This window comes from Rhinolophus hipposideros (assembly GCF_964194185.1).
Source record: "Rhinolophus hipposideros genome assembly, chromosome: 20".
Lineage (NCBI taxonomy): Eukaryota > Metazoa > Chordata > Mammalia > Chiroptera > Rhinolophidae > Rhinolophus > Rhinolophus hipposideros.
This window is the reverse complement of record NC_138066.1, coordinates 21,536,780-21,679,247: the sequence shown is the minus strand read 5'-3', so window position 1 is coordinate 21,679,247 and position 142,468 is coordinate 21,536,780. Positions and strand designations below refer to the sequence as shown.

General features: G+C 44.2%; 7 protein-coding genes across 22 annotated transcripts in view; 4 read left to right on the top strand and 3 right to left on the bottom strand.

Annotated features, from left to right (window-relative positions):
* Positions 1 to 14,777, bottom strand: part of AP2B1 (adaptor related protein complex 2 subunit beta 1) — a 112,379-nt gene extending 97,602 nt beyond the window's left edge. For 2 of the 12 annotated variants that reach the window (XM_081027435.1, XM_081027430.1), the window contains exons 1-3: positions 9,727 to 9,759; positions 4,982 to 5,041; positions 113 to 218 (exon numbers count right to left, since the gene is read on the bottom strand). In XM_081027435.1, the coding sequence (XP_080883561.1) occupies positions 113 to 218; positions 4,982 to 5,018 (143 nt within the window). In that variant the 5' untranslated portion in view covers positions 5,019 to 5,041; positions 9,727 to 9,759. Of the gene's footprint in view, positions 1 to 112; positions 219 to 4,981; positions 5,042 to 8,610; positions 10,002 to 13,425 lie in introns of those variants that run through there. The other 10 variants (XM_081027433.1, XM_081027429.1, XM_081027439.1 and 7 more) reach the window with 10 other exon arrangements.
* Positions 14,778 to 14,821: 44 nt separating this feature from the next.
* PEX12 (peroxisomal biogenesis factor 12) lies at positions 14,822 to 18,404 on the top strand. 2 transcript variants are annotated; one of them, XM_081027441.1, is made up of 3 exons: positions 14,822 to 15,568; positions 15,885 to 16,438; positions 17,252 to 18,404. In XM_081027441.1, the coding sequence occupies exons 1-3, from the start codon at positions 15,443 to 15,445 to the stop codon at positions 17,649 to 17,651; spliced, it is 1,080 nt and encodes a 359-aa protein (XP_080883567.1). In that variant the 5' UTR covers positions 14,822 to 15,442; the 3' UTR covers positions 17,652 to 18,404. The 2 variants fall into 2 exon arrangements, with proteins under 2 accessions (XP_080883567.1, XP_080883568.1); XM_081027442.1 differs by having other exon boundaries at positions 14,838 to 15,568; positions 15,929 to 16,438.
* An 8,125-nt stretch (positions 18,405 to 26,529) lies between these two features.
* On the top strand, positions 26,530 to 61,058 carry LOC308488339 (uncharacterized protein; the record flags this gene model as incomplete). Its single annotated transcript, XM_081028008.1, has 9 exons — positions 26,530 to 27,589; positions 28,833 to 28,961; positions 29,888 to 30,602; positions 32,606 to 33,428; positions 43,631 to 43,749; positions 48,361 to 49,421; positions 50,383 to 50,511; positions 56,931 to 57,654; positions 57,859 to 61,058. 9 exons carry the CDS (start codon positions 26,530 to 26,532, stop codon positions 58,649 to 58,651), a joined length of 5,553 nt encoding a protein of 1,850 aa, XP_080884134.1. The 3' UTR covers positions 58,652 to 61,058.
* A 9,649-nt stretch (positions 61,059 to 70,707) lies between these two features.
* On the bottom strand, positions 70,708 to 99,779 carry UNC45B (unc-45 myosin chaperone B). 2 transcript variants are annotated; one of them, XM_081028821.1, is made up of 20 exons: positions 99,316 to 99,779; positions 98,850 to 99,017; positions 98,262 to 98,298; positions 96,982 to 97,157; positions 95,591 to 95,680; positions 93,131 to 93,298; positions 92,413 to 92,581; positions 88,983 to 89,153; positions 87,279 to 87,450; positions 84,488 to 84,788; positions 83,541 to 83,635; positions 83,230 to 83,371; positions 82,418 to 82,558; positions 80,200 to 80,327; positions 79,197 to 79,263; positions 78,332 to 78,445; positions 77,850 to 77,965; positions 76,878 to 76,995; positions 76,126 to 76,281; positions 70,708 to 73,510 (listed from the first exon to the last, which is right to left on the bottom strand). In XM_081028821.1, exons 2-20 carry the CDS (start codon positions 99,015 to 99,017, stop codon positions 73,250 to 73,252), a joined length of 2,790 nt encoding a protein of 929 aa, XP_080884947.1. In that variant the 5' UTR covers positions 99,316 to 99,779; the 3' UTR covers positions 70,708 to 73,249. The 2 variants fall into 2 exon arrangements, with proteins under 2 accessions (XP_080884947.1, XP_080884948.1); XM_081028822.1 differs by having other exon boundaries at positions 71,366 to 73,510; positions 99,378 to 99,457.
* Positions 99,780 to 103,509: 3,730 nt separating this feature from the next.
* On the top strand, positions 103,510 to 112,951 carry NLE1 (notchless homolog 1). Of its 2 annotated transcripts, XR_013991924.1 has the most exons (14): positions 103,510 to 103,569; positions 103,706 to 103,849; positions 104,803 to 105,020; positions 105,635 to 105,714; positions 106,541 to 106,617; positions 106,782 to 106,879; positions 107,213 to 107,405; positions 107,917 to 108,052; positions 108,219 to 108,265; positions 109,573 to 109,775; positions 110,192 to 110,248; positions 111,561 to 111,720; positions 111,820 to 111,890; positions 112,590 to 112,951. XR_013991924.1 is itself a non-coding variant. In XM_081028647.1 (13 exons), exons 1-13 carry the CDS (start codon positions 103,552 to 103,554, stop codon positions 112,600 to 112,602), a joined length of 1,458 nt encoding a protein of 485 aa, XP_080884773.1. In that variant the 5' UTR covers positions 103,510 to 103,551; the 3' UTR covers positions 112,603 to 112,951. The 2 variants fall into 2 exon arrangements, 1 of the variants encoding a protein (XP_080884773.1); XM_081028647.1 differs by lacking the exon at positions 110,192 to 110,248.
* Positions 112,952 to 114,753: 1,802 nt separating this feature from the next.
* Positions 114,754 to 120,827, bottom strand: FNDC8 (fibronectin type III domain containing 8; the record flags this gene model as incomplete). The annotated part of the gene is made up of 4 exons (XM_081027043.1): positions 114,754 to 114,906; positions 115,436 to 115,660; positions 117,166 to 117,535; positions 120,619 to 120,827. 4 exons carry the CDS (start codon positions 120,825 to 120,827, stop codon positions 114,754 to 114,756), a joined length of 957 nt encoding a protein of 318 aa, XP_080883169.1.
* Positions 120,828 to 122,270: 1,443 nt separating this feature from the next.
* RAD51D (RAD51 paralog D) lies at positions 122,271 to 139,265 on the top strand. Of its 2 annotated transcripts, XM_081027642.1 has the most exons (10): positions 122,271 to 122,554; positions 122,884 to 122,945; positions 123,167 to 123,285; positions 130,248 to 130,329; positions 130,574 to 130,708; positions 131,234 to 131,329; positions 133,937 to 134,027; positions 134,152 to 134,222; positions 136,199 to 136,363; positions 136,533 to 139,265. In XM_081027642.1, the coding sequence occupies exons 1-10, from the start codon at positions 122,473 to 122,475 to the stop codon at positions 136,626 to 136,628; spliced, it is 999 nt and encodes a 332-aa protein (XP_080883768.1). In that variant the 5' UTR covers positions 122,271 to 122,472; the 3' UTR covers positions 136,629 to 139,265. The 2 variants fall into 2 exon arrangements, with proteins under 2 accessions (XP_080883768.1, XP_080883769.1); XM_081027643.1 differs by lacking the exons at positions 133,937 to 134,027; positions 134,152 to 134,222 and having other exon boundaries at positions 136,533 to 137,822.
* Positions 139,266 to 142,468: the final 3,203 nt, after the last annotated feature.

Genomic DNA, 142,468 nt, shown 5'->3' with positions numbered 1-142,468 from the left:
AGGGGCAAACCCATTCTTACAGGTCCTATGATTATAACAGTTTTAAATGAAAAGCAACCAAAGCCATGAAACGGGCTGGGTTTAAAGTTACCAACAATAGGATCCCACTTACCTAACATCCTTCCCCACTGTCATAGCAGCAATGACTTTCTTCACAGCCTCCTTCCTCTTTTCTTTTTTTTCATTGTTGAGTTCAGCCTTTAATTCAAAGATTTCTCCTATAAGAGAACAAGCGGGTAAGTTCCCACAAGACCAAATGACTAAAGCAGAATACTATGCTATGTGATAAGTAACACGACAGCTAACCAGAAGCAGTGCAGCAACTGAAATAAGATTATTTAAAAATTATAGAATAGGCACGATTCAAATCCCTAGAATATTAACTGACCTATTCATAAGGACACCATCTTTTGGGTTATGGCCAGAGAGGAAGAGGCAACCCAGATCCTAGGAGGCAAAGGGGTGGGTAAAATCAAGTCTCCTGGTATCTTACTACAATGGAGAGAGAATGGCATCAGAGGGGTGATCTCACATCAGAATCCCAGGGTCCTAGGGAATAAACTAAATGTGGAAAGGGAACAGGTTCACAAATCAGTGCTTTCAAATCCAAAAAGACTCCAGGTTTCATGTCATTCACCCACTCTCAACTTCACAGATAAAGAACTGAGGCTCAAAGGTCTCAGACTAGGTTAGTGACAGAGGGGGTGTGTCTCTTGATTCCAAAGGTTCTCAATCTTGGCCACACATTATTACCTGGGAAGTTTTTAAAAATAACAATGCTTAGGCTCTGCTTGGGTCCAAATAAATCAGAACGTCAAGCAGTAGAACTCCTTGTATGTTCATATATTTTAAGCTCCCTCCAGTGGTTCTAATGCACAACCAGGGTTGAGGATCACTGCTCTACTCTAATTAGTACTTTAACAAGTCAAGGAGGAGGAAGCTAACAGACTTTAAGGCTTTATTCTAGTCAAATCAAACAACAGAAATAATCATCTTGAAGCTTCAACAATGGTACAAACCAAAGCCATTCCTAAAGGTACAATTTTGAATGACTGCTCAGGCCCTGCGCTGTGAAGTGACATGGTGTCACTGCTGTTGTACGGCCCAGGCTCGCCTATACTCAGAAAGCTGGAGCTGAATGAAACAAGGGAAGGTAACAACCCTCCAACTGGTTTAAAAAGAAAGAAAATACACCACTAAACCAATGAAAAAGAAGTTGACTACTCCCACTTCAACCTTCCATCTATACCCTTAAACTCTTGTACAATATTGCCTCATTTTCCTCCGCCTTTATGACAGTTCTTGATGTTCATTTCAAACAGGTATCGTTCATCGGTGTAGAAATAGTGGGTACAGCAAACCATGTTACCTGCTGAAGCGTCTAAATGGGAAGGATGAAACTGTAAACACAGAAGGTGAACACTAAAAACGCTTGTTACCTCAATATCCATTGCCAACAAGGCAATCAAATTCATGTTACACACTTGTTTTACTTAACCGACAACTGCAGAAACAGCACAGCCAGAAAAGCTGCACCCTGTAAAGAGTCATTCTCCTCTTCACCAAGTCCTTGGCTGCCAAAGCCAGCTCTTAGGGGGTCCTTCCATTATTTACTTCTGGGAACAGTAAGACAAGCAGCAGGGTTGCAGAAAATCTGAATTGTGAATAGCAGCAGGGGTTGAAGAATCAAAACAAGCTGTAACTGAAATTATTCCAACTCCAATAGCATAAACTTAAAGAACATGTTACCGCAGCAATTCTGGTGGGTGTTGTAGGAAGTAAAAGGAACACAGTCTATCCATTTTTAAAAATGTGGTATTTACCGAGTCGTGACTCATCTGTAAGTCTCAAAGTTTTACATGTCCCTAATTTGGAAAAGGTTATCAGGACCCATTAACGAGAAGGTTTGAAGAGTTAGGTGAGTTTTTAAAGTATAACTTTTTATGTCATTATAGACAATATTCTGGTCATCGAAGCCCACAAAATGTTAACAAAAGAAATACATACATTTCAGAATAAGATAATTAGAAAAAGCTGAAAATGAACGGCAAGGGGCTAAAGGCTTTTGTGAGGTGTAAGCAATAAAAATAGAAAGGAAGGAGTTGGGAGGGGCCGAGGGGGGACACCAAGTGAAGCACGGTATCTGGTACATACCACACCTTTATTAAATTCTTATCTTTTAAAAAAAAAATCTTATCTTTTTTTCCTCCTCCTCCCCTTATCAAATTTACCAAGCCTTTCTAGCAGCTAGCAAAAGTTCTCAATCTTGGCTACACATTAGAAAAATCTGGGGAGCTTTTAAAAACCCCCATACTCAGGCCATATCCCAGACCAGTGAAATCAAGTATCTGGGAGTGTGGTGCAAGGGTGGGACCTGGACATCAGTATTGTTTTAAATTTGACTGGGCAATTGCAACGTGGAGGTAAGTTTGAAAGCCACTGATTGGTAGGTAGTTGATATAATAAAGCAACTAACTATGGAGTTTCCTGTGTAAGAATTTGTTTACCCTTACATAACTCCGTAACAGGACAGATCTGCTTACGCTTTCTACAAAACGTTCTGGTGCTCCTTGCACAGGGCAGGCCACTATAGTGTGCGCTCCTACTTTTTCTTTTTAAATCATTTAATCTTAATGTTGCAAGATTCCCTAACTGTTACCATTATGCCACATTTGCTTTATTATACTTTCTATGTACTTTTGTCCCCCTAAATCATTTAACATTAAGCTGCAGACAGCGTGTCTCTTTAGCTCTAAAGGTCTGTGTAGAATCTCTAAGAACAAGAAATTACCTTACGTAACCACAATACAGTGATCAAAACCAGGAAATTTAACACTGACACATCACCACCATACAGACCCCATGCAAAGGTCTTGATAATGGCCTTACAGCAATTTTACACCCATCCCCCTTGCGCCAGGATCCAATTAGGATCATGCATTACATTTATTGTCACGTCTATCTAGTTTCCTTTCATCTGACAGTTCTTCAGCCTTTGTCTTTCATGACAGTATTTTTGAAAAGCAGAGGCCAGTAATTTTAAAGAACGCCCTCAATTTGGGTTTCTCATGGGTGTTCCCTCATGATTACATTGAGCTTACCCGTTTCGGCAAGCATCATTCCTAACTGATGGTACGTTCTTCTCAGTATAACACATAAGAGAAAAATGATGCTAATTGGTTCCATTACTGGTGATAACACTGAATACTTGGCCAAGGTGGTCAATGCCAGGTTTTGACACCGTAGTTATTATTTTTCCCTTTGTAATTCGTTAAGTAATTTGTAAAAAGACACTTTTGAGACTATTTAAATATTCCATTCCCTATCAAACTTTCACCTACTAACTAGTTAGTTTAGATTCAATGATGACTCTTGCCTGAATCAATTGCTACTATGATTTATGAGTGTGTGTATATTTATTATTCAGTGGGTTACAATCTACTACTGTGATCACTTTTTAAAATTCTCAAATTATCTCCGATTTGGCGTGGAAGCCCCTTCAAACTGTGCTGCTCCTTGACATGTGACATCATTTTTTGAGCACTCCCTCGCTTTATGGTATCGGAGGCTCAGGTTCATCTTGTGCTTTCCCTTGACCCAGCCCTGGAATCAGTCTTTTCTCCAAGGAGTCCTGATTCCTTTCAGTGAGAAATGATCTGGGTATTAGGTGTCCTTTTGCATCTACTCTGTTTGGAGGAAATTAGGATATTTAATCAGAAACTCCACCAATGTTAGGTGTTGAGAAAATGTGACTCGTACATAGTAGGCACTCAAATATTTACTGAACAAAAGAATCAAAGTAGAAGGACCCTGCAGAGTGCTATTCAAGACCAAACTTAGTGAAATCGGGAGACAGTCAGGAGGCCAAGGCCAGTAAACATTACAAGGGAAACAAGGTAAAACTGGGGCAGAGAGGTTGTCATGTTTCAGCGGCTGGAGGAGAGGAGAAAAGGTACATTTGAGAAGGCAAGTTGTTGGACAATAAGAGGAATGCCAAGAATACTAAAGTAAATATAAGGACTGCTGAATACAAAAGCACAGAAATCTGATCCCAAAGAATAAATAAAGCTCAGCTGACAGACACCACAGGCTAAGAGCTAAACTGGTCTGTCTGATGGCAGTGCCATTTACAGCATTAGAAATGAGCTATTTCATTTGGGAACAATTTTACATAAGATGAAGAGGTTGGACTTTCCCAAGAAGAATCCTTAGTTCCTAGGCTAACACTCCTATGTAAAAACCAGTATTATATTTCCGATAACAAAGACGATGAGGTTAATAAATTCAAAGCTACTCAAGTAATCTACAACCTAAAAATCACAATATTGACTTTAGAGGTTCCCTGTTTTACGAATAAAGAATGTATCTAGACAAAGCCTAGACAAAGAATGAGGTAGATCTATCTGGAAGGATATGAAAAGGTCAAGTTTCTATGCAGTTTTGCATGACTCCCTTTTCTTTAAAGATAAATTTTAAAAAATCATATGTATTTATATATATATATATATATATATATATATATATATATATATATATATATGCACAGAAAAAGATTGGGGGTTGAACACCGAGTTTCCCCTCAGGAACAGAAATAGGGAGGGAGAGAACTTTCATTTTCACTTTTTACATATTTATATTTAACAGTACTCCTTGTTATTTTATTTTCAAGTAAAAAATTGAAAGAGAATAAATGTGCTCAGACCTATCAATGGATCTTCAATGGATCAATGTTGCATACCTTCCTTTCACTAAAACAGAACCTGCAAGTCAAATTAAAACCTATACTTTAATAATTTCCTCAAAACACTTTTCTGTAGAAGTAGCCGATCCCCAGTGAGACTGTCCATGACATGCATGTCTTAAGCGGTCAGGAACATTCTACTTGGGACAATCTTTTTCTTTTTTTTTTTTTTTACTTGGGACAATCTTATACCATAACTTTTGAAGAATCTCAAAGCTTTGATCAGGTTCTCATGCTTACCTTTTTTATTGGTTGTGAAGTACTTGGAGTCAGTCATGGTGTTGGATCTTTAATGTGCACCTACAGCAAAGAGAAAAGAATTCCTTTATCCAAGTTATTTATGTCCAGCAAGGCATTCAATTAATTTTAATAACATTTATATACAAGAATTTCTGTATTCAAAAATGAGTATATTCTTCCTTACCACCATCACTGATGACTCAAAGATAATTAAGAATGTAACTTCTTGCCTCAAGGATCTAATTGGGGCAAAATCCAAAAGCCAAATGGAATGGAGCGATAACCTGAACCTATCATGGCTTTGTGATGTTATCCACAATTTTCTTCTCAAAGCCTTCAAGACCTCAAGCTAAACCTCTTTGTAAATACATCTTCAGTTAGTCACTCAAATATTTAAGATAAGGCAAAGATTATTTTGAAAGATCTCCCCATTACTTTCCATTGAAGAAAATCTGATTTACTTTCCTGCCTCAAGATGAAGTCGCTCCAAAACTTGTATTCTAAAGCAGACTATGGTCAAGGAAGAAAGCAATTCTGCCAATCTATTCACCATTACATTCAACTTTCAATAAAAGGAATCTCAAAACCACCAAAAAGTTTCACTTAATAGAACAATGTTCTTTCACGACAAACGTCTAGAGAGGCGAGCATGCCTTATGCATGAATATTTTTAAACTATAGTTTTCATATTTCCAATAATTTACACTTATCCCAACTGTATTCCCAAAGAGTAATAGTGTACAGTTAAAAACAAGCAAGAAACTGAGATATTTGTCAACACTGCACACAAAAGACAATCAGAACTGGCATTAAAACTTAAAAGAACACAGATCCCAGCCTCAACTTTTAACTCTTTTGTTCCAATTTCCAGAATTCATCCAGCTGACACAGAGCTCTACCAGTAAAACAAAAACAGCACGGACTGGTCACATTTCTCCCTACATAATGAGAAAATGTTTTCTGATTTGAGAAACTCTAAGACTTTGTCCAATGCACTTGACTTCTTTGAATACATTAAAATTTTCTTTTAATAATAATCCTTCTGCTCTCAAAAATTAGTATCTTCTTCCTTACCACCATCATTAACAATACTTATTACCAAATTTAGGACTGATGCCCTGGTACCGCTCATGGTCAAAATAACATGAGTAATAACATATTTGGCAAACCTACGCACTAAACAAATCAATGTATTTAAGGAACAGGAAAAAGAGCCAAATCTGATCTCTAAAATGTGTTACTTGGACAATCTAAGGGAAATGAGACTCGCTATCTTTCCAAGCAGCTCCTTACTATTAATATTTACAGTACTGATCCTTATACAATAGTACTTTAGGTTTTACCAGAATGTCACTGAATTACAGTGTTGAAAGAAGTGAGCTAAAACTCACAAGTATCATTAGAGAATGAACAAATTTGTTTTTGATAGTATTTGTTGTAACTAAAAATTAACCTGTAACAGAGGCTGGCCTTACACAGTATTTTCACAATGCCTTTCTAGCAAAAATTCAAAGAATGTCATAATCATTTAATCCTTCACTGTAAACTAAACATGAAGTGAGCCAATTGAAGAACAGAGTCCTTTCCGTAAAGGACAAAGAATAAATCTGAAGTTATCATCTAAGCACTTACATACACAAAGAGAAAAACCAGTATACAGAAATGATTACCAGAGCCTGACAGAAGAGCCACAGCTCAAGGCCATTATGGTCTGTCTCGGATGGTATTATGCCATTCTAAGTCCCACAGGATCATCAAAACTTAAAACTTGCTTAATATTTAAAAACAAAATCTGCTTTGAAGTTTTCACCCAGTTTCTTCAAAATATCATTGTTTGCTAAAACTCTCATAGACATACACATATTTTAAACTCAACAGTTTTTAACACAATCTGTTAAACATTAAATTAACCTAGTCTTAAATTCTGCCTTCATTAATGACCCACATATTTCGTTGCCTCCCCTAAAAAATTCATTATCAAGGAATATATTTGTCCTATTCATTGCGAGCATTAAGTATTCTTAAAGTTCATTAAACATTAAGAGATTAATGTACCCACCCACAAAATTTCAGGAAAGGGGAGAAAATCAAGTAATCTTAGATCCTAAATTAAGAATTCCTGCTCTCAAAGAGAAAGGAAAAACATCACTCTTAGCTTACACTGTTGTAAACACCAGTAATGAAATATCCCTTACCCATTTTGGCAGGGAAACACTATATTTAAGTCAGTTTTGCCTTAAGCCAAAAGAAATTCTAAGAAAACTGAAAACAGTTGAAACAAAAACAAATAGGACTAGGTGGTGGTTGTTCAACTGAATGTATGATATGCCACTGAATTGTTCACTTTAAAATGGTTAATTTTAGGTTATGTGAATTTCAGCTCAAAAAATTACATTTGTATTATTTTTTAAACGAGATACATTTAACCACATGCCAGAGATGAACTTAACCAAGTTCCCCAAAGCATAGGATGGTGAAAACTGTTGCCTGCATTAGAAGCCTAAGAAAAACCAGCCAATATAGAGCCCAAGAAAAAAAAAAATCAAGTATTTGGGGAAGAGTCTCAAAAATCAAACTCCTAAAAAAAAAAATCTATCTATCTATGTATTTCCTTCAGGAGATCCCCAGGAAAAAGGAAAGCCATTTTGGAGTCTGAACTCATACTACCTTTCTACCAGATCAAAGTAGACAAGTCCTTGATGTTCAGAGGGCTTGCAAGGTGGCCTAGGGACATTGTTAAATAACAAAGCTGCCAGTCAAAGCACACAATCACTCTTACTAGCCCCCAGTGTGATGTCACTGCACTTCAGAGAAGGTCTCCCAGTACAGGATTATACATCTAGATTTAACATAACCTAGTTTCTACTAAATATAGATTGTGAAAGTCCCTTGTCTCTTTCTATTTCTTCCTCCTTCCAGTCCCCCTAAAGAGAATAAGGCCAGAAAAACATTAATAGCATCTTAATTTCAAATGGCTCTCTGGGAAATGACAGCTAAATGGGAGTTGGCGAGGCCACTAAATAAATCCTTTCATTTCACTTAAAGTTGAGCTTTAGACAGTCTGGTATTTACATGGAAAAACTGGCCAAAGAGTTAACCAAATTATAAAGCAGAAAGGTCACTCCAGCAATCTTTTATTACAAGGGTGAGAGGCGCTATTCAGCTATTTCAGTGATAATGCAGTAACGATAGCATCTTAAGGTATCATTCAGCTCCTAAGAAATTGCAAAAGACACCTAATTACAGCAGACACACCTGCGATTTCCATTTAAATAAAAGACTACAAAGTAATGCATTAATATTATACAGTAGGAGCTCAAAAGTTTTACATCCAATTTTTAACTGCAATACCAATAAACTCTGGAAAACTTAAACCTAGGGGGGAAAAAGGAGAACACGTCCTGTCTTATTCACTCCTTGTTCAGCTTGCCTCAAACCCGTGCCTAAAACTGGAATATTTCAAAATACGAGCCTGTGTAAGGAAAAAATAAGCGGAAGAACGGAACTTTCTTGAGTCTTAATTCACAGGATGTTAGCTTTATATTACTTTTGCCGCCCGACTTCCAGCGAGGCTGTTTGCAGAACACCCTGTCCCTTGGCTTCCTTAACTGCCTAGCCTGGTAAGGTACCTGCCAACGGTGCTCCCCTCACCCCTAGGCTTCGTCATCACCGGAGCGTGTCCCGCGCCTGCGGTCCAGCTGCGTCTCGTCCCTCCGTCTCGTCCCTCGGCCGCCGTCTATTATTACTCGGTAAGAGTAGCCGGGGGCTAACCAAGCGGGGGATACCGGGTCGGTGATGAACCATTTACCTTGTTCCTCTCGGAGACCACCTTCTTTGTCACGCTGCCTTTTCTAAACTTACTGCGTTTTCTCCACTTTTGTGTAAAAAACAAAAATGTACATGGATCATCACCGTTTGGCATTTTTAAAACACGCTTCCTTTCAAAAGTCCAAGTTTAATGAAGCAGCCGCATTTCATTCAGTGCTTCCCCATCAAACGTACAAGTGAGTTGAGTAAAAGACTGTCCCCCCCAAATAGAAGACCGTTTTGAAAACCAACAGCATAAACACATTCCTTGGATTCAAAGAATTTGGACGTAACAGGAAGTCCCCGTTTCTTTGCCTCTGGCTTCACCTACAGCTTTGCGCAAAAACCAGATCATTCGTGCTACAGCCTAAATCCAGAAAGAAAAAATTCGGGATTCAGATGTACCCGCACTTGCTTCCCCCTCTTCCCACGGGGTCGGCTCCCGAAGCTTTTCTTCCCTTCCCGTCAGGGATTCCCGTTCTCCTCTCTTGGGATTTGCGCCTCCATGCCGAGGTGGCAGAGGGGTCTCTTCACCTCCAATTACAGGAGACGGCGAGGGTTGCCCACGAATGCACTAACCCTTGGGGGAATCCCTCGTCCCCGGGTCTCAACGAAGGCCGCCAAGCAGCGAGGGCTGGCTCTCGCCTCGGCCTCCAGCCTCCACCGGCCACACCCCGGACTCCGGCCTCCCTCACCCCCGACTGCGATCAGACCCACCCTGTCGGTGCGCTCCCCCATCGCCCAGCTCCCAGCGGCCGCACCCGAGGATTCCCGCACCCCGCCACGGCGGTGGACTGCCTTCTCCAACCCTCTTCCTCACAACGGTCACACCCGACGGCTCCCTCCCTACTCAACGGTCACCCTCCTAGGATTTTCTCTCCTCGGCCGGTCTGCAACCCATCCTAGAGTTCCCCCCTCCCCATCAAGGAGGGACACACCCCAAAGTTGGCCAGCTTGAACTCACCGGAGGCAAGGGCGGGGGTGGCGGCAGCAGCCAGAGAGCACTGCCCGACTGGTGTTGTAATGGTTTCCTGCACGTCACGACTCCTTTTCCAGGTCTAAGCCACTGCGCAAAACTTACTTTGCCAGGGACAAAGATGGTGGACAGGAAACGCTGACGTTAGAGAACCGCGCCGCGCGACGTCATCCCCGCGCGCCGGAGAGAACCAAACGTCGGTGCCCTCTGTAGTCTGGGGGATGGATTTTGCTTGGTCTGGAAGAGACCGGACACCCGCGTCTCAGATGATTGTCTAGCCAAAGGGATATATTACACAAGCTGACAGTCTCTGAATTTATGTCCTCGCACAGTTCTCTAAAATCCTTGCGCATGGAGAGGGTGAAATATTCTGTTCCTTTCTTAAAGAAGGAACAGCTGAGCTAACTTCCCAGGCCAGCTCAGGAGGGTGGACAACGGTGATCCACCCCAAGGCTAAGCACGGGCGGTGGGAAGAGGAGAGGGGTGCAAGGAAACAGGTTGGGAGGGTGTCAGATCTGAGTTCAAATCTCCGCCCTGAATGAGGCGGGGAAAGTTACGTAACATCTCCCCAACCTTTACCGATCTGTGAAATGAAGTCTCAAAGGAGGTATCTCTCTTGGGTTTGTGAAGCTCAACGGGGACAAAACACGTCAAGCATGTAATAGGTGTGCTTACGCAGAACTTCCTTTTGGTAACCACAACCTAGACATCTTGGCACCTTCCCCTCAATTTTGCTGTGAACCTAACAACTACTCAAAAATAAAGTTTTGTTTTGTTTTAATGTGGAGAGTGAGAAAGCTTGGGGCAAAAGCTGAAGAAACCAAAATTTCAAAGGGACTGAGAGGAGTAGTCAGAGACGTAGAAGGAAAAGCAAGCAGTTATAATGTTTCAGGAGGCTTTTACAGTTCCATGAAAGTAGGAACTATATAAACGTTCACTCTTCCATCTCTGAGGCCTAGCCTCCCTCCTCAAAATTTGTTGAATGAATAACTGTGTAAGTGACTAGTCAATATCAGTTGCCATAGAGAGAAGGAGGAAGGGCTGAACAGTGTGCAACGATTTAGCAACACAAAGGTCTTTGATGTCATCGCTGAGAACATCAGTAGAGATAGGAAGGCAAAAGCCACACTGCAGAAGTTTGAGGATGAATGAGAGATGCGGAAATGAAGTCAGGAGTAACAAATAACTTCATAAGAAAGTATGGCTGAAAAGAGAAGAGATATAGAATGGTATCTGAGGGAGAGAGTAGCAAGATATATTTTTTAAGTTCTATACTCACACATTTTCTTTAGACTATCCCTTTAGCAATACCATGGGCTCAATTATCTTTCATACATATGACTCTAACATCTCTATCTCTCACCTTGACCTGTTCCCCAAACTTCACCACCAAATTGCTAACCACACTGATGAGTAATTTTATAATTATGGCCCAACCAAATTAAGTAAATCATAAGGGAATGTGGGGGTGATTGAAAACCTGGTTCCAGGTACAACTCCCAGCAGACAGAGGTGGATTTTGTCAAGAAGATGCCTCCAGAAAAAATCTTAACTTTGATTCACATCTATTCCCTATTCAAAAACTTACAACAGCTCCTCATTGCCTGATATCCCCAAAACCTATTCTTCCCCCAGTTTTTCCCATCTTTCTGACTTTTTCTTTAGTTTTCTCATCTACAAAATGGAAAAAATAGTAATACTCAATCATAATATTGTTACAAGGATGAAATGAATCAGTACATGTAAAGCACTTAAAACTATACCTGCACATAGTATTACTATGTAAATATTTGCTATAATTTTGATTGTTTCAATAAATTACACTAAATTGCTCAAGCCAGAATCTTGGGAGTCATTCTTTATTTCTCTGCCTTAACTGCCACATCCAACCCACCTCCCAGTTGTCAATCCTACTTTCAAAATACATCTCAAATTCATCCAATCCCCTCTATTCCATCTCATTAGTGCAAGCCACCATCACTTCTTGCCTGGACTACTAGAAACCTCAACTCTCCTCCCAACCATAATCCTACAGCAACCAGGTTTTTGTTTGCTAAACTTTTTGAAGCATAACAAACATTCAATAAAGTGCACACATTATAAATGTAGAGCTTGATGGATTTTCACAAAGTAAACATAAATACATGACCATTACAGGGTCATCTTAAAAATATAAACCTGATCATGACTCTGGTGTATAAATCCTTCAATGGCTTCCCATTGCACTTGGACTAAAACCCAGGCTCCTTCTCATGGCCTATATAGACCCTGCATGGTTTGACACCTGTCTGTCTCTCTAACATCATTTTATGCCTTTCAGTTACTCCTCATTTCCCCTTTTGCTATATATATTGTAACCCTCAAATACACCAAGTTCTTTCCCATCTAAGGTCCTCCACAATTATTGCTCTTCCTGCCTAATATTCTTTTTCCCCAACTCCTCATATGGCTGGCTCCTTATAATTTGAATTGCAGTTTAATTGCAGTCTCCTCAGAAAGGCACTCCCTGATGACCTAATAATCTAAATTCACCTAGAGCCACATTTCTTTTGGCTTAAGGCAGGAACTGACTTGATACAGTTTTCCTGCCCATATAGGTAAGGGATATTATATTACCGGTGTTAGTTTAGTTGTACCCTCCCAGCCCCCACTGTCACCCCCATCCCAGCCCTCCCAATTTATAAATTATATATTAGTATATTTACTTGTTTGTTTCTCTCTCTCCAATTATACTCTACATTCCATGAGAGCAGATACCATGTCTGTTTTTACTACTACTTTACAGCCAGCACCTAGCACAACGCTTGGCATGTAGGAGGTGCTCAATATTTGTTAAAGAAATGAATGACTGTCCACAGGCAAAGTACTAAAACTAGCATTTAAAATCTTCCATAATGCGTCCAAATGTACTTTTCAACCGTTTCAACGATTCCTGTTTTAGTGGCTCCATGGTTAAAGGAAACTAAATAATTTCCTCCTCATATACACTTCATGCTGCTCCCTTAGCCTGGAAAGCCCTATTACTCCCATGACTTCCCCCAAAAGGACTCACGTTTTGAGGTCCACCTAATTGACAAAACTTTCTCAGTGGACATCTGCTAATGAGATGAAGTACAGGACATACCAGGTTACATCATTATATTAGAAAATAACTGGCAGAGAAAAGCTGAGATAAAATATGAGGTTAGAAATAACGTTATTGTTTGGTTACACAGAGCTTATGTTTAAGCTAGTTTGAACTGCCTTATTTCTCCTAGGTGGTAGTTACCACTTCCACTAAATCCACACATTAACCTATCTGATGGCTCATAATACCCTTTAACGTTATGTGCAATCATTTTTTGTCTTACCATCTATTAAACTATAAACCTGAGGGTGGGATTTGTGATGAGCTGTTTATTTATTGGCTGTAATAATTGACATTTGTTGTTTTTGACAACCTTTCCTTTTTTCCTGTAATGACTTTAGTTTTGGAGTATCCTCAGAGGACTATCTATCAATCAAGGTGTTTTGCCCTCTTCTGGCTAAGAGTGAAACAGAGTGGAGAGGAAATCTGAACCAAGGTAGGTCAACAGGAATTTGAATCATAAGTTTGTGACAGACATTTGTTTAAGTTCATTCATTTCAACAGTGTTGCCTGGATGACACTGCTTATTCTCACCAGAGAGACATCCAGTAGGATTGTGTAGTTCCTGTTCCTTCCGAGCTGGCTCTCCTCATTTGGTTAGTTACTCCGCATACTTTTAACAATTTTTTTTAACTTTAATTTAGCCTGTTTCTGTTGCTTTTAACCAAAGAACAGTAATTGATACAAATGTTTAAATAATGTCCCACTTAGTTTGGTTGATGCTCTTTCTCAACGTCATCTTTTTGCTGTTCACGTGAGAAAAGCCTGTATATGATAGCTAACATGTACCAGGTGCTTTATGGAGATACATTATCTCTAGTCCTTAAACTAGAGGTAAAATCTAAAAGGTGAAAATCTTTGATCAATGTGACTTATCTGGCAGGTACGTTGGTAGAGTAAAAAACACTTTTTAAAACTATAATTAAGGGTAACTTGCAAGATTTTATTTCTCTCCTATTCAAACAACGAAACCTAAACATGGTTTTTGAGGGTTCTCGTTAAGTAAACCAGTTATCTCTATGTTAAAAGGTCCTCTAGGCAGTAAACAATATCTTCTATTTAGGGCTCTTTAGCCCAGGGGTGGGGGAGAAGTTTTGGAGAAGTTGGACTTTAATTCATCCGAATTCGATAAACCGGCATCAGCGATCCCCACGGGGCAAAGTTGCGTACAATGCAAGAAGCACTTTGCAAGGCGCGAGGCAAATTACATTCCCTTTGCTCTACAAGGAAAAGTACCTTCTCCGTGAAGCCGCCCCAGCTCCTGCGAGGCAGCCTCGGTCAGGATCCCTCCGCCTTCGCACTCTATGCACATGGCTAACGTGACACACCTACGTGTAGGAAGACAGGCACCGTTTTCCCCTAGGACGGCACGTGCCCAGAGTTAGGCTTAAATGGAACCAAACCTACGAGGCAGGTAAGCGACCGGCTTGGACGAAACGTAATCGTCCCAAGTTCCGAGGAACCGCAGGAACCTCATTCTAAGCATCTGTCTTTACAACTGACGGCGACAAAGCTAAGGCGTTTATCTCCAGCTACGTGGCTTCAAACCTTTCCCGGAGGCGGCAGAATATAAATTCAGCCCCCCGCGTGCGGCGCGCCCGGGGCCTTCCCTCCCGCGTGCACATCCCGGTTACCCCTCCGTCCCTAACTCGATCGCCCGCGGGCACTCAGGCTCGGCCGCCGCCCCGAGAGCTGGCTCCAAGCGCCAGACGGCGGCCCGCACGCCTGGTCCAAACGACCTCTGCGGAGGTTCAGAGCTGCGGCTTTCCACCGAGACTGCGATGCAACAAAACAGCTAGAAAAAGAAAAAAAAAGTGATACAAACAAGCGGAGAATCCCACTCGAAGGGAATCAGCCACCGAGTGCCCACTTTCCCTGCAGCGGGTGCGGAAACGGAAGTGCTTGTGGGGTCATGGAGATTTCCAGTTCCGGTCTCGGGCCGCGGCGGGGCCTGAGCGCGTCTCCGCCGCGGTCCCCCGGCGCCCGCCGCTTCTATTTCCGGGTGCGGCGTCTGTCACAAAGCTGAGACCTCCCTGCAAACGTGGCGTCGTGGGGCCTTCGCGCCTCGCCTGGGGTCAGCGCGCGAGGACAGGCGCGGGCGGGGACGCTTTGCAGCCAACAGGTGGAGCCAGTCGTTGCGCGCAGGGAGCCTGGTCCCTCAGAGCCGGCTGTCTCTCGAGCCCTCACGGTCGGGGAGTCCCTGATTCGCAGCCCCCAGGACTGCAGCTCCAGAGGACAGTGCTCCTTCGCCCACGCCTGTCCCTCAGTCGTGTCTGCCCTGTGAGGCGCGGCATTTGACAAGTCTCCCCTTCCCCCACACCACTTCCACCCACACCTGCGTGAACTTCGTTCCTACCCTCCTTGAGACCCCTCCCTCCTGCCTCCAGAAAGGGTCTTTTTTCCCCCCCCTCGTTCCCATAAAAATCGGGAGGAGTTTCGGGCATCCTGCAGAAAGGTTAGCTCTGCGACAGCACCCATTTGCTACCCCACACAAGTCCATGCTCACTCGAGAGTGTGTGTGCAAAGTGACACCCAGTGCATCCAGGAAACGATGGCTGAGCACGGGGCTCACCTCACAACCGCTGCCGGGGTGGATGACCAGCCATCCATCTTCGAGGTGGTAGCGCAGGACAGTTTAATGACAGCAGTGAGACCTGCGCTTCAACATGTGGTCAAGGTAAGGCATTACGTAATTCTCTGAGCGGTTTTAGGGACGACTGGGTAAAAATCAGTAACTTCAGTACTCCGTAGCCTAGGTTTGAAATTACCAATTAGCATATGATTCATATGCTACGATTTAACTGTTACTCAATCCCTGTTATGTGGAGAGCCCCGTAATGGATACTTAGCACTTCGGGGAGGATAGGGCAGACCCCCAAAGAAGTGACTTGTTTAATCCCAAAGTGTAGAATTTAGAGGGGGAAAGGAAATGTAAATACATAGCATAGTAGCTGTAAAATGCAATGAATTGCATTTAATTTACTTTGCTTTAGGTTCTTGCAGAATCTAACCCCGCCCACTATGGCTTCTTTTGGAGGTGGTTTGATGAAATCTTTACGCTGCTAGATCTCCTGCTCCAGCAGCATTATCTGTCTAAAACCAGTGCCTCATTTTCTGAAAACTTTTATGGCTTAAAGCGGATGGTAATGGGGGACAGACACAAGCTTCAGAGACTGGCCAGTGCTGGTCTCCCAAAGAAGCAGCTTTGGAAGTCAGTCATGTTCCTGGTTCTTCTTCCCTATCTGAAAGTGAAGCTGGAGAAGCTGGTTTCTAGCCTGAGAGAAGAGGATGAATATTCTATCCATCCCCCTTCTTCCCGCTGGAAACAATTTTACAGAGCGTTCCTGGCTGCCTACCCATTTATTAACATGGCCTGGGAAGGCTGGTTTCTTGTACAACAACTTCGATACATCCTAGGAAAGGCTCAGCATCATTCACCACTTTTAAGTCTGGCTGGAGTTCGGCTAGGTCGGCTTACAGTTCAGGATATACAAGCTCTGGAGCACAAACCAACTGAAGCCAACATGATACAGCGACCAGCCAAGAGGTAAGGCCTTAACATTTCCCCAAAATCTTCGATTAACAAGTTCTGAAATCTTACCCTAATTTTATGAAACTCACTTCCCTCAGTACACTTTGAGGTATTTCATAAAATCATAGAAAAATTGTGTCCATAAAACAAGGATTGCCATCCTGGTAACCTTCCTCATCATAACAACTACATTTTTGTGCACACCTGCTATGTGCCAGGCCCTGTGCCGGGTGTTTGCTTTACTTACGTCGTCATCTCAATCATCATCACAACCCAATGAAAAAAAAATGCATTGGCCCCATTTAACAGTTTAGGAAACTAAACACTAAAAGTGAAGTACCTTGCCAAGGCCACACGGCTAGAAGGATGGCAAAGCTGAGATTCAAGCCAGATCAACACAATTCGCAAAACTGCTCTTAACCACAATGCTATACTGCTTCTAGTGTTTGTGTTCTCCTACAAGTTCAAATATACATTCCACATTACTGCTAAGTTATTTTTAAGTGAGTTGTTTCTTTTTCTCGATATACAATCTTCTAAAAAAAAAGTCTATATAATGTCTCACTAATTTCTTTCTCAAACACAAAACAAACAAAATCCTAGTCATTAAAAACAAAGTTTAGCTCCTATGCTCCTAAAATACTGTTAAGTCAGAAAGAGGGAATTGTTAGAATATAACCTTAAGGAGACACTGCCAATCTAGCAACTATTCAATCCCCAAACTGAATTGGTGATTCTGATGAAAAGTGTAAAAACTACATTTATATTAGTCCCTCTGATTATACCTAAACAGTTTCTCTTTTTGCCTCCTTATTGTTCTCCCAACAGTGTTAGTGAGAAGATAAAGTCAATTCTGAAAAAAGCTGTGGGAGGTGTTGCCTTATCCCTCTCTACTGGCCTTTCCGTGGGTGTATTCTTCCTGCAGTTCCTTGAGTGGTGGTACTCATCTGAAAATCAAGAAACCATCAAATCGTTGACTGCCCTGCCTACTCCACCACCACCTGTACACCTAGACTACAATTCTGATTCTCCTCTGTTACCCAAAATGAAGACTGTGTGTCCGCTGTGTCGTAAAACCAGAGTGAATGATACTGTTCTTGCCACCTCTGGCTATGTGTTTTGTTATCGCTGTGTGTATAATTATGTGAGGAGTCACCAAGCTTGTCCCGTCACAGGTTATCCAACAGAAGTGCAGCATCTAATTAAACTGTACTCCCCTGAGAACTGAAAGCCATTAGCATCCTATCTCGCAACAAAATCATTGCACTATAAGGCCACAGGGCTGGTTTTTAGCATGGTACATAGGTTTGATACTTCTCAACCTTGATTCGTAATTACATGAATTTTAAATAACTACATATTTCTTTAAAAGGATATACCCGTTGATCTTAACCGTCTAGCCCGCTCTCTGGACCCCTCCTTAATAATTGACGTAGCTGGTTAAAGAGAACAGGGATTGACAGGGAACTTGAGGGTCAGTGTAGATGTGGATAAAAGAGGATAATTAGTACAGAACCTTTTCCTTAAAGAACAAAGAGGTATGGAAGCTCTCTGAAAAACCCAGGTTAGACCTCATAAAGTGGGTGGTGAAGGGGAAGTAGGCCTTTTCTTTCCAAAGAAAGTGTTTATCTTCCTGTGAGGACAAGGTTTCATCAGTTTACAAATAATGTGAAAAGTGGGCTTGCTCTTTATAGAAACACTTTCAAATAACAACTCTTTCCATATATTGTGACCCATTTGTTAAGTAACATCTGCTGTAGCTTATCAACTTTTAAAGATTCCTTTATGAGCCATATGTGTCTTTCTTGGGAAACTAAAGGAAAATAGGGATTGAGTGTATATATAGTCTGAAGATTTCATTGTGTAAAGAAAAGCTCTTTCTGCTTGCTGTTAAGAGTTTGCTAAACTGGCATGAATTATTCTATGACTAAAGTTTCTATGAAACAAATTTTAAGAATAAATGTTTTTGGCAAAGAACTGTTCCATGTTGTCACGATTATGTGGTAACTTAAAGATTACTTTTTCATTCAGACCACTTTTGACTTTTTGGGGTATTTTTGTATTAACATTTTGCTAATCCAATACTTGGGGGGAAAATCCTCTACTTCAACAGCCAGAATTCAGCCTTGTGTGAAAAACTTTGTATCAGAAATACTACAGAAACACTTAAGTTGCCTATGTAGAAAAACTTGTGCCACTGGATTTGACAGGTTGGTGAAAAACTATGGGTAGAAAAAATATCATCATGACTAGAAGAGGAAGGATGAAAATAATTTGTAAATGCCTCTGCTGAAATAGGTGTTATCCAATACTGTAACTCATGTTAGCAATTCAAAGCATTCTCTGATAGCACAAAAGTGATAAAACTAAATTATGAAATGGAGTATCCTATGGATTGTAAAAATATTAACACTTTATGTAGGATAAGAAGAGTATAATGGATATTTGCAAAAATTCACGTTAAACAGCAAGGTTTTACCAAAACAAATACCATAGTTCCTTAAACAAACATTTTTAATATAGTAACAAGTCCATAAGGGAACTGAACCAGATTCAGGATTGAAATAACGTAGTACTCCATGAAGATATCAAAGCCCGATTTTTCACCTCAACCTAAGAAGGAAAACATGAAAGTATCAGTAAAATTCAAAACGACATCAAAGAAGCGCTCTTATACATAATACAACAGTATCCAAATGGGCTAGAATGTGCCAGCGTGGACAAACCACAAGCAATCAGCTCAGAGAGAAGATTAAGTGATCACACCCTGGTCAAAGCCAACGCTGAAGCAATGGCAGTACCAGGTCAGACTACACTTCACTCATCATTGCATTTCACCTCCTGGCATGAGCTAAGAGCATTTGCACGAGCTACTGTCACATCCAAAGAAACTTACGTTTACCTATGAAAACAACAAAGGTTTCTTTTCAGAAGGTTCAACGATGGGCTTTCAATAGTTTATCTTCCACCATGTTTTGCTTTAAGCAACTCTGCTGTAAAAAACGCGAATTTGGGGGCTGGCCCGGTGGCTCAGGCGGTTGGAGCTCCTTGCTCCTAACTCCGAAGGCTGCCGGGTTCGATTCCCACATGGGCCAGTAGGCTCTCAACCACAAGGCTGCCAGTTCAACTCCTCAAGTCCCGCAAGGGATGGTGGGCTGCGCTCCCTGCGACTACCAATAGGCAACTGGACCTGGAGCTGAGCTGCATCCCCCACACCTGGGACTAAAAGGACAACTTGACTTGGAAGAGTCCTGGAAGTACACACTATTCCCCAATAAATTCCTGTTTTACTTCCCCCCAAAACAAAACAAAAAAACGCAAATTTGAACAAGCTTTTTTTGGGGGAGGAGGCTCTTTTGTTTTTCAAACCCGAGGAAGAGCAGTTTAGGTATTTACAGTTCAAAAACTTTTTTTCTGATGAGCCCAAACACCATGCATGATAAAATCTCAGGGATGTCTGTGAAGGTATTTATCGTCTAGTTCTAAGGCTTTAGAAACGATTTTCTACTCATTTCCTTTATAAGTAAACTCCAGTTCATTTAATATACAATTTGATTTACAATTCTGCTGCCAGCAAAGTATAGTCTTAAAATTTTTATACCAGAATCTCCTAAGAGTCCAAGACCCAGCGAGGCTATGATGTGCCAAAGGTCCACAGCAAATTAACAGCAGAGCTGGAAAGTGAACTGAGGTCTGATGACCAGATTTATATTTTTCCACCACCAGCTAAATATCAGGTTTAATTTCATTTTTCTCCAGACCATGAGCAAGATAAAGGAAGCAATTAAAAGCCTGGGTAATTCACAACCTGAATAATCAATGTCTGAATGAGAAAGCTGACTGCATTTCATTTATTCTAAATGACACCTTCTGGTGGCATACTATGGCTGATGTGGGAAAGTACGAGGATCACAAACAATGTCACCCTCTCCAGCCTTTCAGCATGGTGTTGTCAGGATCTAAAAATTCTGGAGACACCCTATGCTTCCTTCAGCCATCCATAAATGTCAACAGATTCGTACTCCATGAAAACTGACAGCTGGTGATCTGTGTTTGTCATTCAGCAACTAAGCTCCATAAAGAGAGGGAAACTAATAAAGCGCCTGTTTTACAGGGGCGATGCTCGAGCTTTTAGCTCATCATTCTCCACAGGTGAAATAAGTACACGTTAAAACGAGGAAACAAATTTATGTGAATAAATGTCTCTAAAAGCATGAAACTCGTGAGCAGAGCTCCAGTGTGCTCCAGCCATACACAGCAAGCACACTCCTTGTTCTCGTCCTCAGTACACTTTGCTCCCTAGCTGGAGCGCCTTCCCTACTCCTCAAGAACCAGGGCTGTCTTACCATTACACTCAGAAAGGTGACTGATACATAGCAAGCTCAAGAAATGGGGGTTTAATTTAGTCACCGCGCGACCCTCCCTGCGAAACCCTAAGCTCCTCGCTAACAAAAGCATCCGCACACTTTGCAAAGCCGACTCATCACCTCCATAGGGACCCTACCTCAAGCATCTCTAAGCCCTCCTTCCCCCAGCTTCTACCTCGTGGCGCTCTGCACAGCGCCCAGCGCGGGCCAACCAATGCTTATACACAGTAGACCCCCAAAAACAATACGGTCCAACCCCTACCAACGTCAGGAAAGACAGAGAAGCCGTCCTGACGGGGACACACGAGTAAGGCCTGAGCGGGACTCACACCAAAGACCCCGGCAGGAGGCCTGAGGACTCTTTCCGAACCCCTACGACTCCTACGCGCTAGACTCTCAGGAGGCCTGCCCGGGCCTGCGGAAGCAGCGGGCCGCCGGTGACCGGCCTGTCCATCCCGCACGTGACCTACTTCCCGCTTCCTACCTGCCTCCTCCTCGCGACCCCGCGAGCTCCCACAGCCCAGCGCGGCCTTCGCCCGACACCAATCCCGCGGCGGCCAGGCGGTCACGTGGGCCACAGCCTAGAGGCGGGGCTGGTGGGAGGAGTAGCCAATCGGAGGGCGAGGCGAACATCGGGATGGAGCGGGCGGGGGATGGAAGCGCCTTTTCCATCGGTGCTTCGCTCTCGGGGATCGGAGTTAGGCCTCTTGTTTTCCAAGCTCTGAGCAGTTCCCGCTCGCCCTGGGACCTCGGGACGACTGTTATGCCCAGTGGTTATGCCAGTGCCTTTTTTTCACAACTGGGGAAGGGCGTCTGAGGCAGTTGTACCCTGGGTTTCCAGGAAGAGCTGTAGAGGGATCCAACAGTGTTTATTGCGCTTGTCCGGATTTCTGCGAGGGCGAGGGGGTTGTGAATGACTTAGATGAAATGTGTCACTCTGTCCAGGGTGAACTTATTGGGCGCTCCAGCGCGTGGACGCTCCCTAAGTAAACAAGAGGTGCCACAAGAAAAGTGCAGCTAAATATCAAAGAAGTGCGCAGGAGAGCAGGAAAGCTTCCTGGGAGAGGTGGCATTTGATCTGTGTTTTTTTTTTTTTTTAATTTATTTATTGGGGTGACAATTGTTAATGAAATTACATAATTTCAGGTGTACAATTCTGTATTACATCATCTATAAATCCCATTGTGTGATCACCACCCAGAGTCAGTTCTCCTTCCATCACCATATATTTGATCCCCCTTACCCTCATCTCCCACCGCCCACCCCCTTACCCTCTGGTAACCACTAAACTATTGTCTGTGTCTATGAGTTTTTGTTTCTCATTTGTTTGTCTTGTTCTTTTGTTGTTTTTGGTTTATATACCACATATCAGTGAAATCATAGGGTTCTCTGCTTTTTCTGTCTGACTTGTTTCACTTAGCATTATACTCTCAAGATCCATCCATGTTGTCACAAATGCTCCTATATCATCTTTCCTTAACGCCGAATAGTATTCCATTGTGTATATGTACCACAACTTCTTTATCCATTCATCTATTGAAGGACATTTTGGTTATTTCCATGTCTTGGCCACTGTACATAAAGCTGCAATGAACATTGGAGCACACGTGTCTTTATGTATAAATGTTTTCAGATTTTTTGGGTAGATACCCAGGAGAGGGATTGCTGGGTCATATGGTAATTCTATTCATAATTTTTTGAGGAAGCTCCACACTGCCTTCCATAGTGGCTGCACCAATCTGCATTCCCACCAACAGTGTATGAGGGTTCCTAAAATTCTTAATGAATAAATACATCTTAAATAAATTGGGGGCTTTAGTTCTTAGCCAATTGTCAACAGAATAGTCAGATCACTTTCCCAAGATCTAGGAAAAAGCACTGTCCCAGGGAGTGACTGCAAATTACTTTGTATCATGGACACTTGCTTTGAGGCATCAGAACCAAGATGTGAAATCCTCCCTGGTGTGAGAACCTAACTATTCATAGCCAGGGGACTTAACTAAGGAACTTTGAAGAAGAAAGAGAAACTCTCCTTGCTCATCTTTCACATTATCCCTCCTTCTCTGGATTTGGTCCCTTTTAGTGAGTACGCTGAAGAAAAATAAACATGAAGTAACAATGTGTTTCCTGGTTCTCCTGCCCCAATAATGTTCTTCCTGTTGACCAGGAAGAAAAGAAGGAGATACTTAGGTAGAATTTCTGATTTTGAGGACTCCAACACTATCCAGAATCTCGAACCTGAAAGGCAGTGGAAGCAGTAGGAACATTTGTATTAGACAGACTTGGCTTTAAACCCCAGCTCTTCCACTTACCAGTCGTGTAATCTCAGTTTCTGTGTAGTGTGGAAAGCTCCCAGCTTGGTCCCTCGTACTCAAATGCACATGTCCAGTAAATGATGATCATTTCTGTCTTTCTGAAAGTAAGTAATATCAGAGGGATTTCAATGTGAGCATGAGGCTGGGAGTTAAGGTAGGTAGAACTAAAAGGGAAACTTAATTTGGAAGTGAAGTAAATGAACATAAGTTAAAGTGGAAGCCAAGGGCAAGCTTTCGGAGTTCATGGTATCACTGTGCTGATCATACTTCACAGTATCTGTTTTGCCTCCTATCCTGGAATCTCTATTCAGCCAACATGTACAAAAGGTAATGCTAGCAAAGCAGAACTTTGTAGGAATAGTAACCTCAGTTAATTAAAGAAAAAAAAAAACAACTGGGGCTGTCCAGAAACCTATTTAATAATGTCATTTTATCATAAACAAATTGAAGTAGAAACACAGAATTGTTTGATGGTTTAATTTAGAGGGAGACAAGTGTATTAGTTTCCTGTGGCTACTATAATAAATTATTATACCACAAACGTCGTTGCTTAAAATAACAGAAATTTATTTTCCCACAGCTAGAAGTTTGACATCAGTTTTATTGGGCGGAAATCAAGGTGTCAGCAGGGCTGTGCTCCCCCAGGGACGAGGGGCCTAGGGGAGAATCCAGTCCTGCCTCTTTCAACTTCCGGTGGCTTCCTTTACTTGTGGCCACATCACTTTGATCTGCCTGTATAGGTCACATGGTCTCTGTCTTTGTGTATATCAAATCTCTTTCTGCCTCTCTTTTATGAGAACTCTTGTAATTAGATTTAGGGCCCACCCAGATAATCCAGGAGAATCTCCCCATCCCAAGATTCTTACTTTATCACATCTGCAAAGACTACTTTTCCTTATATGGTAACATTTACAGGTTCCTAAAAATAATAACTAGTGGCCATTATTCAGCCTACTACAAAAAACGTTATCCAGTTTAACCAGCATTGCCAAGTGAGATAACTGTCTCTCACCTGTTTATTTTTTCACTTGCTTTTTTTATTTTAAAAACAATTCATGTTCACTGTAGATCATTTAGAAAACATAGAAGTTTATTTAAAAAAAAAAAGAGGAAAAGAAATTAAATGAAAACCACCCGAAATCCTATCACCCAGAAATAGCCAGTGCCTCATCAATGAGCATTTTTCTAGGCTGGGTCTTGTGCCCAACAAAAAGGAAAAAGGAACAAAAGTAATCAGAATGGAACAAGTAACTTGGAAAGTAATGAAATAGGTTAATATTTCTCATAATGGATATGTACAGGGCAGCATGATTTAAAATGAATGTAAAGTTTTAAAATGAAATTAACCAGGACAGGAGATGCTTGTGTGCTATACGGAAATGACACTCAGTCCCCTAGAAGTATGAAGTTTAGTTTTGGCCCCTCACTTGAAAACTTCTGAATTGTCCAATTACTGCCTCATTCACTCCCAGAAGTCAGACGCTGGCCTGCTAATCTGCCCTGTCATAGGCTTTTTTTGAGTCCTTATCAGCCTTCCTCAGGGGGTCAATGTTATGAAGACTGGGGGAGTCTGGCAGAGTTCCTGCTCCTCCCAGGCTGATATCAAAGGGCACCAGGGACTGTGACAGAAAGCAAGCATTCAGACCAAAGCCAGATGTGGAATTGAAACAGCAAGAGGAGAAGAGCATCAGGTAAAAAAAAAAAACCAAAAACAAACTTTTTTTAAATTAAAAAATTTTATCCATCGCATCATAGGTGCAATTTGTGTCTGACAGCATGAAGGGCTTGGTAAAATGGTAGCTAAGGGGAAACTTGTAAAGGAGAAATTTAGGAAGAGTGAAAAGGATGTTCACAGGGAGCTAGAATCTCAGAAAATGTATTTATCACAGTTGTTATCAACATCCAACTAACATCAACGAGACTTGGGAGTCGAAAGAGTACAGGTCTGCTAGTTCAAAAGCAATTAGATTTGTTCTGTGAGTCCCAGCAGGTGCAAATTATAGTGAGACAAATTACAGTTAAAAATAAAGAAGCCATTTCTAACAGAGCTGTTGGAAAATAGAAGGGACTAATTTCATAGGTAATGAGTTCTGGAGGTGTTCAAGCAGTTGCTGGAAAGCAGTTTGTTGAAAGTTGGGAATATTATAGAGAGGATTTAAGAATTAGATAGATGGTTGGACCGGAAGATCTTTAAAATCCTTTCCAACTCTTTTGTGATTCTATGATATGAATAGAATGTTATCAGAAATTTCTCTAAAGAGCCATGCATTTACATTTACCTGTAGGAGATGCTCATATATGGGGAAAAAAACACTTCATCAGGTTGATTCTGGTTTGCCTGGCGAAAGTGAGAAGGCAACCAAGAGCAAACTATGGCAGAGGAGGGCATATGACTATGTCCCGCTGAATGCCTGCTTTTTTTCCTCTAGGTAGGTGTAAATATCCATATGGCCTCTACTTTGCAACAATTACACAGAAGAAATGGGTTCTCTTCTTCTAGAGGAAGAATTTTGGTTTGGATTAGTAAACATTTTATTTTGCACTTAACAAAAGCTAAGGGAGTCGTATCTGAAATATTTGCTTCAGAGCCCCATTTTCAATTTAGATGACTATCCTCTGATCTGCGAAACCAAAGAAGGTTTACCACAGTTATAATAACTATGTTCCAAAGGCTCATGTTCTTTTCCAAGTCTTAGAGGTTCCCACACCACAGGGCAGAACTATTAGGAGGACAGGAAAACATCTGCTCCTACATGACAGTGTATATAAAGAAATGTACTTTTAGAAGAATGTTGGAAGAGAGAAAACAATTTCTGTGTTTGGTGTCAATTGACATTCTTTCAAGAGTAGAATAAAGCTTAAAAATGTATAAAATACCACATAAAAATACCAACTTTTATGTTTTTTATAGCAAAATTATATTTAAAAAATATATGTATATATATACATATATATATTCTTTATATATATATATATATATATATATTCTTTATTGCCCTCCTTTCTTTTCCTGTCTGAATTATAAATAGGAGCATCTTTTCAACCTCTACATATTCTGTAATAACTTATTTGACTCCTATGCCAGCCCATGCCCTTTATATCTGAGCTCACTGTTGGTGCTTTCTGATTTTATGAAAAATGGCTAAAATTTTCAGCACTATAAGTTTTCCATAATATCAAAATATTAAGCAGTCACCTTTATCTATGATTATTCATGCTGGAAAAGCAAAGGATCTTGACAAAGTTGTTAGCAAACTGATATCAAAGATTATTTCCATGTTAAAATGTATCTCCAACAATTTATAGCTTTGAAGAAAACATTATAATCTTTGGAATTCTTTTTAATGTAGCAACAACATTTTTATCTTGATTATTTATGGGAATCCTCTTCAGTCACTGTTTGGAGCACAGAGGGGCTGCTGAGATGGAGAGTCTCAAGACCAATATGGAAATGCTGTATCCTGAGAAAATCGTAGAAGTGGGCAGAATGACTTTTGGAGAAGAGAACAGGAAGAAGATGGCCAATAAGTACTTGAAAAGAACTGAGAATTCTACAATCATCCAAGCTACATGTGCACTGTTAAATTCTGGAGGGGGTGTGATCAAAGCGGAGATAGATGATAAAAACTACAGTTACCGATGCTATGGGCTGGGACACGATCTGGAAACTTCTTTTCAAAAGCTCCTTCCTTCAGGTTCACAGAAATACCTTGACTACATGCAGCAGGGACACAACCTCCTGATTTTTGTGAAGTCATGGAGCCCAAATGTTTCCAGCCTCCCCCTAAGGATCTGCAGCTTGCGCTCTAATTTATATCAGCGAGATGTGACTTCCGCTATCAACCTGAGTGCCAGCAGCGCCCTGGAGCTTCTCAGAGAGAAGCAGTCTAGAGCCCAAAGAGGGAGAACAAGGGTGAAGGAGGTACATCCTCAGAAAGTGCTTGAAAGAAACATTCAGGAAGAAGAAGATATGAAGATGTCTGCCTCAGAATTCCTTAAAAGGGACAAACTCATGTATAAAGAGAAACTCAGCTTTACTGAGTCAACACATGTGGAGTTTAAAAGATTCACCACCAAAAAGGTTGTCCCTCGGATTAAAGAAATGCTGCCTCATTATGTTTCTGCATTTGCCAACACCCGTGGGGGATACCTCATTATTGGGGTGGATGATGAGAGCAAAGAAGTGTTTGGATGTATGAGAGAAAAAGTGAACCCTGACTTATTAAAAACAGAAATAGAAAACTGCATAGAAAAATTGCCCAGGTTCCATTTCTGCTGTGAGAAGCCAAAGGTGACTTTCACCACCAGAATCTTGGATGTATACCAAAAAGACGTCCTGTATGGTTATGTCTGTGTGATTCACGTGGAGCCCTTCTGCTGTGTAGTATTCGCAGAGGCCCCGGATTCCTGGATCATGAGGGACAATTCTGTCACAAGGCTCACCGCTGAGCACTGGGTGGCCCTGATGCTGGATATTCAGCCAGGTAAAGCAGAATAGAAGTCAGTATCCAGTCAGCAGGGAGGAACCCCCTTCTCTACCCTCTGTGGGTATTGGGTCAGATAGTTAAGGAGTAAACAGTTGTTTTGTTTACAAATATTCTCCCACGACAGGGTTCGTTTTTCTGATATTTGTATGAACTCAAAGAATATGAACTCTTTGAGGTCAAGAAACACTTGGATTTGGGAAAGTTATATTATGCCATCAGCCATGAATTAGTGACAGTTCCCTTTTATGCACTTTAAAGGCCTGTTAGAAAAAAAATTGGGCAGGTTGATATTCTTAGTCAAAAACCGTGAATCAGTAGTCTCAATCTAAAGATATTTCAGAGAAACAATGTTTAAAAATGTCCACTAATTCTTTTGAGGGAAACTCATTGACAAATTTGAATTGTTTCAGTAACAAGGAGCTAATACCTTCAACCCCTGGGCTTGGGTCACCATCAAGTGGGGAAAAACCGATGCAAAAGGGGTTGCTGGGGCCAGGGATGGTGGTGGGGAGGACCCCTAGTGTTTTCACTTCCCTTATAGTTTTGCTTAGAATCAGCCCTAGTGATTTCTAATTAATCCAAACAGGATTCACAGGCTGAACAAAGTTTATCAGTTTGCCTTCGTGGCCAGTGTGGTCCAAATTTGATAAAGGAAGCCTGGATCAAAATTTGCATGATTTTATTGGAGATTCTTTCTCTTGTCCTAAATTTGTTTGAGTTTCATTTGTTTTGAGCTTACTTTACACACACACACACACACACACACACACACACACACACACACACACACACTAGAGATCCTGCCACTTTCTATTCCATCTAAACCTTGGATGGGGACTTAAACAGCTATAACAATATAAAAAATATACAATGTGCTTGAGTTTTTCTGGCACTCCCCCCCACACACACTAAGACACATACACACTAGAAGCCTTTTTCTCTTAGAGATGACCTGGAATCAGAAAATTAGAGTTGGAAGGAACCTCAGGGATCACCTCACCCTGGCATGACAGAGAGGTGAAATGACTTGCCTAAGATGAGTCATACAGTGACTTAGAAGGTGCATGCTCTCCAGGAGTCCCCCGACTTCCTTTCCTCATATACGTGAACTGTTTGAGGCATAGAAAGTGTGACAGCAGCTCAGGTATATATGAGGCAAAGCACATGTCGACAATAGGAAGAACAATTAAAAAGTTATTTTTCTTTTTCACGTGAAACAACTCTCCGTGTATTTGTTTAGCTCCTTCCAGCTTGGCCACAGACTACAGTCTTCCCCTGATTTCACCAGCTTCATCTGTACCAAGAAGCCCATCATATCCCATAAAAGTCCTGGAATTTAAGGCGGCTCTACAACAACGTTTGTTTCCAGGTATTTCCTTCTTGACTTCAGCTGAGGGGACTTTTTTTTTTCTTTCTAAAATTACTTTGGGAGGAATTTATAGCAATTAGCCCAGATGTTTTCTTCTTAGGTAGAAGGTCAAATGTAGGACTTAGCAGACATAATCGTCCTGAAACAATCATTTAGATTGTTAAACACATGGCTAAACAATCATATAGCCATATAGGCTAACTCTTGTTTGGCAGTCACCAAATTCACATATTATTTCTGTGCACTTTTGGGGTTCATGTCACATATGGCTTTTGTTCCTCAAATTTGAGAGAATTTAGGAATTCTCCTCAATTCCTTAGGTCTATACCACAAGAGAATTGCCCCCTGGCATTCAGTGCAGACGGAGGACAGCCAGGGGGTTCTCAAGCAGTTTCTCAACACTGGCATGATGGACATTTGGGTCAGGTAATTCTCTATGAATTCACAGGGGCTGCCCTGTGAATCATAAGCTGTATAGCAACATTCCTGGCTTCTATCCTCCAGATTCCAGGAGCACCCCTCCAGCTGTGACAATCAAAACATTTCCAGACATTACTAAATGTCCTGGGGTGGGGAAGTAAAACTGCCACACATTAAGAATCCTGTTTTAAAGGCGAGTTCTTAGTTCCCCCAAAGCCTCAGGTTCACACATACACATGCACAAAACCCTTAACAGAAGGAGTGAATTCCTAGCCATAGTGGACCGTTTGGGGTTGAGGAGAGAGAGTGCTAGGGGGTCGTCCTGTGAAGACCCCTCCCTGTAAGAGCTGCCCACACTGGGAACTTCACAGCCCTGGTCCTTGAAGAGGGGGTGTTTTCTTTGCAGGCAAGGAAACCTATAGTTTCACGGCTAATGTCTTCCTCTGCAGGAATACTTACAATATGCTTTTGTACATTTTAGTAACTTCTATTCCTCACATTTTCAGTGCTACAGGAAGAGATACAATTTAAACCAGAATCCCTCTGTAAGAAGCTATTCTCAGATCATGAAGGACTGGAGGAATTAATGAAGACGCAGATACGTCCTTGTTCTCAAGGGATTGTGATATTTTCTAGAAGCTGGGCAAGCGATGTTGGCTTACGGAAAGAGCAGGGTGTCCTGTGTGATGCACTCCTAATAGCAGTGAACAGCCCCCTGGTACTCTATACAATCTTAATACAGCCCAGTGAGAGGGAAGGGCTTGCGTATGCCCGAAATACTGCTTATCAGTTAAAGCAGAAACTGGGAACTGTTGGTGGCTACACAGGGAAAGTGTGTGTCATTCCAAAGCTGATGTACCTGCCCAGCACACGGTGCGGACCCTGTGAAATCCCCGTATACTACCCCCAGTCCTACCAGCTTGCTAACAAGGACGACGTAGAAGACTTGCTGCAGGCCCTTATTGTGGTCTCGCTGTGCTCCAGATCTTTTCTGAGTCACCAGCTGGGCTGTGAATTTTTCAACTTGCTCATCGCAGAGCAGTGCGAGTTGCTTTCAAAGAACCTTCGGGAAACACGAGAATTGTTCATCCACTGCTTTCCGGGAACCAGGAAGACAGCCATAGCCATAAAGATCATGGAGAAAATTAAGGACTTTTTCCACTGCAAACCAAAAGAGATTCTCTATGTGTGTGAAAGTGACGCCTTAAAGGATTACGTGCTGTAAGTGTTTCCCTAACTAAACACAATAAATGTATTTAGTCAGTCTTTCTACAGGATCACAAAAGTAAATCGTGTTGTTAGTTTAACAGTTCGCAATGCCTTAACTGTGTAAGTACAAAAGCCCAAACTATATGCACATTTCCAAGTGGTCAAGTAGTTGAGCGACAAATGGATACCTCGCAGTTTTCAGGCTTAAACATCTCATTATAAATGAGCTAAGTATGCGTAACTTTAAATTTATATAACTAGACACCTTTTTCCACAATCTGTGGCTTTAAATTTAAGAAAAGTATAAATGAACCTTTCTTTAAACTTTTTTTCTTGATACTTAATACTTTTAAAGTCATAGGGTATTTCAGTTTAATTAGGTGTTATACATAACAGAAACTTGAATTTAAATACCATTTGATTTTGTTTATATTTTCATTTGTTTGAATTGTTCTGAATCACTAATTTTAGAAAACATGCAAATTTGCTTCGATTTCAATCTTTACCTTTCAATTTAGTAAAAGAAATTAGTTGCTTTATAATTCAGCAAATGAGGGCAATCTCATTTTAATTTTTGGTTTGGTTTACTTATTTATTCAACAAATCTTTTTGAGCACCATGTATAGCTAGGCTAGGCATTGTGGACATGTAGTGTTAGAGGGGGAAAAACAGATTGAAGACCTGGCCCTACAGCCCAGGAAGAGGGACAAAGGAAAAACAAGCAATGTGAATGTTACGTAAGTAGTATGATAGTAAAGACGTGCTTATCTTAATTTAGGCTAAAGGTAGGCAACACATATGCCCAGTGAAAGAGATCCTTGGACATACTCTTAAGAAGTCAGTAGGAGAAGTGAATAAAATAAGGGCTTTTTAGGCACAGCAAGGACAAAGACATGGAGACACTAGAGAATCAGAAGAGTAACTCTGACTGGAGCAGTGAGAGGGTGTTAGTGTGTGGCAGGGGATGAAGTTGGAAAGGAGGCCGATGGCAGATTGAGAAGGACATTGTAAACTATGCTAAGGACTGTGTTCTTTATTACGCTTTATAGATAAGTTTTAAAATACCCCAGTCAAAAGGCAAATTCAACCCAACAAAGGCAAATTCAATGTCTGTTGAATCCAAAGATGAGGGGGATACAGAGAATGGCTAAGAATCAGTGCATTTCTTCAAGGCGTCTGTACAGTCCAGGCTGGAAGAGAAGAATATGAATAGTTAGGATTCAAAGCATAGGGAGTAAAGCCCAGGGACTGCGTATGTAAAATCAGGAAATCTATAGGAATGAGTGATATTACCTGGATCCAAATTAGAGGAAGCAACAACCAAGAGCAACAACCAAACTTGGTTGTTTCTTGTCCTCCTCTAATTTCTTCCTCCTCCTCAGATATGCTAAAACAACTGTAAAGGAAAATTGAGCAAAGTAAATAGGGTTATAGCTCCAAAAAGACACAGCGCTGCAGATCAGCTATCCTACTTGACTCAGCCATCTGAGTCATGGAACTCAGCCATCTCTTGATGTTTTCCTTACCAAAATCTAAAGAGCCTTCTAGTTTTGTACTACAAGTGGGGAGATAGGATTTGCTTTAGAAGAATTTGTATTCGTCCAAACCTCTTTTGCATATAAAAATTATGATATGCCTCTAGGTGACTGTTCTCTAGCTCTAAAAAGGGCAGAAAGTAAAGAAATGGTGGTAACAAGTGTAAATTACTTTCGAGATTGCCGGTAGATGTAAGGAGCTTGTCTTCGGGGGTTGTGAAGCAGGAGAAATAGACTACTAATAGAAATAATAAAGTCTCCCACCTGGGTTTATTTCAAAAGTTTCAAATGCAGATTTAATGAGATAACCCCCAAGAGGAGGGTCTGCACTTATGTATTCTGTCAGGTAACTTGTAAGTCGAGCAGCTTATGACTGAATCACTGAATCAGGCTCCAAGTGAGTACGAGCCGCTGACTCCAATCCAGAGACTAATGAATGCATGGTGTTCCCTGAACCTATTCTCTCTTTCATCCTTACAGCCAACAGAGCACCTGCCAAGCTGTGACCCGGAAAACCTTCATGCAAGGGAAGTTCCTAAAGATTAAACACATAGTGGTGGATGAGACTGAGAAGTTCTGCAGTCAATATGGTGACTGGTACACAAAGGCTAAGAGCATCACCCATCCAAAGGTGAGGGCGGCTGGAAGTGAAAACCTTCCCCGTGGGGTCCTCTGGCTTTTTCTGGACCCTTTCCAAGTCCATCGTGCAGATGGCAATGGCCTTCCCCCTCCATCGGCTCAGTTTCCTTGTAAAACAGTCACCGATGGGATCCACTGTTCTCTGGAAATAGCAATGGTCATAAAACAAGAAATGAAGAGAATCAAAGAAAATTGTCCCTCCAACATGTGTCCAGGCACACTGGCATTGTTCGGGGAAGCAGCCTACAAGGAAGCCATGTGTGCTCAGGCTCTGCCTGGGGTGTATGAGACAGAGACTAACCTGACAACAGAACAAATGGCCAACCACGTGGCAGAAAGATGTCACAGCCTGTTCCACTATGGCTATCTGCCCAAAGATATAGCAATTCTGTGCAGGAGTGGGGAGGACAGAGGACGCTATGAGTGTGCCCTGCTAAAAGCAATGGAATTAACTGAGACCCATGGAATAACAGGAGTTGTGTTCAGCCGGGCCTCTGGTGTGTTGGGCAGTGACATCATTTTAGACAGCGTTCAGCAGTTCTCAGGCCTGGAGAGGAATATCGTGTTTGGGCTGAGTCCAGAATGCACCCTGTCAGAGGAAACTCATAAGCTCTGCTTTGCCTCAAGAGCCATTAAACACCTCTATCTGCTTTATGAAAAGAGGGCAGCTTTCTGAAAATGATTTCAAGCAATACAGGTAGCCACATAGAGCAGAGTTCCTTCCCCAGGCAGGTGGCAGTTACTCCTTTTTAACATATGACAAGTGGGGAAACCCAGGCAGAATCAGCAAGGCAGAGAGCCACAGAAATGTATCAGGGAACTGACCGTGACACTCTGTTTGCAGTGTCACTGTCGGTTTTCCAGTCCATTTCACCTCCTCCATGTACAAGCCTTCAATGTGGTCCCCTGCCTCCAGCTTTCCTAGACTAATCCAGCTTTCATGCTGTCAAACAGAGAGGCTCTCCTCAAATAGAGAACTGATTTTGTGACATCCCCTGCGAATGCACCTTCAGTGATTCCCTGCAGTCTTCAAACCAAACCAATTTTCAAGGCTTTCCATGATACACCCTGACGTGCTCTCCGAATGCATCCTTTATTATATTTCCATCTCCCAGTTTCTAATGCACCCAGCCTTGCTGGCCTATTTAAGGGGGTCAGAGGTAGGGTGCTCGCCCAGTTGCTTACTTTGACTCGGTGTCTCGGGACAGACGGCAGCTTGGTTGGCACCTCATACTGGCTATGGGTCTCAAGCTTTATAGGCTCAGGACTTGATTTCCTCTTTGCACCAAGTCTGGATCAGTCTCTCTGGGATGGCTTTATGCTAATAAAGCTCACAGAAGACCAAGGCATGAATGAAAATGCCACTCCGGCAATTTACAGTGAGGATTATAGTCATACGTGAGCCAGATGCTTTCGCTAATCAGTATATTCAATAGTAATATAGGAAGCCAAATTATAGAAGCATAGCTTTGCAGCAAGGGGGAGCTGGTAATCTGACTCAAATGTACGAAGTCTTCCGGTTATGTTAGACTATGGCAATCATCTCCAAAACAGGGATAGTTCCACCACAAGGACTGGTCAGGTCAGGTTTACAAAAGGAAGCAAATTTAGAATGCCACAAGTGACTCGTTCCATGATTTCTGCCTCAGATAAAATTTTTTCTCTCTCTCCTAGTTTCTAAAGTTTCCAGGTTGACGACCAACCTTCTCTTCACTCTTCCGAACACATACCAATACTTTGCTCACATTCATTCTCACGTGTTAATACGTTCATCTAGGCTACCAACTGCTTGGACCAGCTACAGGCCTGGGAAGTAGCTTGTCTAGACGGAGTCTTTGCATATTCCTGCCCTCTTCCGTGATGATCTGGTGTTAATTTTATAATCCAACTGTGAGAGGTTACGGGGAGCCTGGGTGGCAATCCAGGACCTATGCTGCCTGTACACATTCCTGGCTTCTGGCTGTGCCTGTGCCATTTTCTCTGCCTTCAAACCCTTTTCTGTTCCCTCTGACTCGTCAGTCAAGCCCCTGTTCAAGAACCCACCTCTTCAATGCAACTTTCATCATCCCCCTAAGTCAAACTTGGTTACTCTTTTTGCAGCCATTCTATGGCTTCATTTTTTTGTGTGTGATAGCACTAAACTCATTCTAAACTCTGCCAGATAACTAATCGTTGGCGTAGCAAAATCTAGGCAATACCTTCCTATCATGTCTTCTTTCCAATGTATGTGTTATATATTAGAAATAACAATTTATTCCTAATAATATATTAGAAATAAAGTCTTGTTTTTCTGTCTTAAGGTTTGTTGTTTTGTTTTGTTTTATGGCTCTGGAAAGATTCCTCTTTCGAGACTGTTCTTAACTTCTAGAAAAGTGTAGGACAACTTCGTTCATGCTGGGGAGGCCTGAATGCAGAACAAAGTGTGGAAATATTCTTTTGGCTGTAATTTCAGATAAAGCCCATCAGCTTTCCAAGAGGTGGGAGAGCAGGCGAGGCTTGGGGAAGTGCCCTTAGCGGCCTGTCTGAACTGCTCAGGCCATCGGAGAGGCCAGTATGAATCTAGTCTTGGCTATGGATTGGACAAAAGAACCTCTCTCCCACCTTCTGCTGCACAATTACTTGGCGCTTCCTCCTTTTTACTGTTCCTTGGGGGTTTTAGGGTACTTTTAGGCGGGAGAAAATAATAAAGTTCAGCAATTAATTCATTTTTGATGATGCAAAAGATACCAGTGTCTTAACATTTGAGATAATGGGAGATGTGTGAATTCTTTAAAAATAATTTAAAGAGGGCTGGCCCGGTGGCTCAGGTGGTTGGAGCTCCATGCTCCTAACTCTGGAGGCTGCAGGTTGGATTCACACATGGGCCAGTGGGCTCTCATCTTATCGAATCCCGGAAGAGATGGTGGGCAGCGCCCCCTGCAACTAAGATTGAATGCAGCGCCTTGAGCTGAGCTGCCGCTGAGAGTTCCCGGATGGCTCAGTTGGTTGGAACACGTCCTCTCAACCACAAGGTTGCCGGTTCAACTCCAGCAAGGGATGGTGGGCTGCGCCTCCTGCAACTAGCAACAGCAACTGGAGCTGAGCTGCGCCCTCCACAACTAAGACTGAAAGGACAACAACTTGACTTGGAAAAAGTCCTGGAAGTACACACTGTTCCCCAATAAAGTCCTGTTCCCCTTCCCCAATAATAATTTTTAAAAATCTTTAAAAAAATAAAATAAATAATTTAAAGAGTCAAAAGTAGAGGGAGACTGAGGGAATGGAGAATACAGGGAACTGCTATATTTTAGTCATAAGCCTCAGTACCATATAATTTTTTAAACTACAGGCATGCATGACATAATTTTTGATAATTGATTTTTAAAATAATTGTTTTAAATATTGAAGTTGAGAGCTTTGCCAGTTCTTAGTCTATGGAAAAGGCTCAGTCAGGCTTAAAGTGGAAGGCCTAACCCAGTGGTTCTCAACCCTGGGTGTTCATTATTATCGTTTGGGGAGCTTTAAAGAATACCCGTGATCAGGCCAGGCACCAGACAAATTAAATCAACATCTCTGGGCATGGGCTTAAACACGGTATTTATTAAAGCTTGTCCAGATGATTCTAATATGCCACCAGGGTTGAGAACCATTGAACGCTGCTCCTCGTCTGTTATGCCCTCAAATAGATGTGTACACATTTCTCTTCCCATTAGACCGCAAGATCCTGGAGAGTAAGAATAGTCACTTACACATCTTTATGTCCCCCTAAGCAACTAGTTTAGTGCCTCGAACATGGTAGGTGCTCAGTAATTATCTGTTGAGTGGACTTGTCACTTTCAGAAAATCAGAATGTACTAGGGACAATGGTTCTATTCACTGAAATAAGTATCTAATTTTGGAGACTTCCAAGAGGTCAGTGTGGAGAATCATCAAAACTGCAATAATGAAGAATAAGAGAATAAAGGAATTTAAACTGGTTTTGGCAACAGAAAAAGTTAAAGGTTATGTTGATGGACGTTCATTAGGTGTCAGTTGAGATTAGGAACTGATGGGGACTAAGAATAATCAACTAACTTGTCTGTACTTAGAATTCTAATTTTTTTTCTATAGACCCTTAATGGAATGGATAAAACAATTAGTTTGACGAACTAAATTGCCTGCTGTGAGAAGCTTCTGAAACTTCCTTTAAAAAAAAAAGGTAATTTAATTTTATTGTGTAAGTTTTAAAAATGGAAAAAGGCAAAATAAAAAGTTCTTATCATCTTGTTTCCAGGCATAGTTGTTGTGTGTCTTTTTTCATTTTTGTCTTATTTATTTTCATTCTTCGTTGATATGTGAAATGATTTTTGCATAGTTGTGATCAAGTTGTATAATCAACTTTGTATCCTGTGCGTGTGTTTTTGCCATTTAACCTTTTTGTAAGGCATGGTTGGAGATTGTATTATTGTTCCCAATACTTCATTACTCCCTATACCTGTACCCTTTATAGTTCCTGACATTAGAGCTGGTGTATATTTTCCCACCTCCTTGATGTGGCTTGGGCATGTGACATTTTTGTCCAATGCAATGTTAGTAGTTGTGATGTGTGCAGAGACTTTACACATTTCAGCATTACGTCTGCTCTCTTGGGCTTCTCCTATTGCCATGGGAAGACTATGCCTTGGAAAGCTCACCAGTCACTGAGGAATGAGAGATCTGAAGCAGGCTTGAATTCAACTCATGGCCTGGAACCAAGGTTGAATGAATGATTCCAACTATATTAGCCAAACGCCAGCTGGCCTGCAAAGCATAAGTGAGAAATAAATGCTTATTACTATATGACTGAGATTTCAAGATTGTTTTGTGGCAGTAGCTGACTAATGTAGGCATTTTCCCATGTTGTAGCATAGTCTTCAAAATTATCATTTTTAATGGTTGCACAATATCCTACTGTGTTTCCCCAAAAATAAGACCTAGCCGGACCATCAGCTCTAATGCGTCTTTTGGAGGAATAATTAATATAAGACCCAGTATTATATTATGTTACATTATATTATATTATACCCAGTATTATTTTATATTACATCCTGTCTTATATTAAAATAAGACCAGGTCTTATATTAATTTTTGCTCCAAAAGATGCATTACAGCTGATGGTCTGGCTAGGTCTAATTTTCAAAGAAACACGGTAGCTAGATTATACAAAATTTCAATGTTAATTTGGATCATTAGCAATTTTACACTATTAAAATTAAGCCATGCACAAACTCAGACATGCAACCTTTTCTTTCCTTGGTATATTTATAAATCCCCAGAGATGAGATTACTGGATCAAAAGGATGGCCTACATAAAAGATTCCCTGTATTCACATTGGTTCTGATGGGAAGTGCGTAGAAAAATCCCTATACCTCTACAGCTCCATTCCTATATCCTAGGATAGACAGTATAAGATTATAGCTAACATGTAGTGGGTGCTTGCTGTGTGTCAGACACTGTGCAAAATGTTTTAAATACATTATATTTTTTATCCTCCCAGCAACCTTTGCATTATATATAGCAGTCCCATGTAAGGTAGGATAAGGTGGTGTTAAGAGCATGAGTCCTAAGGTCACATAGATCCTAGCTTTGAATTCCAACTCTATTCTTAATTGGCTGGATGACTGCAGGCAAGTTAATTCTCCCTCCTCCCTTTAAAACTCAGCTTTCTCATCTGTAAAATAGGGTAAAATTCATACTTATGCCTTAACATAAAGAAGAGGATTGAAATAAATAATACATTTAAATAAAGCCTGGCATGTAGAAAGCTCTCAATAAATTTTGTTCCTTTTTAGTTTTAATTTATAGCTGAAGAAGCCATGGCTTGAAGGTAAACACCTTGCCCAAGATCACAGAACTAGTAATTTCTGAACCCATGGACCCATGTCTGCTTGACTCCAAAGTCCATTTTAGCCTCTATGCTCTTCTGCCTTCCAGTACATCAAAGTTAAAGACATAAGTCTCCATGGTAACAGTCGTTTATGTTATTTAATGTAGAGACCAAGATTGGGTGTACTTAGAATATCTGTGATATGAAGCAACATGGTTATTCTTAGTTTCTAAAAGTTTTCTACAAAACCAATATGATAACTAAAAAGACTTACATAATAGAAATGTTTAGAGAAAAGCATTTTCTACAGTAAGAAACTTCACAAATATACCTTTCTTAACTAGGTCTACATATACTGATATCACAGAAAGATTGAAAAATAGAGGACAAATGAAAACTCATCCCCATTTTTACCACCGTATCACACAGTTGCTATTTTTGCTTATTCATTTCCAGCGTTGGTCCATCAAGAGATAAATTTTAGCAGAGTTGTAATCATCCTGTACATTCCCTTTTGTATCCTGTTTGGGTTGATTGTTCTGGAAGCCATTCCCACTCTGCAGTCCGCCATACAGCCGGAGACATTTTCCACACTGCAGCCTCGGATGGGGCAACTCTCCATGCAGAAGAGTCTCTGTCATGCAGGGAGTCATGCGGGGTCTCTGGTCCCGCTCTCCACATAAGAACGCAGAACATGGTGAGGCCAAAAAGGAACACCCATGGAGTCATAGGTAGGGGAGTCATACCACTATAGTCTCACTGGTGGCTGGGTTGGAGACACAGGAAGTAGGAGCCACACTATCCGCAATCTGCCGTCCACTTCTCTCTGCCAACCAATCTCACTTGCTAGCTGCAATCCGCAATCCACACTCTGCCGCTTGCTAGCTCAGCCACCATCTTCTTGCTAGCCCCCGTTTTCTGTTAGTGTAGCCACACCAGTTATATTAGTGGCCAATGGCTCACTGGTTACAGCTGAGGGCCAACTAGCCACAGCTGATGGCCCTCTGGTCACAGTTGATGGCCATTTACTACCTGAGCCAGCACCTTTCCACGTGAGGCCGAGAGCCAGGAAACTGCACTCCTGGCTCTGTCCCCAACAGGAGACAGTAAAAGGTTCAAAAGCTCATGGAATTCCATGAAATACGCGCGTGGGGGTGGAGTGCAGATGTTTTAAGGGAACTCAGCAACAGAGGAACACAATTAGGACAGAAGCATTCTTCTTCCCTGGTTTTGGTGGTTGTGACTTCCCTGAAGAGTGGCAGTTGCCAGGAACACAACTCAGGAGGTCTGTAAAACAAACCTCTGCTTGTCCAAAGCTCCCTAAACAAGAGTTTTCCAAATTTTCCTGATAAGAATCACCTGGTGTGATTGTTCAATTCCAGATCCCTGGTCCCCTCTCAGCTCTAGGTCAGATGCCTGAGACTAATTTGGTGGTCCTGCGGGAAACATTGTATTGAATGGTGAAATGGGTGGCGTCCCTGCTTGGATTACAGGAAAAACACCCATCCAACTAAAGAGTCCTACCCAGGAGTAACCAGAGCTTCCCAGCACCCATGTACTTGTATGGGTTTCAGAGTCAGATGTGACATGGTCCAAATACGGGTTCAAGACCCCAAATGTGATTTGGACAAGTGAACTGATCTTTCTTATGAAAAATGGAAGTGTTATCTCCCTCAGATGGTTATTGTAAAGATGAAATGCTTTGTTTCATGTGAAGTGTCAACAACCAGTAGCTATTAAACTGAGTTCTCAGTGCCTGGCCTGTGGTCAAAGACTAAGTGATTGGGAGAAGTGACTTTATCAACATCGTTCCTTAACTTTTCTGAAGCATAGTTTCTTCCTAGGGATAACTGAGGTATCGTGAAATGCTTGTATCGCAGGTTGTATCAGGCACAACACTGAATCCTCTGTGAATGTGGTTATTAAGACATCCTCTGGACCCTGCTGGGTTTTTCTCACTGGACTTTTCAAGCATGAGCTGTGGTGTTTTTTAATGCTGTGTCTCTGGGGTAATTTGCAGGGTGTAATACTTTTCTGCAATCAGATCGTTACCCACTCTGACACATGTAGGTAACATCACGAAGTGATAATGCCGGCCATATTGAAAACAGATTTGGTACAAATTGGGTTTGTGCGGCAGTCTGTAATACTAGTAATTTCTGTGACAGTCCACCATGAATAATGAGCCTAGAGCTTTAGATAATGAGAGATAGGAAATGGGAGTCTAGTAGTTCCTGAAACTTGCTGTCCATATTATCACCTGGAGATCTTAAAAATATAAATCCATTGATTCTGCATATCTGGGGAGAAGCCCTATAATCTGCATTTTTAAAAAGTGTGCTGAAAGGTTCTCAGGAGCAGCCCAGATTGGGAACTTGGTTGTAATGGTTTGTGTTTTTTTTTTTTCCTTTTGTAGTGCAAGTGACTGGCTTATGTTTTGATTGCCAGGCATCTGCTTCAAAAAGGCATCTACTTCAAAGACTACTAGAATAAACACATTGTCAGCCACATAACTACGTAGGTAAATAGCCAGGCCACCTCCCGTCACTGAGGCCCCTTTGTTTAAGAGAACTTGGTTGATTTTGTAACTAACCATTTGGGCCGCTGTTTTTGCAAATTGTCTCCCTGCGCTTAAAATTCCTGCCCTTGTTTTACATTCACCAATCAAGAGTGAGCCCGCGAAACCCTAGGCTCCACCCTCAACCCCAATAAAAGCAGAACCCCCAGCCAGTAGTCTCTCTCTCGCTCTCTGCTCGCTACTTCGTTGTGTATCCTTAGGTGTGCTGTGTAATTTCCAGGCCTGTAAGTAATAAGCCTTTATGTTTTTCAAAGTTATCGGATGATCATTGCAGAAGGGCACCTTGTACTCATAATAAGAACAAAGGCGGGTCCAGCCATAATACATGCTATTGGCAAGCTGAGACCGGCATAAAACTAACTGATGACATCTCAAACTCAATTCCCTTTTGTGTACAACACCTTTCTTATAGTTAAAAATGGTTGCTAAATCCATACTGTAATAATTCTTGTAATCTGCAAAAGGACACCAGAAAGAAGCGAAAACAAGAACAACTGTAACTTGTGTGGGCTGTGAACAGAAACTGCAAATCAAAGTGGCAAGTAAAAGAAACTTAGAACAGCATTAGCCGCGAAATCAATAACAGGAAATCCAGCAGAAATTTCAACTACAACTCTTGGGATTATAGAGGCTACTAGAAAAATTAAGTGAGAAAGTCAGTGAGTTGCACTGCTTAATTCTCTACCTGGCTCTAGCATTTTCTTTTCCTTATTGCATTAAATATTTCTTAACTCAGGCTTATTGTACAAAATAACAATTCCTCCCTCCCTCTCCATCTTCTCTCTTTCCAGTTCCACTCCTCAGGGAGTAATCACTAATGATAGTTTGGTGTGTATCCAAACAGGCTTTTCTATAGCCTTGTTCTCCAAGAAGTTTAACGTGTACCTTGTGATACACAGTTCCTTTAGAGTCAAACCAGAACTAACTAGCTTTTCACCTCCTTATTAATAAAATGACAAATTTTTATTGATAAAAAACAGTCTTTTCTTGAGGGCAGAAAGGCAGACATTAAGAGCTAGAGCATTCTAATTTAACCTATTGGAAAACAGAAACCTAAAAGACAGAAAAGTACGTCAGTTTTCAGAGACAACAACTTAAAAAAGGCAACAGTCCAATTTTGTTTTTCAGAGAAACAAACCTAGCTTTCCCCCTGGGCCTGCTTTTCTTCAGAGGGCTCAGCTTTCAGAGCCATTTCTTTCCTCCCGTCCTCAGTCAAGCCGCAGACACCCGAATAACTCAGGACTCCAGGAGTTTTCTCTTTGACACCCCAACCCAGAGGAGTCTTCTAATTCCCAAGGTAAGTACAGGCTCTGGAAAGACCCAAGCAGTGCCTGTTCAACAGAAAGGATGGTCTCAAAAAGAGATCAAAGAACTCTTAAGATGAAAATCCACCCTGTAGCTACAGACCCTTTCAGATGTATCTTGCCTATATATGAGTATTTAGGCAAGGGAGGCTGAGGTGGAAAAACAACCACACTTTTCTTAAATAAGTGAAACAGACAATGAGAACGGGTATGTAGATGGGACTCACCTTCTTGCTCAGACTAAGGATGCAGGATTCCAGCCAGCCCAGCCAACCTGGCAGAGGTCTGAGACACTGGTGTAGAGGGTTATAGGGTGGACTGCTCAAAGATCTGGAGAACGAACTTGCAAATGGGAGGGGCTAGAGCCTTGGCGGGAAGAGATGATTGTTTGAATTCTTCAGTTTTCTTTTTTCATAATAGATACTTTGATTTTTATGAGAAACTTTATATCGACTGGGAAGCTTTGACCCAGTTGGATTTTCCAGGTTATTTTTGTAAGTGTGTCAAAAATACATGTGGTTAACTTACCAATATTAAAAGCATTAGAAAGTGAACTTGCCCCACTTAAACAAGTTGCTTCTTGAAATCCTTTTGGCAATGGGGCACAAGTGAATATATTACTGAATATTTCAGCAGGTGGATAGTTGAGAAATGTTTGCCACTCTGTAACAGGAAAACAAGCACCTGTTACAACACATATTCTGGATATTTTCTCTAGTCACCAATTGGCATACTCACTTTTACAACATAAATGTTTTTAATACTTCAGGCATGAATGTAAGATGGTTTTTTAGATCCAACTTTAAGTATGTGTGTGATCAACAAACTATTGGAGACCATAATTGCTGCACTGAGATGGGGTGGAGCCGAGAAATAAATCAGATCTTCCAATCCTGAGCAGGCCATAACTTCTCTGGCTTGCGTCTTCACCTGTGAAACACAAGACAGCATAACGCTGGAGGGCAGAGCCAAGTTACAGGATGTGGTTTTCCTTGGTCCAGTGTCTGTTTCTTTGCGAAATGTACTTTTCTCAGAGCGCTGGGGCTCATAACCCTACTTCCCTATTCCATTCTTCCCCTTGGGCCCACAAGCAGAGGCTCTGCTCCCCTTACCTCGGGCCACCTTTAAGCCACATTTCCAAACCAGCTCACTCATACAGACATACACAGTCCGTGGCCCCGGCTCCCCAAGCCTCTCCAGTGGTCCGCTGTCCTGCGGGGGCCTGGCTGGCCCGGCCAGGTCACTGCTGACTTCCGACACCGGAAAGGAAGCTATTCGGTTCGCGGTGGGGGTCGCACCGGTGTTTTGGGGGAGCCACAACTGTGGGGTGAGAAAGAGGAGGCGAAGAGCGCAGGTCCTGCGCTAGCGTGAAGGATGAGGTGGAAGGGGAAAGGGGAGAGAGAATGTGTGTGTGTGTAAAATAAGTACAAAGGTAAAATGACAAACACTTCTTTTGTTACCCCAAACCTTTTTACCCCATTGCCTCAAGTTGACAACTGTTGGCATTTTGCCATAGTTGCTTCAAGTCTTTTTAAAATTCAATAAATAAAATATTGTAGATAAATTTGAAGTTCTCTTTGCCCTCCGTCTCCAGTTCAGACTTTTCTCCTTTACTCAGAGGAAACCAGTATTCTGAGTTTATTGTATATCTGCAATATTTTTAGCACACACAGTTTTACATACACATATCCAGGAATAATATGTACCTTTGTTGTCTGTGCATGCTTAGCTTATTTAAATGGTATAAACCTATACATGTATACTTCTGCATCTTGATTTTTTTAACTATGTTTTGTTTCTAACGTTTGTGTGTTTTAGCTTATTCTCTTACAGTGGTTCATAATATTCCTTTCAATAAACATTACGACATTGTATTTCCCCATTCCTTTATTGATGGACAGTTAGGCTATTCCCCAAATTTGGTATTATGAACAGTGCTAAAAGGACTGCGCTGTCTCCTCCTCCTGGAACACATTATATATCCATTCGTCTGTTGAACAACATGTTGGTTGCTTCCAAGTTTTGGCAATCATGAGTCAAACTACTAGAAACATTCACGTGCAGATTTTTGTGTGGATATAAGTATTCAACTAATTTGGGTAAATACCAAGGTGCACAATTACTGGATCATATGGTAACAATATGTTTCATTTTGCACGAAACTGCTAAATTGTCTTTTAAAGTGGCTGTACCTTTTTTCATGTTGTAACTGTTTTGATCTTAGCCAATGCAAAATTATGTTCATTTGATGCTAACAATTTGAGAAAACCTATAATATAATATATTAAGACCATAAGAGAGAAGGAAGAAATGGGTGAAAAGACGATTGATTTTCATAATGTTTTTCATGAAATGTGTAAGACAAGGATAAGACCGTTATGTAGCATGCCATATTTTTTCATGTGTCAAACATTGTATATATAATAATATAGAAATTATATGGTTTTGAAGTTTGAAAGTTCTCCAGTAAACCCAATGGAGCCAGGTCGTTTTTAACATTTTCTTTGGTAACTGTCCTGATGTTTTACTTTGTAATTGATTTATAGGAATTCTCAATTTTTTTATTAAACCAATTTGCTTTTCTGCCTATTTTTAAAAACCATTTACGGTATGTTTCCAAAGTTCTTAATATGTATTTTGGTAGAACAAAATCTTAATCATTATTTAAGAAGAAGAAATCTACCAGAGTTTTCCATTATTTCTTTTTTTTGTGGGGGGGGGGGGAGAAAGGGTCCTGAGAATAAAAGATTAGGAGCTCTCAAGGTTTCTATGCCAAACAAAATAATCCAGACTTTCTAGATATAGAAAGGAGTTGCAAATATGAAAATATTTATCCAAGAAAATGAATTAACATACAATACTTGAGAGTAAATGTCCATATGAGTATAACTTTGACGTTCAGATATCTCTCAAATGGCACTTTGTATAAATAATCTGACAAGAATTTAAAGATCATAAAATATAGAACAAGATAATTAGAAGTGTAAATTTTATCACAGGGAACACATCAGACAAATGAGTAAGATTGTGCATGACCTGGCCTTCCAAATAATTTACTGCTCAGAATTGTTTCATTGTCACACCTGAATTAACCACTTTTTATGTGTTCAGAGCTCTTTTTTGGGGATGGGGAGAAGGAGAACAGGACTTTATTGGGGAACATGTGTACTTCCAGGACTTTTTTCCCCAAGTTAAGTTGTTGTCCTTTCAATCATAGCTTAGCTTCAAGTTGTTGTCCTTTCAGTCTTAGTTGTGGAGGGCGCAGCTCAGCTCCAGGTCCAGTTGCCCTTGCAGGGGGCACAGCCCACCATCCCGTGCGGGAGTCGAACCGGCAAGCTTGTGGTTGAGAGCCCATGCTCCAACCAACTGAGCCATCCGGGAGCTCAGTGGCAGCTCAGCTCAAGGTGCCATGTTCAATCTTTAGTTGCAGGGGGCGGAGCCCACCATCCCTTGCGGGATTCAAGGAATCAAACTGGCATCCTTGTGGTTGAGAGCCCACTGGCCCATGTGGGAATCAAACCAGCAGCCTTCAGAGTTAGGAGCACGGAGCTCTAACTGCCTGAGCCACCGGGCCAGCTCCAGAGCTCTTTTTAAGTAATAAAGATGCTAGTGGCTTGTCTAAAAAGCAAAAACCAAATAAGCAAAACAAAATAAAACTCTTAATCTTGTTGGTTAATCAAATAATTACTTTTTAATTTTCCAATTTCCTCTGCTCTTACATCATTCCTGTTATTTTGTGTTCCTTTGAGATCTAGGTTTTTCTAAATTCTTTACATTTTGAAGGAAATCTATTCCGATTTTTCAGAATAGATTCTTTTTATCAGTATAGGCATTCAGCGTTATGGATTTTTCTCCACATACTGCTTAAGACATATCATGGTAATTTGATGTGACCTAAACTATAAATCTGCAACAGGCAGATTCTTTGTCTCTCTCACAGCACTTAGCATAGCCACATTGAACGGGCACTCACTGAATGTTTCCTGAATTAATAAAACAAAGAATGACATGTTTTGATCACATTCTTTAGTCTATAATCAAGCTAAAAGTAAAAATGACTGTGCAGGTGGCAATGCAATTCTAAGCTTTTTTTTTTTTTAAGCTTTTATTGGGGAAAGGGAACAGGACTTTATTGGGGAACAGTGTGTACTCCCAGGTCTTTTTCCTTAGGTGTGGAGGGCACAGCTCAGCTTCAGGTCCAATTGCCATTAGTTGCAAGGGGCACAACCCATCATCTCTTGCGGGAGTCAAGGAGTCCAACCGGCAGCCTTGTGCTTGAGAGCCCACTGGCCCACGTGGGAACCCAACCTGCAGCCTTTGGCATTAGGAGCACGGAGTTCCAACGACCTGGGCGGGCCCAATCCTAAGCATTTTGAGTCCCCTTCCCCATGGTACTATTGAATTTTTTTTGTTTTTACAAGAGAACAAGTCCACTTTATTTACTTTTCAGTAAGTTTGAATCCTTGGGTACAGCATTACACAGATTCTGTGTTCGATGGCCTTAGCAAGAAGGGTGCTTCAGAATTTAGCACAAACCATTCCACTGTTTCCATGAGCACGAGTTCCCTTTCCCCAGATTACTCTGGTTTTGTTCGGTTTGCCACCAAGAGTCACAATGTTGTTCTTTGCCTAGTACACATAAGCACATCTCTTGCTTAGATACAATTCAGTTTTATCTCGAATATAAACACCTTCAATTTTAAGAAGAGTTGTGTGCTCTCTCTGGTTCGGGAGACCCTGCTTATAGCCAAGAAAAATGGCTTTGAACCACAGCTTTCCAGGCATATTTGTCCTTTTAAAAGTTCTGTGTGTACAGAACCAGCAGGCCTCCACAGGCCCAAAATGGCAGAAAAAGTGGTACTGTTGAGTTGATTTGCTCAACCACTCCCAAGTGCAAGTTCTTTGACATCATAAAGACTTAGAATCCATCGACCCTTCTTTTTCCCCATTTATCAGATCCTCCCCCTGCCCTGGCCATCTTCATTTCCAACCCTGTCCTAAGAACGCATATAGTCCAAATGTTCAATCACTTTCTCATTAATGATCTAAATTTACATGCCTTACTCTCCTTTTAAATTTTTTGGAGGTAGATTTTGGTTTTTATGTTATAAATAATTTCAAACTTACAAAAAGAAAAATACAGAGAACAAAATAACAAATATGTCCACCACCCAAATTTAATAGAAGTCAGTTTAAAAACTTATTAAAACTTTTCAAATATGCACAAAAGTGAAGAGAATAGGATAGTGAATCCCCATTTATCAATCACCCACCTTCAAGAATCATTGATCTGGGGCGGCCTGGTGGCTTGGTTGGAGCAGGAGCGCTGAACAACCAGGTTGCCAGGTTGATTCCCACATGGGCCGATGAGCTGCTCCCTCCACAACTGGAATGAAGGGCAGCTACTTGGAGCTGGTGGGGCCCTGGAGAAACACAGCTCCTCAATATTCGCCAATAAAATAAAAAGAATCATTGATGTATTGCCAATAAGTGGTACCACTAACCAATCACCGAAGCCAAAAGCCCCGTTACTAAATTTTAATCCTTTCTCCTGATTTCTATCTGGTCAATAGAGCCATGTTAATTGTGTTCCTAACTATCAGATACGCTCAAATTCTCTTCATCCCCACTGCCATACTGCCAGGGTACCATCTCACATGGATGATACTGCAAAACCCTCCCTACAGCAATTACTTTGTGCAACCATATCCTTCCAGACAGTAATCTCTGAGATGCAGGGCTATGCTAATTCTTATCTAGCACTTAATCTCTATTCCCCAGCACTTAGCAGGAACTCTATAAGTATTTTTAATTAATGAGTGCATTTTTATGTGCTATACAATCTGCTTCATTAACATGAGATATGTGTTTTAATGGTTTCCGTTGCAGAGTGAAAATGGAGAAGCAGAAATCATCTTTGGTGGTAGAATTATCTTACCCAGACTTGGTCATCAATGTAGGAGAAATAACTCTTGGTGAAGCTAACAGAAAAAAGTTGCAGAAAACTCAAAGAGAGAAAGAGAGGGAGAAGGTTACACAGGCTGCATGTGCTCTATTAAACTCAGGAGGAGGAGTGATTCGGATGGAAATGGCAAACAACGATAAGCATCTTGTGGAGATGGGACTGGATTTAGAAGAGTGTTTGAGAACACTTATTATGTCTAAAGATTTGCAGGCTTTCTTTGATACTAAGCAACAAGGGAGGTGTTATTATGTTTTTGTTAAATCTTGGAACAGTCACCCTTTCCCTGAAGACTGGTCCGTCAAACCCCGCATTTGCAGCCTGAGCTCTTCGTTATACTGTAGGTCTCTCACCTCTGTGGTTTGCATGGATTCAAGTGAGGCGTTCAATTTCCTGAAAACCAAGAAAAGAAATACAGAAACCTTGAAGGAAGAACCTTCTTGTAAAGTTCGCAGGGTTACACCTCAACGCCATAACTCGAATCCTGCCTACCTAATTTTTGAAAGAGACCAGCTTGAATATGGTGAAATCCTGCCTTTTCCTGAGTCTCAACATGTAGAGTTTAAACAATTCTCTACAAAACACATCCTAGAGTATGTAAAAAGCACAATTCCAGAGTACATCTCTGCATTTGCAAACACTGAGGAAGGCTATCTTTTTATTGGAGTGGATGATAAGACTAAGAAAGTTCTGGGATGTCCTAAAGAAAATGTTGACTGTAAGGCTTTGAAAATGAAAATAGAAGCTACAATAGACAAATTACCTCGTGTCCATTTTTGCCAATCCCAAAGCCAGATAACTTACGAGGTCAAAATCTTGGATGTGTTAGCCAACGGAGAGCTCTATAGCTACGCTTGTGTGATCCGAGTGCAGCCATTCTGCTGTGCAGTGTTCTCAGAAGCTCCCAAATCATGGAAGGTGAAGGACGAAAACGTCTGCAGCCTGACAACTGAGGAATGGGTAGACATGATGATGGACACAGATCCAGGTAAGAGGGGGAATGTACCTCCCTCCCTGTCCTTTCTACCTCTTTAGCACCTTCATATTAAATAAGGTTGCCTTTATTTCCTGTGACTTTGAAATTCTCACACCCGCGAAACTCCGTGTTTTTTGAATCTCCGAGTATCCTGCTTTCCATACCTGGTAAGATTTTTGTTGGGTAATTAGTAGCCCAAATCAGTATCCTATAATAGGCTATTTTTTCACATCAGAAGATGAAAAGAAAAATTGGGGGGAATGGTTACCTTGCAGTAGTCAATGGTTACCTTGCTCCAGAATCATTTATTAAATGTTCAGCAATGTGAACATTTAATAAACATTAAATGTGAGCAAGTTGTTAAACATAGTCATTATTAAAAATGAAGTTATAGAAACTGACAATTAAATTATATTAAAAACAAGTGTAATAAATACAAACTCACCACTTCCTAATAATTTACTACGTTTTAATATTATCTTTGCTTGTGAAGTTATTTACATCTATTTGTTATCTGTGGTGGAATCACTGTCAAAGGTCGTGCTACTATGCATTTCTTCCCAACTCTGTATTTATTGACATCACATTGGTAGCTTGAAATTGTCCACAGTAGGAATATTTACACCACAGAAATAAACTACATGTACAGATATGTTTACTCAAAGAATGTGCTACGTACCATAAAATAAGTACAAACAAAAGGCTATTTAGACATACAGAGTGAAGAATTATGTTGAAGGGGAAACACATTTAAACTTTCAAATCATGTCTCTTCAATAGTGGACTTTGGCAACCATCATATGCAATAAAGGCACTTGTCTATATAGGGTCAATGGGTCATTATCTTGCCATTATCTTTCAAGTCACACCACCTGGACTGTCACGTACTATACCCACTCAGAAGGCCTCTTTCAGTGGTGAAAAAACGAACTAACATGTCACACAATAACACAAGTTTTCTTTCTTTCTTAAGATCTTCTATGCTTGTCCGAAGAATTTGAATCTCAGCTGAGTCTGTCTAGCAGCCCTCCTCTTAGCAGACCGGTGTACTCCAAGAAAGGCCTGGAACATAAGAAGACTCTCCAGAGACTGTTATTTTCAGGTAGTAACTGTGGTTTGCCTACTTGACACCAGCCATTTTGTATGCTAGGATAAGGGGAGATAAATGGTTATGTTTGCTTTACAAAATCCTTAAAGTATGCTCTGCAAACCTATGTGTACAAGGTGGTAATACAAATATATCGGTGATAAGTAATTTAGACATGAATTCTCACTGATGCCCCTGGCTGAGGCAGTACCACACATAGAATCCAGGAATATTATTGCCCTAAAGACCATTTGGTCTTGCAGTTCTCAAATTGCACTGATCATCAGTATTTCTGGTTATTTAAAAAAGTACAGATACCTGGTTCCCTACTCCACACTTAATAAATTAGAATATTTGGGGATAGGACCTCATAATGAGCATTTTTATCAAGCTTATTCACATGATTCTGATGTTGATCCAGTTTGGAAATCTTTTATCTAGTTGAACTAGAGGCATACATTGCACCAGGAGCAAAAAATTGCCTAACTCTTGCCAGATTTTTCCAGAGGGGTGGCTGTTATGAATATAAATAAAAGAATAAATATTAATGTTTATAGCAAGATGTAACACAAAACAAAGAAAATAAAATGAAGATCAATTGTGAACACTTACGAACATGTTTCAGATTTAGGAGAAACAATCATGTTTAACAGCATGAAATAATGATACAGAACCAAGGACAGTGTCTGTTTTCTGCTTTCATCCCTCACTCCAAAGTTGTTAGGCCTTTTCTAGGAATCCATTGCTGTCCTCTTTCTATACTTCTAGAGATCCCTCTTGCTTAAGTCTATGCAGTAAATCAGTTGCTTATCTGGCACTAGAATTTGATCCATAAATGTCCTGGAAATGTGTAAATATCTATCAAAGACCATTAATAGATAATGATTGCCAAATTTAAGATTTTATTTTTTCCCTTACCTGAGGTCTTTGCATTCATTTGCACATCAAATTTATATTTTAAAAATTGTTCACAATAAACAGTATTAGATACAAGAGTAAGCATAAGCATTGATAATAATTTTCTAAACCCAGTAAGCTCCATTTTAGTGCAGCTTATTACCATGGAATAAATTATAAGGAAAAGGAAATACTGGACTTTATGCTCATAGAGCGACAATCTATTATTCTATAAATAATCAATTTTCCAGGGATTGTACCAAACATCTGAAGAATAGATACTTCCAACACTATTAAAATTGTTCCAGAGCCATAGAAAAAGAATTAAAATTATCAAGTTATTTTTTTAAGCAGGAGTAACAGTAATTACAAAACCTGACAGCACAATAAAGGGAAAAATTAGACTAATTTATGAATGAGGATGCAAAGTTAGAACTCCAGGGATGAAAAGAGAAATCAACATTAACAGAGTTATTGTTATAATTCAAGATGTCTGTATATCTATGCAAAAAATATGATTGTCTTCTGATACACTGAAAAGGCATTTGAAAAAACAATACAATTCTTGATTTAAAAAAATCAGTAAAATGGAGCCCATAGATATTTCTTTAATATAATATTTATATCTAATATCTATACCTATCATGTTAATTGAGAGGTATTAGAGGCATTCTATTAAATTCAGGAACAAAACAATCATATGCACTACTACAACTTTGGTGTAATATCACCAAATGAAATTAGCTAAGAGAAATTGAGGGGGGGTGAAAATTGAAGAAGGTAAGACTATATTTGGAAAGTTCAAGAGAATTGATGAAAAACTACTATAAACTATAAAAGAATTCTAAATGAATGTAATTAATTGCATTACATAGTATTATAAGAAGCATGTGAAAATTAATATGCAGAATTCGATATCCTAATGTAACAATGCCAGAAAATACCCCATTTTCAATAGCAACAAAAAGTTAAAATATCCAGGATAAACCAATCTGAGAAAAAAATTAAAACAATATTGAAGGACACAGATGAATACTTCAATCAAATGGAAACACATGTCATGTTCATGAAAAGAAGACGTCATAAACTTGTAGATTCTCTGTTATTTTATAAATGTAATGAGATATCAGTAAAAAACAAGAGATTAATCTAGACAATCTTATTCTAAAGTATCAGTGGAAAAGTAAATAAGCAAGAAGAGCCAGGAAATGAAAACCTGAAAAGAGCAAACAAGAAAAGTTATCCAGATATAAAAGCATTATAAAGCCTCTAATAAAAAGAGTTGTATGTGCATATAATTAGACCTAGGGTATAGAATAGAAAGTCTTGAAATAGATGCAAACACATATGAGGATTTAGTTTATGATGCACTTGACTTCTCAAGAAAGTAAAGTAGATGTTTCAATAAAGAGATTTTGGGTTAACTGGGTAGCAATTTATTTTTAAACAGATGGATTCACACTTCATGCCATATACCAACATAAACTCTATGGATCATGAAATTAAAACAAAATATTAAAGCCATACTTATTCTAGAAGAAAACATGGGCAAATGCTTTTATAACTTTGGCAAAAAGATTAGAACAATCAAAATTCAACATACCAAAGCCATGAAAGAAAGGATTTGTACATATGACTGCACACATTTTTTTTTTAAAGCATTGTGCATGGCAAAGCCACTAAGAACGGTCAAAGGACCATTGACCAACTGGGAAAAATATTTGCAACTTATATCATCACAAAGAGTCGATGTCTCTAATATGCAAACAGCTCCCAGAAGTTGATAAGGATGAAAAAAACAACTACTTAACAGAAAAATCAACAAAGTCATTTTAGGAAAAATAAAATTCAAATGGCTTCAAATGTTTAAAAAGATGCTTACCGTTAATCAAAATAAGAGACATGCAAATTAAAATGAGATATCATTTCTCTCTGCTGGAATGTAAAAAATAAAGAAATCTGACATCTTTTATATGCTACGTTGTAGGAACACAAGTCTTCACATACATTACTTGTTAGAGTGCATATTGGTACAGTTGGCAATATCTGTCAGAATTACAAATATGTTTGCCCTTTTATCCAGTAATGCCACTGCTGGGAATTTATTCTTCATATATACCTGCATACATACCAAATGTACGAGATTACCTATTGTACTATTATCATAACAGCAAAAGATTGGAGGAGAGAAATCTATGTGCCTATCAATAGGGACTGGTTAAATAAAATATGGCACATCTATAAAATGGCATGTTAGATAATTGAAAAAAAACGTAAAGAAGTTCTTATGTACTGATATGGAAAGATCACCAACATATAATATATTGTTAAATGTGAAAAAGTAAGTGTCGGGCTGGCCCGGTGGCTCACGCGGTTAGAGTCCGTGCTCCTAACTCCGAAGGCTGCCGGTTCGATCCCACATGGGCCAGTGGGCTCTCAATCACAAGGTTGGCAGTTCAATTCCTCGAGTCCCACAAGGGATGGTGGGCAGTGCCCCCTGAAACTAAGATGGAACACGGCACCTTGAGCTGAGCTGCCGCTGAGCTCCCGGATGGCTCAGTTGGTTGGAGCGCATCCTCTCAACCACAAGGTTGCCGGTTTGACTCCTGCAAGGTTTGGTAGGCTGCGCCCTCTGCAACTAGCAATGGCAACTGGACCTGGAGCTGAGCTGCACCCTCCACAACTAAGACTGAAAGGACAACAACTTGAAGCTGAACTAAGATTGAAAGGACAACTTGACTTGGAAAAAAAAAAAAGTCCTGGAAGTACACACTGTTCCCCAATAAAGTCCTGTTCTCCTTCCCCAGTAAAATCTTAAAAAAAAAAAAAAAGTGTCAAACAGTTTACTACCTATTATGTAAGAAAGGGGGGGATATTTGCATAAAGGAATTTTGGAGGAATAGGCAAGAAACTAAATAAGTATCTATGGTAGGGGAGTAGGATAGGGTTGGGGAGGCAGGAAATGGAGCAAATGGAAATAGGAGTGTTTTGCTATTTGGACTATGGGAATGTATTCCTAATTAAAATTAATTTTTTAAAAGCCAATTTTCATTTTCAGAGACTGCTACTATTATTATTAGGTTTGGAATCCTAACAGTGCTAAAGAAAAAGTTTGTTTTTTGTTTTACAATAAGATTCCAGACATTAAGAATAGAGATGTCCTCAGGACATTGATTAGCATTGATGGATAATAATTTGCCTTCCGGTTAACCACTATACTCGTAAATATTTATCTTGCAAGAAATGTAATAACTGAAATAGAAATTTTGTCTATCACTAGAGTTATTGATACTAAAGAAAGTTTGGGCCTGAGTAGTAGGTCAGAATCAAGCAGCCCCCAAAGACTTTTGTCCTGGTGTTCTAAACCATTAGGAGCCCTCACCTGATTGCCTATAGTTTGAAAACAACTACTTTGGACATTTCAGTGCTTTGTTTCTTAAGATTTCCCTGGGTCCACAGTGGGATTAGTGTTGAGAATGGATACAAAATTCTATGGGAGCTCAGAGGAGAGAAGGACAGACATGGGAGTTCTGGAAAAGATGAGAGGAGTTTATCAGGTGACAAAAGTGGAGGAGGGTATTAGAGTCTCAGAGCACACCTCTGCAAAGGCACAGAGGCCCCAAGTCTCATGGGGAGTGTGATGCATGTAGAGTGGTGGCATATATTGAACACCCATTCGAGTCCCTGTGATTTACTAAGTGTCATGTAGAATATCAAAGAAATGAAAGGGACACTTCTTACCTTCACATAATTTCCTTAGGAAGCATGTCCCATTACATAATTAAAGAAAAATAAGACCTATTCATCGATGACGTAAAACACGGCTGCAATGAGATACGTTAGTGATTTTCTGCAATTATCAGGAGAGGTGGTCTGTATGACCTGCACGGCAGTGTGGTAGAATGAAAACAACAGAGGGTCTGGTGTCTGAGGCTTGGGTTTGGACTCTGGCTCTGCCATTTCCTATGTGTGACCATGGGCAACTCACTTGACCTCTTTGAGTTTCCATTTTCTCATATGAAAAAGAATAATAAGTATATCTGCCTTGTACAATTGTGAGGCCCGCAGATGTGTGTAAGCTCCCTAGTACAATCAACAAATGATGTAGTTTTCGTGTTATACTTCCTTTGGTTTCTAAAGTTCCATTTTAAACATGTTCTTATATTATTCTATTTAGTCCATTCTTAGAGGTGTGTTTCTCCTCTAAGAGGAGATGCCGCCTTTTAACATCTTTAAAATATGGATATGTCCCATAATGGATGCCATCTCCCACGTGCTCCCATCCAGGTTGCAGGCATAACATAGTTGCACGAACACCTAGTACAAGGGAGAAAGCAAAAGTAACAATGAACAATAAACAATTACCAATGAGATGGGCAATTTCACTTAAAATTACCTCCCCAAATCTCGTGATCTGACACTTCCACAACAGGATGAAAACAGTCTCTTCATGTTTTTAATCCTCATGTGGAACAAATGACCATTGAAATAAGTTTAAAACCCTACAGTGTGAATCTAGTCTTATGTCACATAGTTGTGCCTTGCTCCCTTGTGACAAAGGGAAGGCTCTCGTGACGGATGCAGTCTCACACTGATTTGTAAGTGATGCCAGAATTCTGCTTCAGGAGAGTTAACTCAGGGCCTAACTTCAGGGTCTCCCAGTCCAGGACCACAGGGGCTCTCTGCTAATAAAAGGTTTAATGAGCACCTTCTTCCGGGAACGGCTCCTTCTACCTCCATCAATGGGGACTATTCAGAGAAATTTTGAGATTCAGATACTTTAGAGTAGGAAGGGGAACAGAACTAACATTTCGTAAGCAACTACAATGAGCCAGACAATTTTTGCTATTTCATTTATTCCTCACCATAGGAAATGTGCTATTTTTTTTCTTCTTTAAATTAAAGTTTATTGGGGCGATGATTGTTAGTAAAGTTACATAGATTTCAGGTGTACAATTCTGTAATACATCATCTATATCTCACATTTTGTGTTCACCACCCAAAGTCAGTTCTCTGTCCATCACCATATATTAGACTTCGGAAATGTGCTATTTTTAATGTGGTTTTTTTGTTTTTGTTTGTTTTATAGTTGAGGGAATAGTCTTAGAGAAACGAAGGAATTTTCCAAGGTCATAAACATAGTAAACACATAGGTTTAGATCAGGGGTGTCCAAATTTTTTTCAAAGTTTTTACCAAGGGCCATATGCAGTAAAATACACAGCCGGGCCACTCACTCGAGGTGAAGTACGTATTGCCTCACCTGGTTTATTTAAGTAAACTATATTTTTGGAATTTGCTGCGGGCCAATTAAAAATGGATTGCGGGCCGCAGTTTGGACACCCCTGGTTTAGATGAAGCGTGCCCAATTTTCAAGGCTTCTTTTTCTTTATTATAAAATATTTACAAAAGAATATATACTAAAATCCATACTTTATCATGATTAATTATAATTAAGTTTAATAAATCATGTTATGAATTATAATTAATCATAAAACAAATATGTTGACCACAAATTTATAATTCTTTCCATGTCTAGTGACACGAGGAGATTTGCGGTATACTCCCAAACCCCTCTGGGAGAAGCTGTCCTCAGAGCATGAAGGTCTGGAGGAATTAATAAATAAGCAAATGCAGCCGTTCTCCCACGGCATTTTGATCCTTTCTAGAAGCTGGGCTGTGGACCTGAATTTGCAAGAGAAGCAGGGAGTCATCTGTGATGCTCTGCTGTTAACAGAGGACAAACCCCCCATTTTCTACACCATCCTCAGGGAACAAGACGCAGATGGGCAGAGTTACTGTGCCCGTACTGCCTTTACTTTGAAGCAGAAGCTGGTGAACATGGGGGGCTACACCGGAAAGTTGTGTGTCATGACCAAGGTCCTCCATCTGAGTCCTGAGAGCAATGCAGAGTCCTTTGAAGGTTCAGGCTCTCTGACTGATTACCCTAAGTCCTATAACCTCGCAAACGCCCAGCAGATGGAAGACTTGCTACAGTCCCTCGTGATTGTCTTGCTCAGCTTCAGGTCTTTCCTGAGTGACCAGCTTGGCTGTGAGATTCTAAATCTTCTCACAGTCCAACAGTATGAGATCTTCTCAAAAAACATCCGCAAAAACAGAGAACTGTTTGTCCATGGCTTACCTGGCTCAGGGAAGACAATCATGGCCATGAAGATCATGGAGAAAATCAAGAATGTGTTTGGCTGTGAAGAAAATGAAATTCTCTATGTTTGTGAGAACCAGCCTCTGAGGAACTTTATCGGGTAAGCAGTTGGATTTTATTGTCACTACATTAGGTTCAATCTGAGAATTCCATACTCCAGTGCACCCAAATTAGCTTGCTCCTTAAGAGTTTGGTGGTAAAATGGTCTGTAACAACAGTCCTATGTTCATATGAGTATGCTGGAGTAATATTCCTTCTTTATTTACTTGGAGAAAACCTAAGTATGTCATTTTAATTTTTACAGTAATAAAGATATCTGCTGTGCAGTGACCCGGAAAACCTTCATGAGTTTTGACTTCGAAAAGATTCAACACATTATCATCGATGAAGCTCAGAATTTTCGCAGTGAAGATGGGGACTGGTATAAGAAGGCCAAAATCATCACTCAGAGAAGAAAGGATTCTCCAGGAATTCTCTGGGTCTTTCTGGACTACTTTCAGACCAGTCACATGGATGACAGTGGCCTCCCCCCTCTCTCAGACCAGAATTCAAGAGAAGAGCTCACCAGAGTGGTCCGCAATGCAGATCGAATAGCTGACTACCTACAACGTATAATGCAGAAGATCAGAGCAAAGCTACCACGTAACATTCCCCGTCAATCCCTGGAGATACTGCGTGAGGCTGAGTGGGTTCAGGGTGTTCCAGGCTTCTGCACTATTAGGAAGTGCTTGAACTTGCAAGAGATAGTGACCTATGTAGCAGAGAAGTGCCAGGGGTTCTTGAGGAATGGTTATTCCCCTGATGATATTGTTGTGCTTTGTAGCACAATGGAGGAAGTGGAGAAATATAAAGGTTACTTTTTAGAACAAATGAGGAAGAGAACAATGTCTCAGAACAATGATACCTCCACTTTGGCCAATAACATCATGTGGGAGAGTATTCGTAGATTTTCAGGCCTGGAAAGAAACATCGTGTTTGGGATCAATCCAAGCGCAGCTGCGTCAGCTATTTTCTACAATCTTCTGCTCTGTCTGGCTTCCAGGGCTAGGAAGCATCTGTATATTGTCACGTTTCTTGACTGGGAGATCCCAACCTAAGAAGAGTTGATAGAGATAAAATAGTCCCTCTATCCCTTCAGTTTCAGAAAAAGAATGACTACTCTGCATCATAAAAGCATTATTTCTAACAATGGACGCTTGCAAGATAACTGGCTTCAGAGTTGTTGCTATATTCTGTGAAAGGAACACCTGAAAAGTCTAATTCTTCATGTTCTCAACAGAGGTGTCACAGTGCTTTCAAAAGACTCCCCAGTTGTGTGTCTGCATTTGCAAACACTGAAAGAGGGTATGTATTTTGGAGGGTGCATGATGAGACCCATGAAAACATGGGATGTTGGGGTGGCTGGATGGCTCGGTTGGTTGGAGTTTGGGCTCTGGGCAGCAGGGTTGCCGGTTCGGTTCCTGCATGGGCCGCAGAGCTGCGCCCTCCACAACTAGACTGAAGGACAACTTGGAGCTGATGAGCCCTGGGGAAACACAGTGTTCCCCAATATTCCCCAATAAAATTTTGAAGGAAAAAAAAACACATGGGATTTGAAAAAGAGAAAATAGATCTTACCACCTTGAGGGCCTCTATTGATGACTGCATTAAGAAGTTACCTGTCCATCATTTCTATATGTAAAAGTGTAACAAAAATATACCATCAAATTCCTTGAAGGACACAATCAGGGGGCCTTCCATGGATATGTCTGTGGCCAAAGTGGAACAGTTCTGCTGTGCAGTGTTTGTCAAAGAGCCTGGTGCCTGGCAGGTGAAGAACAACTGTGTGAGACAGCTGGACACAAAGGAATGGGCAGCTTGGATGATGGAAGCTGACCCAGGTCAGGGAGCAGAATCCACAATGACTATAATATTGCTGGGGGTTGGGAAGGAGGAAAGGAAGGTATTATTTTAGAATATGGGGAGAGGTACTGAGCTGCAGATGTCTGATTTGTTAATTCCTATCGGTGCTGTTGGTGGCACTGCCCTCCTTTCCTTCTTCCCATCTTAAATATCCTGCATTCAGCAGATGCCCGGGCTAGCCAACCCACTAGAGCAGGGGTGTCAAAACTGTGGCCTGCGGGCCAACTGTGGTCCGCAATCCATTGTTAATTGGCCTGCAGCAAATTCCAAAAATATATTTAGTTTACTTAAATAAACCAGGTGAGGCAATATGTACTTCACCTTGAGTGAGTGGCCCGGTTGTTTGTGTATTTTCCCGCTTATGGCCCTTGGTAAAAAACGTTGAAAAAAGTTTCGACACCTCTGCACTAGAGGGTGGTGCAGGGGGCTTTTTGACCTGGTCATTTCTATTTTCACATCCTTTCTTGTGTTCATAGTGAAGTCTCTTCTTTTTCCATTCTGATTATAAACTCACATTTAATTATTCAGGAAATTCACGTGTGGTGGCAGAGACGCAGACAGGCAATAGGAAAGATTTATATTGGGGGGGGGGGGAAAGGAAGGCCCAGGTATGATCTATTTTTGAGGTTGTTCTAGGGAAGCTGGAAGTGGGCTTACTGGAAGAAGGGCATCTTATGTCACTGGTTAGGGGAGCCCAGTTGCCTTTTTTGGTTGGCGCTGAGTTGGAAGAGGGGGCAAAATTTAGGGAAGCAGGCAGTTATGGACCATGTCCTGACCACTTCTGGTTAATCGCTGCAGGGGTGGTGGGTCAGAGTTCTGTTTTCACACATGCTCTGGCTAGTGTTCCTTTGTATATTCAGTCTCAACCTCAAAACTTCCAGAGGAAAACAAAGGAGATAATATTTTTACCTTGGGTTCAGCAAACGTATTTTAGAGATGATACTAAATGCACAATATATAAAAGAAAAAAATAATATATTGGACATTAAGAAAGTCTTCTTACTGAAACACTGTTAAGAGAATGAAAATGCAAGCCCCTGACTGGACAAAATATTTGCAAATGATATACCTGATAAAGAACTTGTATCTATCTAATTTCCGTATGGAACTCTAGAAAGGCAATAAAAACAACCAACCCGATTTAAAAATGGATAAAAGATTTGAACAGATACTTCACCAAAGAAGGTATACAGATAGCAAATAAGTATTTGAAATGATGTTCAACATCATTGGTCATTAGAGAAACGCCAAATTAAAACTTCAATGAGGTAACACTACATACCTATTAAAATGGCTGAAAGAATTCACCATACATAGTGTCGCTGAGGATGTGAAGGAAAGGAACTCGCACGCACTCCTGGTAGTAACATAACATACAACCACGTTGGGGAAGAGTTTGGTAGTTTCATACACTTACCATATGACCCAGACATTCCACTTCTAAGAATTGACCCAAGAGAAATGAAAACACATGTCCATACAGAGAGTTGTACAAGAATGTTCATTACACTTTTATTTGTAAAAGCCATAAACTACTAACAACCCAAATACCCATCCACAGAAACAGATTTTGATTATCCATACAATGGGATCGTACTCAGCAAAAAAAAAATAATAATAATAAGAGAACTGACTGGGTGGTGAACACACAATGTTATATATAGATGATGTATTACAGAATTGTACACCTGCAATGTCACTTTACTAATTACACCTGAAATGTCACTTTACCAACTGTACACCTGAAATGTCACTTTACTAACTATATACCTGAAATGTAACTGTACTAACACTTGTCACCCCAATAAACTTAAAAAAAAAAGAAAATTGTACCCACAACATGAATGAATCTCAAAATAATTATTCTGAGTGAATGAAATTATACCAAAAAAAAAGAGTATATACTATATGATTCCATTAGTGTAAAATTCTAGAAAATGCAAACTATTGTGACCAACACCCAATCATTCATTCTTTGGGGATGGGAGCAAAGAATGGAGGCGTGAGAGGGAGGGATTACAAGAGGGCTTTGGGGGGTGATATACACGAGCATATGTTCCCTATCTTGATTGCAGTGGTGGTTTCACGTCAAAGTATATCAAATTGTATACTTTAAGTATATGCAGTTTATTGTCTGTCATAAACACTCCATAAAGCTATTAAAAACTACACAGATGAATGATTGTGAAAAAATAAATAAAAAATCTTTTATTATAATGAGCTCAATATCCTGCTAGGAATGTAAATTTATGTGCCTGTTATTATTGAGTTTTTTCCATAGAAACTAAATCTATGATAGAATTAGTGTTATAAAGACCCAAATTCTGCATACTCCAGATGGAGACCTTGGTGTGCCCCCACATTCATTTGATAATAACCACCACCCCACCCTGCCTTTTCCCTTGCATAGTGGAAATTTACACTTCTCAGGCCTGCCAAGTCCCCTCTCAGTGGAAATTAGTGCTTGGTGTGGAAAAAAGCAGGCCCTCCTAACTGCCAGTGAAAATGCCATCAGTAAAATAAGAGAAAATGCTCTCTTTCTTACAGGTGCATAAAAACAGAAAGAATTCCATTTCATAAAGTTGCCCTTGTAGATTGTTTTTTCTAGCAAAGGACTCCTCAAGACACCTGGTCTTCAAAGACTGTTGCTCGGGTCTAGGAAGTGTCTATTAACCTTGACAGATACTATTAGATGAATGTGCTAAGTTCCGTGTCAGGATATCATGGTGGGTGAATTCAGAGTCTATATGTAAATGAATATCAGCACATTTACAATCATACACTTGTCTAATACAGACCTCCTTCCTGGAAAGTTGTATTTGTGACCATCTTGTGTACTAGAAGAGGCTTCAAGATTATTTAGAAACAATCCCATTTGAGACATCAAGCCTTCAAAGCTCAAAAGTTTTCCCCTGTGTATTGGAACCTTTAAACACATTCTCTGTTAGTTTATGGCCAAAGTAGCTATATTCAAATTGGAAACGCTCTTCCATGCATAAAAAGGTCTTGAATTTTTGTCAGAAGAACCTCGGTGGGTTCTATCACCATCTCTTATCCTTTTAGGCTTAAAGGAAAAATAATAATTTGGTAATAGGTGAAATTTATTTCCCTAAAAATAGAATGACAGATTTTGTTCCATCACAGTATAAACCAAGAAGTTTGGGGAAACAAATGCAGTGAGACTTTCAAAGTATGAACAAAACCAAACATCATTTAACAAAAAATTGAGAACTCAGATGAACCAACGGAGAAGGGAAAGAAATTAGAAAATTTGCCAAAGTATTTTTAGGAGCATTGTTTGTTTGGTTTGTTTGTTTGTTTTTGGGAACAGGACTTTATTGGGGAACAGTGTATTTTTCCAGGATTTTTTCCAAGTTGTTGTCCTTTCAGTCTTAGTTGTGGAGGGCACAGCTCAGCTCCAAGTCCAGTTGCCAATGCTAGTTGCAGGGGGCACAGCCCACCATCCCTTGCTGGAGTTGAACCGGCAACCTTGTGGTTGAGAGCCCACTGGCCCATGTGGGAATCGAACCAACAGCCTTCGGAGTTAGGAGCACAGAGCTCCAACCGCCTGAGCCACTGGGCCGGCCCCAGAAGTTTTTTTAACTCTTCAAAATATACAATTTCTAGAGTTCCAAGATGGTGATTTGTCACTAACTCCTGGCTCCTCCCACCAAGAACTACCCTGGAGGAAGTATAAAGAGAAACATGGATACTAGATTAGAACAGAAAGTCTGCAGGCAACCCTGGGAGAAGGCTATTTTGAATCTAAGAGGGGGAGGGGGCAAGAGAGAGGGAGAGAGAATATGAAAATAGAGGTAGCTACAGCCTGAGGCAGAGGAGTCTAAAATAATTGTGGAAGATAATTAAGGAGGCAAAAAGATTGATGCTAGATACATAGATAGATAAGATAGATAGATGACAGAGTTGTACTCTGCCTCTTCTAGCCTACCTCAGACACAAGTGCTGATGGCTATAGTGCAGAAGTCCACAGACGTAAAATCGGGGCAGCTAAGATGATGAGTTAGGGATTGTCTAGCTTCAGTCATTTATTACCGTACCCTCCTTCCAACAAACACTCACAACCAATGATTTACCTTATAGAAAGTGCCTCCCCTAAACTGATTACTTTTGGGGTGTTGAAGGTAAAGCCCTCACCTGAAGAGTTACTTTCCTTAGGAGAGTGATATTAAACTGAAGTGTCTAAACATGATTTTCCACACTAGCACTCATTTCCTCCACTCCCTTTGAGTCCATCTGGCTGACATCAACTAGGGTCTGGCTTTTGGCACTGCCCCACCACAGAGTATCTGGTCCCTGCAGGGAATCTGAGCTCACACACCAAAATAACAGCACATCCTTGTACCAAAATCAACAAAATGGGTTAGACGTCATTGGAAGCAGACTTAGAATAGTTGGACCAAGCATTTAAAATAAATGTAATAAATATGCTGACAGAGAAGAGAAGATATTAGAAATATGAAATGGGAATGAAAATAATAAGAACTAAATAGAGCCATTAAGTATGAAAAATATAAAAAAAATATAACAGATGAAATAAAGCACCCAGGAGATGAAATAAAGCATAGAATAAAGGTAACATTGATTCCTGGGTTAGATTATGAGATTGAGGACCTCCCAGAAATAAGTAGGAAAGGATAAAAATTGAAAATATAAAGGAAAGTTAAGGGATATATGTAGAGAACAAATACAGAAGAATCATTCAAATAATGAGTTCCAGATGGGAAAAAAAAATTTTTTTAAAGAAAAAGCAAGCCACTCCCACATAGGCCTACTTTTCCTTTTCTAAAAAAAAAAAGCAGGATATTAGTGGAAAATTCCAATAATGTATGTCATTTAATTAATAATAGTGTCCAATATTAATGTCCTAGTCTTAATCACTGTACTATGGTTTTATAAGATACTCATGTTAGGGGACACAGAGTGAGGGATACAAAGAGCTTTGTACTATTTTGACAACTCTGTCTAAACTCTTCTCTGTATAAAGTAAAAAATGTTTAAAAAATTCAGTTACAGACATTTTCTAGTTTTTAAGTTTTCTCTCATGGTAAACTTACACTGTTAATATTCCAGTTTTTGAAAATACTGGAAAACTAGAGAAAAAAGGGGCGGGGAGACACAGACTTACCACCCAAAGACTGTTAGCATTGTGATGTAATCCATCTGGTCTTTTTTTCTACAAAAATGTTTTTTTTTTGCAGATTGACAATTTAATAGTAGTAGATTTCAAAAATATTTCTTTTTACTACTTATAGAAGAGAAGACTCTAAGATATCACAGCAAAGATATCTCTGCGTCTTTACCGCACATTGTCCTAAAGTGAGAATGAGAAATAAAATATCAATAATGCAGACCTCAGTATTTGTGAAAAAAGAGCTAAGGGCTAAAGGCTGGAAAATCATCCCCCAAAGGAAAGCAACTCTAAGGGCTAAAGGAGGAAAATCAATGGCTACCGTACTTGTTTGGAACAACCAGACTGAAGAGCAGAGGTGGACTTTAGGAGTTTCCTTATCCTGGGATTGACAGCAAGAATTGGCAAAGGAGACACCATTTTAGCAATCACTCCTCAGGGCTGAAAAACATCTGTGAATAACAAACAGCTCTACTGCTGCCAATATCTAGCCTCTGAAAAGACGGAAGCTACATCAATTCTCGTAACAGTTATATTCTAAAATCTGTGTCATATTTACTGTAAATCAGGGAAACTTTCATGCCCCAAGCATTGCCCTGGCCCTATTCCCACACTATACTCCTGCAAACAGCTCGATCCAGGATACAAGGATCAAACCCTGGGGAAAAGAAAAAAAAATGCTGGATGCAAGGGCAGGGAGAGCCCAGGATGACAGCTGAGGAGTGGGCCTAGAGACCCCCAAGTCTGGATCCAAGGGCGGAGAGCTCAGGGGAATATATCCCGAGGACACAAAATGGTTAATTGATGGTATACTTAATGTGTTTGATTAACAGTGAGTGTCTTTGTAGGAGGCAGAGGATTTGGAGATGAATTAGTATTTGATACATCAGAAACAAAACAAACAAAAAGTCAGATTAGTATAAATCCTGAGCAAAGTAGAAAATTATACAGGAAATGAAATGCACTCAGAGTACATCACCTAGCAGAGCTAGGTGTCATGCCAAGATAAACACTGAATATTGTTCTAACCCATATGACCACATTAGCAGGAGGTGGGGAGGGGAAGATAGCAAGGGAGTGTACTTGAACTATATCTCCTAGGAGTAAGTAGATAATACCTGTTTAAAACCAAAAGTGCACTATTAGGAAACAGGTATATACCAAAAGAGATACCAAGTCGTTGCTTCTGGGGCGCAGGAAGAGGAGGGGGCCAGGAGACTGCTGATTATATACTATGCCTTATAGAACTATTTTACTTCCAATACTGTGTACATAAACAACTCTGATTTTCAAAATCTATAAGAATTCTTATTATAATTATCGGGAAAGTAGTCGGCAATGTGTGTGTCTCCTAGTACCATGTTCCCTCCCCCCCCATATAATTAGGTGTCTGATACAATCTGTGTTTCATAGTCCCATATTCTTGGCACACCTGTATTTATAAAACACCGCACACTCTGCAGTCCACGTAATAATAATCCCAACTTGACTTTCTCCTTGCATCTTCTAAGCTTTTTGGGTCTGGCATTTTTCTCCAAAGCAATTAGTGAAACTGCAGTGCTTGGCTCGAAAGAAGGAAAGGGAAAAAAAAAAAACCCTTAGTAAGATAAGCGGATAATGTCCCTCTGTCCCTTTCCAAAGGCTATTTCTGACAAAGGAGAATTGTATAAACACCTGAAGTTCAGAATCTGTTATCCTGATGGATTGTTTAACTAAATGATGTGCCGCTCTGATAACATTTAAATTGACACCTTTTTCCTAGAAGGAAATTTGTTTTTTCAAACCAGAAGGAAAAAGCTCTTCCCTGTTCTCCCACAGGCATGGAGATAATAAAACCTATGCTCCTGCTCAATTTCCTCAGAGTTTGGGAGTTTGTGTTTCATTTCGACGAACATTTCTTAGTGAGGAACTGCCGCCTCTCTTGGGGGCTGACTTTCCCTACTGGCGTGGCACCTGGGATTATTATTACTCCATTCCCAAGAAACCTTCCAGTATGAGTTCCCCATTGCCAGCAGGCACACGCTCTCCACTGCCACCTGCAGGTGGCACCAGCTCTGCCAGTGGCAGCTGCTCCTCCATTCTTTCCTATGACCTCTGTTATCCCCCTATTTTTTAAATGTTAGAAGATTATTTACAAAGTTTCTTTGTTGTACAGAAAGCAAAAATGGTGTTACAACCTCAGTGTAACTGGTAGCCATGGATAATTACGACTCATTCACCAATCACAAGTATCCATACTACAGCAAGAAGCTTACATGAAAACCTGACAGCAAAATTTGGTGGGGTGAAGTCCCCAAACTCGGTGGAAGGCAGAATGTCACCGGAACTATGCCCTTTGGGTGATGAGTGGGTGGCCTGTGGTCTGTATCACAGCCCCGGCGCCTACTTTTTTTTTTTTTTTTTAACAGCTACCAACTCCGTAAGAGCAGTCCAATTGGTCCTGAACAAGGCCTAGGGCTCTCCCTTCTCAGACCCCAGGGACGTTCTCAGTCCACCTTTCAGCACACCCTGCCCTAGAGGATTCCTTTCTAGCTCACACACCCATCACAGAGAGGAAATCTCTTTTCACACAGGCCTCAGCGCCTGAGACTGATACCCCACAGGAGTCGGCTTAATATTTGTGATGGGATACACTGTGCGCTTTGGGCTAGACCCAGACCTGCCCACCCCATCCAAAGGCTGTTAACTCTATGAAGACTTCCAAGACAGCTGGCTCACAGACCTCATCAAGAACACGAACCTTTAAAAAAAAAAATCTCAGGGACCCGCCCGGTGGCTCAAGTGGTTAGAGCTCCATGCTCCTAACTCCGAAGGCTGCTGGTTCGATTCCCACATGGGCCAGTGGGCTCTCAACCACAAGGTTGCCAGTTCAACTCCTCTGAGTCCTGCAAGGGATGGTGGGCTGCGCCCCCTTCCACTAGCAATGGCAACTGGACCTGGAGCTGAGCTGCGCCCTCCACAACTAAGACTGAAAGGACAACAACTTGACTTGGAAAAAAGTCCTGGAAGTACACACTGTTCCCCAATAAAGTCCTGTTCCCCTTCCCCAATAAAATCTTTAAAAAATAATAATAATCTCAGGAAACTGTTCGTACCAGAGACCCAAAACTCGTCTACCTCGCTTGGATCCCAGAACCTTGGCTCATAGTGTGACCGTTTCCTCTGAAATGTTTCATCTTTTATGAAAGATTTTATGAACCAGGAGGAAATCTGTTACCTTGGTATTTCGATGGATTAGGTTTTGGACTTCAATAGGAAGAGAGAAACAGCCCACAGATCTCAGAATCCCAAAGATTCTGCCCGGGTGTCATATTGGCCGAACTGCATAGAAAAGGGAGGTGACAGATGTATCCTCCACCCTATGGCATTTGGTATTTTACTGGATTGGGAGTTTTCCTGAGCTCACCTCCTATAGGTTAGTGACGTCAGCACCATGGCGGCGTAAGCAAACCTCAGGTTGGTCTCCTTGAAGCCACGAGTTGGACAGCTATAGCTCATGAAAGGACTCCCCGCTGAACACACAAACAGGCCCGAGAGCTCCGAGCTCCGAGACATCCGGAGGTAGGCAGATCTGAGCGCACAAGGGCGAGGGAAGGGCAGAGACGGGAGCTACCGCCAGTCGGACACTGGTGGCACTTACTCGGGACCCAGCCCGCCGACCGCGGCCACGAGTCGGGGTGAAATCCCCCACTGTGCTGACCGTGGGGTGGAGGGAGGAGTCCGCCCTGAGTGGCCGGTACACACTGAGGCTGAACCCAGGATCAGAGACAGGGGAGCGGGGCAGAGCGCGGCGGGAACCGACCGCCGCTGTCACCGAGCAGACAGAGCCGCAGGCGGGCGTGGCAGCCCCACCCCGCCCCCTCCGGGGGCCCCTCCGCGCGGCGTCGCAGGCCGCTTTCCGCGGACCGCAAGGGGGCAGAAGCCACATTCCAGCCTGCGTGGTCTGTGCTCACTGCGGTTAAACCCGCCGAAAGGAATTAAGCCATAGACCCTAAAGCCGGTCTCCTCCCTGCCCACCCTTCTCTATCCATCCCGATAGAGCCTGATCCAGGCAGCTCCCGCGGCGCAGAAAGCGCGGCCGGCTGGTGGCTTCTGGTTACAGCAAAGCGGCCCGGGAACACGGAGGGCAGGAGACCCATCACCTGCCTCAACCCACCAGGGAACAGTACCCCGAGACCAAGGGGAGGACGCCCACCTCCTCGGGGAATACAGGCACTTCCCACCGCAGAGGGAACAGCGCCCCACAGAGATCCCCGAAGTACCCGCATTGCAGGTAAGAACACAAAATATTGCGCAATAGCATCACCTACAGGAAAACCAAGGAAAGACTTCTACGTGCCAACCTGCTACACAAAAGAAGCACACTCAAAAAAAAAAAGAAAGAAAATTCCATTCCCTCAAATAACCCATCAAATATCATGAATAACCAAGGTAACAAGGAAGTACCGGAAGAAGATGAAAAATCTCCAGAAAGTAAACTTAAAGACATCGAAGACCGTGATTTAAATGACAGAGAATTCAAGATCGCTGTTCTGAAAAAACTCAAGGAGATGCAAGAATACTCAGACAGGCAATTCAATGACCTCAAGAACAGAATCATCAAACAATATGAGTACCTTTTCAAAGAGATCGAAACTATAAAAAAGAACCAAATAGAAATTCTGGAGCTGAATAACTTGATAAAAGAGATGAAGGATGAACCAGAAAGTTTAGGAAACAGAGCAGAGCGGATGGAGGAAAAAACGAGTGATATTGGTGATAGAAATTTAGAAATGACTCAGGTAGAAGAGGAGAGAAAATTGAGAGTAAAACAAAGAGGAAGAACTCCACAAGAACTATCTGACTCCACTGGAAAGAACACTGTAAGAATAATAAGTATAAGATCCCACCCCAGAGTCCGGTTTAAGTTCGTCATCCACCTGTAGCGCAGCAGGTACCCCTGCAGCTCCTGTTCCGGCCTCAGCCTGCTGCTCTCAGAACCTGGGGAGGAGACACGTCCAGGAGCTCTAGAGACCTGCGCCTGACTGGGTCCTTGGACCTGTGGGTGCAAAGAGCCTTTGGCAGGTCCCACCAGGCTGCCTCAGCTTTGCCTTAATCACTCCCAACCCCCTCCTCCCTTCTCCGTTCTCTGTGCTTCCGCGTGCACACAGGTGGTGACATCTGGCCTCGCTCCCTCCCCACTGGCCCTTACCCGCCAGGAGTTGCCCAGCCTTTTAGGACATCCTACTCATCTTTTGGGGTGGGAGGAATCTCTGCAGAGCCTGGAACCAGGATTAGGCCACGCCCTGTGGGAGGAGCTCACGGGGCAGCGCTGATCCTGAGTGGGGTATCTGGAGTGGACTAGATCCCTAGGAGGCGGGGAGATGCGAGGCTTCGAGGACCTGCACAAAGGAGCTGGAATAACCACCTAACCGGCTTAAGTGCCCACCAATCTGGCGTCTCCTGCATATTCCCGCTGCGTCCGCTCCTTGTATCCAGCTGCGGGAGGCCACCCGCCCAAGGGGCCACCGAGGTGCGGGCTCCAAGCAACGAGAGCACCTATTCCATGCATGCCTGGAAAGACGACAGTTGTGGCTATTGCAGGTAGACCCACAGGCTTCCTCCATCCCCGTGCCCTCCCACCTCCGGCTCTTATGCGCCCCTGTAGACCCCCTGAGTCCTGTGAATAGTAAGTAGCACTGTGGGGGAGCCTGTAGAATCCAATCCGACTTCAACTGCCGCTCTGATGGGTCCGGCTACTCTGACCTTGGAACCTCCGGTGACCAGATGGTTCTCCATTTCACTACTACCAGCTCTCCTGCCCAGAACCCTTTAGTTTCCTAAACACGCTGAGGCCAGGTGGCCACCATTCCTTGGATGAATTTGCAAATGTAAACTACTTTCATGCCAATCCCCCCAACTCTCAAGTGACCTGTTGAAGTACAGATCCAGGAATAAGGGGAGCTCATCCTGCTATCATATTGCGTACAACCTAAGTAACAGGGAATATCAAACATTAAAGGAAGGGAGCTAATTAATATTGGCTATTCATATACTAAGAACCAGGTGCTTTAGATACATTATTTGATGTAATCCTCACATTCTAAGAGAAAGACGTTATTCACTTGTTAAATTAAGTCTTTAAAAACAGCATTATACAGAAAAGTGCACAAATAATAAGCTTGATGAAAGTGAACACACCCAGACCAAAAATTAGTTCTTTGTACCCTTCCCCATCACTATCTACTACCCGCTTCCTATAAGTAAATAGTATCCTGACGGTTAGTATCACAAACTTAGTTTTGTCTGGTTTTGTCTGGATTCCTATGTAAATGGAATCATTCACAATACGGCATATTCTATTAGGTTCAGCTTCCTTCATTGAATATTGTTTGTAAGTTACCTCCATATTGTATGTAGCCATCATCTGTTCACTTGCATTGGCCTATCAATACCGGCATATTTATTTTCTATGGACATTGGGGTTATTTCCACTTAGGGCTATGATGAAAAATGTTCTCTCATTGTTGTATATGTTTTTTGTTGCACATAAGTACATATTTCTGTTGGCTATGTATCTAGGAGTTGCTGGCCATGCATAGGTTCAATTTTAGTAGATACTGTCAAACACTTTTAGGGGATACCGCCAAATACATTTCCCTAAATGGCTATAGCAGTTTACATTCCCATCTGCAATGTATGAGTTTCAGTCATTCCACATGCCCACCAATACTTGGTTTTTGTCAGTGTTTTTAACATTAGCCATTCTGAAGAGTCTACTGCGGCTTCTCATAATTTTATTTTCCATTTTCCTGATGACTAGTAAGATTGAGCACCTTTTACATACTTATTGGCCTCTTATGAGGCCAATACCTGTTCAAGTAGTTTGCTCCAACTTTATTCTTCAAGACAGTTGTTACTATTCTTGACTCTGTATTTTCATATACATTTCAGAAACAACTTCAGCCTCTGACCCCCCCAAAATCTCAAAAGTTCATGAAATCTATGTCAATTTGGGGAGAATTTACATCTGTAAAAGGTTGAGTCACCCAATCCATGAACATTGTACTATATTTATATAGGTTTTATTTCTCTCAATATTTTATAGTTTTCTATCAAGTCCTTCAAAATCTTTCATGTGATTTATTCCTAGGCTTTTGATATGTTCTGTTATTATAAATGTCATTGTTATTATAAATGGCAATAAACTTTTAATTTCCTAATTGTTTGTTACAGGTATACAGAAACACAGTTGATTTTTGTAACTTGACCTTGTATCTAAATTCACTATTTCTAAGAGTTTATCTGTAGATTTTTTTCAGATTGTATACATGGACAATCCTGTTGTGTGAATAATTTGAAAGTTTTATTTCTTCGTTTTCAATCTTTATGCTTTTCATTTCCTTTTCTTGTGTCATTGCCCTAGCTAGAACCTCCGGTACAAAGCCGAATAGAATTGGTAATAGCAAGTATTGTCTCATTCTTAATCTCAGGGGGATCATTAAATATGAGGTTGGCTGTAGATTTTAATACAGATAATCTTCATCAGACCAAGGAAGTCTCCTGTTTTCAGTTTACTGAAAATTTTTATCATGAATTGTTTTATGATATCAAATGTTCTTCCTGCATCGATTGAGATGATCATATTGTTTTTCTTCTTTATTCTGTTAATGCAATAAATGGAAATGTGATGCAAGCTAGACATAGCAGAGTCATCGCTAGGAATTTGGCTGGGTTATTGAGAATGGTCTTTTCTCTTCCACAATCACGAACTAAATAACTATGTAAGCTTGGAGCTTCTAGGAACTATCTTTCCTACCACATGGAGAGAACCTGCCAGAAAATAAGGTCAGCCCAGAGGAAATCAAAGCCAAGATATGGGGAGGGGGATGAGAGAGAGATAAAGATACCCACACGGAAAATAATATTAGTGACAACATTTGAACCCTGGCTCTAACGATGTCAGACCTTTCGCTGGATAGACAAGAAATATGAACCAATGAATTATTATTATTGTTATTATTTTGCTTAAAGTATTTTGAGTTGAGCTTACTTGTATTCATCATGTCCATGTTGCTTGGAAGATTTTCCCAAGCAAATTGCAAAAATCATGTGACACTGTTGAACATGAACTATAGTTCCCTCACAGTTGAGTGATGGGAAGGGGCATGGAGTTAGGGCACTGCAGCTGAAACACGCAGCTCCAGGCAGCCTTATTCAAACAGTATGGGAGAGAGAGTATGAAAACCAGTACAGATTGGCATCCAGATACAATAGCACTCACCTTTATATTCATATACCTGTTAGGTCCTACCTTACCACACAATTCATTTTCAAAAATAGGAAGAACTTCAGACCATTATCCTGGCCTTTGGAATGGCTACAGAAAGAATTATCTACCTTGCCTTCCAAATTACGGGTAAAAAAATGATTCTAGGAATTTCTGGAACGTGACAGATATAGGGAGACAGACAGAAAGAGAGCCAATGAAACAGACAAACTGAGTGCAAAAGGGAAGATTCAAACTCAGGGAGCAACTTTTTTTTTTTTTTATGGAGACTTCATTGTCACTGCTATGATCGCTCGCTGAAGTGACACTTCAGGAGTTCCCGGCTCAGAACTCTGCACAGTATAGGATCAGCCCAGCATCCCTGTGGGAACCTGTCTAAGATGCTGGTTTAATGAAGCCATAATCCATGCACTTGATGAGACATTCCCGAGCTGTCTGAACCACTGCTGCCTTCTTCTCATCCGGCTCCTGTTTGCCCACCACAGTCAGGATCTCCAGCAGCTCACTCTCCACCAGCTTCTTGGCCAGCTCAGCACTGGCCACCAGCAGGTTGTAGGCAATGACCAGGCCCCGGTGTTGAACTGACAGTTTGTCATGCAGGCAAAGCCGCTGTAAGATCTCCAACCACTGAGTTGTCTGGAGGGAGGAAGGTGGATCAGGAAGGATTGAAGGATTGGAGGTACAGAGAGAGGAGATTTTGGACAAGACAAACAGAAGGCATCAGTCAGGCCCAAATTCTGGGCTCTGAAAGGGCAAGCACATAATCTGGTTATGTGTCAAGTATAGAACTCAGCATATTGCCTACTTGGGCCCCTTGGGACTAATTGGATGATGCCATCTCCTTACCAGGGCCAGGGCAGGAATTGGAGAACTAGAAGAAACTTGAAATAATCCAATTCCTTTTATTTTACAAGTGGAGGGCCTAAGGTCCAGGTAGGGGAAGTAACTTAGCTGTGGTTACACATGTAGGGATCGTACAGAATAAACATCCACCCATCCATTTATTTTTTAAGCATCTTAGGAAGCAAAGATCTTAGGAAGCATCTTAGGAAGCATTTTAGGAGGCAGGCTCAGTGCCTGTCTAAGCAGAATGAGGATGGAGGGTGTTCAGAGAGGAGGATTCTAATCCTGGGCACGTGCTCAAATGCCTGTTTTTGCCAATCCAGGTGCCCCTTGAGACATGAGCTCCAAGCGTGTCCTAGGTATGCACTCCAGCAGCCCTGACTTCAACTGGAAGCAACACTGGAGTCTGGAGTGTATCATCTCCATTTCTCTCTTTCATTCCCAAGTATGAAGCAGTCCAACCATTGTGCATGGGGAAGATAGGACTCTAGACCACTCTGATCACCCCCAGGAGACAGAGACAGAGCTGAGAATAGAACCAGGAGACTTGACTCTTACTCATTCAACAGACACAGGCAGCAGAGTAGACTAGTTACCAGCATGCGTCTTGGAGTCAGAGAGACGAGTGTTCAGGTCCCAGCTCAGCCACTTACCAACTGTATGACCTTAGCTAACTTATTTAACCTTTCCAAGCCTCGGGAGCCTTGTCTGTCATCTGCTATGCCTCTCTTAATGTTGTGATGAATTAGTAAGATGATACATGGAAAGAGCTTAGCATAGCGACGGGAGCATAGTGAGAGCCCAACAAGTAAAAGTGGATAAGGCATGATGATTTTAGGCACTATTTCAAAGATTTCCCCTTTGCTTCCTCGTACCTGTTACCCTTACCCTCCATTAGTCAGCAGGATAGCTTTCTACATGCACTGCTCTTAGATAGGGAGAAGACATGAGTGGAAGAAAAGGCATATTATTGGCTTCTGAGCTCCTAGGCAGAGTTTTGTAAACTCTCCACTGAGTCTGCTGCCACAAAGAAAGGAAATGAAAGTTCAGCTAGCTGTGGTAGGGTTCAGGGAAAGATGTAATGCTGATGGGTAACTAATAATGGGTCCAGTGTCCTTTGCTCCCTGGGATGAGTCCCTGGGGGCTAAGGGAAGGGGGATGATCCTATTAGGCTAGATTCCAGGACAGAAGGAACTGTTGCCGGCTTCTCAGGGTGTATCCCAGCACCTGTGAGACTGTAGAGAAGTCCAGCATCCAACAGGGATTTTACAAAAGATGGGTCTGGCCAGCATCACACAGTCCCCAGGATGCCAGTGTGGGGACAGGAACGCAGCCAAGATTGCTGAGCCCCTCAGGAAGGAAGAAGTGGCCAGGAGTGGGTCGGCAATCCTGAAGGATTCCAATCTCTTCCCAACTAACTAGCTGTGTGGCCTTGGACTAGTTAGTTACTTTTCTGCACTCAGTTTCCTCATCAGTAAAACCGGAATAATCATAATCACACCCACCATGCAGGGTTGTTGGGAGGATAGAATGACCTCGTAGATGTAAACACTTAGAACAACGCCTGGAGCCCACTAAGTGGAACAGTCACAGAGTGCCCCGTGGGGCCCTGTTGACAGGAGTTGTGTGACCAGTTACCTCAGCAGAGGCTGCTTAGGGCAGCGGTTTCAGTGTGGTCCCCAGGCGAGAAACATCCCACCCCCAACCTACTGAATCAGAACATCTGGGAAAAGTGTTTTCACCAGCCGTCCAGGTGGCAGCTGCACACCTTACAGTCCATAGTTTCTAAAGGAGCCTGTCTTAAAAGCAGATTTGAGTACATTTGAATTGAGATGTTTATGTTTTTCTCCATCAGTAGAGATGACAGCCACAAACTTAAGTTCAGTCTGGTGAACTAATGCATGTTTCTTTGCACCCCCGTGTTCATGACTGTGTAAATATCACTTTTATTACACCTGCTGTGATGGCCACAGTCCCATCAAAGGATCTGATCATCGTGTCCCCTTAAGCAATTGGCTGCCTCTTTGCCAAACCACAAGCTCTCCATAGTACCCCAACCACATCCGTGCTTCTCCTGGGGAGCTCGGGGCTCCACAGCAGTAGTTAGTGTTGTTATTGTCATTGTTCTTAAGTAATGAGTTATAAGCACCACCAAAAGCAATGTGGGAAACTACAGTGGGAGGGATTTGAGTTGGCAAACTCGGAGAGTCCAAATAATGAATATAAAAGGCCAAATGATATAGACTCTCCTCCCTTTAAACGGTAGGAACAGATGCCGAGGGGGCTGGGAGGGGTTACCATAGGGGTTGGCCTCCCTCCAGAGAATCATACAGGGCAGTGTGGCCTGGGGGTGGGGAGATTCCCTAGAGCCCACCCAGCCCTTCCTTTCCCCCAGCGTGCACACTCACCACTTGGGTCATCTTGAGGCACAGTTTCTTATGTGCTGCTGTGAGCATGGCCAGGGCCCCCGCAGCTGCATTCTGCACCTTGTCATCATCTTCCCCACAGAGCAGCACCATCAGCTTCAGCCGATCATTCCCATCAGCTAGGAACCTCTCTTGCACCTATGGGAAGAAGGTATGTGGCTCAGAGAAAAAAAAATGCCCATACCTGGGGAGAGAGAGATGAACCTGAAGTCACGTTCTCTGACCCAGGATCTCTCAGAGCTTTCAGCAGCTCACCCACACCACCTCCTCCAGGAAGTCTTCCCTGATTAGCTAGATGAAAGGACTACAATCGCTTCCTGCTAAAAGGCTAGAGAAAATAAGGGGTTCCCCAGGAAGCATGCCCCACTACTCTGTTTACATTCAGCTATCCACACCAGGGACAAGAGGCAGGCACAGACTCCTTGAAGAGTAGATGTTGCCTGAAAAGCCGGTCTCACTTCCCCCTGGGGAAGCCCAGAATGTTTCTCTCACAACAGATGGACCTTCAAGGTCTGCCCTAAAGTGACTTTGTAGTCCCTAAAGGCACAGGGGCTTAGCAAGAGCAGGGGATAATTAGGTAGTTAGGGGGGGGCTGTAATCTAGAAAAGATTCGAAGATTCCTGGTTCTCAGGCAAAATGCTACCTTAATACCATTGCAATAGCCCCCATCTCACACCAGGCCCTGGCCTGTGGCCTGCCTCCACTCCCTCATCCCTTCCCGTCCCCACGCTCACCTCCTTGTTCACCACCATATTGCACATGCACTCAGTGGCCGCCTGCCGCAGCTGGTCATGGTTCTCAAACATGTAGTTCTCGATGTCTGGCAAGGCCTTCTCCTTAAAGATCTTCTGCCTAGGGTGGGAGGGGTGGAGGAAGAGAGGCCACTGAGTCTTCTGCAGTGAGCATTTGGGCCTGGGCCAACCCGGGGCCCTTGCCCATCTTAGTGGTGTCTCTACCACACCCTTAGCTGGCATGGTCTGGGTGGCATGGATCCTGCCCCCAGCTCCAGGACAGACCCCCGTGGGCATAAATTACATGACAGCGTAGCATAGCATCCTGGCCGTAGTGATGGGTTCTGGGGTGAACATGTCCCCAGCTGGAGATTCTTTTGTATTATTGCTGGGGAAATTCTCTTTCTCTTTCCTGATGGTATGAAACCAAGGAGATATGAGGTCTGGAGCTACCCTTATGACAATGAGAGAAGGGAAAAGCCCATCTGAGAATAAAGACAACAGACAAGAGAGGTGCAGAGAACCAGGCCCCAGGACAGCTTTGTAACCCCTGCATCAAGCTGCACCTGAATCTGGAGTACCCCTGAGTTTTTATTTACATGAGCCAATAAATCCCCTGTTATGTTTAAACCAACTGGAGTTGAGTTTTCTGCCACTTGCTACCAAAAGACTCTCAACCCAATACACTCCACCATCCCCTGCTTCTGAGAAGGAATACACTTTCTCCCCACCCATCCCCCTGGATACCTTTTTACTACTTCAGAAAGAAGTACCTACATAGTCTCCTTTGGCTTGAACATTGACCACATGGTTTTTCCAAGGGCTAATTCAAATCCCTCCCACTGTCATTTCTCCCCACTGCCTTTGAGCTTGTCCTTGGAGGAGAGCAGGTCCTGCCCATGGTGTATGTGAAATTCAACCAAACACTTCATGAGACACCTCTCTTCACTCTTGCTCACTTCACACCCCACTCACCGGAGTTTATCACTCCGCCCAGACAGGTTGGTGAGGCCTAGGAGAGCCTCGTAGTTCTGGAGCCCATCCCTCTCTGTGTCCAGGAGTCTCACAAGGGGCCGCACCACCTCGTAGACCTGTGGGAGAGGAGTCGAGGAGAGGGTCAGGTGGAGATCATGTTCCCCCAGTTCCTGACATGTGTAGATGCCCAGCTTTAGAATTTCCAAAGCATGTGCCTCCCCATTGTCTAATTCAACCTTAACCATGATCCTGAGAGGCAGGATCATTTCCTTTACTTTGCAGATGAGGCACGTTCCTGAGAGGACAGTTCTGTTAGTCATAGGCAAAGCCAGGCTTAGAATCCAGGTGTGTCTCCAATTCATTGCCCTCTCTGTGACAGCACCAAGCCCCCTCCCAGGCCAGGAGCAAGGTGACAAGGGGAAAGGCACCTCAGAGCAGAGGAACTTCCTCCATCCCTTCATCCCACCCACCCAGACACCTACCCGCTCCCCGGGGAAGGCAATGTCCGGGTTGGAGACAGCCGCGATCTTTGCTAGAGCATGGGCCGCTTTCACCTTTCCCACATTTGTGCCCTCCAAAGCCAGGGGAATCAGGGCCTGCAAGAAAGGGCACAGTCATTCTTTGGTCACAGACATCCTCCCGCTCCAGCTACTGTCTGTGTGTTCCATCAGAAGTTCAGCAAGAGTCTGTGATATAATCAATGCTTGAGGGTCATAGAAAACAATGAAATACTTAGTCACAGATTCGCTCTCCCCTTGTACACATTGAGGATTCACCCCCATTCTCCCCACCACCCTTATGTTTGTTGGCTTTGGGAAAATATATAGATCAATACACTGATTTTTTACTTTCTGCCTAAGTCAAACCTAATAACAGCAGGCATTTATTGAGCACCAATTATGAGCCAATACTTTAAATGTATTTCCTCCAGTCTTTGTGACATTCTGCGAAGTGAATGTGAGATATATTTCCCCCATTTTACAGACGAGGAAACAGTGACTTGATGCGATTAAGTAATTTGCCCAAGGTTACACAGCTGAAAAGGACAAGTCTTCTACAGCAAAGTCCACACTGTCTGTATCTGCATCATGCTTCCTTCCAACAGCCCAGAGGAGAGATGGAATTCCACAGTAAATCCCACGACACATCACAGAATCAAGCAGAAATTGGACTGGGGCCACGAACACAGACAGATACCTGAATGATGGTATTCCAGGAGGCCAGGTTGGGGCAGGGAGTACATTCTTCTTGTACACACACACACACACACACACACACACACACACACGTGCTCCTTCCCAGCAGCACACCTTCTAGGATGGCAAGAACTTTATCCCGCCCTATTACCTTGCCACCACCTTGAGCCACGATGGTGCCTCGGTCCTTTGGATTGTCACACAGTGCCAGGAATACCCTGTAGGGTGAGGATGAAGGACGTTTACTGCACCAGCACACCCTTTCCAGCCATCAGCATGCCTGCCAGTCAGACCCAGTGAAGCCCTGGGAAGTGCTACCAGTGTGCACATGCCCCCGAATTACCCAGCTTGGGAAGATACTGGCATGAACACAAGTGGCTCGGGAGGAAGCGAGGCCAAGCGAGGCTGCAAAGAGCCACCTCATCCTTATTTAGGGAGCTAATGAATGGCTCCTTGCTGCCTACCACCCAGGAGAAACTCTTCAACATTGAGGCACCATAGGGCCTCTGTAACCTGGCCTTTTTCTTCCTCTCTGTTCTTATGTAGCACTACTCTCTCCTGTGCACTCCATGCTTCAGACATATTGAAGAAGAACCCCACATTCACTCATTCTTCCTCCATCCTCCATGTCTTTGCATATGCTGTTCCCTCTACATGGAAACCGTCCCTCCCCTGTAGTTGGGTGGCTCCTTTTATTCCTTCAGGGTTCCCTTGAGTTGTCACATCCTCCAGGAGGCCTTCCTGGATGCCCACCCTCGTCCCCTCCAGTCTGGCTGGTTGGTTGCCACTCATTATACTCCACCAACCCTTTGTCTGACCCCCATCATGGCACCCGTTGCATTGTATCGTTACTGTGAGACTGTCTGCCTCCCCCATCAGGCTGCACAGAAACGGTGCTTTTTATCTCTGGAAGAGCAGGTCCCACACAAAACCTGGGAACAAGGTAACTAGAATGAACAGTGACCTCTTTCTTCCTGACACAAACTTCCACCTGTGATGACCTCCCTGCCGTGTCACTTTTCAATGTTGATCCCCTTCAGTCTCCTCTCTAGGCTCCCCAATGGCTCATTCCCTTATTTACTCCCCACCATTTCTATCTCCCTGTCCATCCTCCTGGGCCCTTCAGACCCCAGCCCTGGCCCACTGCAGCGCACCTGGCCAGTAACTCTTTGGTTTGGTCAGTGAGGATGGCACTGTCCGCTTTCACCATGCAGGCCAGGGCCGAGATGACGCCGGCCTTCAGGAGCCGCTTCACCCGCATGTCTACGAAGTCCTTCTTGTCCTGGGGAGATGAAAAGGTAGCCGTGGGGAAGGGACCTTGGCACCAGGCCAATCTGTATTGGAACTAAGATGGTGCACTTCTGACTTCTCATGATAGAGTGAATAATGGTCCTCAAAGATGTCCATGTCCTAATCCCTGGAACCTGTGAATACATGACCTTACATGGCAAAAGGGACTCTGCAGATGTGATTAAGTTAAGGGTCTTGAGCTGGGGAGATAATCCTGGATTATCTGGGTAGGCCCAATATAATCACAAGGGGCTTTATAAGAGGGAGGCAGGGGCCAGCCCGGTGGCTTAGGCAGTTGGAGCTCTGAAGGCTGCCGGTTCAATTCCCACAAGGGATGGTGGTGGGCTGCGCCCCCTGCAACTAGCAACGGCAACTGGACCTGGAGCTGAGCTGCGTCCTCCACAACCAAGACTGAAAAGACAACAACTTGACTTGGAGAAAAAAAGTCCTGGAAGTACACACTATTCCTCAATAAAATCCTGTTAAAAAAAATAAGAGGGAGGCAGGAAGGTCAGAGTTAGTAGTAGGACATGCGATCACAGAGGCAAGAGGTTGAAGTGATTCAAGGTCATGAGCCAAGGAATGCGGCTTTTAGAAGTTGAAAAAGACAAGGAAACAGATTGTCCCCTCTAAGCTTCCAGAAGGAACCCACCCTACTGACACTTTGACTTTGGCCCAGTGAGATTGATTTCCGATTTCTGAGCTCTAGAACTGTAAGAGAATAAATTTGTGTTATGTGGGGCAATTATGTTTGTGGCAATTTGTTATTGCAGCAATGAGAAACTAATACACTCCTCCAGATTTCCTTTCTGCAAACAATAGCCAAGGGGGTGTACAGCATGTTCTGATGTTGTGAACATCAGAATATCTCCTCCTCTTCTTTGGTCTTCCCCCTCCCAATACAGAACCTGAGCAGCTGATTCGGCTGGGAAATCAATCCCAAAGACACTTCACTCACAGAGGACTGAAATAAAAGAGCGATTATCCCAAACACTAGATGACCCATTTGTAACTTTTTTTTGCACATAGTTGGCTTTCCATTAGAATATGTGGCAGGTGAGAGGGTAGAGGGATATAGGCAGGAGTGAGAAGGGATAGGGAGCAGATAAAGCTGACATAACGATGGATTGGGTTGCTGGAAACCTAAAGTCAGCCCCAGGATTGAATAATTACAGATAATCGTCAGAGGGGCTGGGAGAGGCTGACAGTCACAGGCAATCTTTAGAAGCCACATTTGAAATACAAAGCAGCAGAATATGCTATACACTCTTGCCTGCATGACATAATATGCAGCTTATAAAAATGGTTTAGAGAACAACATAGCTGTGAGAAAACACATAAGGTATTTCCCCAAATTGGGTACAAAATGATAACTACATTCTGATTAAAACTATGAAAAGAAAAAAGATGCACGAAAAACAAGCCTCGGGTAGGTCACATTATATACCAAAATGTCAACAGTGGTCAGGGAGAGATGATATCATTGCGAGTGCTTATTTTCTTTGCTCTACTCTCCACCTTTTTGTTTGTTTTGCAATACAGTTTTATTACTTTGATCATTTACAAAACTTTAAATGTTTTACTGGCTGGAAATATGATGCATATATATTCATATGCAAACCACATACAAAGTATACCTTTGTGTGCAGGGATTTGTGACACCTGGGCTACTGCTAATCCATGTCCCTCCCTCTCATTATTCCTACTTAGCATACAGAGCCCCAAACCCAGTTATCCCAGAACATAAAAATTTTATGAGTGTTAGAAACATGAAACACAAGTGTCTGATGTCCAAGAAATCAACAGTATAAATTGCAAAACGTTCATCATAGCTCTGCTTGTTTTCTCAGATTACAAATTATTGGGTTTCTTACCTCCACCCCTTATAGAATATCAAAACTAAGAAATACATGAGCACCACCTAGTGGGAGAAATTTACCATTATTATCTTCAGTTTATCTCTATTTTATGCCAAATCCTCCCAAACACACGCTCACAGCACCCAGAGGTCACTACCTTTCCTTTCCATTTCTCTGAAGGTCTGGTGGCACAGACCCCCTCCCCGGCTGTCCCCGTCCCCACCTTGGGGTGCTCCTCGGGCACGTGCTGCTTGGAGAACTTGGCGAGCTGCACGAGCTCGGGGATGACCTCCTGGACATCATAGCTGTTGGTGCAGTTCACCAGGGTAGTGGCCACTGAGTACAGGATGGTCTTGTCAGAGGTCTAGAGGGAGGTACGGGGTACGGGGAGAGGAAGGGAAAGGCAGACAGGAAACTTTAGAACAAACTTCTGCTTCCAAAACCCTTACGGGGCCCACAAGTTGGTTTGGGAGGAGTGTGTGGCTCGGACAGGGTGGCCAGAAGTTTCTTCTGCACCCTCAACAGAACCCCTGAGGGCATGGGTAGGGGTCCTCTGAGTTGCCCCTTCTTTGAGCCTCTTGAAAAGCCGAAGCCAACACATTTTCACAGGGCGTGCCTACCTCCCCTGGGGTGGGGACAGGATGGGCCCTAGGGGGAAACTCCCTCCCACACTTCTTCCCTTAGTGGTGGAAAAGAGAGAAAAAGAGTCTGGGAGGAGCTGGAAAGTAGGGAACGGGCCCAGAGGAGGCTAGGTACTGACTCTTGGTCCTTCAAGACCTCACTTCCTGAGGATCCCTGGAAAAAATACCATCCTCTTGTTCATCCTCCCACTGCCTGGAAGGCATGAAGAGTTGTGAGCCCATTTAGTAGTCAGGTCAAATGAGGGCGAGAAAGAAGGAAATGACCAATCCGGGTTTACACAGGGAGAAGAGGGTATAGCCAGGATGAGGACACAGGGGTCCAATTTCCCAGGCTCCGTGGTCAGCCTGAATCTAGTAGATCTTTCCTGAAGCCAAAGGTCAGGGCCACACTTGCCTTGGCCAGCTCAAACATGGCCTGCAGGGCAGGAATGTCCTGGACAAAGTCGTCCTTCACGTCGGCGTCCAGCGTGAGGTAGGCCAAGCCCTCCACCGCCCATCGCCGAGTCCGGGTGTCGATGGATACATTGCACAGCCACCTGGAAGAGGGGAGGGAGAGACACTGGGGAAGGGTGCCAGGGCTCAGGTCAGGACCGTGAAGCCATGTCAGGGCAGTGCATAGCAGATGAGGGCTCTTTCATGATCTGCTGTCTCCTAGGGCACCCCCTGAGAGGAGATAGCAGGCCCGGGCACACAGGACCCCCTTACTTGCGACACTGTTTGGCCAGCTTCTCTGTTGACCCTTCAGCAAACTGCCTGAGACCGTAGTCTGTACCACCTGCAGAGCCGAGCTTACAGAGTCCCTGGGGAGGAGGGGAGAGAGTGGACATTTGAGGATCAGAGACAGACAAGGCCTTGCTCAAACAGGTCCCCGTGGCTGGAACGCTTTGCCCCTTATACCTGGCCTGGGTAAACCTCTACACATAATATAAAACTCAGCTCAGGTGTCACCTCTTCCGAGATGCCTTCCCAGAGGCTTCCAGGTGACATGACAGGAAATACCCCCAAAACTAGAGGTTTGTACCCTGCCCCTTTTCCCCATCATGTTGACCCCACAGATCTGAAACTGCAAATGGTGAAACTTGTTAGAACACAACAACTGGCAAAGAAATCCTAGCTTGTGTGTAACACATTCAGATGTTCAGATTTTCACCCGGGAAATTTGGACTCTTGTTAGAAAAAAAAAAATGTCTTCCATAGAGAAGACTCACAATGGCAGAAGCGGACACTAGTGTTTTAAAAATTGACATCCACAACAACAACAAAATCAATGACTCAACTCTTCGCGACAAGTATTTACAAGGAAAAGGTCAATGAAATAATCTATAAAACGGAAATGGAACAAATGAAGACTGTTTAACTGTGCCATATGAAAACTGATTAAGGAAGCAAACTGACGTTTTGGAGTTTGCTCTGAAAACCACTTGCTGGAGAAGCTCACCATGTTAGCATCATTCAAAGGCATGGAGGTTTAGGAGGTGGGACAGCAGGGCCCACCATTCTGAATCTAGGTTCTCACAGCCGCCTGCATATCACCCTGCTCTGCAGGGGCCCGAGGTGGCGTAGGTCTGGGTGCTCCCTGGAGCGCGGTCAGGGGCCTCATTCATCCCACTGCCCCTGTGCCTGGCATGGTATCGGGTACCTAGCCCACTCACCACCAAGGTACGGATCTTGATTTTCTCATTTTTGGTGGTCTTGTAGATCTCTTTGAGCAGCGACACGCCATTGGTGATGATGAAGGTGGCTCGGCTGAGCTTGGTGGAGGCATGGATGAGGGCCTCCACGGCCACCAGCTGGTCTGCCTCACGCTCCGAGCCACACAGTGCTACCATCATCTCCATCACACCTTTCAGCCCCAGCAGCTGATTGCCCAAGTCAAAGGGGCCTTGAAGGATCCCTGACACTGTCTGGATGGCAATCACATTCTTGTCCATGTCCTGGGGGTCAAACTTGCCCCTGAAACAGAAGGCAAAGGAGATCAAGAGAACTGGCCAGGGTGGCGGGAGGTGGGAAAAGTGTGAGATTTGCGGCAGACACATTTGGATTTGCATCCTGGATCTGCCACTCACGTGCTGTGTGACCTTGGGCAATTCACCGAACCTCTCTGATCCTTAGCTGCTTGATCTGGAAACTGAGGACAGAACAACTTCCCAGAGTTACAATGAGGATAAATGACATAACAGATGTGCCAGGGGTTGTGTTCCCCAAGAAGCACACTCTGAGATGGGATTGACATGTAAGAAACTTATTAGAGAAAGCTCCTGGGATCAACAACGGTTGGGGAGAGGGATGAAAACAGGACTGGACAAAGGGAGGCATTGGGCTACAAGGCAGTCATGACAAAGCCTCAGCCTGGGGAGAGTTCTAGAGCTGAGACACCCTTAACAGTCGTTCCACATTGGTGTGAGACACAAGTCATTCAATGCTGGCTGCCCTGGGAAGGGTGAAGCAACTGTCCTCAGCTGAAGCAAGTCTGAAGAGAGATGATAGGTGGGAGCTGTCCAGCTGATGGGTTTCCCAGCAGCTGAGGTGTCTGGTGGGACCACAGAGCAGCCACAACCACACAAAAGGGCCCACCGTGGTGCCTGGCACACTGCACCACTCTGCAGTGTGGCTGAATCACAACTTACCCTGATCCAGTCACTCCCTTATCTGGTCTCAGTCCCTTCCCCTATCAAGTGGCTGTAGACTCAATGAGCCAGAAGGTTCTGTCTTGCTTTCAGAATCTACTATCATCTACTCTATGGGAGAATCTCCAGCTTGGAATGGCAGAGGTAACATACCTTCTGATCCTTCAGTGATCTGCCCAGGTTGGTTCAATGTGGGGAATCAGGGCGGAAGTGCACAGTGGAAATACAGATGTGTATATAGGAAAGAAGGCAGTGTGGACTAGTCAGAAGAACTCCATACTGAGAGCTGGAGACCTGGGCTCTGGTCCCACGTCTGCCTCTGGCTAGCTGGGTGACCTGAGCAAGTCCCTCTGGGGGTGAGGAGTCGGTTCTGGAAGCTCTTAGAGTCCCTCCATGCCTTGCCTCTCATCTCTCCACTCAGTGCCAGGGAACCTAGAGCCTTTCATAATTAGGTGGAGTCTGCCCGTGAAGCTGGCTCCTCATACCAGCTAGTAGCTGGTAAATAAACCTTCACCCAGCTCCTGGCCCCTGAGGAATCTGGGTGGGGACAGCCTCGGGTGCCATTTGTTGAAGGTGATCACTCCACCCATCAAGCCTCAGGTGACTGGCCTGGGGGCAGAGGCCTGTGCAGAAGCAGCATCCACAAGCAGACTGGGAGGGGGTCTCAATCAAAAACCTCTGCCCACAGAAGAACTAGCTGGTCCCAAACTCAATCTGCGACCTCATGAGCGACTCAAGAAGTTGGCCACAAAAGCTGAAGCTGAGGAAGAGAAAGACTAGAGAAATCTTGAGAAACTTTAAGGGAAACGAAGTCAGGGGTGAGGAGAAGCTGTAGTATTGTGCAGGAGTCAGCGAACTTCAACTGCAGGCCAGAGGTCTTTACCTTCCCAAGACTCACCTGGGATGCTTTTTAAACATGCAACCTCCTGAGCCATGCCCCAGACTACTGAATCAAGGGACATCCCAGAAATCTGAATCATATACAAGTTTGAGGATCATTGGAATAAAGGATTAAAAGACCATGTAGCAGTGGGAGGAAAAGGGAGAGGACACATAAAAAGAAACAGAGATGGCAGAGAGAGCAACTATGTCACAATAATGAGGGAGTGGCAGTGGGAAGACACAGGAACTCCAGCTCCTGAGGGCTCTGGGCTCCTGCCTAGTTTCTGAAAAACCACACAGTTCTTAAAGTCTTGACAGAACCAGGCCTCCCTCCTTGACAAGCTGATGTTTGTTCCTTTCAACTATAGGAAAGTGTGGTTAAAGTATGTCCAAAAATATTTGGGAGGTGATACTCCTCCCTGCCAAAGATAGAGCCTAATTCTTTCCTCTTACACGTAGACCAGACTTAATGACTTGCTTCTCGTGAATGGAATGTGGTGAGATGAGAGTGATGGTGTGTGACTTCTGAAGATAGATTATGGAAGACATTGCCATTTCCACCTTGCTCTCTCCCAGAGCACTCACTCTAGGGGAAGCCACCCACCATGAGGAGAGAGAGGTCCACACAGGGAAGAATCAAGGCCTCCCACCAACAGCCAGCACCAATGCGCCAGCCATGTGAGTGCACCATCTTGGAAGCAGACCTTCCAGCCTCAGTCAAGCCTTTAGATGATTGCAGCCCAGGCCAACGTGTGACTGTGGCTTCATGAGAACCCCAACACCAGAACCACCCAGTTGAGCTGCTCCCAAATTGTGGTGATATTACAATAAGTGATTATTGTTGTTTTGAGCAGCTACGTTTGGGGATAATTTGTTACACAGCAATTGATAACTAATACAGAGGCCAACCCTGTGAGGCCTCCAGGAAACTCACGTGATGTACTCCTCGCAGATCTTGCGGAAGTGATCACGCTCTGGGTCACAGCGCAGGTCGTCGTAGAGTTTGTTGATGAGGATAGAAGCCAGCATACGGGTGTTGTCAGTCAGGGGCAGGCAGGACGGCAGATCTGGAACCTGCCCGACCACCTTCAGGATCTTCCTCAGGCCTGCAGGACAGATGGCAGCGGCAAGTGTAAGACGCCTGCTGGGCTCTTACAAACACCCCCCTCACTCAGTCAAGTCTTCACACCATCTTCTCTCCAGCCTGGCTTTAGGCAGCACATGGCTTATCCGCAGTGAAGGGCACTGGAATGGAGCCAGGAGACTCAGCCTGTACACTTGACTCTACTCCTACTTGAGCAAGTCAGCCCCCCCACTATGGACCTCTATTTTTACATTCACAAGATCAGGAATAGTTGATCTCAGAGGACTCTACCAGTACTAACATTCTATGCAATGATGTATAACCTTCTTCAAATATTATTTTGTATTCTATTTTCCCCAGGCCTCAGTTTGCTTGTTTGTCAAATGGGAACAATACTACCTCCCTCATAGAGTTTGAGGACTCAATGAGAGAATTGATTGCCTAGTGCCAATCCAGACACATCATTAGCACTCAAAAAATATTTATTACTTATTTAGGAAACTACATTTACTGCTTATTGTTATTTTCCTTTCTCTTTTGTTGAAGAATCTTCTGTGGCTTTCTATTTCTCATCAGGCTAACTTAAACATTACCTATTTGTTGAATAAATGAATGAATGAGTAAATAAATAAATGACCACCTTGTATGTACTGGATACTGAAATAAAAGAAACAATCCTGACCTTAAAAAGCTCACCATGCAACAGGGAAGACAGACGTACAATAAGGTGTGATAAGCACAGAGTAATACTCTGTGGGTGGAGTGTGATTTGCTCCAACAAAGTAAGCGCTGCATATTATTTTGAGCACTTACTCCAAGAGCTTTATACATATTACTTCATTTAATCCTATTGATAACCCAACTGGTTAGGAATCACTATTCCCATCCTTCAGGGCAGAAAACCAAGACATGGAGAAGTCAAGTAAGTTGTCCAGGATCACGCAGCTGGCAAGTGACACAGCGAGCACAGTGTCCCAGCAATGCCTGATTTCAAAGCCCACGATGTTAACTGTGACATTATACTGCCTCTGGGACAATAGACAGCTTGACTTCAGTGCCAGGTGCTAGAGGTGGCTAGGAGTTGGTCAGACCATTGGTGGCACAAGGAAGTGGGAAGAGGGACATTCAAGGCAGACCCTGGAAGGCATGAAACTCTTGAGTGTTAAGAGGGAATTAACAGCGCTCTAGAAAGCCAGCCAAGTATTTTGCCAACTATGAGACTTCAGAAACATTACCCTCGAGTTGGTGGAGTCCTGTTTGTTTTATAACACTTGCTCCCATTTGTTAGGAAACTCCGCCCAGATGTTTTCGAGTGTGTTTGGACATTTTCTGAGGGTGTTCAGACCCTGAATTCAGAGCCTTGACCCACACCTTCCCCAGCCCACTGATGGATCCTAATATGCTAATACTTTTTCTTGGCGCTTCAGGTGGGACTGAAGGCTTCTCCCAGACAAGATCCATGCCTCTTCTGCTTTCTGCTCAGCACAAGGTGCCCAACCTGCTGCCCCCTCGAAAGGCTGGGGGTATCGCCAGACGCGCCCCAGACCTTCTCACCGTTGTCCACCACATAGATGGTGCGTGAGTTGTCGTGAATGGAGAGGTTCTTCCTGGGGACGTTCTTATTGAGTAGGTTGAGGGCCTGATCTCTGCCCTGGCCAGACACCTTCTTACTGACCAGCATGTCGAGCAGGTGGCTGGTGATCTGCTTCAGATCCTTTTTGGTGTCTGAAGAAGGAGAGGACAGGAGTAAACAGAGAGGACCAGGGAGCCTCAGGTGTATGGGACAGGAATGGCAAAGGAGGACTCTGGAAATATCAAATCCACTGCTGCCTAGATATTGGAATTTCCCAGGAGAGTATAATATTGCCCTTCTCACCCCCCAAAAAAGGGAGGGAAATCCCTAGATAACACCCACAGAGGTCCTCCAGGAGCTCAGAACATTGACTTCTACAACACCTATTCTATCCTTGACCAGCTCTGGTTCTTAGAAGTTCGTCCTTCCAGGCATTGATTGGCAGGGATAAATTGATTTAATAGCATGTTTTAAAGAAAGGAAATGTATACTTTTGATAGACATCTTACTCCCCAAATTCCAGCAGGCTGCAAGCCTGACTTCAAGTCTTTGCCTGGGATGCCAGGTCCTTCCTGCCCACTGGGAATCTTAAAAGACAAATGCTTTTTCCTGCTTTGACCCATCTGACCTCTCTGAGACTTGGAGATTTTTGTTCTCCTTGGAGTCCAAAGGCAGGCATGCAGACATACAGACAGGCAGAAAAGGAAAGCTTTCCAAACAAACCATGTCATATAAATAAGTGATGGAGGAATGGGGCTATCTAACTGGAGAAGGAAAGGCATAAGTGGACACGATAGCTTGTTTTCAGATATAGGTATGTCACGAGTGTGAGATGGACTTATTCTGTGAGACTCCAGAGGGCAGACTTGGGACCAGAGGTGAGTGGAAGTTACAAGGAGGTAGATTTGAAATCAATATATATTATAATGGAATTTCTTAGCATAGACGTCCAACAGGAAGTTGTGGGCCCAACAAACCACACCTCTCACTATTCACACTCTTGGGGAGTCTCCTCCCCAATGGATCTGGGTTGGTCATGTGACTTACAGCACACCCAGAGGTTTAAAAAGCACTTGCACATTGGGATTTGTCCATTTAGAATCCAGCCAGCATGTTACATAGAAACCCAAGCTGCCCACTAGAGAGGCCCCAAGAAGTAAAACCAGGGTGCTCTGGCTAGCATTTGCAGTTAACCACCAACCATAAGAGGGAGACCATCTGGGACCTCTGAGGACTCTAGTGCAGAAAAGGAACATGATTTGCTGACCATTACAACAGTAAGTCAGAACCACATCAAGAATCCATGACCCCAAAAGGTTAATATTATTAATCTACAGAGAGCTCTTATGAATCAATAAGAAAACACTGATACTCCAACTGTAAAAATAGGTAACGTGAACAAACTGTTTAAAGACAAAGAAATCCAAATGGCTAAAAAAGATAAAGAAAAGTGATCAATCTCGCCAGTAATTTTTAAAAATTCACACAAGATCATTTTACCCACTGAATAAGAAAATAGCTTTAGAAATGGTAGTATTTTAATTTGGTGAGAATAATTTGAGACTGGAACTGTTATCACTTAGTAAGAGTTCAAATTGTTGCATTCTCTCAGAAAGAAATTTGAAAGTAAGACGGAGAAAGAATATTAGTTATGTTCACAGCCTGTGAACATAGAAATAAATTACAAATGCAAAAATCCAAGAAAATAATTACAAATGCAAACATAGCTTTATGTAAAGAATAGCTATTGAAGTGCTTTTTACAAGCATGCAATTAGAAACAATCTAATTCTCCAATAATATGGAGCTGGTTGATGAGTTATGGATGATACATACATACAATGAATATAATGAAATTATTTAAAATCAAGTTCCTATGAGTGACCTGCCTCTCTGACCCTCCCAGGCAGAGCAGGAACTTCTAAAACTATGCCTAGGGGAAAAAAGAAATAAATAAAATAAAATAAAATTATGCCTAGGCCCTGGATGTGCAGGAAGAAACATGAGTCTATAGGAGCATGTATGTAGGAATGAAACAAATATATGTAGGAATGAAACAAATTAATAATTATTAAAGTCAAAAGGAATCTTTTTAAAGAACATTAAGTGGTATTCAATACTAATATAATGCTCAGTGAAGGAAAAATCACACAATTATGTATAGGCAAATTCCAATTTTATTAAATAGAGATTTATATGGATGGATAGAAAAACGATTTATATGGATGGATAGAAAAAAGGCAGTGATTATAGTGGTTATCTGGAGGGGAGATTGCAGGTTTTTAGTTTTTTTTTACCTCTACATATTTTTAAATTTTTCTAAATTTCTCCAATAAGCCTGTTACTTTTTAAGATTGTGATAAAACATACATAAAATAAAATTTACCATTTTAACCACTTTAACGTGTACGGCACAGTGGCATTAAGTACATTTACATTATTGTGCAGCCATCACCACTATCTATCCAGAACTTTTCCATCTTCCCAAACGGAAATTCTACATCCATTCAACAACTCCTCATTCCCTCCTCCCCCGCCCTGGGCAACCACCAATCTACTTTCTGTTCCTATGAGTTAGATGACTTTAGAAACTGCATATAAGTGGAATCATACAGTATTTGTCTTTTTGTAACTGGCTTATTTCACTTAGCCTAATGTCCTCACTTAACATAAGGTTCACCTATGTTGTAGCATGGTTCAGAATTTCATTCCTTTTTAAGGCAGAATAACATTCCATCGTGTGTGTACATGCACGCGCACACATACACACACAATATTATTAATCTAACACACACACAGTATGTCCTCATTTAATGTTGTCAAGGTTCTGAGACTTTAAGAGAAACAACAGGGGTGGCACAGGGGCTCCACACGGGTGGCTGGGTGGCTCAGTTGGTTAGAGTGCAGGGCTCATAACACCAACGTGCCGGTTTGATTCCCACACGGGCCAGTGAACTGCGCCCTCTACAACAAGATTGAAAAACGACTTGACTTGGAGCTAATCGGTCCTGAAAAAACACACTGTTCCCCAATGTTCCCCAGTTAACAAAAAGAAAAAAGAAAAAAAGGAACAATGTATAACAAAACCAGTTTTACTATAGGCTAGTTTATATAAGCAACAGTCAAGTTCCTAGGGCATCTCATCGATGTTATAATGAAATGATGTTATTCGAGGGCCTGCTGTACCACATTGTGTCTACCCATTCGTTCATCGATGGACACTTCTGGGCTGTAGAAGCACCTTTTAGCTATTGTACACAATGCTGCTACGCATCTGCTATTTTATGATCAGAAAATAAGTACAAAAATAAAACCCGACCACTTCCACACACAAGGAATGCCCAGTCGGAAGTGATAACTGACTCTCCCTTGCCCTCACCCCCTTGAACCAAAACTAAACAATGTCTCTTACCTAGAACCAGGGCCTCCTCCTTCCCTCGATGCTCCTGTTTGTCCTCCCCAGACAGAGAGTCAATGATGGCCTGGAGCAGGTTGCAGACGGCCAAAGACATCTCCTCATTCTCTACCGCCATGAGGCTGCAGATTCTGTCTATCCGGACTCCGTGGAGAATCACTGTGGCCTAGACCCCCGGCAAGAACCACAGTCAGCTCGCTGCCCTTCCCGTCCGGCTGCCATGCAGGTTAGGGAGTGGGAGATAATGGCCCCATGCAGTAGGAAGATAAGCCCAGGGAGCCAATGCCTCATGGGGCCTGTTGTCTGGAATGCCCTTGACACAAGCCAGGCTCCTTTCCAGCCACTGGCCACATGGAGCCATTGAGCACTTGCAATGTGGCAATCCACATTGAGATGTGCCATAAGTATAAAATACACACTGATTTTTTTTGAAGACTTAGTATTAAAAAATGTGAACTATCATAGCCTTTGCAGTCAGCTCTTTCTCAGGAACAATTTTCAGTAACCTTATCTTTGCACAGACCCATTTCCAGCTCAAAGGAAAAACAAAGGAGCAATCGCTGTTGAATCTGGGACCATACAACCAAGCTTGGGGAAACACTTTAGACTTTGCATCAGGGTCTGTTTATGCCAGCCACACCCTGCCCATATGTCTCCCACCAGGTTCTCGGATGGGTAGCCATTCATGCCAAACACCCCACATCCAGGCCCTCACCCTAGCTCGGTGGCCACTGCACATGCCCGACAGGGTCCGCACTGCAGCCAGCACCAGCTCAGGCCTCTTCGTGTCCATAAGCTGCAATAGCAGGGCCATTCCATTGTTCTGGAAGATCCTTTCAGCCCCTGCTTCTTCACGGCCTAGTACAATGAGGTTGTTGGCGGCCTGAAGCAGGGAAGAGATGATGAGGGTCAGGAGGGAGGTTTGGCTGCTGAGGCCTTGGCCATGGGCCAAGTGCAGCGGCTGGCACAAGGACCGGGTCTTCAATACATCTTTAATATTCTTTCACCCTATAATCTACCTCCTGCAAACAGAGCCCAAGATCATAATTCAAAAGAAAAAACACAGTAACTTGCATAAAGATCAACTTGATGAAATACATTACAGTCATTAAAGTCCTAAGTAAAAGACTATAGAGCAACTCGGAAAAAACATTGGTAAGCAGAATCAGAATCGTTGGTTCCCTCTGATTGCACTTATGTTAAAATAAAACTGTGTATATATGCTTATGGATAAGGACTAAAAAATGGTAGATAAACATTAAATTAATTAAACAAAGAGGCCATTAGACTGAGGTGGCTTTAATGCTTTAGCAGCCTACCTAAGCTAACCAAACCCTAAGCCTGTAATACCTCAAGGTTAAGAAGTCCAAACTTAAGGGGAGGTGGGATGGCTCAGTTGGTTAGAATGCGAGCTCTCAACAACAAGATTGCCGTTTCAATTCCCTGGGATGGTGGGCTGCACACGCTGTAACAAAGATTGAAACCGGCGACTGGACTTGAAGCTGAGCTGCGCCCTCCACAACTAGACTGAAAGAACAACGACTTGATTTGGAGATGATGGGCCCTGGAAAACACACTGGTCCCCAACATTCCCCCCCCCAAAAAAAAATTTAAAAGTCAAACTTAAGAACAAACATTCACAGCCAATGAGGCTTTCCCAAATAGTGCAAGTACTTAAGCTATAGTTAATCAATAATTTCCTTGCTTTGCTTCCACCTTATCTTTGGTAAGTCTTTCCCCGAGCTCCTGTTTGTGGAACATTCCTAATGCATTCTGTTTTGGCACGGCCCAATTCAAATTGATTTTGCCCAAATAAACTCTTAACATTTTTTTTAAATTTATTGGGGTGACAATTGTTAGTAAAGTTACATAGATTTCAGGTGTACAATTTTGTAATACATCATCTATAAATCCCATTGTGTGTTCACCACCTAGAGTCAGTTCTCCTTCCATCACCATACATTTGTTAAAATTTTTAATATGCCTCAGTTTATCTTTTAACAAAAGTGAAATGTTTTTACATGGAGAATTATTTTCCCTTAAACATTTCCTTAAATATGGTTTTGGCATTTTGTTTGTTTACCTGTTCAGGGTAACCTGAAGTTGCAAGGGTTTCTACTCAGGAAAGATGGGTCTTGAATGTCTTCCGTAGGTTTGAGTTCTGATTCTGCTATATACTAGCTGTATGACCTTGGGCAAGTCATAGCACCTGTCTGGGTCCTAGATTCCTGTCTGTAAAATTAGGCAGTTGAGCTAGAAGGTTCCCAAGTGTCTTCTACCCTAAAGCCTTACAACCTGAGGATACATGAAACTTAAAAGGCCCCAGATAAGGAGAGGAGGACTTTAGCGGGACCTGAGAACCCAGGGTTGGCAGAAGAACTCAAGAAGCAGAAGTAGAAGGAGGAGGTGGGTAAAGAGATGGACAGTGGGATACTGGGAAGGGGGCTGATTAGAGAATTCCAAGCAAGTTTGATCAGAACCATCATCACTATCGGTCAAGGGCTTTGTACTTTTCGAAGTGCTTTTATCTATAACAATTCATTAAGAACTCACAAGAGTTTGCTATAAAAGGTATTTGCATATTATATGGAATTATTGAGTATAAAACTAACAAAAATTCCCCAGGCATTGTCTGTCAGGTTTTTAAAACAATTTTTATGTCAAGTTCTTATAAATGTAAAACACTCAGATGTTTATTTTTTTTCCTATGAAAAAGGACTAGAAGGGAACTGAAAAAAATGCAACAAATTTGGCTACGAGGATGGTATTATATGTAAATATTTTCATATTTCAGAATGACTTTTTGCAATATTTTAATGAAATAAAACATTATTTTAATGTAGCATGGCTTCTCAGGGTGGAAACTAAGGTGAGGCAAGTGAGAATCTCAAAATATCAAAATCAATGCAATGCAAAAAAAAAAATCTATAAATAAAACATCAAAAATTTAAATAAAGATAGAATCCAACCCTGCGACATAACTCTCTTCATTGGCCTCACCCTACCCACTCCCTGCCCTTCTTACAGTTCATATTGATTTCTAAAGTACTTATTGTCCACGTTCTCCAAGGAGACGACCCCCTCAGACTCCCCCAACTGTCCAGAGACTGGGGCGGGGCCTGAATGGAAAGTACTGTTTCTGCCTCTGCTGGTCGTATGGTTGCCCAGCACTCACCTTCTCCAGCCTATCGGCTTCACTGTTTTCATCCAGGAGGATCTCAAACATCTTCTGTACCCTCGAGTCTGTGGAGAACTGTACATGGAGCTGAGGAAGGAGGAAGGCGTGGGGAAGGAAGCAGGCAGGGGTCCACGTGTTAGTCGGCTGCTCATAAAGTTCATCTCAGTAAATATTAGGGAATCTATTCTGGGCCCCTGTACTGTCATTCATTCATTTAATCATTCAACAAATGTTTATTGAACAACTACTGTGTGCCAGACACTATTGTAGATACTCAGATGCTGGGGATAAAATGGTGAACAGAATCAAGTCCTTGCCCTACACAGCTTCAGTCTAGTTACATTCGCTATCCCATTTGGTCCTCACAAGTCTTGGAAGTCAAGGGATCCTCACCCCAATTTTGGAGGCTAGTAAACAGTTAGCTATTAGCCATTTAAATATGGGCTAAAACAGACATATGTCTCCAGGCGCAGAACCTGAAGCAATTTTCAAGCAGCTCTTCAAGCAAATTAAAACCATTATGTTTGGATGTCTCATCCCTCACAATCCCACCCACAATGCTCTGATGTTTTCATAAAATGAACTAACAGATCAACGTTCCCCATCTCATCAGCTTCTTCTGTACCCCCTACCTACTTTGTTGTGCTGGTCCACGCTCCCTCTTATTTCCATCCTGGGCTCATTTCCTTCAGGGAAAGGAGGGGTCTCTCATTTAACACCCCTTCTCCAATCACTCCTTAGTTTGTATTTCTGCAGCCCTTGGGTCTGCATTCCAGACAGTAGCTGTGGTCCTAACATGGGGCTGCCCCAGGCACGTGGCAATTACTGAGCAAGGAGCTGAGTGATCATTTACCCTCCTGCTCCCATAGAGGGGAACCCGACACCCCAAGGAGTCCCTCAGAAATTTGTTAGCGTAGGCAGGACGAGGTGCAGGCTTCCTCTCCTCTGGTCCAAGTTCTCCCCACCCCCTTCCATTTTCCTAGAAAAGATTTCCTGTTCCTACCGGCTCCTGACTCTCCTCTATCCTGCAGCAACACCCCCACCCGAATTTTTAGGTGTCTCATGCTGTCCTTCCCCTCCTAGAAAGAGAGGAAGAGTTGAAGACATACTAAGTTGCAATTTTTAAAGAAGAGCATCCATCTGAAATGTAAACGATCCGTGTTCTAGTCTGGCTGGCCTGCACCCTCGATCAAGCATCGCAGCATCTCTGATCATTCACAGGTAGGTGCACCTGTTCGGCTGTTCTGTGGCACATGCCTGTGCCATGTGTTCACTCCATCCAAGGGTGTGGAGGTACGGCTAGCCCTGCCGTCATATCCTGCTTCCCTAACATATCCCTGTTTGAATGGCGGCAAGTAGCCAAGGCTGTGGAAAGGAGTGCGGCTCACCTTCTGCTGGATGCTGGTATTGAGCCTCCTCAGTGTCTCCTGGAAGTTCTGGTTCCGTGGCTCGAGGGTGGCACAGCGCTGCACATCCTTGAAGGCCTGGTCCAACTTCCCCAGGTGCTCCAGTGCCTGGCATCGCCGATACAGAGCCTTGATGTCCGAGGAGTTGATGTCAATGGCTGAGGGAGACAGGCAGGGCCTCAGGGGGCTGGGCTGCAGACCACCTTCCTTCTTCCCCTGGCACCATCTTCAATCTCGTTCTTGGAGATTACGCACCCATGTGGACTATCTGGCCCAAAGCTCTCCTTTGTTATGGAGGGAGTGAAAATCATAGTCTCAAGGTCGGAAGGAAGCTTAAGGGTCATCTTGCCCAAGTCCTGGGGCTTCAGAATCTGCTACATGATGATCCCTGCCAAGTGCTCATCCCACTGCTGCTTGAATACCTCGAGCAGTGGGAGCTCCCTCCTTCTCAAAGCAGCCAGGCAGCTCCTTCAGAAAGCCCTTCCCTCTTCCTACCTGAAACTTTGCTCTTTTATCCTAAGGCCAGCCCTGGAACCCCCAAGATGAAATTCAATCCTTCTTCCTTGTGACAGCCTTTTAGGTGTTTGCAGGCAGCCCTCTGTCCCACCTGGGAGTTGCCTTCTCTGAGCTAAATATTGCCACATCCCTTGACTACTCTTCACAGGATGTGTTTCCAGCCCCTTTTCCAGCTGGTTCCCTCCCTTCTGAACTCATTCCAGGCTATCTGTTTCTCCCAAAGAATGGTAACAGGATCAAAACCTAACACAGACCTACAGCCAAGAGAAGTCTTCCTATTACACTTAAGCCACTTCCGATCATGCACTTAAGCCAATGTGGACTTATGTTTATTTTTTTTTTTTATGTTTATTTCTCCTAGTGCCTTGCTCTTCCCCAGAAGAAGCCCAGCTCCTACAGAGTGGACTGGGCTCATTGGATAGGTTCTGGAGATTCCCCCCAAGAGAATATCCTAATTTACAACAAAGGGGGGGTGTCATTACCATGACAAGGATTTCCAGAAACAATTATCTTAAGAAAAAATGGTGCCCCAACATATTTAACATGTAACTCCATTGGCAAAAATGTGACTTAGAGATGGCTTTTCTGGAGCTCTCTTTTCATGTATGGATGGCACATATGAAGCCCCACCCATAATGCCCAGGATGGCATTTACACAATCTGTAACTCCCACGAGTGTCAAGAGTGTCTCAGAAAAAACAGGGACGCGGAGATGGGTGGGGCAAGCGTAGAGGTGGGTGGCTCACCTCTTGAGGCATCTGAAGCTGCCTGAACATAGCTCTCCTGAGAAAGAGAAGGAGACTGGTTAATGTGGGCCCAATGTAGAGACAGCCAGAGAGGGGGTCCCCATGTGGAGAGGAGACGGCTCGTGGGAAGCTGCCAACTGTCAGAGGCCCAGGGTATGGGCCCCTTGCTGATAGTGGAAAAGTGGATGATCTTTGGCATCAGGCAAACTCGGGTTTGAATCCAGGCTCTGCCACTAACTACTTGGGATATCTTGGGCAAGTTATTGAGCCCTCTGAGCCATGACGTTCTTATCTGCAGTATGGGCACGATAACAGCAGCTGCCTCACAGGGCTGGTACTAAGATACCACGAAATAACATATGAAAAGCCCCCACCATGATGCCAGTTCCCATAAGGCTGGTTCCCATCTAGGGGAATTTCTGTCTCCTAGAGGAGTGGGTCAGGCAGTGGGAGGCGCCCTTCTCCAGCCCGAGTGGACCAGGTGAGAGGACTGGGCCGATGGAGGACGGAGGGTACCTATCAGGACAAGGGTGCTGCCTCCACACCTCTGTATCCCCGGGGCCCCCAGCCTCCCACCCCGCCCCAGACCGTCTTTAAGCCACAGGCCGCTCGGTTCCGATAGAGCGTGGCCAGCAGGGCCTTATCCTTGGTCAGCTTCAAGGCCTGGCTGTAGCTCTTTGTCGCAGCCTTGTAGTCCTGGAGCTGGAAGTGCCGGTTCCCTTCCTCCTTCAGCTGCACTGCTTCTGCCTCCGCCATCTGTTGGGACAGGGCAGCTCCATCTGGCCAGCCACTCACTCCAGACCCAGGGCTGGAGTCCTGCCTTGAGGTTTGGAGCTCCAGAGTCCCCTCCCACCAGAATGGAAGGTAAACGTTCTGCCTGGAAGGGACCCACCCCCAGTACCCCCAAATCCATTACCCAGAAACACATTACAGCATTTGCTCAGAGCATGGCCTGAGTTGAGAGGGGTCTCAGAGTCCCTGTGCCTCCCTCTCCGTCCCTCCCAGCTGGACGGGCAAAGCCATCACTCCAAAGGCCTGAACTCTCATTGCAGACCTTAAAAGTCCTCGTAGGTCCCTCTTTTCTCTCCAGATCAAAGAACACTCCTGCTGGCTCACTTCGTCACACAATGCTCTTGGTCGTCCTCCTGTGACGCTGCTCCTCTGAGCTCCACTGCGAACCCCCAGCGAGCCAGCCTCAGTCTGCCCTCCCAGCCCCCACCCAGGACACTTTATCACCTCTGCCAGTGGCTCCTGACCATATTTGGCCACAGGGTCAGGTGTCCCTGGAGTCTGTCATTGATACTCAGGGCCCTCCCCCTCCCCAGACTGGACAGTTAGTACCACGTGGAGGTGCTGCCCCAGCACCCTGCTCAGGAGCAGTCCTGGGGGCTCAGGCACTCACACCCCAAAGAATGAGAGAAAGATCCAGAAGGGACAGGAAACTCCCAGCAGAACCCCTTCCCTAGGCACAGCTAATGCCCCTTCTCCACCTCCATCCCAGATAAACAACCTCCTCTCCCTCCTCCCAACCACCGCTATTTTGGGAGCAGAGTGACAGCTGAGGGGCTGACAGGCTTAGATGAAGAGCAGCTGCCCAGATCCCATAGGAACTGGAGACTTCCAGAAACGCCCTTCTGAAGGGAGGAGGGAAGAAGAGAGAGGAAACTTCCTTCCCCTTTTCCACTTGTCCACAACTTTCCTACCCCTCTGGCATTCATTTATTGAAAATGTTCTTGCTTTGCAGAAAAACCAGCAGACTTGCTAACTCACTTTAATGTAAGTGAGTTCTGTTGCGATCTACATGTCTTCTCCTGTTGCTCCCTATTTACAGCGAGTGGATATATTCAGCCTACCTCTCTGGTCTGACTGGGAACTTCCTGAGGATGGGCTCTGTATATCCTCCACCAGACTGCAATCTTCTCCTAAAGCAAAAGCAATTCCCGGAGACCAAGGACTGTACCCCCTATTTGACTGGGAACTCTCCTGGGACAAGCTGAGTCTCCCTCATCAGAAAGGGCTCTTCCTGGGATAAGAACTATGTATTCACCACCAGAGATGGTCCCCCGTCCCGGGGGGACAGGAATTGTGTCTCCATATCTGACAGAGGGTTTCTGAGACAAATTTATGAGGGTGTTCCTACTTGGACTGAGAACGTTCTCACCTTTTGGTGTCTCCAAGCCTGGGCTGTGAGCCGCCTCCCGGAGGGCAAGGACAGTGTCTCACACAGTTTGACTTCCCCTAGTGCACAGCCTGGCAGAATCAGTGTCCAATACGTGTCTCCTAAATAAATAAATAAATGGATGCATGAATGATGTCTTTACGCTGATGCTTTGCTTCCCTTACCACCGTTCTGCCCATTCTCCTCCCATGTATCTTCAAAATTACCTGACCCAGGCTGAGAATGACACTGAAGAAAAAGCATTAGGTGGGTTACCCATACTAGATTCTATTCCTGGCTCTGTGACCTTGAACACACAGCTATGACCTTGGATCAGTTCTAGATCCTGCTGGACACAAGGCATAGCCCTGATTCATGTTTATCTGATGTATGTTTGTTGGCTAAATAAATGAATGCATGGATGGATGAATTCCCTGTGCTCGTGGTGTCCCCAAACCTGGGCCTCTTTGTGGGGAAAGTTTTCTATAGCAATGAGGAAATATGACAAAGGATCCTGTCATTGGCAGAGAACTGTGGTTCTGTGACTTTAGGTCCAAGAATCACAGATTCAAATCCTGATTCCGTTATTCATTCCACAAGCATTTCTTAAGCATGTCCTATGTGCCAGGAACTGCCAATGATCACAAAATCAGAGGACACTCTTGAGGGCAAGGATTTGTGTCCATTTTGTTCATTTATATATTCCAAGTGCCTATGACAGTGTGTGGTACATAGTAAGAGCTTAATAATATTTGTGGAATGAGTGGATGAAATAATTTCATAAATCTGAGATTTTAAATATGAGGACTACCTAGATGTTTTGAAAACATATAACAGGGAAACGTGACTTCATTTCAGAGAAGGTTTCCCTGAGTAAATGATTAAAGGACTTAATATACGTAGAGCTCCTAGAACAATGCCTGGTAGAGAGTACTCAATGAATGAATGAATGCATATTTAAGGCAAGACCTGAAGAATGAGAAACTGTCCCTGTATGAGTCTGCTGGAGTTGCCATAACAAAATACCTCAGACTGGGTGGCTTAAATGTCAGAAATTAATTTTCTCACAATACCAGAAACTGAAAGTCTAAGCTCAAAGTGCCATCAGGGTTGGTTTCTTAGGAGACTTCTCTTCCTGGCTTGTAGACAATCAACTGCTCACTATGTCTTTATGTGGCCTCTTCTCTGTGTGAGTGCAGAAAGAGAGAAAGAGAGAGAGAGCTCTGGTGTCTCTTCCTCTTCTTATCAGGACACCAGTCCTACTGGATCAGGGCGCAATCCTTATGACTTCCCTTAACCTTTACTACTTCTTTTATAGGCCCTATCTCCAAACACAGTCTCCCTAGGGGTTAGGGCTTCAACATATGAATTTGGTGTGTGTGTGGGGGGGGGCACAGGGAGGTGGCACAATTCAGTCCCTATCAGTTCCCAACAGTGAAAACTGCATGTACTAAAGCACTGAGACAGAATCATGCCTTGGAAGAACTGAGACACAGCTGGAAGGATTTGATCTTAAAGAGAGAGGAGTGGCTGGAGAGGTAAGGCTGAGTGGACCATTATAAGGAGTTTGATTTTTTTTCCTGCATGTAATGGGAGCCGCCTTAGGGTTTTCGGGTGGAGAGTTACAGAGTGGATTTTTGGTTTGCAATTATCACCCTGGCTGCCGTATGGAGAATGCCTGGAGGGAAGCAAGTGGGAGAGGTGGTTGTAGGAAACCATGGTCACTCAGACTAGAGTGTGACAGTGGAGATGGAGAGAACAAAATCAAGACAGGTTAACCGGGCAGAACTGACGAGCTTGTGAGTGCCCGGATGCGAGGGGCAGGGAAAAGAGAGCTGACAGGGAAGATCCCGGGTTTCTGGTAACAGCGCTCATGTTCTTTGGTCTCCGCTTCAGTTCCTCATTTGTAATACGGGGAGAAAACGGCTATTGTGAGGATGGATTAACAGGTATGTGTGTAGAGCACCTGGAACAATGCCTGACCCACTGCTACCATATCATTATCATCGTTATTGCTTTACAGCGTTGAAAACTGTAGACATTTTCTGCTTTGGTACTCATCGAGTATTATTCATTGATTTGATCCATTTTAAAGCAAAGAAGAAGGGGAAGAAGGGGGGAGAGGTTGAAGAGGGTAAAGGGAGTCAAATATATGGTGATAGAAGGAAACTAAACTTTGGGTGGTGAACACACCATGCAATATACGCTTTCAAGTACACTTGAAACTTATATAATCTTATTAACCAATGTCACCCCAATAATTTAATTCTTTTTAAAGATTTTATTGGGGAAGGAGAACAGGACTTTATTGGGGAACAGTGTGTACTTCCAGGACTTTTTTTTCCAAGTCAAGTTGTCCTTTCAATCTTAGTTGTGGAGGGCACAGCTCAGCTCCAGGTCCAGTTGCCATTTTCTAGTTGCAGGGAGCGCTGCCCACCATCCCTTGTGGGAGTTGAACTGGCAACCTTGTGGTTGAGAGCCCACTGGCCCATGTGGAAATCGAACTGGCAGCCTTCGGAGTTAGGAGCATGGAGCTCCAACCGCCTGAGCCACGGGGGCCGGCCCATAATTTAATTTTTTTAAAAAAAGCGATTTATCTCTGGGTGAGTCAAGTTATAGTGATTTATATTTTATCCTTTTTCATATTAGTTTTTCTAAATAAACACGTGCGATAAAAAAATAACTCACTTTTTTAAATGAAAAAAAAAGAATAATTACTGCCTTCAACCCAATAGCCTCTGGCTTTGTAAGTCACTCCCTACGGGGACGCTGCTGCCTGGAGCCTATTTGGTCTTCCGTCATTTCCTATCTCTGTAACCTTGGTGAAAATCAACCCCTCAAAAGCCTCAATTCCCCCATCTGTAAAATGGAGCGAGAATACCTGTTCTGAAGAGACAAAAGGCTGTTTCTGCAAGGCACTGGGAGGGACTGAATGTGGATGCAGCGACCAGTCCAAGGAGAGGTCGTGGAGCGGGTACCATGTGAGCCCACTCGCAAGGTCCCAGGCCTGGCACGACGTGACACTTTCCCTCCGCAACACCAGAGGGCGATGTCACGAACTGCGGCACCGCTAGACTACGGGAGCGGCGCTCCGTCTCACCGGAGCCTTTCTCCTCCACGTGCGGACGCAGGATGGCGGCGGCGGCGGCGGTGGGTGTGCGTGAGTGCGGGCGGGGGCGCGAGTCTGGGCGCTGCAGCCGGGGGTCCCCGAGGCCGGAGGGAGGCGGAAATGGGGGCCCTCCCCTCCTAGCGGCGTGACTGACGCCGGTCTCGCCTGTTGGCGCAGGAGGAGGCGGCGGGGCTTGACGTCCAGCGGCTGCTGGTGCAGTTCCAGGATGAGGGCGGGCAGCTCCTGGGCTCCCCGTTCGACGTGCCCGTGGACATCACCCCGGACAAGCTGCAGCTCGTGTGCAACGCGCTGCTGGCCCAGGTGAGCGGCGGGCGGCGCTGCCCGGGTCGGGCCCACAGGGGACCAGGAGACCAAAGGTCTGGGGGTCAGGGGCCCCCGTCACTCACCAACAGGGGGTGAAATGCGCTGGCGCGAGTCGGTGGAGTGTCACCTGCCTTGGGGGAGGGTCAGAAGATGGCATCAAGGTGAGAGCGCTTTACACGCCGACCGTGGCCGCCCACCTGCGGAGGGAGCCCGCGTTTCGAGCGCATTGGGTGCATTGTCAAATGAGTCTTCGTCACAGCCCCTGGTTAATATCCCCAGTTTACAATGTGGCCCAGAGGCATTACATTTGCACGATGCTACGCAGTAGATGGTCTCGGTTTGGAATCGGAACACAAATGTGTCAGACTTAAAACCCATGCACTTCCCAGCCAGTGTTTTCAACGTGCTGCCCCGTGTTGGGGTGGGAGGTACTTAAAAATGCAGTGCTTGGACCCCACCCCAGACTTGGTACACCGGACTCTGGGGTGAAGCAAAGTCTGCATTTCCAACCAGCTTTTTGGATGCTTCTTACGCATTATATACAGCATGGTATGGTGTTTTAGAAAACACTGCATAATGCTAATCCTGGACTTCACGGTTCATTTCAAAAGAACACTAAAGAATCTGAATTAGTCATTAGCAGTAGCAATTACTTAGTTGCTCAGAGCCTCAGGTTTTTTTTTTTCCGTCAATCAAGTGGGAATAGTAATGCTTGTCTCCTAGGGTGGTTGTAGGATGCAGATAAAGGATTTTAAAGTACTATGTAAGCTTCCTACAGTTTCTCTTCAAGGATGAAAATGGTCTCATTGGGGAATGATGGGGTAACTCAAGCAGAGTAGCTGAAAAGAGGGAAGCTTTACCTCCACAGCTCAATGAGGGGGGGCTCCCTGGTGGAAGTGGCCCCTGCCAATCCTTTAACACGGGAGTTGCCCTTTGCCATTGCCCTCCAGGAGGATCCCCTGCCACTAGCTTTCTATGTCCATGATGCTGAGATCGTCTCCTCACTGGGGAGGACGCTGGAGTCACAGGCGGTGGAGACAGAGAAGGTCCTTGACATCATCTACCAGCCACAGGCTATTTTCAAGGTCCGTGCTGTGACCCGCTGCACGAGCTCCTTGGAGGGTCACAGCGAGGCTGTCATTTCCGTGGCCTTCAGCCCCACAGGAAAGTAAGGACAGCTGCAGAATTGTGGAGGGGAGTGTGGGGGTTGCAGGCTCTGGTTGGGGTGAGGAGGGTACCCCCAAGTAATGATCGATGGGGCTTTGGGCCACCTACCAGAGATCGGAGCTCTGGGCTCAAGTTGGAAGTAAGGGATTTCCCCAGTGGGGTTTGGTCCACAAAGATCAAGGATTCACGCCTTGGAAGAGCCCTTCCTGGACTTAATCTCAGGAGATCTGAGCTGCAAGCTCAGCTCTGCCCCTTCCTAGTTGTGTGACCTGAGCAAGTCACTTAACCTGAGTTAATTCTTCTTTATCTGTGAAACTAGGTTTCTTTGCTTCTCAGAGTCCTATGAGGATAATGAGAAGCTTTAAATCTAGTGATAGTTGTGGCCATTCCTTTAAGGAAGGAAGAGAAAAGAAATGGCCTCCTAAGGTCTTCTCTCAGATGGCATGGGTGTTACATCTCTCCTTCTCGGGGGAGAGAGCAAAGTCCAGGCCCAGCCAGATTCTGTTCCCAGAAGATGATTAAATGGGAAGCAGAAATGCACGTTTGCAGTGTTTCAGGTTGGGCTCTACTCCTTGTCCCCACTGCTGAGGTCTGGCAGTCACTCTTCTTCCCCAGGTACCTGGCCAGTGGCTCTGGAGACACCACTGTGCGCTTTTGGGATCTCAGCACCGAGACGCCACATTTCACATGCCAGGGTCAGTATGCAATTAGCCATTTAGGGGGTCTTGGTGGGTGGGTGACTTGCTCAGCTCTTTAACTCCTGAGGAGCCCCAGAGTGCTTTCCAGCACTTTCACATCTAGTTAGTAACTGCCTTTTCCTTGGTGGAGACTGAACACTTGAGCCCAGCCAGCCACTTACAAACAAGAGACTGGACCAAAGAGTCGGTGTAGGATTGTGGGAAGGGGCTGACTGGCTAATTGCAAGGAGAGCCTGGCTTAAATCCAGCCTCTGCCACAGTGGCTGAGTTCTGGAACATGTATCAGAATCACGGGAGGGTGCGGAGGACTTACTCAAATATCGACTGCTGGGTCCCACCCCCAGAGTTTTTGTCTCCTTGGGTCTGAGGTGTGGCCTGAGAATTTGCATCTCCAGCTCCCAGATGGTGCTGATAACTACTGGTCTGGGAACCACACACTAGCTGGGTGACCATGTGTGTGCAGGGCATACTCCCTTTCTAAACTTCAGTTTTCTCGTCTGGAAAATGGGGGTGATAATTCTTGCTTTGCTTCATACCTTAGCGCTATTGTGAGAATTCCAAGGGATGACGTGTGAAAATACTTTATACCAAGGAATTATTAGAAGGAATTATTAGAAGGTGGCAGTGTTATGGGCGCAGCAGGATGCATGGCTCTAGCACCTGGGGTGGATTCTCCCTCTGCCTAGGAAGCCTTAGCTCTCCTTTTGTCCAATCATTCATTTATTCAGCAGCTAGTGTAGGAGTTCCTGCAATGTACCAGGCATTGCTAGGAACTGGGGGTAAAAACAGATGTCCCTCCTTTTTCCCTCCCCTTCTTTCTTAGGACATAGACACTGGGTCCTTAGCATATCCTGGTCACCAGATGGCAAGACACTGGCTTCCGGATGCAAGAATGGCCAGGTAGATGGTGGTCAGGGTAATTAGGCAGGGACTCTGGGGCTCCCTTTCCGGGAGCCGGGCCAGAATCAGGTTCAGGGATGGTGCATGGGGGTTAGGGGGTGGAGGACCTTTAGTAGGGGAGGGACAGGTTGGGAAAGATTATTTGGTGAGCTTCTATCTTTCAGATTCTCCTGTGGGACCCAAGCACAGGGAAGCAGGTAGGCAGGACTCTCACCGGTCATAGCAAGTGGATCACAGGCCTGAGCTGGGAGCCCCTCCATATGTAAGTGACACCAACAGAGCTGGGGTGAGTGAGGAATAAGGGGTTCAAAGCTGTCCCCCCTCCCCTGCTTGATCAGTTTTATTTGAGGGGGGGAGGTAAGCAGTCTGACTGACAGCGACTGCAGGCAAGAAGCAAGGAAGGCCTCCTGGGCTGCTCGGCTGCTCTGGAGGGGCCTGTTCCTCGCAGGGCCTGGAGGTGCAGCTGGGTCTTGGGGTCAGCAAGCTGTCAAAACATTGTCCCTGACCCTTGAGTTGGGAATGGGGAGGTGCCATGGGAAGACAGGCGTTACCAGGCAGGTCAGAAGTGAAGTCACATCTCCCTTTCCCTCTCCAGGAACCCCGAATGCCGCTACTTGGCCAGCAGCTCCAAGGATGGCAGCGTGCGGGTCTGGGACACAACTGCAGGCCGCTGTGAGCGTATCCTCACTGGGCACACGCAGTCGGTCACCTGTCTCCGGTGGGGAGGGGATGGGCTGCTCTACTCTGCTTCGCAGGACCGCACCATCAAAGTCTGGAGGGCTCATGATGTAAGAGTCGGGAGGGTTCAGAAAGCAGTCTGGGGAAATCTCAGGCCACGGGATGCCAGCACTGGGAGGAACGTCGGCCAGGGTTTCCTGAGCATGTGCTGGGGGCCAGGTTCAGGAGGTGCTTCGAGAACAAGGGATCTTGTCGATGCTGCTTTGTAGCAGAGGTTCCAGTGTCCATTAGCATGGTCAGGCTCTGGAAATTCCTGCTGTAGAAAGCCTAGTTGCTTATTGAACCTGCCATGTCCCGAACTTACTTGACGAGCTCTTTTATTCTGACACACTTGATTTGCCTTCTGTGAAACATATTTTCAGAAACATTGATCTGGGCCCGAAGCCCTCTTTTTACAAATGAGGAGAGACTTGAGCTCAGGGGCGGGGGGGGGGGGGTGACTTGATTAGGATCCCAATGAATGAGGGTCCTGATTCTGAGTCTTCTGGGGCTAATCTGGGGGTATAGGTTCCCTAGGATGGAGAGTGGTGTGTGTGTCTGGCCTGTCTCCCTCTGCCCTAGGGCGTGCTATGCCGGACTCTGCAAGGCCACGGCCACTGGGTGAATACCATGGCCCTCAGCACTGACTATGCCCTGCGCACAGGGGCCTTTGAGCCAGCCGAGGCCTCAGTTAATGCCCAAGACCTCCAAGGGTCCTGTGAGTAAGCGGGAGAAGGAGGGGAGGGGCCTGCTTGGGAAAGAGCCAGTTGTCTAGCTTCATGTGCGAGTCGGCCTGAGGCTTGGGGGTGTTTGCTGTGTGTGTTGGAGTTTCTAATCAGCCTTGTTCTTCATCTCCTCCTCTCCCCTTCGGCCCGTGGACGCAGTGCAGGAGATAAAGGAGAGGGCTCTGAGCCGATACAAGCTCGTGCGGGTGAGTGTGTGCCAGCCGCTAGCACGGCCAGCTCTGTACTGCCCACTACCGGTCCCTACAACTCTCCGTGAGCACTCGGGCCCCTCCGCCTTCTAGCCCCAGCGGAGAATATACCTTTTCTGGAAAGTTGTTCTTGATAATCCTAGTTTACAATCCTAAAATATTAATATGCTCTTTCATTTTGTTTTATGTGCTTCTCTATTGCATTTCCCAAGGTACTCCTCTTTCTAATTTTCCTTAGTTTGTTTAAGGAACGTATTCATATGATCTAAGGTTCAAAGAACACATAAAGGTAGATAGTAAAACATCTCTTTGTCACACGTTCATCCATTCCTTCCGGAAGCATCTAGGGCCGCCAGCATCTTGTTTCTCCTTCCAAAGACTTCTCTATACAGATGCATGTATACGTGTACACGGAGTATAATACAGTCATGTGCTGTATGACGACATTTCAGTCAACGGTGGACTCCATGTATGACGGTGGTCACATAAGGTTATAATGAAGCTGAAGAATTCCTGTTGTCTAGTGATGTAGCCATCCTACCTTCCCAGCGCAACGCGTTACTCACGTGTCGGTGGTGAGGCCGGTGCAAACAAACCTGTGCTGCCAGTCGTACGAAAGGACAGCACGTACAGTTACGTACAGTACATAACACTTGATAATAAATGACTTTCTGGGTTACGTATCACTGCACTGTTTCTTACTGTTGTTAGGGTATACTCTTTATATTTAATTACGAAGGTTGCTGTGAAATAGTAGCTGTGTGAGGCCATCTTGTGTTGGCTGCATCTCTTGCTGACATCGTTTTCTCCTGTTTGATTTAATCTCATGTGTGGTACAGTGACATGCTGTACAGGCTTGTAGCTTAGGAGCGACAGGTTATACCATAGAGCCCAGGTGTGTAGGAGGCTGGCCCATCCAGGTGTGTGTAAGTGCACTCTGAAGTTCACGCCACGAAATCGCCTAACGACGTGTTTCTCAGAACGTGTCCCTGGCATTAAAGCAGCACATACCTGCACACTTACACACATAGGTATTCAAACCCACATGCAAAATCCTCCCCCCTTTTGAACACACGATTCTGTACCTCGCCTTTTCATGTAATTATATATCTTAGCCATTGTCCTGTGTTCAAAAGTTCCCTTTGGCGGTGAGTAACCCACGTGGTCTAGTGGCCGGCCCAGGACTTGTTCCCGAGTCCTGGGCTCTGTGCTGGTGTGGAGTAATCAGTGGTGTGTTTGCTGCCGAGCTCAGCCGCTCCTGTCTGAGACCGTGTCCCACATGGTGTGCTTTTTGCCTCCCTTAGGGCCAGGGCCCAGAGAGGCTGGTATCTGGCTCAGACGACTTCACCTTATTCCTGTGGTCCCCAGCAGAGGACAAGAAGCCGCTCGCACGGATGACGGGACACCAGGCCCTCATCAACCAGGTGCTCTTCTCCCCTGACTCCCGCATCGTCGCCAGCGCCTCCTTTGACAAGTCCATCAAGCTGTGGGACGGCAGGACCGGCAAGTGAGTGAGGCCGTGGGGAGGGACAGGAAGGAGCTTAGCTCTGCCACTTACAAAGCTGTGTGGCCTGGGCAAGTGTTTGGGTGTTTCTGAGCCTCCTTTTCCTCTTCTGTAAGATGCAGAGGCCCTACCTCTCTGCTTTGTTACAAAGATTAAGTAAGATGGTATATTTAGCACCAGCATTAAGTGAGCACTGAAAACGCTAGTTCATTTCGCATCTAAAGAGAGAAATGATCTTCAAACTGGCTCTCCTCAAAGTGTGGTCCACAGACTTGTGGCAGTGATATCACTTGGGAGTTTGACAGAAATTCAGAACCTAGGACCCACCCCAGACCTTGTGAATCAGAATCTGCGTTTTAAAAAAAATGTTTTTAATGAATTGATTTTCCAATTACAGTTCACATACAATATTATAATAGTTTCAGGTGTACAACATGGTGATTAGACATTTAAATACCTCACAAGGGATCACCCTGGTAAGTCTAATACCCATCTGGCACCATACATAGTTATTACAATATTATTGACTATAATCCCTATGCTGTACTTTACATCCTTGTGACTATTTTTATAACTGGCAATTTATACTTTCTAAATCCCTTCAACTTTTTCGCCCATTCCCCAACCCCCCTCCGTCTAGTAACCATCAATTTGTTCTCTGTATGTATGAGTTTGTTTCTGTTTTGTTTGTTCATTTGTTTTTTAGATTCCACATATAGGTGAAATCACATGGTATTTGTCTTTCCCTGACTTAATTCACTTAGTGTAATATCCTCTAGGTTCATCCATATTGTCACAAACGGCAAGATTTTATTTTTTTTTGGCTGAATAACATTCCATTGTGTATATGTACCATATCTTTATCCATTTGTCTATCGATGGACACTAAGGTTCTTCCATATCTTGGCTACTGTAAATGACCTCGTGATGAACATAGGTGCACATATCTGTTCGAATTCGTGTTTTGGATCTCTTCAGATAAATACCCAGAAGTGGAATTGCTGGGTCATAAGGTAGTTCTATTTTTAATTTTTTGAGGCACCTCCATACTGTTTTCCACGGTGGCTGTACTAATTTATAACCCCACCAACAGTGCACAAGTTTCCCTTTTCTCCACATTCTCACCAGCGCTTGTTTGTTGATTTATTGATGATAGCCGCAGAATCTACATTTTAATAAAGCTACCAGGTGATTCTGCTTGTCTTTACGTCTGAGAAGCAAGCACTGGTGTAATGAGGCACAGTGCCGTTGATGTTAATTAAGTTGGAGGAGAGGCAAAGGCATGGGAAGGAGCAAGGGAAACACTTGGCACCTGTGTGTCAGTCGAGAATTTTCACACAGCAACGCTTTGAAATAGGCAGTTCAATTCCTTTTTAAGGTAAGGAAACAGTCCCAAAAGACACAGCTAGTCTGTATTGACCTGAAAGTTCCAGGTGGGCCTGGCCCAGGATTACTCCATGCCACCTGTCAGCAAACAACTGTTGTGTTGATGGGCTGTCAGGCAGGTGGGCTAAGCAGATGGCTGCATTGGATTCTAAGGCGTGCAAAGTCGAGTGGGTATGGAGGCCTGGCAAGAGGCACCCTACAAACAACTCATTTGGAGAAGTTTTACAAGCACATAATGAGCAGTAATGATGAAATTGGTCTGGGGTGGGGGCCAGGCAGTGGGATTTTGTAAAAGTTCCCAGGTAATTCTAATATGCAGCCAAGGTTGAGAATGACTGCTGTGGGCAGAGAGGATCCTTCAGACATGTTTGAAGATCTAACATCCATCTTCCCCTGGCCTAGGTACCTGGCTTCCCTGCGTGGCCATGTGGCTGCCGTGTACCAGATTGCATGGTCAGCCGACAGCCGGCTCCTGGTCAGTGGCAGCAGTGACAGCACGTTGAAGGTGTGGGATGTAAAGGCCCAGAAGCTGGCCACAGACTTGCCAGGCCATGCGGATGAGGTATGGCCGACTCTTGTGGGCAGGGGGTGGCTATGGAATTGAAGCCTGTCCCCCTCCCCCATACTGCCCCACTGACCCTCCCCCTCCTTTTCCGTGTAGGTATATGCTGTTGACTGGAGTCCAGATGGCCAGAGAGTGGCAAGTGGTGGAAAGGACAAATGCCTCCGGATGTGAGTTTGGGAGAAGTGGGAGTTGGTGTGCTTGGCTGTCCTGCCCTTTGAGTTGTTACTATTTGCGACATTCCCTTCTGGCATAGAATTCTGAGGGCTCTCCAGGTACACAGACTGGCCTGAGATGGTGTGTGGAGCTAGGTTCTCAGTGGGCAGTGGGAGGGCTTGGGAATTGCAAGGGTGATGGGAAACCCTGCCAGTTCTGAGGCCGCTCTCCAAAGGGTGAGTCCAGGGTCGCTCCTGCACGAGGCAACAGTCCTGTTAGATTGTACTTGGGAGTCCTGAGACCTAGGTCAAATCCTGATCTGCTTTTCAGTGTGCCATCTTGGAGAGCTTGGTTAACCTATCTCTTGGGGCAAAAAGAGATCCTTAAAAAACCTATCTCAGTAGACAAAAAAAGATCAAAGATAGGAGGTCAGCACACCTTGGAATCTGAAGCATTGTGTACTGTCACTGTCACTGTCATTGGACAACCTTGGTGGACACCCCAGGGGCCAACCACTGGGCTGAGGTCCTGGCTGAGGCAGGCAGTGGGTGCCTCGCCTGAGTTTGGGTGGCCAGAGCAGGGATGTAGGCAGGCTCTTAATGACTGGGGGGAAACCACAAATTCTCCCCGTAGCGGGCTCCTGGGGTTACGTGGCAGCCTCCCTTTCCTGCAGTGGACTCCCGGTCCCATTCCCTCCCTCCCTCTCTCCACAGATGGAGGAGATGAGACGTCCCACAGCCCTCTCTGACCCCCACCTGGACTCGGTCTGTGCCAGCTGTCCACCCTGACAGAGCAAAAGCCGGGGTGTTATCCCTGAGAACGAGTGTGGCCTGCTGTCCTGGTACAGACCCCAGTGGGCTCTCTCCCAAGAGCAGGAGGTCAGAGGTCTCAGGAGGTTACCACAGAGCTCAGCCCTTGGCCATCACTCTGTACGTTGCTGGTGCTGGCGGGGGGTGTCAAGAGACCAGGCAATGACTGGACCCCTGCTGACTGCCCTGCCTCCTTTTCCAGATGTCACCTTTCTTTAGGAGCAGACCCCAGATTCTGTGACCAAATAAATAACTTATATTTTGTGTGTTTGGGTTATAATTCCTTGTCTAGAATCCTAGGGCTCAACCAAGATCTGTGCTAAGTCAGTTTGCCTAGTCCCATCCCTTTGCACTGGGCTTCACCAAAACCATACTGACCAGGAAGTCGCCTTGCTTCTCTTCCCCATGCCTATGAGGGAGAGGCCAGTTGAGGCTGAGGAAGCTGGCTGAAGCCCCTCTGATAGTGGCCAGAATATAAGCCAAGGCTGTGCTGTCTGATGTAGGACCATGTTTCCCCGAAAATAAGATGTAGCTGAACAATCAGCTCTAATGCGTCTTTTGGAGCAAAAATTAATATAAGACCCGGTATTATATTTTATATTTATTATATTAAATGATATTGTTCCTGTCTTATAGTAAAATGAAACCGGGTCTTATATTAATTTTTGCTCCAAAAGACGCATTAGAGCTGATTGCCCAGCTAGGTCTTATTTTTGGGGGAAACACAGTATGCACTAGCCACATGTGGCCATTCCATTAACCAGCATTCCATACAGTTAGAAATGCAGTTTTCCATCACACTCGCTCAAGTCTACTTGTGTTAGGCTGTACAGATAGGTAACGCTGCCATCGTCACAGGGAGTTCTGCCAGCCTGTGCCCGCTTCTCACATAGCACACTTCTTGAGGCCCTGCCATGCACTGAACACTGCTAGGCTCTTGGGGTACAGACAGGAAGGTGACGTTTGTCCTGGAGGACTCACTCTCTAATGGGGCACACAGTGGTGACAGCTCAGGCAGAAGTGTGTGTGATGTGGTAAAGGAGGATGGATGGTTCTCTGTCCCGGGAGGACTCCCAAGCAGGACGCCCCCAGACCTTTGACCAGGATCGTGCCCTCCATGCCTCCTGCCTCCACTTGCTCCTGTTCGGTGCTGAGGCACATCGACAGGCTGAACTTCCAGACTGCCCCCACCTGTGCGTTTACAACTTGGCACAGGGCCAGCCGTGGTTCTCAGCTTCCACCTTGCATGTCTGCAGTGAGGCCGCAGGAGGGGCCGCGGGAGCCACCGGTGGTTGAGCTCCTATCTGCAGACACTTTTGTGTGTGCTCTCACGGTAACCCTGCAGCCATGCCTGGAAGGGTCTCACGTCCCCATATATTTGATGAGGTAAAAGCCCAGGAAGCTTAAATGGTTTGCTTATGCCCTCGTATCCAAGAAGAGCCAGAATTAAATCCAGCTCTGCCCCAAAGCTTGTACACTTTGCACCGTGTCCCTGAAGAGCTCACGTCTGATGCTGAGTGTGTGGGCTGCCACCTCTGTCCAGCACTGCGTTTTTCCTGGGGAGCGTGTTTCAGCCTTTGAGTACCAGTCTCTTCCTCCCACAGGGAAAGGGGTGATGTTGACAGAGCCAGGCAGTAGGTGGTGGCGGCATCCCATGGCCATCTCTCTCGTTTTCTGCCTCCCACCCACTCACCTGGACTCTTGGTCCTGGCAGAAGCTAGGAAGCTAGATTGCCAGTAGCCCAGCGGAGGCTTTCCGCGGCATGAAGCAGAATTTAGGGGTTCTGGGTGACCTGCAGTTCTTTAATGAGGGACCTGGGGAGGGCATCGCCTAGCAGCTGTGGGCAGTGGCGAACCTGGCCTGCGGTGTCTCCAGGTGAATGGAACTCTTGTCTAGCCTTGGTCCCAACCCAGGGGTGGAGCTCAGGTACTACTTCTGCCAGGGCCTGGGCTGGCGGGGTGGTCATCGGTTCCCTAGCTTGGTGCAGGTGGTACATTTCACGGTTCCGCTTCTGAGAGCCCTGGGCCAAAGCTGAAGGTAGGTGAGGGGCTTCCTGGGGCCTTCCCCCTTAGTAGGGAAATAGCGTTTCTAGATCTTCCACCCTCCGCATGTCCTCCAGCCCGATGGTCACTGTTCTCCGCTGGGGTTCCTTGCGCTGCACGGTGATCTGGATGGGGTTGTTCTCAGGGAAGCTGTTCAGGTCAGTGGCCACAGTTGCAAACTGAAATAACACGAAAAACCCCTCAGTCTTCCTCCCCAGACCTCACCTCTGTGTCTGCTACTGTCTTGTTTGCTAAATGGGGTCTTAGCCAGCCTGACCAACTTACCTGTCGACACCAGAAACAAGTACAGAGAGGTATTATTCCAACCTGGGATGTTTCCATCCACAGGCCTGTGTACTTGGGTCCCACCCCGACCCCATGACCTGCCCAACCCAGCCCCCAGGCTGCTCCCTTCAGCCTCCCCTTTCCCTCAATGGGCTTTTGACTTCCTGGCCCACTCCCCATCACTGGTAGCAAGCTGAAAGATGAACGTCATGGCAATGCTGAGGAATATCTTAGTTTGCATCCCCAGTGGGGCCAGAGTGGCTTAATCCTTAAACCTTCCAGAAGAGAGCAGCCTGGAATTGACGTGTATTTGCCCAGACAGAAGGAAAGCAAGCAGGGAGATGAGTTGTGGCGGTATAGGGGTGTCCCCAACCTCCAAGACCTGTCTCCCTGACCCCTCAGGCCCCTTCTCCCAGCGCTCACTTTGTAGGGCTTGGACCACTTCCCTGCCCCAGCTGTGTTGGCGGCACGGACAGTGAGGCAGTAACTCCTGTTAGGCTTCAGCTCCATCAGCTTGACGGTGGTGCCCAAGATCTTATTGAACATCCACGGGCGATTCTGTGTCTTGACATTTTTCTGGGTTACCTCCTGCAACAGGACCTGGTAAAAACTGACCTGTTGCTTGCCCAAGGCATAGGTCCAGGAAATCTAGGGGAAGAGAGCCCCCAAGGCTTCCTCAGACCTGGCCAGGCCTGGCTTTCCCTCACCCCTGCCTCCATCACCTCACATGGGTGAGAATGCCCCACTCCCCAGACCGCCCACTCCCATCCCCTGCCCCTGCTGGAGCTGTGGCAGGTCTAATGGGAAATATAAGGCACTCCAATGATGTGGAACCATCATCCGGCAGCATATGCTACTCTTCCTGCACGGCCCAACCCAACTCAGATGGTGCCCTCTTTCCATATTTCTTCTAGATTGTGTCAGTTGAGAGGGAACTTAGAATCATCTTGTCCACCTTGCTCATTACAGATGGTATTAAATTTTCAAAGAGGGTAAGTGGCTGGCCCACAGTCACATAGCAATTAAGTGACAGAGCCGGGGTTCAAAGCAATGGCCCCAGAACCCATACATTTTGTACTACAACAATGGTTGCCAAGCCTAGCGAAGAATCTGAGGGAGTTCTAATAACACTGCTGATCCCTGCCGGCTGTCTCCTGTCTGGTTTCCCATTTCCAGTTTCTCCTCCATCTCGGCCAGGAGTTGTCAAATTTTGGTATGCATCAGAGGACTTTTTAAAACACAGACTGCAGACTCCAGCCCGTAGGCCTGTTTCTGATTCCGTAGGCCTACATTGGGTGGGGGTGGGGGGAATGGACACGAGAATTTAAATTTCTAGCAAGCTGTCATGCGATGCTGATAACTGCTGGTGGTTTGGGAACCACACTTTGAATAACACTGCTCTAGGCCATCCAACGTGGGGCTTCCAGATTTATCTTCCTAAAATACAGCTCAAATTGTATCCATCATCAGATAGGAAGCTCTGCAAAAAAGCTGTTCCCTATTGATTACGGAAAAATCTAAACAGTAGTAGCTCAACATTGGAGGACCTCCGGAAAATGACCCCAACTTAACTTTCCCCTCTGTTCCTCTTCCGTTACTCTAGGACAGTGCTGCTCCACACGTGGTCTGTGGGCCGTCAGCACCACCTGGTACATACTCTCAGGCCCCACCCCAGGCCTACAGAATCAGAACCTCTAGGGATGAGGCCCAGGAATCTCATTTTTAACAAGATGATCAGAGCTCCAGGCAAATGAAAGTGTGAGATGCCCTGGATTAGAACCTAGGTGTCTCCTCCCCAACTTTCCCACCTATGAGGCTTTGCTTGTGTCAGCCCATCCATGGAATGCCTTTCCCCCATCTCCAGATGTTTGAATCCTATAGAAAGCCACCAAGCTAATTCCTGCACCTGGAAGTAATGTCTCTTTGCCTCTGAATTCCTGGTGGTGGCATCTGAAATCTTCCTATAGCACTGAGCCCTTTTCTAGCTTGCACTGGAGATCTTTACAGACATGGCCTCTCTCCTAACCCGTGAACTTGAGGTCAGGATGCAGGTGGTAGGTATCGTTACACTCTGCCACAGAGCTCAGCTCAGTGCCTGGCACATTGGGGGCAGACAGTAAGCCTTTGCTGAAAGTACAAGTAGGGGAACGCACCACGGCCGTGGAATCGCTGACTGTGTGTTCACAGATGAAAGGTGCCTCTGGTATGTCCATGACCACAGAGGACTCCGAGGGTGTCGAGGAGGTGTCCTTGTCCAGCTCAGGGTTGTCAAGGTCCAGCAGGCCCCCAGTGGCCACTTGGGGCTTATATCGGTGGGGGCTGAGGGCCAGGGCCCCCTTTTCTGTATTCTTGGCCACGGAGGAGATGCTGAGTTTGTTCAGCTCGCTTTCCAGCATCCCTGCAAAGAAGCTGCTGTTGGGCTGGGTCACTGCCAATTTGATGGGATTCAACAAAGTGGATGAGATGGGGGAGATGCTGGTATCATCTGAGCTACTTTCAGAATCCTCCCCTGGCATCGGTTTCCTGGAGTGGGAGGGGAGACAGATGAGCCAGATGAAGGAGCCCACCCCAGCCTGTGCAGCTTGGAAGCTACCAGAGGCCATGCCTTGGGCCTGACTTACAAGGGTCCCCAGCTGCTTCTGAACAACTGAGAACGTTCTACTGCTGCGTGGCAGCGCATCAAACCCGCCAGGGCACTTAGTAGTGAAAAACGCAGGTTCCTGATCCCCAGTCCCCAGGTGGGATGGGAGTGGGGGAGCTAGTAAGTTAATAGGATCCTCAGACGATTCTAATGCAGCTGTTCTGAGAACCACAATTTGAGAAAGACTGTCAAAACTGGAAGTCCTCCTTCCAAAGCAGGGTGCAAATGCTCCAGGAAATGAGCACAATGATCTCCTGGGGTATGGGAAAATATCTAAAAGTATCTAAAAGAAAAATAATAAATTCAGCTTTACTAACATTTAATTATTATTATTGTTTAATATTTAATGCAATTACTAATTCATTTACTTAGAATTTAACATGTAAAATATATAGCACGTAAAATTATTATAAATACACATATACTGGGGTGAATTCTCAAACTTTTCTTCTAATTTTTTAAAATTATGAACTATTTTAGACGTATCCAAAGATATCAAGAATAATATATTAGGTTGGTGCAAAAGTAATAGCGGTTTAAAAGGTTAAAAATAATTGCAAAAACCGCAATTACTTTTGCATTAACCTAATATTATTAAGCTTTTATTTAGCCATCATCCAGCTTCAGAACTAAAACCTCATCAGGATACTTAAGGCCCCGGACGTGTTTCTCCCCTATGTCAGTCCTTATAATCCCTCTAAGAGCTAACCAGTAAATTTAAAATTTTGTGTTTATTATTCCCCATGTGTCTTTATGGGTTTGTTACATATGTATGTTATCCCTAAGCAAGGTCTATTTTGCATATTTTTAAACTTTACACAAATAAATGGTCACATTGTGTACATATCCATGGTAGCTGGCTTTTTCACTCAACATTGTGCTTTTTAGATCTATCTATTATACATGTAGCTCTGACTCAGTCATTTTGATTGTTGTGTGGTTTTCCATTACAGGGATATTTGTATTGTTACCAATTCTTTACTATTACAAAGAAAAACCTTCCACATGTTAGTCCACTACTTATTTTATTTTTTATTATTGATGAAGTGCAAAACCCAAAAAAAATTGGCTTTTAAATCTTTTTTTTATCTCGACCCAAAGAAATACACATTACATGGCAATGTAGTATACTCATACATATATATACAACTAAAACACAGCTGCACAAACCCAGTACTTACTTTATGTGTAATAGGCCCTGGAATTTTTGATCTGTTTTATTTCATTTTTATAACATTGGTCTCTACCAACTAGAAGGAGTTCCTGACTCACTAATGGGTCACAACTCACAGTTTGAAAAGCACTTGTCTAGAGAGGGCAGTCAAGGTCACACAGTGAGTTGATGGCAGAATTTGAACTAAAACCCAGATCTCGGGGTCCCAGGCCTGTCCCATTGCTATGTAGCTCCCATCTGCCCCTGGCTCTTCTCCTCTGCTTCCTACCCCATCTCCCCCAGCTGCTCTGGCCAAGTCCAGCAACCAACACACACCCCTGGGTCCCTTACTCCAGACCAGCCACAGGCTTCATGGTTGGTTGATGGGCCAAATTTTTCCTCCCTGAGCTCCAGCCCCGTCAGCCTCCTAAAAATATCCTGATCAACTCAAAGCTCCTATGCTAGCCTTTGGTGGACATTTGGAACAGATGATTCCCTCACTAAGGTCTCTTATACGCTGAAGAGTCTGAGTATTAATGCCATTTATACTACAGATTGTCCTAATGAATCTCTATTTTAGATTTCCTTATTCAAAACACCAGTGCAGAAGTGGGCATGGAAGGCAGGGAAGAAGTAGGCTACATGCTGGACATTCTATTCTGATCTTTACAGCAGCCCTACTAGATGGGTGCTAGCCCCAATTTGCAAATTAATGAACTTCAGTCTACAGCCATATACCTAAATGGTAGAACTTGGATTTGAACTTGGGCTCATAGCCCTAGACTTGCCTACTATAACATGAAGTTTCCTATAAACATCCATCACTTTAGCCATACCTGCTTACTTACAGTTCCATTAGGGGGAATGGACACTACACCCCTTTTCTATAATCAAGACGAGCTACATAGTTTGTGGGTCCCCTTCTTCAAAAATTATTAAGAATTTCAAGACAGTGACAGCAGAGCACTGAAGTTAAGCACTGGGCCCTTCTAAGTGTGGGGTTGTGTATGACTACACAGGTCACACACCCATGAAAATGCCCTGCAGATAACTCCCTCAGCCTCCATCAACCTGCACCACCACCCCTTCACTGGCTCACTGCTTCCCTCCTTAGGAGATTCAGCTCACATGTCACCTCCTCCAGGAAGCCTTCCCTAACTGAACCCCCTTCCAAGCTATGCTAACCCCCCTCTGGTTCCTCAGTGTCCTTTCCTAGTTGCATTAGTCTCAATTCTTTCCTGGCACCCTCCCAACACACATACCCCAGGCTGGGAGCTCTTTGAAGGCAGGGACTGTGCTTTTCAGCTCTGCATTCCCAGAACTTAACCCTGGGCTAGACACCTTGCAGGAGCTCAAAGAATTTTGTGGAATGAAGTAAATGGAACCCAGAATTACTGAGGAGGAACATAAACCTCAGTCCAAAAGCAGGCAGACTATTGGGGGGATATAATCAGGCAGCAGAAGGCACCAGAAGGGAAGATTGAGAAGAGGAGTCTTAGGGGAGTAGAATGGAGCAGGGGTGTCTGTGGGGGGCTAGGGGTGTGGGAAAAAGACCTTAACTAGACAAAGTAGATGAGGAGCACTGATAACAAATCTCTGACTAATCCCAAAAGGCCTCCTGGAACTGCAGGCCCACATGCCTCCAAGAAGTGATTTGGGGTCCGGAATCCATGGTACATCCTGCACACATGCTCTTCCTGGGAGCTCAGGACCTGGGTTGTGACAGGTCCAGAAAGTACCGCTTCTTCAAGCCCTTCCCAACCCCTCAGCTCTGGCCTAAGAAAGGAGAAAAGGACCAGACTTGTGTCTTACGGTAGATTGATGGTATCTTCCTCCAAGAAGTTAACCAAACTGCCTCTTGAGGAAAGTGGGAGTCCTTTGGTAGCAACCATCCTGTTCATAGACTTGGGGTTTGGAAAGGGCTTCGACTTTTGATCAAGCACACTCGAAACATTGAGGGTTTCCTTTTTCAGCATGGTCTCCTCCCCATCTCCCACTTTACAGAGCACCTCTGATGCCATCTAGTTTGTTTGGGACCACAGCTGTCACCGTACAGGACAACCAAGCTGACAGGAGGCAGAGAGAAACTGGGGGCAGCGGACCCACCCTATCTTTGAGTGGGATGGGGGTGCAATGAGCTGACTTCATAAACATCACAGAGCATAACAATTAGGGGCAAGCCTCTCCCTTGATCTGACGCTGCTGCGCTGCTACTGCCCGGGGCCAGGATCTAGAGTGGAGTAGAGCTAAGGAACAGACTCCATAACCCTTCCAGCTCAAATGCTCTGCAACCCTGTCCTCCGAAGATTTCAAAATGCTTACCACCTGTGCCCTTTGGTGCTGCCCTGGGAAGGAGGAGAAGGATGGTGGGAGAAAGACACCTGGGCACGGAGGGAAGCAGCGCTGGAATGGGTCTCTGGGAGTATGAGACTTTGTACAACGCTGAGGCTCTCTATCTAAAAATTCTAAGCAGCACAACCCCACTATGTTCAGTCATATAGGCATAAGGAAAGCCATAAGTTCATGGAGTTCATAGCTCACATATACTCAGGTTTTATGGCTAGACTTCTAAACATGCCACGCCCTCACCCCAAGTGTCTTCATATGTTGAGCGACAGTTGGGAGTGCTGTAGAGGGAAACAAAGATGGGCCAGACACTATTTCTGTTCTCAAGGACACCACTGTACAGTAGGAAAACATACAACTTCGGGGATAAGAAGAGAAGAGCATTGGCTTTGCACTTAGATGTGGATTTGTCTGTTCTAAATGCAGCTCTGCCCTTACAAGCTCTGTAGTCTTTGGCATATGACTTTACCTCCCTGAGCCTCAGTTTCCTCACCTGCGAAATAGGGATAAAAATAGCACCTGCCTCATTGGCTTATGAGAAGATAACCCCGTAAGGTTGTTTTGTTTCTTCCAGGATGAGACAAAGCAAAGGACATTTAAAAATAACAACTCTTATTTTTTGTGTTCTATATACTCAGGGTTTTTGCTGTTATTCATTAAAAAATGGAAAGTACAGAGAAGCAGGTGTCTTCTGTGTGTTCTGTTGCTTCTTAGCACCCATGATATAATCTATGATATTTAATTAAAAAAAAAATATTTTATTAGGGAATATTGGGGAACAGCGTGTTTTTCCAGGACCCAGGAGCTCCAAGTCAAATCATGGTTTTTTCAATCTAGTTGTGGAGGGCGCAGCTCACTGGCCCACGTGGGAACCCAACTGGCGACCTTGGTGTTATGAGCACTGCGCTCTAACCACTGAGCCACCCGGCTGCCCCCATACGATTTAATTGATTTGATTTCTCTTCACTGTCTCGCCCTCGCTAGCAAGCAGGTCCCCTGTGCTTAGGGATGGATGGCTAGCCTTGTCGAGCTTCCTGGCCCAGCGTTGAGAACCGAGGCTCGCAGGAAGCCCGCGCCCGTCCCTCGCAGCCAGCAGACGGCGCTCTCGGTCCGGCCCTGGAGCCTGGAAGCCGGAAGCGGCCCTGAGGCCCGGGACGGCGGGCCTGGGCAAGGGAGACCCGGCAGGGTCCGCACTCTCCGCGCCGCCGCTGCCTTTCGTCCCCGCGGGCCCGGGGCCCCTCCAGAAAGAGGCGCCGGGAGGCGTCTAGAAACGGCCCCGCGGATGCCCACGGGAATAGCGGCCCGGGGTCCCCAGGGAACATGGGCATGCTCAGGGCCGGACTGTGCCCAGGCCTTACCCAGGACATGACCCAGCTTCTGAGGAGCCGCGGCATCAAGACAGGTGACCGCGTGTGCGCGCCACGCAGCTGGGCACACCGCGGAGGCCACCCCCACCGCCCTGACACACCCGGGAGGGGATAGCTCCGCCTTCCTCTGCCCCCCACCCTTCTGGAGGGGCTCGGAGGCTGGGAGTGGGCAGGCCAAACCCCGGGCAGGCTCCTACTGTGTGCTGGGCACCGCGTCCGGTCCTGTGGCTCCGGTAGTTCCCCTAGGCCTCCTGAGATGGTCTGCCCCAAGGTAACATTGTCGCCCCATTTCACAGATGAGGAAAAGCCAAGTGCGGGAAGCCCCGCCCTTCCTGCCAATCATCCACACTCGTTTTGTTTTCAGTGGTGGACCTGGTTTCCGCAGACCTGGAGGACGTAGCCCAGAAATGTGGCTTGTCTTATAAGGTGAGCTGACGAACTACGCTTTCCAAACCTGGGTGTTTCTACGTGCCCATCCCTGAGCCAAGGGAGTGAAGGGTTCCGAGGGATTGATAAGGGGGGGCGCGTAGGAGACCCTGGGATGCCCCCTCCCTTGGCTGGTCATTGCTCGGTGCTGAGTACTCGCGGTCCGCTTTGGGTTGAAGGGCCCCTGGGCTCCTCCTGAGTTGTCCCCGCCCCTCCCGCAGGCCCTGGTTGCGCTGAGGCGGGTACTGCTCGCCCAGTTCTCCGCTTTTCCCTTCAATGGCGCTGATCTCTACGAGGAACTGAAGACCTCCACTGCCATCCTGTCTACCGGCATTGGGAGGTTTGTATGTGTACTTGGGGAAGAAGGTCAGAGGCAGGAGGACATGGCTGCCTCCTGCTTGGGTTTTGATGCTTGAGTCTAGAGAGCAGGGTTTCTCAAGCAGTGGTGAGGGCGGTTTGGACCAATGGTCAAGTCTTCTGACTTCTCTTACCTTAAACGGGGTTTCTCGACCTCACACTCCATACACTTTGGGATACATAACTATTTGGTGGCAATCAGGGTGTCCTGTGCACTCTAGGATGTTGGGCAGCCTCCCTGGTCTCTAGCCACTAGATGCCAGTAGCACCTCCCTCCTCCCTATGTCATGACAATCAAAAAATGTCTCCAGAAATTGCCAAATGACCCTGGGGGACACAGAATTGTCCCTGATTGAGAACTACTGTCCTGTAACACAAGATGTCAGTATTTCACTATTATTCAGTATATTAGAGCAACTCTTCTCTGGCCCTACCTCCTATTTTAACTGAAGGATAGTGCAAGAGGGAACTTGGCAGGACTAACATTTATTGAGTGTCTACTATGTGCCAGCCATCGAATGTAGGTTATATAATCACTTCAGTGAATCCTGTGAGTTAGTAATTATTAAGCCACTTCAGTTTAACCCAAGAGGAGTGAGGGGCAGAGGTGGGGCTCAAGCCCTGGGGTACTTGACCTAGAACTTGGTGCATGCCCCATACTCTGCAGCAGGAGGGGACAGGAGAGCTTCCATAAAGGACTAGTTATTCGGTTGGTGCAAAAGTAATTGCGGTTTAAAAGGTTAAAAATAGTTGCAAAAACCGCAGTTACTTTTGCACCAACCTAATACATTCTGCCATGTTGTTGAAAGAGAGAGAGAGAGATGGAGGACAACAGCCAGTTTCTAGCCAAGGGCCTGTTGCTGTGGAATTTGATGAAGAACTCTGCCACCAGAAAGGTTTTTGGATCAGTTTGGCCCTTGCAGTTTCCCTAACACGTTCTCTTGGCAAGGTTCAACAGCATGGTTCAACAGACTGCTCCCCCTGGTTGGGGGTCTGAGTCTGTTATCCATCCAGCACTGGCTGAGTGCCTATTGGGTGCCAGATAACATTCAGATGATAGGTGTGCAAGTGAGGTTTCTGCACTTGAGTGTGGGGTCTAGTGAGTAGAAAGAAGAGCAGGTGAGCACAACAGAGAGGTGTGTGCATGCGTGGAGACCGCATAAGAAAGTGGTGATGAACAGACTTGGCCTTTGGGCTTTGGGAGCTTATAAAACCACCATCCTCAGAGGAAGCATTTATGGAGCAGTCAAGTGGTAAACTGGCAGGATTGCAGCTGCAGAGGGTCACTGCAGGGGAGATCAGAGCAGCTCAGGAACTGTCTGTGAAGGAGGCAGGTCTTAGGCATTGAGGAACGCGTGGCCTTTCTCTGAGTGCGTACCAAAGGCCAGGCACCGTGTTTATACTTCATGGTACATTATTTCATTTGTTCTTCCCAACCACCAATGAGTACATTACAACTAAAATCACCATTCTTTAGATGAGGAAACTGGGACTCGGGTTAGGTGGCTTGCTCAAGATTATGCAGCTAGTAAGTGGCAGACTAGGCCCTGGACGTCACAGCTGTCATACTCCTAAGTCTAAGAACCTGACTCTAACGCATCTTCCCTGTAGTCGCCCTCAAGGTGGGGGCCGTATTGTGAAACGAGAACTACAGGCGTGTGGCAGAGGTGTGCAGGGTGGATGGGACTAGGGAGGCTGGCAGGAGACAGACCAAGGGAAGGGATGGCAGCGGTGGTGTGTGTGAGTCCGATGTAAGGCAGGTGACAGCGGGAGACGTATTGATGAGGACAGTGGCAAGCCTTACTGTCGGGTAGGATTCAGGTGTGAAGAATCAAAGATGACTCCCTAGGTTTCTCCTTCCTCATAGTGGTCTGTAGACAGTGAATGGATGTGATGTTTTAAAGGGAACCAGAAAGAAAAACTCATAGACACAGACAATAGTTTAGTGGTTACCAGAGGGTAAGGGGGTGGGGGCTGGGTGATGAGGGTAAGGGGGATCAAATATATGGTGATGGAAGGAGAATTGATTCTGGGTGGTGAACACACAATGGGATTTATAGATGATGTAATGCAGAATTGTGCACCTGAAATCTATGTAAATTTACTAACAATTGTCACCCCAATAAATTTAATTAAAAAAAAATAAAGGGAACCAGGAGGGGAGTTCTTTAGTCAAAAATTTGGGAAATGCTTCAGTAACCCGAGTTAAAGAGATCTCTTTGTCATAGACCTTCTCAGAGCCTTTAGTGCTGATATGCAGTGTGGACCTTTATGAGGACAATACAACATGTAATGTACCTTGGAAGAAGCTGGATGGATTGGGGGCAGGGGGGCTGAGTGGTTCCTTGAAGGCAGTAGATGTGTTTTGTTCATTTCTATATCTCCCTTATTTTAGAATAAGGCCTTCAGGAAATGTGGGGCATTCAGGTGATGTTTGAATGAATGGCTGTGAGGAATGACTGAAAGCCAGTTCAGAGGGAAAGGTAGAGGATAAATCCCAGAAGTCACTTGTATCCAAAACAAGTAGTAAAACCCAGGTATTCTTCTGCTCCACACGGCAGCGGGGTCTGTCTCCATTTCAATGTGCTGAGTTAGAGGTGATCAGTAGAGAGGTCCTCTAGGCAGAAAGAGACACGGAACAAAACAGGTGAAAAGTCAGCTGGGAGGTGGATTTGGAAATTCCTTATGCAGAGTGATCGTCACGGCCAAGAATGTGCTTGATTCTTGACTGGAGAACCCAGTGGTTTAGCCCAGGCTGCACATTAGAATCAATTGGAAGCTTAAGAAATATTTATGCCGCAGTCTCACCTTTAGAAATTCTGATTTAACTGCTCTAGGCTAGTGACTCCCAAACATGTCCACACATTAGAATCACCTGAGAATCCTTTTTTAAAAAAATTTTTTATTGGGGAACAGTGTGTTTTTCCAGGACCCATGAGCTCCATGTCAAGTCGTTGTTTTCAATCTAGTTGTGGAGGGTGCAGCTCACTGGCCCATGTGGGAATCGAACTGGCGACCTTGGTGTTTTGAGCGCGGCACTCTAACCAATGAGTCTGTCAGCTGCTCGAGAATTCTTTTTAATGGATACGTTTTTATTACAGGTCTGAATGTTAGAGCATCATAAAAAATAGTAACATTTAGTGTTTTTCTGGTTATAAAAGTAATACATGCTCATGATAGACAATTTGCAACACACAGGGAAACACACACAAAAAAAACCACCTCAGTTAATAATTTTAGCTTTTTTGTGTCCATAATATCTAAGATTCCTGTTGGATAGTGTACGCTGTTATCATCCCTTTTGCTTAATGTTCTCTCCAATGTCTTAACATTTCCCCAATGTCTTTAAGACTTCAAAACATTTTAATGGTCATACAATATTATATAATGTGTATAAATCACAGTTTACCCATAATTAATTATTCAATCACCAATTTGGACACTTCCAACTTTTCTCCTGTAATTCATTCTTTCAAGACTGGTTATTGAGTGCTTACTTTAAACATGCAAAAGCCAGGCTTCTATAGACCAATCGCACTCTCTGGGGATGAGACTCAGATATCAGTATTTTTTTGAAGCTCCCAGGTGACTCCAGGATACAAGCAAGTTTGGGAACCGCTGATGCTGGCTTGTTTTTTAAACTCCTTTGGTGATTGTAATAGGCAGGCAGGGTTGAGATCACTAGCTTAGCTTAATGGTTTTCAAACTCTCGAGCATGCATCCAAATTACCCGGAGATGGAGCTCAGATTCATTCGGTCTCTAGCCCCAGAGTTTCTGGTTCGCTAGGTGTGGGGTGGGGCCTGAGAGTTTGCATTTCTACCCAGTTCCCAGGTAATGCCTCTGCTGCTGCTCTGGGGATGACACCGAGAGAAGCGCTGCTGCAAAGGGACTGCGGGTTCTCTAATCTCAAGGGGAGGAATGGCCTCCAGGACCTGCAGAGGCTGGATGTGTTTTTAAAAAGGTGCTTATTAAACAGACAGGATAAACATAGTCATCCCAGGAAGCCACAGGGCTGCAGTGGTAACCAGTGTTTGGACTGGTAGGGACCTGTGGTTCTAATCATGGGGTCCCTGGAATTGAAATAGATGGGGTGCTTAGTAAGGTGCTACTTGGCGTATACAGAGGGGTCATGGGAGGTCTTCCAGAGCCCTTTCAGAGGACTGGCACCTGTGTAGACGAATGCAGGGTTAGATAAGGAGTGTGTGTGGTCAGGACACAGAGCCAATGACCTAGGCTGTGGTATAGGAGGCGAAGCTTCAGCCTGTAGGATGGGCAGGCCATGGAGGTGGTAGTGACCTATTTCATGATGGTTCAAGGACAAAACCTGAATTAGGAATTGGCTGTGTCTCGAGTTTATCCCAAGGCTCCCCCAGCCAGAGTGCTGACAATAATAGGAACTAAATAGCTCCGTTCTTTCGCTCTTTTCTCTGGGAATGTTTATTGTGCGTCTCCTGTGTTTCAATCACTGCCAGTGTTGGGGATGTAATAGGGAACAGGGCTCAGGCCTGGCCCCGGGGTAGTCTGGGCCAAATGGGGAAGACAGACAAAAACAAGCACATAGAAAATAATTACCCACTCCTAGAACAAATAAATGAATTCGGCAAGGTTGCAGGATACAAGCAATACAACTAAAAATCAATTGCATTTCTATATACTCAAAATGAACATGTGGAAATGGAAATTAAAAACACAGTACCATTTACAATTGCTTCAAGGAAAATGAAATACTTAGGTCTAAATGTAACAAAGCAGATACAGGATCTGTATGCTGAAAATTAAAAATCGCTGATGAAAGAAATCAAAGAAGAACCAAAATAAATGTAGGGGCATACTGCGTTTGTGGATTGGGAGACTCAACATAGCAAAAATGTCAATCCCTCCCCAAATTTATCTATAGATTTAATGTAGTTCCTACCAAAATCCCAGCAAGGTTATTTGTAGAAATAGGCTTATTCTAATAACTTTATGGAAAAGCTAACAGCCTAGAACAGCTAAAACAATTTTGAAAAAGAAGAATAAAGTTGGAGGAATCTCTCTATCAAATGTTAAGGCTTACTTTCTAGCTATAGTAATCAAGACAAATGTGGTATTGGTAGAGATAGATACACAGATCAGTGGAGCAGAATAGAGAACCCAGAAATAGACCTCAGGTATCTCCAACTGATTTTTGACAAAGATGCAAAAACACTTCAGTGGAGGAGGAATATAGCCTTTTGAACAAACGGTGCTAGAGCTATTGGACGTCATAGGTAATAAATGAACCTAAACCTAAACTTCCTGCTTTATACAAAAGGTGAAAATGGATCGTGGACTTAAATGTAAAACATGAAACTAACAAGCTTTTAGACCAAAACAGAAAAGCTTTGGGAACTGGGGCTAGACAAGGAGTTCTTAGACTTAACACCAAAAGTATGATCAATAAAAAAATTGCTATTTTTTTTATTAAAAAATGAAAATTAAAAACTTTTCCTCTGCAAAAGAGGATGAAAAGACAAGCTATAAAGTGTGGAAAATATTTCAAAGCCACATATTCAACAAAGGACTTGTATCTAGAAAATATAAAGAATTCTTAAACTTCAACAGTAAAACAATCCACTTAGAAAATGGGCAAGGCATGAACAGACATTTCACTAAAGAGGACATACAGGTGGCAAATAATCACATAAAAGGATGGTCAACATAATTAGTCATTAGGGAAATGCAAATTAAAACTATAATTAAATATTATTGTACACCTACCAGAATAGCTAAAAAAAAAAGAAAGAAAAAGAAAAAAACATGATAACACCAAATGCTGGTAAGGATGTGAAGGAACTGGATTACTCATACATTGCTAGTTGGAAAGCAAATGTCATAGCGACACTGGAAAATACAGTTTAGTAATTTGTTACAAAATTAATATGCACTTACCGTACAACTCAGCAATTTTATTCTTGGGCATTTATTCCAGAGAAATAAAAACTTAGGTTTATATAAAACTTGTACACAAATGTTCATAGCAGCTTTATTCATAATTTCCCCAAACTGGAAAGAGCTAAAATGTCCTTCAGTGAGTGAGTAGTTAAACAAACTTGGTACATCCATGGAATACTACTGGGAAATAACAGGAAACAAACTATTAATACACACAACAACTTGGATGGATCTCAAGGGAATAATGCTGAGTAAAAAAACAATCACAAAGGTTACATACTCTATGATTCTTTGTACGTAACATTCTTGAAATAACGTAATAGAGATGTTGAACAGATTAGTGGTTGCCAGAGCTTAGGGACTAGGGTGGGAGTGGGGGCGTGGCTATTACAGGGTAGCACAAGAGAGCCTTGTAACGATGGAAATGTTCTGTATCTTGATTGTGGTGGTTACATGAATCTACACATGTGATAAAATTGCATAGAACTACACACACACAGATAACAGTGGTGAAATCTGAATCAGCTCTGTAGGTTGTACCAATGTCAGTTTGTCATATTGTACTATAATACAATTGGTCTTATAGTGCAGGATATTACCATTAGGGAAAACTAGGTGAAGGGTACTTGGGACCTTGCACATTGTTCTGCAACTTTCTGTGAATCTATAATTATTTAAAAGTTTTTTTTAAAAAAGATAAATGATGGGAAATGCTATCACGGAAACCCACAAGGGACTGAGATGGAAAATGAAAGGAAGACCTTTTGAGGGGGTGGCAGAGACCTCTGTGGAGAGATTCTCTTTAAGCTGAGAGTGAAAGGATGAGGAGGGGTCATGGAGGAAGCCTTAGCCATGCCTTCTTCCCTCAAAGGAAACTCCACAAAGGGAAGCCTCCTGACCAGAGACGTTCTGAATGTCTCCGGACAGAACCAGGGCGTGGAAGGAATGTCTTGCTTTTCTTCTTGGCTCCTACTCCCTCCATACTCCCCAGTCCCCTGGATTGATTCTCTTCCCCATTTTTCTGCCATCAGCCTGGACAAACTGCTTGATGCTGGTCTCTATACTGGAGAAGTGACTGAAATCGTAGGAGGCCCGGGTAGCGGCAAAACCCAGGTACACATGCGGCCAGCAGTCCTGAGGATGGGGGTAGGTGGGTGTACAATCCTGGATCCCTGGGAGAGTTTCTGCCAGTGGCTTTTGATTCAGAACTCAGAAGAGAGAAGATGGGTGGTGAGGAGTGGGGCTTGAACTTGACCCATTTGTATCACTGGGATCTGGACTAGAATTGGTGGGGAGCTTCCATTCTGGGTTCTCTTTGAAGGCTCAAGTTCACCCAACGCCCTGTGTCTCTATTCAGATATGTCTTTGTGTGGCTGCAAATGTAGCCTATAGCCTACAGCAGAAGATCCTATATATTGATTCCAATGGAGGGCTGACAGCCTCCCGCATCCTCCAGCTACTTCAGGCCAGAACCCCAGATGAGGAGGAGCAGGTAAGGGACAGGAAGATGGTTGGGTTCCTTTGAAGCTCTGACACATAAAAAGACTCCATTATCTCATACATTGCAAGAATTTGGGCCATTTGGATGAACAGTCATTTCTGGCTTTGAAACTTGCTGTTCTATTAATACTTTTGGTATTCTTCAAGCCTCCCCTATTATGACATCATCCCAGCTTGAATGATACCCACACTATCCTTCCAGGAAACCCACCTCTTTGCGTACCCTAACTCAGGGCCGGCAAACACCCAGCGTCTGTGTTTCTTTCCCATATCTTGCTCATGGCGCATGCCACTGATCAGTCCTATCTCTCTTTCCCCGTGAGCTCAGAGGTGGCTTTGCAGCTTCGCACCTGGGCAGCCACCACTGTGAGAAGTGTCTCATTAGACAAAACCCATTTGCCCTCCTGGACCTGAGTCCTGTATCCAGGTTGCCTCTTCCTGTTAGATACCTCTTCATCTTGCTTGACCCCCTGCTCCCTCTATTGAAAACCCCTCCTTCTCTTTCCCACCCCTTCAGGCAGGAGCTCTCCAGAGGATCCAGGTGGTGCATGCCTTTGACATCTTCCAGATGCTGGACGTACTGCAGGATCTCCGAGGTGCTGTAGCCCAGCAGGTGAGCCTGCTGTTCCTCCCCTCCCTGCTTCACCCAGCTTGCCGGGTGCCACCTGTGTGTGGGCAGGTGTCCGACTGCAGACTGTTGGGCAATGCAGATGTGCACTCTGGTGACTCCAGCTGTGCTTGCCACTCCCAGGTGGGATTCCCGTGTGCGTAATTCATTCTTGTGTGCCTCATTCTTTACATGCTCATCCTCCCCACTCAACAGTCAGCCCCTCGAGTGCAAGGATCATGTCATATTCATCTCTGCATTCCCCTGCTGGGTCAGTTTTCAGCTGCAGGTAACAGAGTTTGTCTGACAGACATTTGGACCATGATGACATTTAATTATCTCATGAGTCTGGAGGTTGGCAGGGCCACAATATCAGGGCTCCAGGTTGGTGTGTCCGATTCTCTTGCTTTTGCACCTCAGGATTGCAAAATGGCTGCCATAGCCAAAAGCCTCGTGATTTTATATATCCACATCCATACTCAGGGCAGTGAAACTCAGTACCTCTTCTCTTTTATCAGGGAAGAAAATCTTTCTTCAAAACCACTGGTCGACTGCCCACTGGCCCTTATATCTAGTTGGCCCAAACTGGGTTATATGTGTATCAGACCAGGGGTTGGCCCTCCCTCCCCAATTTCAAGAGATCTCTGCCCAGGACTTGACCACATTCAGAATTCTGTTAGCAGGGAAGAGTCCATTAACAAGGGTTCAGTCAGAATGGTATTTGGCTTGGGATCCCGCTACACCTGCTAGGTGCTTCGACAGGATTTGGTGCCTGTCTTAACAGACTCTTAGATTTGGAAGACACCTTAGAATAGTTTACTTCATCTTACATGTTTTCTCTCATCCCAAAGCATGACATGTTCCTATGGGCATACCCAGAATTGTATATCATTTTTACAAACTTTAGAATATAAAACCGTTGAACAACTACTACCCATAGGAGTCATAGCTGGTTCTGACCCACCTGTGTGCTGAGACGTGAAGGCATATAGTCCTGATCTAATCCAACCCTCTCATTTCTAGAGACGAGGGCCAGAGAAGTTCAGTGAAGTAGCCCAAAGTCACCACATATTTAGAATAAGAACTAAGCTTATAACCCAAATCTCTTCACTCCCAGCTCAGACTAGTTTTTATTGTAGGACCATAGTCTGTTATTGCATAACAAGTTACCACAAACTTAGTGTCTTAAAACAACATATTTATTACCTCACAATTTCTGTGGGTCAGCAGTCTAGGCACAGCTTAGCTGGGACCTCTGCTTAGGGTCTCAGTAGACTGTAATCAGATGGTTGCTGGGCTGCATTCTCATCTGGAGGCTCAACTAGGAAAGAATCAGCTTACAAATTTAGTCAGGTTGTCAGCTTCAGTTTCTTGCTGGCAGTTGGCCAGAGACCACCGTCCATTCCTAGAGGCTTCCCACTGTTCACTACCATGTGACCCTTTCCATAGGCAGTTCACAGCATGGCCACTTGGCTTCTTCAAGACAGCACGAGAGTGAGCAAAATGCAACACACAGTCTTATGTAACGTAACATAATCATGGGAGTGATGTCTCATTACCCTTGCCCTATAACATAGGCTAATCAAGAGAGTGACACGGCAGCACCTGTGATCCTTTATTAGAAGCAAGTCACAGGACTCACCCATGGTCAAGGGCAGAGGCTTATACAAGGGGCTTGAGAACCTAATGATGGGGATTGTGGGGGCCACCGTAGTGGTCTATCTGCCACCGATGACCTCATAGCACCATAGTTACAAGCAGAGAAAGGCTTACTCTCTCATTTTAGCTAGCGATTTCAACCTGCTCTCCCAGAGACTAAAGAAGGCCCAAGCTGATTTCAGTTTTAGCTTCTCTCTTTTCTGCCATCTTTCCTTAGACAAGTTGGCTGGTCGAGAGGCAGTAAGTGGAAGATGAAGGAAGACATGCAAAACGCAGAGCAGATAATGCTGAACATCCAAGATTTGGCCGACATGAAGTGAAAAAAAAGTTGTGGAAACAATCAGCAAATGACTTAGACATAGGAGTAAAGGAGAGGAGAAGGGCAGCATCAAAGGCTGTTTAGGTCCAAGAAACTAGAAGGATGCTAATGTTGGTGTAGAGACAAAAAAATGGTTTTAACAAATGACTGTCTACATATAGTCTTTATTAGGAACCATTTTAGATATGGAAGATGAGGCCCTAGAAGCCTAATCTAGAAGGAGACAGTAAAGTAGAGAGAAGGCTAAACTCAAAGGAAGTTAGGAATTTGGGAAGTAAGCAGGAGAAGGAAAAGAGGGGTCCACGATGGTGGAGGGCCGTCCCTCAGGAGAAAGATGGCCACTAAGAAAATTCCTGACCAGGGGCCACAGGACTCTGAACAAGAATTTCCCAGATTTCATTATTTTAGGGTATTGTGATGTCCTGTAATTTAAACCCTCTCTATCCACCCAAGTCTTCAGTAAAATCTGTGACACATACAAACGGGGCTGGGGAAAAACGACATTGCTGAAATTGGCTGATGCCCGCACCGTGGTCAGAGGTTACCAGTTTCTGAGAGGAGCAAGCTTGTCCTGTAATGGGAGCCCCCTAGAGGCCAACCGGTTCAGTGCACCTGCTTCCCCCCAACACCCCCAGGTGAGCGATTCTCCAGGGAATGTGAAGGTGGTATTTGTGGACTCAGTCACCGCCGTGGTTTCCCCACTTCTGGGAGGTCAGCAGAGGGAAGGTGAGTGATGTGACAGAGCCCAGGGTTAGAGCCATGACCTTGTCTCCCAGCGCTGGAGTCCCGTCTCTGGCCAGCCCAGGCCCTGATGCCCTGCTGCCCTCCCTCTCTGCTTCTTCTCCCTCAGGCTTGGCCTTGATGATGCAGCTGGCCCAAGAGCTAAAGACCCTGGCCCGGGACCTTGGCGTGGCAGTGGTGGTGAGGCAGTGGGCTTGGCCACCCGTGCTTGTCTTACCCCTGGTTCCTGGGCTTCACCAAGGGGGGAGAGCAACATGGTTTCTAGCTATAGCTCTTTATTTCCCTTAAACGGCAACTTCTGAACCTTTAGGAGAGTGGCCCTTTAGGAAAGGGTCACAGCCCAACTTCCCAGGGTCATCTAGAGCACTGGCCCGTGAAGGGATCGGACCATAAATGGCCGAGGGGTCAAGGACAGTCTTGTTTTTCTTTTTACTTTAAGTCAGGATAACTGAGGTAAATTCATATAGATTAACTTTCTCCTTGTTTGAAGTTTGACTAACAGATACCATTGTATTCTGTCTTGTTATCCCTCTGTAATCAAGACACAGAATATTTCTATCACCCCAGAAGGGTCCTCCAGCCCCAGACGACCACTGATCAGGTTGCAGTCCCAATAGTTTTGCCTTTTCCAGAGCTTCGTAGAAAGGGATCTTTTTGCTTTTAAAGTAATGCTTATGGAGTAATTTCATAACAGTCTGTGTGCTTCTCAGAAAGGGTAAAAATAGTTCAACATAGTAATCAATCTCCACATCCTCTGAAACCATATTTTTACCAATGTCCATAGAATCTTTTCTCTCTGCATATATACATGTATGTCTAACCAACTTTCCAACTAAACAGTAACCTTGTTTGAAAAAAAATAGCTTACCATCTCATTCCACTTCCCATGTCTTTAAATACCGTGTTTCCCCAAAAATAAGACCGAGCCGGACAATCAGCTCTAATGCGTCTTTTGGAGCAAAAATTAATATAAGACCCAGTCTTATTTTAATATAATATTCTTTAAGAGTGCCATTTTTAGCGGCTACATATTATCTTGTTTAATATCTATGTTATAGGGGTTGGCAAACTTATTCTGTAAAGGGCCAGATAGTAAACATTTGAAGCTTTATGACCTTATGGGCTATGTCGCAACTGCTCAACTCTGCCCATATAGCATGAGAGCAGCCCCAGAGAATATCTAAACAAATGGGCATGGCTATGTTCCAAGAAAACTTGATTTTCGAAACCAATTTTTGGGCCAGATTTGGCTTGTAGACAACAGTTGGCCGACTCTTAGCATACCATAATGATCTACACATTTCCTGATTTGGGGCCTTTAGGTCATTCCCAGTTTTCCTCTATTTTAAATAAAACTATAGTGAACACCCTTATACCTAAATCTCATTGCACATCTCATATTATTTTCTCAAACTCCCAAAACTATAACTACTGAGTCAGGGATACATGTGTTTTGAAACGTCTAGACATGACATTGCCAAATTTCCAGGAAGGCTGTATTAATTTGCGCACCCACCAGCAGTGTAAGAGGATCTGTTTTCCTGCTCTTTTGTTCTTGCACTGGGTCCTAGGGCCTCCCTTACCCCTGCTGTGTGCCAGGCTCTGGCTCAGGCAGTGGGGATTCGGTGATGAACAAGCCACAGCCCCTGCCCTGGGGGGCTGGGGTGGGTGGGTGGGGAGGAGGTTACCATGAGGCTCAGGTTGCTTACTTCTGACTAGCCTGGACAGAGTAGAGCTGACCCACTAGATTAGGACTCCCCACCCCCCCAAACACATAGATGCACCGCCTGACACAAAGGGCTGGATGTACATGGTCTCAGGATACCCATCTGCTGGGTTGGGGGGTAGTAGGCTAAAACCCACCACTGGCTTCCCTGCAGGAAAGTGCAGACAGCGCTGCTTATTCCCAGACACGTGCCTCATCGCCTTTGTTAGAGTCAAGCGTGAGGCATCGTGGTTCAGTGGAAAGAGCTGTGTACAAGTCAGGAGCCCAAGCTTCTAGTTCCAGACCTGCCATGGATAAATTATGGAGCCTTGGGGAAGGCATTTCTCTGCACTAGGCCTCAGTGCTCTCATCTGTAAAATGAAGCAGTAGGAACAGATGGCCTCTATACTTGCATTATGGATCTGCAAGTCTTGGATCCTTTCTGCCGCAGGTGACCAACCACATGATCCGAGACAGGGACAGCGGGAAGCTCAAACCTGCTTTGGGCCGTTCCTGGAGCTTTGTGCCCAGCACCCGGATTGTCGTGGCCCTCAGTGAAGGAGCAGGAGCGCCATGCAGCCAGCGCACAGTGTGTCTGACCAAATCTCCCCGTCTGGTGAGCCGGCCCCAGGAGACAGGCAGTAATGTGGGATCTTCAGGGTGGTTTCCATGCCTGCAGATGTCTTATAGAGGAATTCTTGGATGCTGAGACCCTACAAACAAAGAAGCTATCCACTTGGGTTGTTTAATGGAAAAACTTATCCTTTCCTCCTGTTTTCTTCCAGCCAACAGGTTTCCAGGAGATGGTAGACATTGGGACCTGGGGGACTCTAGAGCCGAACCCAGTGTTACAGGAAGATCAGATAGGACCGTGCTGTTGATTGGGAAGGGGGAAGGCATCAAGGCCCCTAACTCTCCTGCTCAGGAATGCTTGCTGTTCACTGCCACCCAGCACTCGGGACTGCAGGAGAAGCTCTCAAGCTGGGTAAAAGAAACATCTCAGTTTCTTTAGCTTCTGTGTCTGCGGAAACATACAGAGCTACAGACGAGAGAAGGTGCTATGGTGGAAGGACCCAGAAACTCGTGCTGGTGCCAAGTTTTCTTGTTTCTACCGTGTATGTTTCCAGTAGGAGCTGGGTTCACCCTGGCTTGGGCATTTCTGAAGAAGCACACTCATTCACTGTACTGGGTACCTCTGGATAGATAACCATAGTGACCGGATGGATGGATGACCCTGTGTGCCACCATCATACCTGCACTCTGTCCTGACACGGCGACTGAGCCCTGAAGCCTCTAGCTTGCCTTTGCTTCTCTTCTCTTCTTTTCTTCTTTTTTTTTTTTTGCCTCTCTTTTTCCAACTATAAAATGAAGCTCTCTTCCTCTTAGCTGTCTTTGAGTTACTGGGTTGAAGTAACCTCATAAATGCAAAACGCTTTTTCATCTGTGTCCTGCTCTTAAAAATATAAAAAGGAAATTCCCTGAGCTCTGGAGCCACCTCATTTCCCCTCAGAAGGTTGTTTTTCAGTTTCCCCCAGTGAGGCCCCCCAAAACGGTTATTCCTCTTTTGCTCTTGCTGATTTGGTCTCGCACACCTGCATGCATCACCAGGACTAGGTGAGACCAAGAGCTCTCCACAGTCTCAGGGATATAATTCAACGGAAAGGGAGGATATGACCTGCTCCGGGTGAATCCAGCCGTTTGTTTAATGTGCATGGTGCCCTGTGGGGCCCCTCCACAGTATAGAGTATCCAGAGGTGCTGAACCATGGCCTTGCCCATAAACAGACAGAGGAGAATTTGCTCAGTAAATAGAGCCAGCTGGGAAAATTGATGCTAGCATAAATAATACATGGCAAATCTAGTCTTTATGCAGAAATTCATTGCCGGTGGCTCCAAGATGCAATATAATTACCCTTCTCTTCCTGCCAGCTGTACTACAGCCCAGTGCCCTAGTGTATGAAATAACCCCCCTGTCTGTTACCAGTGCTGTGGCCATTTGTCTGAGAGCTGTAACCCTGGCTGGGAGAGGAGGAGGACACCAGGGAAAGGAAAATAAAAGACAAAGTAGAGAAATGATCAAGATTGTTTACTGAACACATTTTTTAAAGGAAGATCGCCTCTCTCAGTTGGAGAACCTATTGTGTAATTAATTACTTGTGTCTTGGCTGCAAGAAAAGGTGGAATGATATGACATTTGGAGATGATAAACACAGCAGGGATAGAAGCAAGAAGCACAGAGGATTGGGAATGTGTGGTGGGCCGGCTCCAGGGCATCTGCCTGAGGACGGTTGGTGAGCCTAACAGCAGGCACCCTGGCACTGCTTCTCCCACCATGGACCCCAGGAGAAATTAATCTCCAGTATCCTTATACCATGAGTGGTTGGCACTTTTCTGCAACCATGGTAGGAAACAATATGTTAAGCTAGGAAAGGCCAATGCCTGCCCACTCTTAACCATTTGGGCCTCCTGAACCTGTGCAGACATCACCAATCAATCAGCTGTTCTTTTTTGCAGATCTCGGAGTCTTGCAGTTTTCCTCCACACAACTCTCCAGGTAACCACAACCAATTGCAGTTGGAATTGGCATTCAGGGTGGAGCCTGGTTGTCATCGCAGCCCTAGGCAGATCTGCCATGTTTCCAGGTGCTTAGTCCCTGAGGACCCTAGAGTAATGCAGTTTGAAAGACCTGTAAAGATCATCTATCTGGCCCATCCTGTCATTGAACCGAGGAGAAAACAGGCCCATGGAGGAGTAGTGACAGTCCCAGTGACAGAACAATCTGGAACCAGGACTCCTGATCCCTAGGCCAGGGCTCTTTCTGACATCATGGTGCCTTTAATTCCAAGCCAGTTCCATTCCTGCTGAGGCCCTTATTCCAGTTCACAGTGCCACAGCCCTCACCCAGGTGGCCTCCTTGGCCATGGGAAGGCTGTCCATTCACTGCTATGCCAGACCACCCTGTGACATTCCTGCAGGACTTGAATTCCTCCTTGGGCCTTGCTCTTAGACCAGGACTGTATCTCATCTTGCGTGCTGTCACTGCACACTGCTCTGGGCACACCACACTGACAATTCCCCAGCATGCCTCAGGCTAGGCTGGCTCTTCTACCCAAGTGCTTTTTGCTCCCCTTTGTGCTGCCTCTGCCCCCGCCCCCCTGCACACCCACCCTGACATCCTTCCTTCCTTATGCCTCAACGGTGGTCCAGATAGATGTTCCTCATAATCCCCCTGTACCACGCATACTTCCTGTGCACTTGTCTGCCCATGAGCTCAAGATTCACTTTAAGGGCTCCTATGTTAATTTTCTTTGGTTCTTTACACATTACGGGAGCTCAGTAATTGTTAAATATATGAATGGGTGGGCTTTAATGTGTTTTAAAGACGATGGAAGAATTCAGGAATGTTTTCCCCCCCCTTATTTTGATAGTCATTGAGTCCCCAGAGTGTCTTTTTACGTATCCTTCTACAGAGGACTATTGTATGTTGATATTAGACAAAATTAATGTTGACTCCCTACTATGTGCTGGTCCTTGATGACTTCAAGTCAGGCACTTTGAACCCCCGAAGGCTCTCTGAGGCAAAAGGTCTGCGTATCATTGAGGCTGCCTTCTGCTACAAGTAACAAAACCTGGCTTAAAGAGGCTTACACAATAAGGACATTTATTATTTCTAAGAACATGAACTCCAAGGTTGCCTGATTCAGTGGCTCATTGTCAAGGGGCATAGTAGGGCCTTTCCATCTATTTGCTCTGTCCTCCTTCTGTGTTAGTTTTGTCTTCAAGCTCGTTTTCATCAAAGCCTGACTGCAGCCGTTCTGAGCATCAATCCAGATAAGACAATACCTACAGGCAGGAAAGTGAACACCTCCTTGGGTCCTTTTGAGAACCAGGAAACATCAGAACTTCCTTCCAATGAAAGCAGACTTATATCTCATTGGTGCAGACTTGCTTTATGCACCCACGTCTAAATCATGGCAAGGGAAATGGGACCACTGTCATTGGCTTAGACGAAATAACCCTCCAGGAAATAACCCTGGAGCTGGGGCTGGGGACAGGCTTTCCTTAAGCACATCCTGTGATCATTGGAAGAAAATGGGGGTGCTAATAGACAGGAGGGAGTGGGTGTGGAGGAATTGGACATTGGGTGGGCAACCACTAGTGTCTGCCATGGTCCAAAAGATAAATTTATTGAGGTTCTCATGTGCTTAGGCTCTTTATACACATCTCATTTAGACCTTAGGACAGCCTGTGGCATGGGGAATCATTTCATTTCAGACGGTAGCACCAGAATCCAAACTCAAATCTGTCTGATTCCAAACCCTACTTCTTTTTATTCTCATGCTGCCTTTGGCTATGAATATATAAATGTTTCAGTAAAATTCTTTTTCATATTCTGCCCTGATAGTAGCAAAGACCATGCATCCTAACCTTTTCAGCTTAGCTCACCATAAAAAGCTAGACCAGAGATCTACTTTTCGATTTTCCTATTTTCCCTAGGGAAGTCGTGAAAGAATGACAAACACTCAGAGAAGGAAGATATGATTGGCATTAAAGTCAAATGGAGCCTTAGGGGTAAATAAAGCTGAATAAAACCTTCAGGGTCTACCTGTTCCTGAGGTCTGAGCCAGAAGGAGATAAGTGATTTAGATACATATCCCACTAGGTTTTGCTGTCTTCTGGCATGGCGTAGTACTGGGTAGAGTTAAAACTCCAATTGTGTGTGTTGGGGATGGACATTGGGGAAGGCTCTGTGGTGTATGGAACTCACATTAGAGCTAGATACATTATTCATCAAAAATCACCCTTGAAAAGGTACTTTCCCTCGTTTTTTTCTTTTCCTATTGCTCTGGCTAGACTGACTTCCAATACTAAGTTGAATAGAAGCAACTTGGTTGAATAGCCATTGTCCTTGTTCCTGATGTCAATGGACTGTTTCCAATATTTTATCATTTAAGTGAGATGCCATAAGTTCCCTGTTTAATCAAGGTAAAGATCTCATTGCATTTCCTGTTTATCCTGGGAGAAGGGAGTCCGGGTACTGGCCATTATTTTGCCATGCATATAGTTCTCTCTTCCAACCAGTGGAGGGTCCATTCATCCTGGAGCTATAAAACTGCACTTTGGCTGCTACACAAGTTGGATTCCTTGAGTAGCCTTTGAATCATTGCTCTCCCCTGACTCTCTAGTTTTGGGGTGTAATAGCCTCACTTTAAGCTTGGGTTCTGTCAGAAGACAGTGGGCCTGCACGGAACGGCTACAAAGTCAAAGAATAAGATTATTCTATGTCTCAACTAACTTGGTCGTAGCTCTGACACTGGCTGTATGTCATTGAATGAATCATTTAAACTCTTTAAACCTTAGTTTCATTTTCTCTGAAATGGGGACAATAATACCTGCTGCGTAGAATTGCTTTAGGGTCATATAGCTTAGGTAAAGCACCGAGTGCTTTTCCAGCATGTAATAGGCACCCAGTCTCATATCATTGTGAGACTTATGATGCCTGGGAGATACTGGTGACAGCTTCCCTCCATCCAGGCAAGGCCAGCTTCATGGTAGTGTGACAAGTGCAGTTGCACAGAGCCCGGTGCTTAGTTTAATGCTCTGCTGTTTTCCTGAAATTCTTAATACTTTTTGAACAAAGCTCCAACATTTGGCACTGTGCCCTGCAGCCTATGTAGCCTGTTTTCAGGGATGGGTAGAATTCTTGTACTGGCCCTTTGGGAAACCACTGATTTCCTACCACTGATTTCTTAAGGAATAACTCCAATAGAAAAACTAGAGTTAGCAACCTGTGTCTGTTTACCTCTAACTATTCCATTCTGGGATAACCTATACAATCTCTTAGAAAGGAATACTTTATATTTTACAGACTTTATTAGGTCCAGAAAAGTCAAGAGGGGGCTGGTGGAGTGGAATGATGATTCAGAATTTTAGAATCAAGAAGAGATCTAGGTTTAAAACTCTGCTGGGCCCCTTATGGCAGAATTGCTTGGACAAAGTAATGTCTTTGTCTCCTTAGTAAAATCTATGTTGCAGGGGAATCATCTCTTCCTTCTTGGTACAATATATGTGTCAGGGGAATTAAACAGGTGATTTATGTAAAGTGCCTTTCACAGAGAGTCTGGCACACAGTAGGTGCTCCGTCACCATTAATTCTTCCGACTCTTGTCAGAACTAACAAAAATCAGGGCCCTAGGACTTAACAAGCCATGCTGCTACTAATACAAGAAATAATATGATTTACTTTTTCACTACTGTTTGGGGAAAGGCGTGAGCTTCATAAATATGTATTGGAAAGTACTTAGCAAATGAGTAGAAATAATAAAAATATGTCAAAGTAAACAGCTCCCATAAATATGTCACTTGGTAGACAAATTAGTGTTTTATTACTACTAAATACAATTGCTCGCCGAAAAGGATTTCAGATTACTTGCACAATGGGTACATTATTGAGTACCTCTGTGGAAGGGCATGATAAAGATGAAAAATAGTGATGGTGATAATGCTAAAGGGGAGAAGGGTTGCGTGTGGATAAAAGCGGCTCCGAGACCTCCTGGCTTCAGTGCACATTATTTAGCAGCCTTCCAATATTTTTAGCTGTAATATGGACCACAGGGCCCCAAAAACAATTTCCACAGGATGTCATGAATCCACACTCCAATTATTGGGTTCATCAGTGGATTAAGCACACTCCCTTTTGGAACTAAACACTCAGTTTGTAA

Excerpts from the sequence above, each read along its gene's own strand:
- PEX12 (XM_081027441.1), top strand. The coding sequence starts at position 15,443 with ATGGCTGAGCACGGGGCTCACCTCACAACCGCTGCCGGGGTGGATGAC. Across the intron at positions 15,569-15,884 it reads CGCTTCAACATGTGGTCAAG|GTTCTTGCAGAATCTAACCC; the intron begins GTAAGGCATTAC and ends ACTTTGCTTTAG. Across the intron at positions 16,439-17,251 it reads ATACAGCGACCAGCCAAGAG|TGTTAGTGAGAAGATAAAGT; the intron begins GTAAGGCCTTAA and ends TTCTCCCAACAG.
- NLE1 (XM_081028647.1), top strand. Across the intron at positions 105,715-106,540 it reads GCCACATTTCACATGCCAGG|GACATAGACACTGGGTCCTT; the intron begins GTCAGTATGCAA and ends CTTCTTTCTTAG. Across the intron at positions 106,880-107,212 it reads AGCTGGGAGCCCCTCCATAT|GAACCCCGAATGCCGCTACT; the intron begins GTAAGTGACACC and ends TTCCCTCTCCAG.
- UNC45B (XM_081028821.1), bottom strand. The coding sequence starts at position 99,017 with ATGGCGGAGGCAGAAGCAGTGCAGCTGAAGGAGGAAGGGAACCGGCAC. Across the intron at positions 84,789-87,278 it reads ATCTGCGAGGAGTACATCAC|GGGCAAGTTTGACCCCCAGG; the intron begins GTGAGTTTCCTG and ends CTTCTGTTTCAG. Across the intron at positions 76,996-77,849 it reads GGGCGGAGTGATAAACTCCG|GCAGAAGATCTTTAAGGAGA; the intron begins GTGAGTGGGGTG and ends CTCCCACCCTAG.
- RAD51D (XM_081027642.1), top strand. The coding sequence starts at position 122,473 with ATGGGCATGCTCAGGGCCGGACTGTGCCCAGGCCTTACCCAGGACATG. Across the intron at positions 130,330-130,573 it reads CGGGTAGCGGCAAAACCCAG|ATATGTCTTTGTGTGGCTGC; the intron begins GTACACATGCGG and ends GTCTCTATTCAG. Across the intron at positions 134,028-134,151 it reads GGGAGGTCAGCAGAGGGAAG|GCTTGGCCTTGATGATGCAG; the intron begins GTGAGTGATGTG and ends CTTCTCCCTCAG.